We start from the raw sequence: 113,347 nt of genomic DNA on the forward strand, positions 1-113,347 counted from the left end.
GTGAGTGTGTGTGTGTGTGTGTCCTGTATTACTGTGTGTAATTTGTATTATGTGTTTTTGTCTTCTTTGTCGAGGTTGCTTAGTGCTGTTCTGTCAGTGTGTTGAAGTTTTAATTGTGACTTGCCAGGGGACTGCAGATGAAAATTAGCCTTTAGCTAATTAGCTAACTCTAACTAATGCATCAAACATTTATGTTTAATATTGTAAATGGTCCCTTACAAATATAATAAATGAAATAAGAATATTAATAAAAATGATGAGTCGATTGAACGAGTAGTTAATCAACATCAAATTAATAGGCAGCTATGTGAGCATAAAAGACTGCACTTTGGGAAACTAGAATGCCCATTTTCCACTATTTCATGACATTTTATTGACCAAAAAATTAATAAATTATTTTGGACGATCGGCAGCTGTTCTATCTTTTAACCAGTGTTTCAGCAATGTGATAACTGAATTAATCAAAAACCGTGGTGTCATCTCCAAAGCACACACAAGAAGGAATTAAAATGAATTAGTTCTTTATTGACACCAGTTCAAAAACTCAAAATTGCAAAAAACAAAGAACGTGATGTCTGTGAAGATTCTCAGTCTACCAGGTCGTGGTTAACCAAGAAGGGCTGAACTGAGGACAATTGGACTTGGTTTTATATACCTTAAGATGTTTCACCTCTCATTGTCCTCGAGTATCCACAACCACGCCTATTTGTCCTTGATTCTACTCCTCTTGGACCTCTTTCAGTTCTGACCGACTGATGGGGAGTCCCAGGTATCTAACTTCTGTGGGGTCTTTATCAAGGCCATTGATGTCACTTAGCTTGTTAGTGCTCCTGGTTGTTGTATCGACAGTCGTTAGAGTCGTTGGGGTCAATCGAGGCCAAGTGTAAAAAATAGTTGTTGAAGTTTTTGGAGTCGTTTTAGGCCAAGTGTAAATGGTTGTTAAATTTACTTGAGTAAATGTACTTAGTTACTCCTCATCACTCTGTGTGAGTGTGTGTGTGTGTGTATTTATTACATTTTATGCATCACATTTTAAATTCATTGCTTTTGAATTTGAACCTCAAAACTTTAAATAACGCAATTGTATAGCAATTTAAGTTATCATCCAGAACAGTGCTCAACAATTCGGACACCAGACACCAGACACCAGCTCCTCATCTGGGGGTTGAAGCCTCTCTCGCCTTTCTTCATGAAAGCAAAGAATTGTTGAGCAGTGTTATGGATGATAAATTGTTATTTGTTGCAGTATAAAAATGATGATGTGGTCTGATTGTCTGCAGTGTCCAATCACTAACCGATTTCAAATAAAGGGGTGCGTCAGTCTGATAAAAGACCTCCGGATGGAAGATGGTCTCTTGTATCCTCGCTCCTCACTCCTCTGAACAGTAATAAGGGAACTGAAACGTCCTTCATGATGGTGGGTGGGAATGATTTCCAGGTCAACCAAGGAAGCGAGGGGTAGGGAGATGTAAAATGAGATCATGAGAACCACCCCTGCTCAGATGGATTGAGGTCAGGTGACGGACTCTGCCAGTCAAGACCATCCCACTGCTGTATTATAAAAAACTCCCTGGCTGCACTGGCTGTATGTTTTTAAGATTGTCATATTCCTGCTCTGTCCTAAAATTGGCGGAATACACTCCTCTGGCAGTTTATTAGGTACACCCAGCTAAAACTAATGCAGTCTAATACAACAGTCCTACAATAACTCCTATCTTCCTGAAGGTTATATTGTTCAGTTTTTATTAAAATTGTTTCAGAGAGGTGTTAATTCTATTGTCTGATAATTTCCGAGGATGTGGTTAATGGTGCTGTTTAGCTGTACTGCATTATACAGAGGTTTTTCTGTTATTCAGCCTGCCGTCATTGATATAAATTAGGTGGCCAAAAAATTAGAAACAGTTGTCCATGTATCTTATAAAATGCCAACTGAGTGTATGTGTAAAAAAAAAAAAAAAAAAAAAAAAAAGACGCTGGAGTTTATTTGCTGCTCACCCAGTATGGTTGTGAACTCAAACCTCAAACTGCTTAAAGTTGAGTCAGCGCTTTAATCTCAGTCCCTCTCTCATTTGAAACTACACACTGAACTCAGTTAACCTGTTGCCAGTTTCAGCCTGGCTCTCTCTTCAAGTTATCCAGGTGTAGTCATACAGTCGCCAATGTTGTTGGTGATAGCCATCAGCGTAAGTAAGTTTGCATATCAGCTTACCCATGGAGGACCCACTCCTATCAAACAGGGGCATATTTATCAAATTAAGCAAAACATTTCTTTGGTCTATATAGTCTGCACCCACACACGATGCTGGTAATATACACATTTGTGAACACAAAGACCACACTAGAGCTTAATTAATAAAAATACATGTCAAAATCAGTCCAGCCGTTACAGCTGTGATTTCAATGACTACGTTAACTAACGTCTACTCTAAATGTATCTAAATGTATACATTTCACACAGCCTCCGCTGTTAGCATGAAAACTATTTAAATGCCGTTTGGATGGGCAGCTCTCTATAAAGTCATGCACACCACACACAACAAGTTTAACTGACTTAAATCCCTCGCTGTGCAGTGGTGACTCTGTGCAATAACTTTGAAAGTACTGGGGCTGGTTCCACGTCCTCTGCTTCCTTTTACATTAATAGAATGGTGCAGGGAAGATGTATTTTTGTTGGCCAACCTGGAAGTAGGCATCACCCTAGTTTCCCTCGACAAAAAGCCAAGGGGATTTTTCCATAGGCTTTTGGATTATTGCAGAAAATAAGCTCTATGACAAAAGAAAAGTTTATGATACTTACGTGATTTGTTCAGCAAGTCAATCTTCACAAATGAACACCTTTTTTATGATTTTTGACAATCGTGAGAAGTAAAAGCTAATGTTAGGCTATAAATGAACTAGAAACAGGGTCGCATGACTTCAACTTTACCATCACCAAGCTTCCAACTTTTAATTTGATTTACCATTCTTACCTCTTCTACAACATCCTTTCCTCTTAGAAAGTTAGTAATAGTTTGCAATAGAACGAGTATAACCCCAACAAGGCTGTAAAGGTGGACTGATGAGTAGATTGGTAGATTGGTGTTCGGCGTGATGACGTTTAATGCCCCCGAAAACCTCTGTAGTCTCATTTAGCCACTTGTTAGCTAATGCCTCCTTTAAAAGATGTATAAGCTTAAAAAATCACGAGTGGGGTATTTACTGATGTATTTTATGTTGTAGAACAAAACATGAAAATGTCCTGAGTTTTGGAATTTCAGGCGTCTAACCAAAAACCCATTCAAAAAAATCCATCGACTTTGGGATGAAGGAACTGGAAGTGCACTAAGGCTAACTTATTTGCATGAACAGTAGATATTTGTCAAAGTATATTTAATGTTAATGCATGACAATTATGTGAAAATGAAAGTAATCCAAGCAAATGCCCCCGAAAGAGCGCAGAGGCACGTTATCCATTAGTATACCAACCTAAAACACCTCTTGATTTCATAAGTTATCAGCTAAATGTAGCCTGCAACTTAATATTTTGGGAGTATAATAATATATGTCATTTTACTTCCCCTTAATGTCAGCATATCACATTTGTGTGCCCTGCACTATTGTAGCCCGAAAGGTTGATTGTGGGATTTCAAATTCTAAGCCATTAATTATATATATGTATGTATAAGTATATGTATATATGTGTGTATATATATATATATGTATTTACATATATGTATACATATATATATGTGTGTGTCTGTGTGTATGTATATATGTATATATATATATATATATATATATATATATATATATATATATATATATATATATATGACAGCAATGCATAACATGTTCTAACGTTTTTTTCTCCACAAAAGTCTCATCATCCTGTGTTTTATCTTCCAATTTTGAGTAATGTGCTGTTGAATCCTGTATGACCAAATCTGAATCTGGATATTATTGGCTCCTCTCTTCTGTTTCTTTTGGTATATCCCATTTCTCCAACTCTTCTTTGAATTCTATAAATTCATTATCCCTTTCTGTCTTCCTCCTGCCTTAAATAGACTTTTCATTTCTGCCTTGTTAAAGTTTACTAAAATTTACGGCCACATAAATGTGTTTCTTTTTTTTTTTTGGCTTCCTTTGATAATGTATCTGCTAACTCATCTCCTCTGATCCTATATGCGCTGGAATTCACTTAGATATCACAGTGAGTCCCATCATTTGAATTCTGTACAGTGTTTGTTGTGTTTCTACCAGTATCTCTGGTGTGCTCTCTGAATGGCTATATTTTAAACTGGCTAGTGATGAACTGCAGTCTGAACAAACTGCTCTTAGTGGTCTTGTTTCCTCAATCCATTATAATGCCAACAAAATTGCAAGCATTTCTCCAGTATAAACTGATAAACCATCACTGAGTCTTGCCCCAGCTTTACCTTTGAACTATGGTACAGTGAAAGCAATTCTGATGTTATTGTTTGGACTCTTTGAAGCATTTGTATAGTTCTGAACAAAGCTGTAGTAATGACTTTCTATGTAGGTCTTAACTGTTTGAGAATTCAAAATAAACTCATCTTCGTTCTTTTTTTCAACTAATATTAAGTCTACTGTAGCATCTGGAAGTAGGTAGCGGTACATGTGGACAAATTTTTATTTGGGATATTCCTAATTCTGTTGCTTTCTGTATGACTCTCCATCCAAAGCTTTTCATTTTTCTCCTCCCTTTTTCCCAGGCTTTAATGTGACTTGTGTTGGATGGTCCTAACTTTGTACCTGTAAACTAACCAGTGATTAAGCAAAAGTTGTATCCTCCTCATTTCCAGTGGCATTTCCCCCATTTCAACAAGTAAAAATGATGTTGTAGTTGTTCTGAAGTCACGTGAGCATATTCTTAAAGCCTGATATTAAATGTCATCTAATTTTTCGAGAGAGGCATTGACTGCTAACCCAAACATCACACACCGATAATCTTATACCAATCTAATTAACCCAGTATAAATGGTCCTCAATGCAGTCCCCTCTGCTCCCCATTCCCTTCCGACTAGACATCACATGACATCTAACACTTTCTTAATTTTTTGTCAATAATTCTCTGGACATGCACACCCCAAGTAAGGCTTTCATTAAACCATAACCCTAAATATTTTAAGTGTACCACACTTTACAGTTCTTACAGTTTGATATGACTACTAATTGTCTTTCTTGTAATGAAAATTGTTTTTGTTTTATCTACTGAAAATCTGAATCCCCACTTAAATGACCACTCCTCTACTTTTCCAATGATCTCTTGTCACCTGTTTTCAATAAATTCTAAATTTCTTCCTCTGCTCCAAATTGCTCCTTCATCTGCGGGGAGAGAAAATTCTAATCCAATCTACATATTCCACAAACTTTCCCAAATTACTTTTCCCAAACTTGAACTGATCTTCCAATTAAGAAGGTCTTGATCCACCTAAACATCTGGGCTTTAATGCCTAATTTTCTGATTTTAATCAATAGCCCCTTCTTCCACATCATATCATAAGCCTTTTCTATATCAAAGAATATAGCTACCACACTTTCCTCATTTAGTTGTGCTTTTCTTATTTCACATTCTAAATATAAATTTGGGTCCATTGTAATCCTACCTCTCCTGAATCAATTCCATTGATATTTTGATACATGTCCTTTCATTTCTATGTAATATGCTAAAGAAATATTTATAATGTTCTCCATTAATAAACAGACATGGATTGTTAAAGTGATAACTCTGTAATTCCCTGGGTTAGTGCAATCTTTCCCTGACTTTAAGATTGGTACTATTATAGCTTCCTTCCAGAATTCAAGTAGGTGGCATCAGTAGTCTATGTTACTGGTGATGACCGTCAGGGTGAGTAAGTTTATACATCAGCTTACCCATGGACGACCCACACCTATCAAAAAGGGAACAACACATTTAAATTAGTCCAAAAAAAAAGAGAAAAACTAATGTGCAGCATACCAAAAGGTCTGTAACAAACAGATTTGTGCACACAAGTGAAACTACCCTTGATATTTTGTAATACACCAAGTAGACGCTCAAATGCCAAATTTGTCCAATTGTCTTGGACAGATTACAACATTATGTGCATAGCAAAATATACAAAAGTGCCAAAGAGTCTTAGAGTGGCTATAAGGAGAAGCCTTAAGAGATTCAAACTACAAGATTACCAAAGAAATCTGGCCGCTACTCCATGGGACCGTGTATCTTGAGAACAATACTGATTGTTGACTGTTTTAATAAGCTGTTTACTGACATTATACATCATCATGTTTCAATAAAAAAAGAACAATTAAAGCTAAATCGTCTCATTGGATCGATCCAAAACTTAAGAAAAGAAATAGCTGAAAGGGAAAGGACAAAAGCTGTAGCAGCCCGGCCCAAACTAGATTCTGATGTTTCGCCTTATAGAAAATGCAGACATTTTTGAGTAAGGTTAAAAGCACCATATTATAAAAAAGCATTTGAGGGACTTGTAAATAAGTCACAGCACATCTGGAATACAGTATAGGGTTTACTCGGTGGGTTAAAATGTGTATGTCCTGTCAATGCTAAGATAGATGGAAAAATAAAAATCAAAACTAAACCAGAAGACATTTCTAATCACTTCGCTGACCATTTTGGAACAAAAAAATGATACATGATTTGAGGTCTAACATGAATGATTATGTCCCAAATTATCTATTGTTAGAAAGAGAGAGACAGGTCATGTTGGGAAAAACTGTCACCTCATATTACCAGAGATATTATTAGATGATACGCAGAAAATTCTGACCTCACTGCCTGAAGATAAATCTCCAGGACAAGATCTAGCTTGCTGCTCTATTCACTGCAAGACCTGTTAAGTACTTATTCAACCTGTCTCTGCAACAAGGAAAAGTGTGCTTCAGAAAAAATGTATCCTGATCCAAAAGACAAACAATTCCTTTTACTGTATGCAATAGCCGTCCAACCAGTCTGCTCTCATCACAAAGTACAATTCTGGAAACACTGGCGAGGGTTTTCATTTGGAAATACATGGTAAACAATTATCTTCTAACCTCATGTCAGCATAGGAGGAGTCCGCAGGCAGCAGGAACATAAAATCAACAGGGTAAGGAGCCCCGAGGCCAGTGTCTACTGACTCTGGTACATGAACCAGTCCGGCGAGCCCCGAAGCTTCCAAGAACTCTCTTCGGCAGTTTTCGGCATATGGGCTGCCGTTCGGCATGTACGGGAAGTGTGGAGGGCAGCTGGTATGCACGAGAGCTGGTATATTCGAGTCGAGTCGAGTCGAGTCGAGTCGAGTAGTGTAGTATTAGTGAGTAAGTAGTAAGTTGTCAGCAGCCAGGACGAACATCTACGGTAAGCCCCGAGGGGTAAACATGTCTTACTCAGTCATTACCTGTACTGCTTGAAACAAGCTCATCTTTGCCACACAGTACCTAAGTAAGTTTGTAACACTATTTGCTTCCATTTATGTGGCTAGCCTTTAGTTTGGTAACATGAAAGGCGACGTAAGTGTTTGTGTCAGTGTTGAGCTTAGTGTGAGGGCAGCCGGCTATTTCCCTGAGCCAGCATGTAGTAACGTAAACTCGATTCGTATCGAACTCGCAAGAATAGTTCGTTCATTTTGGGGCCGCACTGGTCTGGTCTGACTTGACACGGCGTGCGCATGGATTGGAAAGTTTGCATCGTGGAATCAGGAAGTCCAGTGAAATGTTAAGTGTCAAACAGTAATCTGTGCCTGCTACTGCTGAGGAGATCGCAGCTCTGGAACGGTCTCCTGGTGCTCGCTGGACCTCTCCAGCATGCGGTGAGTTGGCTACAAATAACTGTTGTGTCACAATATTTTGTCTGCTGTTTTTTTTGCTGAAAATATCAGCGCAACAAGTGCGCACATTTCGCTTTATTAGATGTGGTAGGTGGCGTTGTTTTGAAAGAGAAACAGACCAGTCATCAAAAACAATCATTTTGTTTCCTATGTGTGCCTAACTTACGATGCGAAACACAATTCAATGTATTTTCCACACTCTATTTTTACAAGAGTCGCCGATTTTAAACAGAATAGGTTCCAAACTGCTGCATGGCGCAGCAGCCCACTCACCATTATGCTGTTTGGTAGAGTGAGATGAAGCTATATGGGAATAGAATGAATTACAAAAGATAAATCTTATAAATCAAGGGGTTTTTGCATTAGCTAATACTAATCAAAGGAGTGTATAGAGCACATCCAGACCCACTGTATTGTCATGCCTCCTCCTGATGTTGCACACTGGGCTATATAACATTTGTATGACAACACACACACACACACACACACACACACACACACACACACACACACACACACACACATGCTTGTGTACAGGAGGATGAAACAGAGATGAAGATGATGTATTTTTTTTTATTGAGAAAACTGAATAAATGATCCACTTATACAGTTAACAGAATTTTTTTGCAGATGATTACAATTACTTGATCATGAACTTGGACATTTATAAATGACTGCCTCATACTTATGGCTTGCTTGACCTCCTTTGGTTCATGCCATTTACTTTCTTGGCCACACAGGTTTCAGAGTTTGGCTTTTACAAACTTCCGTTTTGAGAATGAATGCACAACAAAGTGCACGCAGCTAATGTGGCATAGATATACAGGGGCTAAATGAGCGCAATGCGCCTTGAAAGTTCTCGACAGTGCATGGATACTCGTCTTTGGGCAAGTTACTGTACATTCTATGCAGAGTTTAAGACGCTGAGCTCAGTCTGTAGCTGGGCCTCCTCCTCTTCAAATCCATAAAACTCAAAGAGTATCAGCAGCATTCTGTACTTAGACATCTGAGCTGTCGGGCATTGCAGCGACAACAGGATTTTTCTGTCTTCTCTTTTCCTTGAAAAGTCTCCAGAGTTCCTAAATAACTGTCCAGAAATGTGAAGTAAAGCCTTCCTCTGGACTGCGTCTGTTGGTCGTCTGTTTGCGGATGTTGAGCAGTACTCCATCTTAGGTAGCATTTTTTGGCGTCTTTCCTGCCTACAGATCACATCAGGAGCCTCAATGTCTGCTGTGTCAGCTTGAGTGGTGGCATTTTGGAATATTTTTTCGAATTCATCTTCAGTCCTTAGTTGCTTCTTTCTGATTAGGACACCATCAACAGTATAGGCAGCTTCCAAGTCAGATTTTGCTGCTGGAAGGCATTTACAGCAAGCACGGTTTCCATAAACACAGGTGATGTGATTTTCATGCATCATGAATTCAAAGTTGAGACACTGTAGTAGCTTCTTTGCTTCTTCTCTGGCCAGGAAACTGAAAACTGCAGGGAGGACCTTTTTATTAGGAGTATTTTAGTGCCATTTTCCTGCAGCCCCACTGAGTGTCTGAGAGTTTCTGTTGCTCAAGGATGCATGGATCTGGATTCAGGGCATGTGTTTTCACGAATTTTTCAGCCACAGTATAAAAGAAAAAATCCAAAAAGTTCAGGCCTGACTTTGCATTGTCCACTAAAACAAGATTCAAGCAATGTGTCCAAAATGGACATATGGGACTTTTTTATTTTTGCCTTTGGATTCTGGAAAGAAGATCTTTGTAAAGCCAGCTCATGTTGGATGTCTTCTACATACAGATGGTTTTCCTTCAGTACATAAGTCACTGAGTTTTCAGTCTCCTCCCCTGTTGTTCACTGTATGAAGTGCTCCTTTATGGTCATGTAATGTACATAATGCACAACAAAGGATGCCTGTTTAATGTGCGATACATCAGTGGTTTTATCAAACAAAATGGAAAGTATTTACACCTATTTTTTTGTGAAAGGCTTGCTTTTTCTTGATTGCATTAAGGTGCACTGTCATATTGGCTAAGCAATTGCACCAGGAAGTTTCCCCTGCTTGAACTTGAGAGTCTTTCATCATAACCTCTGAGGCTTGGATTTGAAAAACTGATTTTGGAAACTGAATAAAAAAATTGAATACTACTGATCCTTTCTCTTGCAGCACTTATAATTAAATTATAAATGAAATTGAAAATTAAATTAAATTAAAGCTGCAAGCAACGTTTAACAGGCCCTCTGAATTTGAGCCCCTGGTGGAAGCAGTATACAAGGTGTTAATGCAAGTCATATAATATGGCTCTGAATTTGTATGATCATTGGATACAAAACCAAAGAGTTAAACATATCTTACTGTGTCCACCAGTTGCATATTTGTATCATGCATTTCCTGTTGCTAGTAGGTGGGGCTGTGATTATATCTGAATATTGGCATGTGGATGTCTCAGGCTGGGACTCTTATCAAACATGAATTTTCAGGCAGATTGGATAATTTATATTTGAGTTACAAAAACTTCCTGTTTTATGGTGGGACAACAAAATTCGCCATGCCTCCACAGACATGCCGTTCCACGAAAAATCAAGAGCTTTGCAATTTTGCATATCAAAGGTCTGTGCCAAAATTGCACAGTAAATTCAAAACGGCTTACTTTCTGTTGGGTTTAGGTTATAGCTTTTCTTGTAAGTCTTGGGATATTTCATGGGCCTGTCGAATTTTGCACATGTAGGTGAAACGTACCTTGAGGGCTACGCCGTTGAGATCTTATAGGGGGCGCTATCGAGCAATTTTGCCACAACCGTACAAAAGAGCCGTAAAACATACATTTTCACATTGCGTGAAATGTGCAAAGTTTCGAGCACCTTAGTAAATAGGGACGGAAATTGTGGTCGACAGCGTACATGTGATGACCAGGATGCTCTTGCATTAGTGCGATATGGAAGGAAAAACAGAAGAGCAACTGTTGTTTAGGTGACTGAGAATGTCAATGCAGGATGTGATCAGACTGTGTCAGCAAGAACAGTCCGTCGACAATTACATAGAGAGGGATATTATAGTAGGGTTGCAGTGCATAAACCACTCATTACAAAGATGAATACACATTTGAGAGTTGAGTGGAAACCATAGACACTGGTCTACAGAGATGTGGAAAAAAGTGATATGGTCAGATGAGTCATCCTTCACCATGTTCTCAACAAGTGGGCGAGTGCATGTGTAGCGGACACCAAGAGAACGGTGCAGGCCTGAATGCTTGATCCCTACAGTGAGGGGATCTGGTGGCTCTGTTATGCTGTGAGGGGCATTTTGCAGGCATGGTTTGGGTCCACTTGTCCCCTTAGAGGGAAGGGTCACTGCAAATCAATACAAAGTTGTTCTGAGTGATCACCTTTATCCTTTGATGAAACATTTCTATCCTGGTGGGGGTCGGTCTCTTCCAAGATTAAAATGCCCCCATCCATAGGGCCAAGGGGTCACTGAATGGTTTGATTAGTATGAAAATGATGTGAATCCTATGCTGTCGCCTTTGAAGTCACCAGATGTCAACCCAATTGAAAAACTATGGGAGATTTTGGGGCGACATGTAGACAGCACTCTCCACCACCATCATCAAATCACCAAATGAGGGAATATCTTTCGGAAGAATGGTGTTCATCCCTCCAGCAGCCTTTTACAGACTTGTAGAATCAATGCCAAGACACAATGAAACTTTTGGTGGCACATGGTGGCCCAACACCTTACCTTTATGTTGGTTTTTCCTTTTAATTTCTCGCACGTCTGTACATATAGTAATACAAAGATATACCAGCAGAGCTCCTCAATCTTTTAAACACTTCAGAAATAAAAATGAATAGTTAATGGCCTTAAGTCAATGGTTTTTAAATAAATGTTGTACTATTTGGACTGTATAACTAACTTGTGTTTATTTAACTGGTAGAAAGGTTTTTTTGTATGGCTCCAGAGAGCTGTGTGTGTTTGTTCTTCATCTCTGCTGTTTTGTCTTTGTGCAGGGTGACAGTTGAATCCAGTCCTCCTCTCTTTGAAGGAACTCTGCTCTGATAGTGGTTAATCAGACTCCAGTAGGAATGTCCTACTGGTCTGTTGGCCTTCCCCAGGACTCTGGAGACACTCCCAGCAACATGGAACATCAAAGCAGTGAGTAATCTGCCTGCATCTCATCCATCCCTCTCTAAATTCTGCCATTGCACATGGGCTTCTTTTCTTGCTATGGTGTAAGAGGCAACAGGCAGGTTCAGGAAGGATGTGACTGCATACTGAAATGTATTAATTTGTGGAGCGACTGCAGCACTGCTTAAATTTAGCAAAAACAGAACTGAAACTGATTGTAGAGAGCCACAAGCCTTATCTGTTGCTGTCTGACTATATGTATAAAATGGTATGTTCTTACTGAAAACATCGAGAAAGTTTTATTTTTAGTTTCATAAAACTACCAGCACCAGTACATTGTAGTACAGTTGTTTGGTAAGTGACAACAGAGTCAATAATAGATGATGAGTGATTACTGTAGGAAATGGAAGAGTATATTAGATTAGATTACAGTAGGTTGACTAAACCTTTTTCCCAGAAAAAGGGAAGTTGTTATGATCTGTTATATTTTGTCTTTTAACTTCCTGTATATATCAGGAGTGTTTGTGACCATCTTGTACCTGCATTTTAGCACTTACAGTATTTGACCAGTTTTTTTGACCAACATAAAGAATTTAAGATTTCCAGAGCTTGTAGCAAGAGCTTCTCTAGAGCTTGTAGCAAGTGAGGACGACTTTCTTCCACAACCGCCCTACAAACATCGTCTGCTTATCAGTTCAGAGCTCCTGCAAGGTGTCTGATCAGCTAGTTATGTTATTATAGTTAATTGTCATGCTGACTGGTCAGTGGCACAACCATGCATGCCCTATGGCCTGGTTGTGTGGCCGTCTGGTCTGAATTCAGGTTGTGCTCCCTTCCCAGGCTGTGTTTACTCCAAACATGTTCCAGAAATCAGAAGGTTAGCTTGAGGTGTCAGGTCAGAGATGGCTCAGTGTAGGTAGAATGATAGAATGGGATGCTGAGATTTGGACTGGTGGAGGCCAGGGTAAAGTCCGTCAGGCAGTGGTATATTGTATCTATAAGGAAACTGCTTTGTTGGGTTAGCCTAGATTTATAGATCTAGATCTAGATTTATTTATTTATTTGACATGTAAATCGTGTCAAGTTTATTTGTAGAGTACAGTCCCACACAGAAGAAATTCAAACTGCTTTACAGAGGAATAAAAAGAAAAAATAAGGATTTATACACACACAAAAAAACCCTAGGGTTGTCAATGAATATTCTAAATTCGATTATATAATTGAATTGTAAAAAAAAAAAAAAAAAAAGAAAAAAACAGACATTCAAACTGAAAAAGAAAGTGTCCGTATGTGGGCAAGCAAGAGCGAAGACATGGGAGCTTGCATATGGACAGTTGGAGAAAGGGGAAACTATAACTTAAATTTGTATAAAATTTGAAATTTTTGAAAATTTATTGAACAAAAATGCTAATCAGTGTCTTGAAGTTTGGTCGATTGTGTGCAGCTTCTTTAATGCCTTAGATTCACTTCTCTGTTTTATATCATAGTGAATTGATTATCTTTGGGTTTTTGACTTTTGATCGGACAAAACGACATTTGTTGTTGCTACCATGGACTTTTAAATTGTGATCGGAGTTTTTCTCCATAAACCAAATGATCTGTCTAATAATGGACCCACTGGACAGTGTAAGACAACAATAGATCAGAGCAGAGACAGAGTGAGGGAGAGAGAGACAGGAAGCTCTTAAACAAAGGAGCATCATTCCCCGCTCCCTCTCCCTCTAACCCCTCCTCCTGCTCCACTACCTCTCTCTCCCTGCTTCCCCCTTCCTCCCTCTGTCCTCAGCTAGTCACAGTGTTAGAGAGGAGGGAGATCATCCAGGGAACACAACCAGGATGGGTGAGGATGCTTGGTAGAAGCCCCACAGCAGTTGAAGGGAAACTATGAAAAGAGAACAATTAGCTTCATATGTGGTGGTGGCAAGAGGAAGAGGTGGATTTGCTGCTGCGCTATGAGCAGGTTAGTAGGAGGGAGAGGCAGAGTGGCAGAGCTAAATGGTGACTGGAGACTTGTTTATATGCTGCACATGTAGGACTGACTGAGCCTTAAATCTACTCTGCATTGAGCTGCGGCTATGGTAGCTGTTTACTGACATCATATCTGGATCAGCCAGTGTGGTCTAAAGATGTGATGGATCTGATGACTTCTATACTGTAGAGCTCATTAATGCAGCATTGGTTGTTTATTAGAATCCATTAACCTGGTTCTGATGCCGTACTCTCATTACATTTCACTCACGTACCTGTGAACGTATTACACTGGTTTTTTATTGAGGATTTTAGTGGAATATGTTCTGAATGTTGCCTCAGATGCTTTTAACAAACTTCAAGAAATTTCACATTTCAGAGGGAAATGACAGATATGGAATGTTGTCCACTGACCAGACTAGAGATGTCACTACTGGGTATCGAACCCCAGACGGTGGGCCAGAATTTTGTTCCTGCACCACCTCTGCACCAGAGGGATTTTATTTTATGTAACAACAATGATATTGAGACTGGTATGCTTTTTTTTTTTTTTTTTTTTTTTTTTTTCCTCGACGTAAATATAAATCACACAAGCATTTAACCATAATGGTGGTTATGGCTGCGTCTGCACAAATTTGCGCCTTTGCGATATGTCAACCCACTAACAACCTGTATCATATGTTTCAGCAGCTACTATCCACCGACTAAAATCTCATTGTGTACGTTAACAGAGCAGCTTAACGCCTAAAGGCCTGTCTTGAAACAATACAGATCAGCCACAAAATTAAAACCATTTGCTGGTTTTAAGGTTGAGGTGGAATCGTGTATATGTACAGTATATATATCAGCCACAACATGAAAACCAGTTACTAGTTTTAATGTTGTGGTTGAATGGTGTATACAGTGCCTTCAGAAAGTGTTCAGACTCCTTCACTTTTCCGTTTAAATTAATTTCTTCCCTCATCAATCTACAATCAAAACCCCATAATGACAAAGCAAAGTTATTGTAAAGGAAAAACTGAAATATCACATTGACATAAGTATTCAGACCCTCTGCACACTTGAAATTTAGTTCAGGTGCCTCCCATTTCTCTTGATCATCTTTGAGATGTTTTTTACATCTTGATTGGGGTCTACCTGTGGTAAAGTCAGTTGATTGGACATGATTTGGAAAGGCACACATCTCGCTATATAAGTCTCACAGCTGACAATACATAACAGAGCAAAAACCAAGCCATGAGGTCGAAGGAACTGCCTGCAGAGCTCAGAGACAGACAGCTCAGACACAAGATTGTGTCAAGGCACAGATCTGGGGAAGGCTACAAAAACTACTCTAAACTGCATTGAAGGTTCCCAGGTGCACATTGGCCTCCATAATTCTTCAGTGGAGGAAGTTTGGAACAACCAGCAGTCTTCCACCCGGCCAAACTGAGCAATCAGGGGAAAAGGGCCTTGGTAAGAGAGGTGACCAAGAACCCATTGGTTCAGGATAGGGATGACTAACCCTATCTAACAACTCTGATTGTCCCTGAGTAGCCCAGCCAGAGCCCTGACTTGAACCCAATCGAACATCTATGGAGAAACCTGAAAATAACTGCCCAACGATGGTCCATATCCAACCAGACATAGGCTGAGAGGATGCACTGAAGAATGGCAGAAAATCCCCAAATCCAGGTGCGCAAAGCATGTCGCATCATACGCAAGAAGACTCAAGGCTGTTATCGCTGGCAAAGGTGCTTCAACTAAGTAATGAGAAAAAGGTCTGAATGCTTATATCAATGTGATATTTCAGTTTTTCCTTTATAATAAATTTGCAATCATTTTTAAAATTCTCTTTTTGCTTTGTCATTATGGATAATTGAGTGTAGATTGATAAGGGAAAAAAAATGAATTTAAACGATTTTAGCTTAAGGTTGCAACATAACAATGTGAAAAAAGTGAAAGGGCCTTAATACTTACTACGTACCTAATACGTACGTATGATACTGTATATCACACGTACGTTGAAAAAGCTCTTGGTCAAAGCTTTTTTATCTTATCCATTTTAAAAGCACCTCCTCACAGGCGTTGGATCAGTTAGTCAGTGTGTCTGACTTGAAGGTATGCATGATGCATTGTGGAGATTTGGGAGTTGGGCAAATGAGCTCCTCTGTTTCCTATCTCTTGTCTACATTGAAAACAATGAAGGCAGCAGTGGCAATTGTTTGTGGTCTAGAAGTATGTAAATATTTATAAAGTTGTTAAAACTTAAATCCTGGTTGATTTGGTGACACTAGTGGTTAGGGGTTGTAACAGTAAACATTCCTTGAGCAGCTACTTGTTTACACCTGTTTACAGTGTAGCAAAACCGACTCATGTTGTTTTAATGGAGAAGTCAATCAATAATATGCTTTCAGGCCAAATGGAACCATGATCTGATTTAATGCTGTAAATGGCATGAGTTGTTTTCCACACAATAGCCGGACAAAGTAAAAGGAGTTGGTTTCCTTGCTGAGGACTTGGAGGTGTGAAGCACACACAAAATTAAAAATGATCTCCTGATGAAAAAAATTAAGAAAATGACTCTTATCTTGTTTGTTGACACATTTTTGATAAACAATTGCTAAACATGGTGATAAACACGTTGCCTTTCCTGTTTGGCCAGTGGAATGTTTTTAATGTGAACTAGCAGCAGTAGTAAACATTAGGTTAGCATTAGCAGTATCTTAACACAGCTCTAATTCAGCATTGGGAGAATAAACACTAAACAGTGAGGCTGTTATTGATAAGTTAAACATGCATTGTTTCCTGTGAATCCTCTCATTCAAAGTCTAGAATTTGAATCCAGTGCAGAAATGGGAGATATTAATAATGATAGCTATAACTAATTAACTAATTATAAAATGCAAATACACTGAATGGCTGTTGCTGAAGAAACAGTGAAAACAAGCTTTGGTTTTATGAAAATCTTAAGAATTATAACTTTAACAGCATTTTTTTTCTACAGATGTAATTTATATAAAACAAACACCATCCTTTTACGGAACTACATAGTGTAAGTGTTCCCTACTTAACTGCAGTGTTTCACAAAAAGAGGAAGCCTGTGGTGTGGTTGTCTGTGGGCATTTAGGATAACTGGGTCACCAGGAACAAACATAAAACGGTTAAAAGAGACAAAGAGCATTTGGTATCTGGGAGAACCTTCTGACTTTATAAAATAAGTATTATAATGTATAAACCTTATGTATAACTAAGAGATTAATTTTGTTTTGACATCTGAAGTATTGATATTAGAGTATCAGTATATCTACAGTCTCCTCATTAGTAGAAAGACACAACTGATTTGATCTCAGTACAGGGTCATTCCATTGAGCACTAACTGTAATTCACCTGAGTTGAGTCTCCTGTCCATTAGATTGATGGGAAAAACAGTGTCAGATGTCAAAACTTTAGTTTTAATGTAATTGTGTGCAAAATTGGATGTGACGGCTAATTTAGTTGGCTTGATGTAAATGATGTTGCCACCAGTGTGTGTTTTGCCCATTAGGACTTAATACTATCCACAGTGGATGTGGAACTGGTTCTTTCTTGTGGTCTGGCACTGACAGAGGGAAAGTGAAAGTTGATGAATTTTTGGTGTCAAGAGGATCAAGATGGAAATTCCACTGAAAGCTTCACACTGACACTGATCATCACTCATGAATGCCTGCTAATATGTGATGGTTATTTTGTAAAATACCATAAAACACTGAACTCCATCAAGTCTCACAAAATGTTATTTAGAAAAAAAATGTTAACCGAACTGCTTCTGAACCAGCCAACAGAGAATTATGGAGAGCTAAAAGTATCCATTGAAAACAGTGAATAAAATTCTGTTCGGTGGTTTAGTAGTTCCTTAAACTGCTTAGGGCTCAGTAATCCTTGAGGCAGGATTCCTTGCTTTTTTTCTTAAAACATTATTTTTGTGGCATTTTTGCATTATTCTATAGTTGACAGTAGAGACGGACTGGAAACAAGGGGTGAGAGTGAGAGTCTGTCTCAGTCTGAATCAAGTCAGTGAATAATAAAGTATATGCTTGTTGACCAACTCCATATGTGATCTGGCAAATCTGACAGCATTCAGATTGTAATGTGTTCTGCTGGATTTACATCAGAGCTGAAATGATTAGTAGATTAGTCCATTTGTCAATTGACACAAAATGTATCGACAACTACTATTGTTAATCAGTTTATTGTTAAACTAATTCTGTAAGCAAAAATGCCAAACATTAGATGGTTCCAGCCTCAAAAGTGTGAATTTGCTGTTTTTTCAGGTCTTACATTGTAGTAAACTGTAAATATTTGGATTTTGGACTGTTGGTTGAATATAACAAGACATATGAAGACATAATTTTAGTAACTGATACTGAGCCCTAAATTTCACCTGCATTATTGTGTTTTTTCTCATGCAAATAAGATATCAAGATACAGATATTGTGTCAGGAGGACATGTGGTCTTAAAGTTGAGCTGGTATTAAAAACACATTGATGTATTCTGCTGAATCTGTATTGGCACCGATACCAACCTTATTAAGTGGACTGGGTATTAGCCATGATTTGATCAGTCCACCTAAAACAGTTTCTTTGTCAATTCTATTATTTTATTCTACAGTAAAATAAGTGTTTTCACTATCACTTACATTTATTCACTCAAGGCAGGTCACCTGCTCAGATTTTAGTGCCATGGAAATCGCTGGCCTCGTGTTAACTTATATAAAAATGAATCCAATAAGTTCCACACAGTATTGTGTACAGATTTTAAATTTGGTAAAGAGTGAGCACTGGCATCAGTTGATTACTTTGCATCAGCAGATATCCTGATTTAAGGAAACATAATTGATAACAGGAGAGAAAATGTTTGATTGGTGCATCCTTAGCTTGTATATCTGTCTTCGCTTGAGGTTAATATGTCTGTATGGTTTCTGTAACAGAATCCTGTGTGAACAGATGATCCGCATTTGTCTGAAAAACAGTCTCCTCTTCCTCTTTCCTCAGCTCCTCTTTAATTACATCCACTGCTTAGCACACTGATGTTTAGTCGCCACTATTGTTTGTTCATGTAGCAGAAATCAAGAGCGTATGTGTCCTTTTGATCTCTAGATCAGATGGACAAATGAAGGGGAAAATTCTGTAATGGAGGAGATGTTGGCAACCTCATCAATCCTAAGGTCTTCTTTCAGCTTTCCCGGACAGGTCAGGAAAAGCTGTGAAAGGGGAGTATTGATTGTGGATGGGAGGCACATGTGGGTCTAATGGGTTCCCTACCACAGCCTGCCTCAGCAGGCCAGTCAGTCTCTCTTTGTGTTAATTATTCTTAGAAAACTCACTGGTCTGCAGGAAGCAAGCACACGCAGCTCAAACGAAGCTAAAAGAGGAAACACAAGTGTTTGCTGGTGAAATGAATAACTACTCTGACAAACTTGAAAATGATACAGCTCTTGAGTTATGAACAGATTTACCCCTAAGAGATGTATGTAGAGTATAAAGTTAAAAAATTATTTTCAACATTTTAAGCAAGATTAGTGTTTGGGCACTCCAAGAAGTTTGAGCTCTCTTTTGAGATTTCAGAACTTTTACAAGGTGTCAGAGCTTATATAGCTTGTCAGGGCTATGGTTTGTTCAGTCATTGTTATGAAAGGCCAAGTGATGCGATTTTCAAAGCTTTATAAATACTCTGACTCCTCAAACCTTGTCCCAAATATCAGCAGCCATGGGCTCCTCTAAGCAGCTTAAAAATTAAAATAATTGATGCCCACAAACCATGAGAAAGCTACAAGAAGATAGCAAAGTGTTTTCAGGTAGTTGTTTCCTCTGTTCATAATGTAATTATGAAATAGCAACAGGAATGGTGGAGGTCAAGTTGACATCTGGAAGACCCAGAAAACTTTCCAATAGAACAGCTGATAGGATTGCAAGAAAGGCAAATCAAAACCCTCATCTGACTGCAAAAGACTTTTGGGAAGATTTAACAGACACTAGAGTGTTGGTGACCTGTGCTGCTGTGCAGCGACACCTGCAAAAATATGACCTTCATGGTAGAGTTATCAGATGAAAACCTTTCCTGCATCCTCACCACAAAATTCGGCGTCTGAAGTTTGTAAAGAAAAATCAAAAAAAGCCTGATGCATTTTGGAAACAAGTCCTGTGGACTAATGAAGTTAAAATAGAAATTTTTGGCCACAATGAGCAAAGGTATATTTGGAGACAAAAGGGGGCAGAATTTCATGAAAAAAACACCTCTCCAGCTGTTAAGCATGGGGGTGGATCGATCATGCTTTGTGTTTGTGCTGCAGACAGTGGCATGGGGAATATTTCACTTGTAGAGGGAAGAACGGGTTTAATTAAATACCAGCTAATTCTGGAATCAAACATCACACTGTCTGTAAAAATGCTGCATATGAAAAGAGGATGGATTCTGCAACAGGATAATTGTTATAAACATACCTCAAAATCCACAATGGTCTACTACAAGCGGCACAATCTGAAAGTTTTGCCATGGCCCTTATGGTTCCCCGACCTAAACTTGATTGAAAATCTTTAGATAAACACCAAAAGAGCAGTGCAAGCAAGACGGCCCAAGGATCTCACCGAAGTAGAAGCCTTTTGCAAGGAAGAATGGGTGAAAATCCCCAAAACAAGAACTGAAAGACTCTTACCTGGCAACAAAAAGTGTTTACAAGCTGTGATACTTGCCAAGGACGGTATTACTAAGTACTGATCATAAAGGGTGCCCAAAATTTTGTTTTGGACCTTTTCCTTTTTCATTATTTTGAAACTGTAAAAGATGGAAATAAAAAAGTAATCTTACTTAAAATAATAAAGAAATCTGCTAGCTTTACCTTTATGCCTTTTGGAAATCAGGTCATCTTTGACTCACTTAACTATTCAGTAACATAAATTTTCCCCAGGGGTGCCCAAACGTTTTCATGCCACTGTATTTTGACTCATGCTACTATCTTATATGCCTTGATCTTAAGCTTTCTTGAGTGGTTTGTACGCCCAGATGAAGGGCATAATTATAGGATCTAAATTCTTAAAAATGAGGATAAAAGACAGGAAAATTTTTAAATAGAAAAAGAAAATTGGGATGTCCTGTGATGTGTATAGCCGTCACTCTGCCTATGAACAATAGCGGCAAAAGTTTCCAATTTTCTGTGAGGTTCTTAAATTGAGTGTCCAAATAATTTAGGTTAAAAAGGCACTTGTGATTCCTGGAAACTCCCAATTTATGGTAAAAATTTAATAAATTACTAAATGCCTTTGTTGCACTGAGGAGAAGAGGGAGGACTAGACATTGGAGATCATCCATATCAGGTCAGCCGTATACTGGCCAACAAGGGACTCAGTAGAGCCTAGTTTTAAGTGATTGGAGGGTTTTTCCTGGCCAAGCACCATGAGGAAGACCATCGAGGAGATGCAACAGCCCTACTGGGTTCCATTGTGTAGTGAAAACTGAGTGGATTTCACATGATTGGCTAACACAGAAGATCAGGGACACGCATAAATCGTTCTGAGCAGTGCTATGAACTTTTAATGTAAGCCAAGAGGTTTAAGAGGCAAACTTATATTTCCAGTTGCTTGCTGTGCATGAAGAGAGATTAGAGCAGAATTAGGTACATCAGCAGAACAACATTTAAAAGAAGGCAAATTTTATAAGAAGAATATCTCTCCGTGATGAAGCCTGTTTGATCAGGATGTGTGAGGTTGCCAATGTCTTTAATAAGCTAAAATTTTGGCAATGTTATTGTGATCATTGTTCAATTGAGTTAGAGGTGCTATAGGTAAGTATTTTAGATTCTGTGTTATGTTTTATTAGAGCACTCGAAAATTATCAAAAATTATCAACAAAATTTTGACAATATGTCAAAGATGTCTATGTATTGTGATGCAGAGATACAGTATCTGCTGAAGTTAGCATGCTATCAGCTAGCCCCGGCCCAGCCGGTCTTGTAATAACGCTTTGTATCTCAAGAGGCAATAGTGAGTGCCTGTAGCATCTAGTATGCCCTCAGTCCAACATGAGAGGATGAAGAAAATTTTTTTTTTTTTTAACAGAATAGAGAGATTTGCTTTACAGATTGTACCAGGGGAAATTCTTTTGTAAATTGGACAATTAATTATTCAAAGCATAAACTGTGTTGTTATTTCTAAGTGAGCTTTGTAAAATTCGATCCCAGACCCATCAGGGCAAGAAGCTTTACCATTGGGAAATTATCAAAAATCAGCTTAAATTCCTTGAAGTGTGAATGGGGAGTCAAAGTCCTGCCTTGCAGCTGGAATGGGAATGGGCATATCTACTGTATCAATAAATATCATAATGCCTACAGTGGTAGCTGAGCACTAAAATTCCAAAAACCTATCATTAGTTTGTTTAGTATCCAAATTGGGCTGTGATTAAACATATCAGTCACTTTGTACCACTCATGATTTATGATGGGAAATGCCGTTTATATGAAGATAGGAACCTGTATTGATTTGAATTATTTTTATTTTGCTTCTAATGTTATTAAAAATCTAGACAATAAATCTAGCTCTTTCTTATTTACAAATTACATCTCATTGTCACACCACGCAACCATGCTTTTTAGGTCAATTGTGTGTTTGTGTTAGCATATCATCAAAAAACGAGTTTTTATTTATTGATAGTTTAATTCACATCCAGTTATAAACCCGAATTGCAAAAATTGCAACAGTTTCTCACTTGCTTGTTGTACTTATGTACAAATTGTATTTTTACACATGAATCCTAAAGAAATGAAAACATTCACCACACATCTAGATGGAAAGCCTCAATACATAAAGAAAGTCATTTACCATCATTAGATATAGAGAATTGGAGCTAAATACTGAATATTGACATTTTTATTCCAAGATGATTATCATTAGTATTTGCCTTAAATACTAACATCTTTGTGTGATGTGAGTTCAGTGTCAAGTGCTATTCTACCTGCCACCAGAGTCTAGTACTCTCTCACTGTGTGTGCTAATCCACTCAGCTGTACTGCTGTTCATGCCATGAGAACATTCTTTATTAAGATGACCTAGTTCTGGGCGTCTGCTGCTAACAGGACTACAGTAATACAATGTTAGACCTGCAGTATGCTGCCATATGATCCCATTTCTCCTCACAGATACTCTTTCTAATTGCCATTTGACAATTGTTTTCCCTTGGGGTCTGTCCTCTGTGCTGCCAGGCCCTGGGGAGGAAATGGGAGCCAAGGCATCGTTGGTGGATGGTGTGGGGCCCGGCTCTGCACTCGTTCCTTCTCTCACTCTGGAGAACATCCAGGCAGCATATGAACATAGAGAGGAGGAGGCTGCCAGGGAGCTGATCCAACAAGCCTGCTGCATTGAGTGCAGCACAGCGACGCCCCAGATCGATAGGGTGAGTAAACCCAAGATATTTATGACAGTCACATTGTCATCTGCACTGCTGGTTGGGCTATGGTCATCACTGTAACAAGGTGTTGTTACCCCAAAACAAAACAAAAAAATCAATCAATGAATGAACTGGGTGGAAAGAATACAACTAAGAATCTAAAGCAGTTGTTCCTAAACTGGGTGTCTGGACCCCCACAAAGGGTTCTGCATATTTTTCAGACTCTTCTCTAATCCTTTCATTTTTTTTTGTTGTGAATTACTGGATGAATTTAGCTTCTCAGGCCTTTAAAAACTATTCACATAAAACAAAGGGGAAAAAAAACACTGGCTGGTTGAACTGCTCACAACGTATTGACAAATGCAACCTGTTCTGACGAGTCATAAGTAGACATTTCATTGTTTTTTAAATGGATCAAAAACCAAAATGGAATAATTGATCTAAAGGTTAGAGGAATGGGCTTGTAACCAGATGGTTCCCGGTTCAGTGCCTGGATGAGCAGGATGAAAAGTGAAAGAGCTTGCCCCTGTTGTGAGGAAAAACAGACAGTCTGGTCTTTATTAGTGTCCAGGCTGCAGTCATTGTCTAAAATAAAGTGTTTGCATGTGTCAAAGAGAATAGTAGTGACTAAAGGAAAGAATAGAAAACTGGTTATTTAACAACGGTTTGGCAAAGTGGTCTCTGAATGCTGCCAAGTATGAGCTTAGTTAATAAACTTTGCCCACTAACCAGCCAGCCAAAAAGAAGAAAATAAATGATACGGACCTGGTACTCAACCAAACACCCCTTCCCCATTACCACCACTGAGGTGCCATTTACCCCAACTGCTTTGGTGGAGCTGCTCAGTGATTAACAGATCAGACTGGGGTTGTATGGATCAGCACCCTTGTGTGAATGTATGGAACTGTGACTGTGAACATCACATTCCTGAAAAAGAGACCACTGCTTTCAGTGAAACTTCCTGGATAAGTGTTTAAAAAGATATGATTTTCTTTTCTCCACAATTGCATTAAAGATTTGCCAAAATGGAAAAAATGAAATCTCCTCCACTACTTTCTACACTACCTCTTCCTGTGTTTTGTGAACAGAACCAGTAGAAGTTGACTGGATATACAATACATTCCAGACAGTTAAAATTTTTGTTCATAAGGGGCTCTGTGCTTCAGGGAATTCAGTTTGAATGCTGTAGCAGAAAGCAATAGGTCAGGCGTGCCTGCTATTTTTTTTCATGTAGGTGCAGCAGAGTAGAGTGTAAAAGGGCTGGCTGAGGTAGAGGCCGAATCAGAGAATGTGGTGATTAATAATCACACTTTCAGCCAGTTACATCACTGGTCTCATTGCTCTGAAACAGCTGTACCAATCACAGTGACACACGAAGACAACAACTCAACAAATGGAAAGAAGCTTCTCCAGGAAATGTTATTATGGTCTGGTATGGTGCAGAGCGGGTCTCAAACACATGGCACCTCAAATCTGCAACTTGTGTGAGATAGTGTGGCATTTTATTTAACCTGTACAGTTATGATAGTAATATAGCGCTTTTTCAGTTTTTACTTCAGGTTTTTCTACTGTATGTCATACAATAAATGGATACATCATACCATAAAATGTGATACAGCAGTATTGTCACTGTAATGTTTTCAGGAATAAAATATGAAATGCTACGTTTGCTAAAAGGAAGTTGGAAAGGAGGCAATGCGACACCCGATTGATGAGCTCCTGTAATCCAAAACCTCCTACATAAACAACAGAATATGGAGTCATAACGGACCAGTCTGATGTGTGTAGTGTTATATGGGGTTACTTTGCAGTAGCCTTGTAGTCATTTGCATGGGATTTAATCAAGGTAAACAAAGTGAATGGTCATGCAGTCATAATGTCACTGTGCTCTGGCATAGCATGTCTCAAATCAGAGGCTCTAGATTTATCAGCATACAGTAGGTGTCCTGCTGCCTTCAGATGGCTGCAGCCATTTAATTAATTGAAGGAGAAGCTTTTTACATACAGTATGAAGGAGCTGTGGGAGACAGATACTATAAGAATCACTCACCCTTATTTACATACACACAAATGCAGACTGATTTACCAATGTTTCTGCTTTAAACAGAATAAACTAACTATTTATGTCAATTTAAACACATCCTCTGACTGTGTAGTGGTTAGTTTAAATGGTTTATTTACATTTGAAGCATTATTCCATCATTGCTGCGCATATGCTCCATGTATTTAGTTTGCTTTTGAAATTAACAAACTGTCTGAACACCGTATGTGCTGGTCATTGTTCTGCCACGAAAATAGGGCCCTATATCTCACACACAGTTCTTCAATGCTTAGGCAAACCTACTCAAATTAAAGCTGAGACTTGGCACTTTAATGTCCAATCCATTATATTATTTCAAATTGAATGCGATGAAGCACAGAGCCTGAAGAACAGAAAATGTGTAACTGTCCGAACACTTGTGGTGTGATCTGATGGCTTTTGTTGTTATGGTGATTTCAGCCTGTTCTGATGACTTAGCTGATCTACTAAATAAGATGTGGACATGGGATTCTCCAGTCCCTCTTATTCTTTGTCATAACTGCATTATTCACTTACAGAGATGCATAGTGTTCCCTGCGGTGGTGCAGTGCTCTTTGTTTGTTGCGCCCTTATGAGGAGTGAGTTACTGTGCTGCTGCTATTGTTTTTATTTGAGAATGCATCCTTCCCAGAGACCTTAATTGTGTAACAGATCGGGCTGTTAAAAAGCTCCAGTCCTCCAGGACAAGCACATGCTCTAAAAATGAACCAAATCAAGAATACAAGAGACCTACAGAAATTAAACATCTAAGTTTCTGCATTCATCTACAAATACATTGATATTAATACCTACATGAGAAAACATAAAGCGTTGTCACAAATTCAGTTACTTGTATTTCCACAAAAACGTATGTTAGATTTATTGATTAATCAATGACAATTTTAATGAGGTATGAATCATTTAAGTCATTTGTTGAGGTAATATACCAAACATTTGATGGTTACAGGTCCTCATTGTGAGTATTGTGAGTATCCTCATTGTGAGCATTTGCTGTCATACTAGTAGTGTGGCTCTATGGATGGCAATGTCTGCCGACTGGTCCACTACTTTGGTTCAGACTGAAATATCTCCACAACTAATGGATAGGTTGCCATGAACTTTAGTACAGACATTCATGTTCGCTAAAGGATGTCAGTTCCCCTACTGATTTCGGTGATCTCTGGTTTCTTTATAGTGCCACAGTGAGATCAACATTTGTAGTTAGAAGTGAAATTTCTCTGCACCTACTGGATGGATTGCCATGAAATTTGGTACAGACATTTGTGTCTTCCTCAGAATAAATTGTAATAAATTCATAATCTTAGTAATCTTCTGCCTTTTTATCTAGCAACATCATGAGATCAAGATTATAATTTTTCCAATTCTTTGGTTTGTAACTGAATACTTGCAAAACTAATGACATTCCCATCAGCCTCAGTTGCACTTTGTGTTTTGTGCTAATAGGCTAATATTAGCATGCTAACATGCTAAACTAAGATGGTGAAGATGGTAAGATTGTCATTGTGAGTAGCATGTTAGCATACTGATATTAGCATGTAGCTCAAACCCAGAGCTGCTAGCATGGCTAGACTCTTATTTTTTTCTGTTCCATGTATTTAATTGTTAATTTACTTTTCAGTCATCCATCTCATGCATTTCTGATGGGACAGATACTCTTCTGTTTTAATAAATACAGTTGTTTACATAGTCTTTGTAAAAAGGAATGTTTCACATGCACTTTATGTACGGAACCTAGACCCAAAGCATATTTTTATTCTTGAAATTTGTTTTCTTCTATTTTACGCACGTAACATCAGGGAAGGTGTTTTGGGCTCCAAGCACTGCCAAAATGCAGGAGACCTACACTGAATACTGTGCCTGAGCACATCCTGTGTAGACACTGACTGAGGACTGAAGCTATGGCTGGTCGTGTGCTTATGTGCTGCTTTCACTGTGTATTTCAATTATGTGCTTGTGGTCTCTGATTTTTTCATCTATGGGTAGTTTTTTGTTTTTATAAATAATGCAATACTCCACATTATTACTCATGTTTTTTTCTTCAATACAAAGACCGCAAAAAAATGTACAGCCAACCATATCAGAAAACTTTAAAAGGCACAGAAAATACGAAAAAGAAAAAAAAAACTCACATGAAGCAAGGAAATTGAGTAGCGCAGTTGGTCAATTTTATATACATGAATCAAGTTCCTGTCTACACTGTAGAAAAGCATGGATTCCAACAAATGCTTGAGCAGTTCAACCCCAGATATCAGCTACCAAGTAGAAATGATTTTATATACACAGAGATCCCCAAAATCTACACTGAAACTAGAGACCTCATAAACCAGCATCTCAGAGAGAAGCCATTTTATGCCTGCCCAACTTATCTGTGGACAAGCAGAGCTGCAGACACCTTTGTGACTTTGCAGTACATAACCAAGTCATGGGAGATGCACTTCTGGTGTTTAGGCTGTTATTACCTGAACACAGAACACACAGGTGAGAGTTTGAAGGAGGCCGTTGAAGAGAAGATTGAAGAGGAATTAAGTTAGACATTTCAAGAATGATAGGCATCAAAACAGACAATGCGTCCAACAACAAGAAGGCCTTTAAAGACGACTACAAATGGATCCCATGTTTTGGCCACAACCTGCACCTTGCATTAAAAAAAGCCATCAATATTGATAGGGTATCTAGGGGGATAGGGTAATATTTAGGGGTGTAGTCAACCAAAGAAAATCTTGGTCGACTGAAACCATACCTACTCTTCAACCACTCGACTGGTCGCAGGGGAAAAAAAAAAAAAACCTGTATGTTATCTCTAGGTTAAGTCCACTCTACCTGGAAGCCTTATTAGCCCAAAGGAATTAAAAATAAACATAAAAAGCTAGTATTTGCATCATATTAAATCATTTTAACCTAAAATGATTTTAGGACCTGCCCATATTCATACAATTTCCGAAAATAGAACTATCTTAACTGGTGATCCCAACACAATATCTATAGAGGAATATACATGCAAAGCCTCAAGTGTTAAATGCGAAAGTTGATGGAGCATAGTAATGCAGACAGATTAGCCTACCATTTTCATATGATATGCTATGTTGGTTGTTGAGCTGTGATACGCAAACTGCTGTTTGAAAGTTTACACTCGCCTTTGTGGTCATCCATTTTAACAAAATGCAGCAACACCATTGACTTTTGGGATATGGTGTCAGTTAGTTTGGAGCCGACTCCAAGCAAACGTTCATAAATGTTAAATTAGTTAAACCTAGCAGTCTCCATTAGGTTGGGCAAGTTCAAAGTTGTGAAAACTTTATAACCTTATATTGGTAAAGTAAATACATATAAAATAATGCGAAAAGCCTCTATAAACAGTTCCAGGTGTACTGACTTATTATATAAATATGTATAAATATATATTATAAATATTTCATACTTCATTTATATTACTGTAGAACCACAGGACATTTTGCATGTTTGCCTTAAAATTAAAACAAAATAAAAACATCTTTGATCTAAAAGTAAAACAGTTACGTAAAACACTCCACTATGTTTTTGGGAGAAAAAAACACCTTAATAAATGTTTTTACTTGATTACGCTAACCCACCCATGTGCTGTTTGAGGTTAGCAAGGTTATGCCTGTGTTTGTATTGAAAGTATTCAAACCTCATACAACCTATTATGGTCAAAAATCATTTAAGTGAAGAGTGGAAATAAGAATAATGGTGTTTTTTTGTTTGTTTTGATAAAAACACAAATATGGTTTGTGATAGTAGTATTGGATATGGTATGATTTCTTAATTTTTTCCTACCTGTAACGTTATCAACCTACTACTTTAGTAACTGCTTTGACGAAATCTCCAATAAACAGATAAATATTTGGTGAAATGGAAATAGTCCATGTGTCCCCTGTGACTGGATAAGACCTTTTTCAAGTTTGGGCAGGCGTTGAGACAGATATTTGCAAAAAACTTGAGACTCACGTTTTAATGCCTTTGTTCATTATCTGTGATGGGAAAACATCACATTTCCACACAGTCGAAGAAATGAAGTGGGTGTCCTGGTCATAATTCAGTTAAGAAATCCGATTGCACCACGTCTCCAAGCGTCTTACCTGATTGGCTACTAACAGCACTGTCAGATGAAGGGTCAGGAGCACTGGATGGCAGTAGGGGAAGTTGCACCAGTGTCTGGTTCAAAGGCTGACTTGACTAACATTCAGCACAGGGGCTGAAAATGTTGGAGAGGTGAACAGAAATGAGTTGTGCTTCTCCCCACTCTTCCCTCAGTTTCCATCCCTCTTTTCTATTTCAACTTCACTTAGTTTTGTATTATGGTAACTTTGAGCCTGCCATGCTTTTATCCTGTGTCCTGTTTGTTCTGTGTACAATGAATGGGTGGAGATTCAACTCGGGGACTTCCCTAATGATTATTTTAATCATTGACATTTAGTTAGCAGCTCTAATGCTTTAACAGGAAGAGGATGATTCAACTCTGATAATTTTGGACATTGACAAAGGTTTGACTGATGTGAATGGGTTGAATGCAGTCAATGTCCGTTCATTATCCTACATTAAACAAAGAGTTTGTGTTTGAAAGTTATGTTTTGTTTTTTTTAAATTTATTTAACCAGGAAGTCTCTTGAGAGACATTATCTCTTTTAAGATTGACTGCAAAAGGAAAGTCAGAAAGTATTTCTTAAAATGAAATTAAAAACCTGTTTGGTTTTTCAGTTTCTTTATAAAGTTATCAGTGTAAGTATGGAGAGATAATTTGTCACCCAGCCATATTCCAAGTTATTTGTCTGCAGAGACTTTTTCCAGTTCAATTCTTTCTAAAGTTTTAAGATTGATGTTATCTACGTTTTGTACAGAACAACCATGGGTTCTGAAGAAAGTCATAAATTTAATTTTCTGTGTTTTTAAGGTTCATTTTACTTGGTAAAATGATAACTGAAGTGTGGCGAGCATGTTGAGAATGATTTTGGTTAGAATTCAGCTTTACTCTTTCCACCCAGTACTTTGGGAATTTGATATATCTTACTATCATATCATACTTGGCAGAATTGTTCTATGTCCTAACTGGTTTAGTGGAAATAGAAAATACAGCAAGATGCTTTAAAAGTCTGGCATATTTGTACCTGATAAAGGCCACTTCTCTTTCATTATTCACCAAACTGGCAGTGTTAAAGGAAGAAGCATGAAACCTTACCTCTCATCAACCTTAAAAACCAGTCGCCCACACTCGTGATCAGTGTGGTGCTAGTAGTCAACACAACAAAACTAGTTCCTCCTAGAACTACTCCAGTCTACATTTATGTTGGACAAATTTAAATCTGTGTCCTGTTTTGTGCAAGTCTGTATAAGATTTCTTTTTACATTTTGTCCATTGTCTTAACTCTAATAGACCTGCAGTTCATTGAATTAACATACAATATCTCCTTTACACTTTTCATATGTGATTTTTAGACTCATCTAGTGTGTATTTGGGATTACTTTAAGTAGACAGTTTAAGGAAAGCTTTGCCCTGTATTTACATATTTGGACTTATGAAATTTATATTTTAGCCAATAATACATTGTGGGCTAGAATGTTTGTCTTGGTCAGTGAATTAAACATTGTTCCACAACAATGATAACTGTCAAAAGAAAATACACAACAAAACCAAATTATATAGCTAAACCCATGCTCAGATTTAAAGATCAGTAGAGGCCTAAAACTGAGCTCTACTCAGGATGTGATTCTGTTTTGAAATGGAGTAGAAATGGCTACAAATGTCCACTCTGTCTGGCAGAAAAAGCATCATTCATAGTAGTTAACTTCAATGTAAACAGCCTTCCTTTCTTATTTCCAAGGGAATGATTTTCTTATTCCTTCTGCTGATGAAGACTGTGAAATACAGTTGAAAGCTACAGAAGCTAGTAAGTTGGTCAAGCTAGTAAACTAGCCTTCATTTAAGATTTTTTGTCATCCTTTACTCATGTATTTGTTTACAAAGTTGATAAACAATTTAACTTTAGCATTAATCAAAACAACTTCCAACCATGTGTCTTTTTATGAATGGAAGAGCACAACAAAGATTCCACAACATTTTAACCTTATTAATCTCCCAGGGGAAATACAGGTGTTCAGCAGCTAACTGGGACTGGGTACAGAATTTAATAATTCACAAACATTAAGACAAAGCAAGAATTATCTTGCTTTGTCTTAATGTTTGTGAATTATTTTGCAAACAAAGTGACCATAAAAGCACAAAACATTAAAACACAGTTGAGCCTTTTTGGGGGGAGGATATATGGAGATTATTTTTAGGCTCTCCTGGACCGCTTCAATGAGTCACATGGAGAAGGTGTGGCAGAGAGGTTTTCTAAGACGTGGTTAATGGTGTGAAAGGGTCTATTTTAAACCAAACCAAGATCTTTTCCTAAACCTAACCAACTAGTTTTGGGGCCTAAACTTAACCAAGTAGTTTTGTCACCTAAACCTAATTAAACAGCCACTGAAAACTTAATATAATAACACAAAAACTGAAGATTTTTTTGGTTTCACACAGGTTTCGAACCCCATTTCCCTGGGAGTATGTCCTATGCTTATCGCTCTTTATACTACCTCATCTGAATCCATATGAAACGATGCATTGCCACAATTTTCACTGTTATTCGCCATCTTTTTTTTTTTTCTTTAACCAGAATATCCATTTCGAAGATGAAACACAAGGCGCTTACTGAACCAATGGGAGTTCCATAGGCCAACCATGCATGCAACACAGTGTTTATGTTTTTTGTGGAGCAAGGGGGTGGGGGATGAGGGGGTGTAAATAGCTGAATAGCTGCCATGTGACTATTCTCACCCAGGTGCAAATAGACACTCTGAGCATTAAAATACTGTAATATCTGTTCTTTTTGAGTGTTAAACCTTTTGTTGGTGCTTTATACTCATATGTTATGCATTGCCTCAGTTATACACGGTTCTGACTTTTTTGTGTAGCATACAGGACATACATTTATGTATTCTCACTTTTTCTCTGACACCAGTAATTAAGCTGTGTATTTAGTGCCTTTAAAGATTAAATAACAAATTACGTTACTTTAAAACTATTTAAGGCTCTTATTTTTATAATTAGACACCCACTTACTGTTCCCTTAAATTCATATTTTCTGAGCAATTCTTGAAATTCTTTTCCCTCTTAAAGTCTATTAATGTGTGTGCAAGGATTGCTGTGCAGGTGTAATATGTTGGAAAAAAAGAAATATTGTATCTGACCTAAACACTGGCAGTCAGTATTAAATGACCTGGAAATCAGGGGCAAACAGAAGCATGATCAGGGCTTCCCTTGTGAATAATGCATACTCTTACTAGTAACCAATTTTGTCATTGTGTGTGTGTTGTTATAGGTACGTCTCCTGTGTGTGGCCACTCAGCATGGTGATCTGGAGAGTGTGCGTTACCTCCTTAAAGAAGCCCGCATCACTGTGCCCCAGGAGCCGTCCAACAGCAACCCAGCCATCCTGGCAGCATACTACGGCCACACCAGCCTCATCAAAGAACTGCTTGATTCTATACCTGGTAGGAGAAAAAGAAACAGCTCAACATTCATGAAATATGGGATTGGGCTGGCTTTCTACTTTGTTAATAACATGTATTTTTTTACATTTTGAAATCAAAGGCCGGTTGATGTCCTGCAGCTGTGACATGACAAATCCGATGCAGTTTATTTAATTACATAATAATGTCATTACTGTTACTGCTATAAAAGATAATGTTTTAACATAATTATTCGTTAATTAATCATTACAATAATAAAAGAAGGGGCACTCTGCTATTTTTATGCCAAAAGCAATTAACTAGTTGTGATCAGTACTGTGAAAACAGTTGTGTAATGTCCCCAGTTGTGCTTGAAGAGCTGTGTCAAGTCTGAAAATATAACCCTGATGATGTAACCAGGGTTGGCCTGGACTTGGAAACAAAAAAAAAAAAACCTATTACAAACTGGAGGTGTGGAGTTGGGCAAGAGATGGCAATTTACCAGGCAGAGGGGGTCTAATAAAAGGATGATTAGGGCTGACTTATGGGAAGTCTTTGGCTCCGTCTCAGGTCCATGTCTGAGGAGAGACTTACTGAACTGGATGCTGGCCACATCTTGCCAGCAGGGTCACCTGGATGTGGTCCAGCTGCTGGTCCATACCTATGATGCTGATGCCAAGGACTGTGCCATCCACAGTGATGAGTTTGCTGTCGTCACTGGACTGCCGCTGTACGCAGCTGCACAAGCAGGTAGGGAGACACACATGAATACATTCCAGACATCGTCTGTACTTAGAAGACAGTAGCGTGTAGGAACAATGAGACTACATTTTGGTTTTACTGCTTTACTAATAAAAAATCCTCAAATCTCAAAAACGTCAGTGCCTTCAAAAACTGTCCTGAAAATACAGAGAAATACTTGAGTGTTTGATCACTTTTGACCACAAGTGCTTTCCATTCAACTAATGTGGCTCCTCACTCCCCTGACTCACATCTTACAGTATATGCACCTGTGGGTCCTCGCTCTAAACTCCTGCGGGAGTCTCCTCTCTCCCGGCTCCTTGTCTCCTCCGAGACACATTTAAGGGATGGAGGACCTCGATCAATATCCAAGTCACAGTCTGGACGACTGAGGAGCAAGGAAGGGAGGAGACATAATAGGCAGATTGGAAAGCACCCCATATCTGACCTCATAAGGACTGTTTACCAAGTGTGTACGCATTTGCATGCTGATAAGTAAATTGGCTATTGACTGACTGGTTTGATGGTTGGTTCTTTGGCTGGAGGCTTCTGCAGGAAGCGAATCCTTTCAGATGATGTTAGGCTATCTATATAAGAAGCCAAGACAGCCTGCTGATGCCAAAGAGATGCATTACTTTTTAGAGAGAAAAGTAAGTATAGAAATCATGTTTCTGAAGGGTCTTCTTTTTGTCGCTGTACAACAACCTGCAGAAGCAGTGCCGCCACCATTTTCTATTTTCCTGACTGTGAAATTTGCTGGGCTGGGTGGTATTTTGGTGTCAAGTGCTGAGTGCAACGCAAGCAAACTGTTGATATTAATCACTTTCCAAAGAGCAAATGGGCTTAAATTAGCATCAAAAAATAACATTTTATGTGGTTAAAGCACAAATGCCGTTAAAGAAATCTGCATTTATCTCGTTTATCTGATTCGTACAGTATCTGTTGTTCATAGTTTATGAACACACTTTATGAAAACCTTCTCCTTCACTTCATTTAATCCCTTCAACCACATGAAGGCCACTGGACACACCGATGAATCGGCAGCCTCGATATGAAAATGCTGCAGCAGAGCACAGTGCCAGTATACAGCAATTTACTGTGTTTACCTTGATTAAGTCCCATGCAAATGACACCAAAAAAACCCATATAATTCTACACACATCAGAATGGTCTGTTAATCCTCAATATTCTGTTGATATGGGAAACTGGATTACAGCACCTTATCAACCATGTGTGTCATTGCCTCCAAATGTCATTGTCCAAATTCCATTTAAACAGAAGAAGCATTTCATGTTTTTATTCTTGAAATGCATAATTTTGCAAATGCTGTTGTGTCACAGCATGATGTGACCATTTATGACATGAGAAACAATGGAATTAAAACTGAAATAGCGCTCACATAAACAGAATCATCAACATTTTTTTTTTAAATTATTTATATCACCATTTTACAAAATGAATATGAAACCCACACCATCTGCCTTTGGCTACAGAATTGGGGTGTGTTGTTTTCACGTCATGCTGCTCTGCACCATTGAACCGTCTTTCCATTTGTTCAGCTAATGTAGTCATGCTTCCCTTTGATTGCTATTGCATGTTTCAGAGTGATGAGATCAGTGATCTGACTCGCTGAAAGTGTAATTAGTAATCATCACACACTCCGGTTTATATTCCATTTCAGCTAGACCTTTTACACTTTGAGCTGCTGCACATACAGTACATAAACAGAACTAGCAGGTGCGCTTAGAGACGCCCTCGCAGTCCGTGCACCCCAGACCTTCAGCTTTGCACTTGTCATTGTACTTTCACAATTAAAATAGGGCCCAAAATCTTAATCGTCAAGTTTTATATCCAAAAATGGAAATGGTCCCAAAGAAAACACTGCATACACCAGTTCAAGACTGAAGCTGGGAGGGCACTTTACAGATTAAAACCCAAATTGCTTGCCCTCGACTAATTTTAGAATCAGACTGAAGTTCGGCCAAATGGGTTGTCTTTTGATGTTCAATTTGAGGGGGTCACAATCAGCAGGGGTTTTTAAATTCTGATACTAAAGATGCCCCCTCAGACAATAACTACATTTTGATACTGGGAGCGAAACATGAAAAAAAGTTGACATGAATGGATTTTTTTCACTTCTATTATTACTGTTATTAGTCTTTGGTTTACTTCTGTTTGGCAGATGATCTTCCTCTAAATTTTGGAACCGCAGTTCCCATAATTTTGGGCGAAATAAAGTAAGCCGAATTAGCTATTAGCAGTTCCTGTTTCCAGTGTACCCATGGACGTAAAGACTACTCTCAATGGATTACTTTCTGCAAAAACAGTGTTTCTCAAGGAAGTTCTGAAATTACAAAGAGTGCCTTTTCTATTTTAATGGACTTATGGACATTTATACGTGATGGATTTTTACTTGATTGGAATTTTTACTCAGGGAAGGAGTACAATTGTTGATACAAATTGCAGCCTTAATACCATGAGCTGTGTGCTGGGAAGTGGGCCCAATTACAGTGACTAATAACTGTAAAAATCCTGTCTCGTTCACCTCATAAAGTATGTTTGGAGACTTGGATTTCTAGCTGGTCAGAAATTTTTGCGTGCTATATTAAAATGATCAGTTATTAAATGCTCAAGTGTGTGTTAATATTATAGGAATAGTATTTTTCTTTATGGTTGTGTAAAACTAGTCTTCATGCAGACTGCTGAGATATAAAACTGAACTTCATTGAAGAACAGCCACCATATGATCTACATCCTCCAGCTGTCTGCTGCTCCGTGTTTTTAGTTTTTCCTCTTACTTTCCGTTCATTGTGGGATTTTAAAAATTAATACTGTCTTTTTCTCTTTTTGTCAACATTGTTGGGGGTGCATTCAAAATATACAGGATTATAAATATGTACACTGTCTGCCCATCTTTAGATATTCCTTTGAAGCACTACATAGACAAACAAATCAGAAAGTCATCAGGACTATGGCTATCTACAATGCCAGAAAAAGCTCTTTTTAGTCCAATGTGCCTAGTTTTAGTTCAGGGGCGACTGTGGCTAAGTAGGTAGAGCGGGTCGTCCACTAACTGGAAGGTCAGTGGTTTGATCCCCACATGTTGAACTGTCCTTGGGCAATTTTTTTTCTCTTATGTATCAATGTTGAATCTGTGTGACTCTGTACAAACCAAATAAAGTTGGGAGAAAAAAAATGACATGCTGGTGCAGACAGGGCAGAATAAACCTTTCTCAAAGCAGGCATCTTTACTTATCATAGTAGGAAAAGCCCAAGTCTTACTAATAACATTACCATGGCTCTGTTCTATTCAGGAGTCCCAGTCAGCCATGACAGTGTGACAGTGAGCCTGCATGCACAAGATCAGGACCATGAAACTGAATGGAATTCAGCCTTTTTTTAATTTACAGCTGCACTTTTTGTCTTTTGAGACATGTCAAAATGTCTTCTGTGAAAAAGGTCCGTAGCTCAAGTTCAGTCAGAGCCTTGTTGTCTTCATTTCCCAAATCAGCCATACTGACCACTACTGCTTTGTCTGTGAGATGTTAAATTTTGCCATGTAATACCTAAAATGCCGCCATGCATTTTCCTGACTGAGCCCTACAGAAAGAGATAAAAGAACTAAAATGCTTAGTTAATTAGCCTGATTTTGCCTGAAGACAAACTGTGCTAGTGTGACTTACCCATCAGACCCAGAAGCTATGTACTACACAAAATTTATGCTAAAATATTGTTATGCATAGAAAACTTAGAGGTGTATTAGTTTCTAATTGATTTGAATGTACTACTGTGCTATTAAATGTATTGATCAAGCGATTTTAAGCATATTTTAGCAAGATCTCACTTTTTATAAGTTAACTTGTCTCAGTATAATTCTAATGATCTTAAGATATTACTCAAACACCTGTAAAGGCGAACCAAACAGCAAAAACACTGGATGAAAATGAAGAGACACACACCTACACCTTCTGCTGGGTTACCCTCAGAAGAATTTGAATGAAGGTGCAAAGATAACAACACTGCAGTTCAAATGACAAAATCCACTTATGATTAATTTCTGCATGTAGATGCAGAAAAAAAAGTCTACCAGCCTAAAAAACCTTACCCTTGGGTTGTATCTGAACTATGGGGCATGATAAGCTGATTGCACAGACTACCTAGGGTTTTGATTTCTCGGGAAAGACTGTCTCTTGCAGACGTGCTGGAACATGTGGACAGATAGAGTGAGTAGTGTGTCTTGTGTTGCAGGTAATGAGGAGATAGCTCGCTTCCTGCTGCAGAATGGAGCAGGATTCTCCTCATACACCCTGATAGACCATCCAGCCTTCAGCAAACACCTGCTCAGACTCAAACTACAGGAAACACCCAACAGAGAAGTAGAGGAGGTGTGTATTCTGGAAACAAAGGAGGGCAATGATGTGTTTCTGAGCCAATAAATGTGAGACCGATGAGAACACCATTGTTAATCAGGATTTATATTTAACATTGTTAATCAGGATTTATATTTAACATTGTTTCTAATTCCTGTTTAGCTTTTGACCTCAACAGTGAACTCTGATAGATGATCTCTCAGAGAGCTCTGCTCTGTGTGTTTGTGTGTTTATTGCAAAACAACAATGAAAACATTACAAAAATTTAGGCAATATAGAACATAATATAAATTCATCACACAAAGTGTCTGTTCTAATAGATCGCTATCTGACTTTACCCCTCACTGTCCATGTGAGGGGTGGAAAAAAAATACAGAATGATGACAACTCATCCGGAGGTGTTATTTTCATCCCATTAAATTCATTCATCACAAAAGGGATCAGTTTGATGCATGATTAGTTTATTTTTAGTTTAGGTGTGTGACTGGGGACAGCTGATAGAGCATAGGTGAGTTAGGAAGTACAGAAATGACAGAGACTGCCTGGGATGTTGAGGATACAAAGACACCTACACAGATGAACAGAAACCTGACAATGTTAGAATTACACAGGGATATTAATGATAATTTACAAACAATGTTGATTACTTGACACAGAATATAAGTTAAAGTGAGGCTCAATAAAATTACATTTAAAATAATGAAATTATATAAAATTATAAATTTGTCATAAAATATTATAATGAAAGGATAGGTCCCCACAGGGCTGCTGGTGAATGTCTTGGCTAGGGCATCAAAATGACCAAAAAAATGGCTACGCTTTGGAAGGAAAGGACATCACAATCTTATGCTTGCAGTATTTGAAAAAAATCACCAACATGTGTGCAAAGGCTGTTTTTAGACTTTTATGAGGTTTTACACTAACATTTGCTCTCTGGCTTGTTTCCAGTGTCTGGTATCTTTTGATGGTAAATAACAGGATTTTCACACATGTGAAACACATTTCACACATGACTCTTTCAATGCTAATGTACTTTTGTAAGTGAAGCTTTTGTGCTCATTAACTATGTTGATGGTTTGGGGGACACAGTTAATTTCCCCCTACATGCAGAACTAATTTTCTGTAGTCTGGGTTAGCAATACTACTGCTAATAGCTGTAATTTTTCATTGGAAATATATGTGTCACAAATTTACTGATAAAAAGAATTTTAAAAAACTTGTAAAAATTTTCCAGCAAATTTATCTTTCTATATATTAAAAATGTCCATATATAAGCTATCATGATATTGTGTTTTATGCTTTTGGTATTTTAGATAAGTACTTTTTAGTGGTAGTCCTGGGTAAGTCTATGATGTTTTCAGCCCTCCTTATGATATCATGTCCTCTGTGTGTGCATGCAGGCAGTCAGTGTGTGTTGGAGCGGTCTGCAGCTGCCCTGGTTGGAGCTGGATTGGTTCATAGACATCTCCTCACGTATTGCCCATCTGGATCTGTCATCCAACAGCCTGGCTGCTCTGCCGTCTGTGGTGCCGTGGGGTCTGATCCACCTGCAAACTCTAGATCTTTCTAACAACCTGCTGAAAGAGCTGCCTTCCGCTCACAGCTCCCAGGAGGTCATCTGCTCCAGGTACACATGGCGGGAGGTTGTCTGGCCTAGCTACAGCTCACAGTTGTGACAAATATTTTTCCACTTAGCTCCTGGATAGCAGCTGATCAGTTTCCTCCATCTTGGATGTGATGGATGTTCTCCAGTTAAATTTGGTTTGTATTGGTGATCTGATTTCACATGTGTATGCATGGTGCTATTATCCTTGGTTTAAATTCACAGTTTAAAGGAAAACTCAAACATTTTTAGATTTGCATTTTTTCTGTCTAATACATAGTCTGGTTTGAATGACTGTCAAAGTCAGATTTGTGTCCATTACACAGATAGCTCTGGGAAATGTGTACTGGTAGCCCGGGTAAGCACAAAGGTCGTAATTAGGAGGAAAATGGCATCTTCCATCAAAAATAGAAGTCATGAGAAATAACTAAGCACAATGATAGTAGCAAGTATAACAGGGTGCAAGCACTCTGGCGCAATTCGGTCCTGAATTATAACCAACCCAAGGCAATCACGTAGCCAAGGGCACTGAAGGGCTAAACAGTTGGTTCCCTTTCCCCGGTCGTCTACCAAATCTGCTTTCACGCTTTGCTGCCTAAGTGTTCCAACGGTTTTTCTTGTCATCTGGTTCTCTGTCAATAATACCTAAATATGTCCTGTTGTTTTTTTTGTTTTGTTTTTTTTCCCCCTACCTGCCTGCACCCTGTTTGGTGTTGCTTACTTCTGAGCCTTCATTGGGTCATGATCCCAATAATAATTTCAAGACGGGATTAAACTGCAAGTCATCAAACTGGTGTTAAGCTATTATAGTATTGTGTGCTGCATGAAGAAATGCATTGGTGCTAAGGTTTTATTACAATATGCACTGACCAAATCCTCAGCCCTCCAAACACTACAAAACCTAGTCAGGAATAAAGATTAACCTCTTTTTAAACATGAAGTATAAACTCCTAAAATAGTCCTCATGTACACTTGTCATTCTTCACTGTAGAACTTGAATTGTTAGAGTGACCTCTAGTGATGAAAGTCTGGACAATCCATGTAACTTCATTACACGGTTACATACATATGAGATAAGGAAGTAATTTCTTTTTTCCTTGTTTCTCTTTTTTTAAACAAAAATTGAGATAAATCAAGTGACTAGGTTTGTATCCTAAGATACAGTAAAATTTAGCCAAATAAATACGGGGATCAAAGTAAGATAATCTAAGTATCTAAATTAAGTCAAAATGTGGTAGTATTGTATTGCTTAATCAAATTCGCCTCATTTGTCTTGCTTATACAAAAACTAAACAGAGGTAAACAAGATAAAAAGGGAAGCAGATTAGATCCTTTAACTGTAAAAATCAATAAGGAATTAAACTATGGAATCACAGTCACTACGGCCTAATGTAACAAAATACAACATTTAAATTGTTACCAAGCATAAAAGTAAATTGAAATGACAAAATATTTCATTGTAATATTCAAAGTAAAGAAGAGCCCTTCCTCTGATGCTCTCACGTACCAGTCCAAATCATAGACCACTAGACTACCGACATGAGATGCTGGTTGCTGTGATTCTGCCGTTTCCCTCCTTCTGTGCAGTGTGAATGTGTGTGGTGTTATGCTTCGCTACTCGGGTAGTATGTAAATTAGGTGAGATCTCATAAGCTTATCTGTTCTAGAGGCAATGAAGCCACTGTTTAAGGTAGGATAACAATCTAGGCTGAATCCCTACTCTGGCTGGCCGTGCTTTGATCGTCATCTCAGACATGATTTCATACTCACAAAAATATTAACCGACACACAGCAGGGAAAATAATAACTTTCATTAACACTGTTCAGTAGTTTATAACCATTAGTACCCTGCTATCCATCACTTTCCATATTACTAGGTTAAATCAAAGTGTATCAATTATGTAGGAAGGAAATTGTGAAAATAATTGAGTTATTCAAAAAGATAACAGTACAATGGAAACCTTACACATTGTTAAATTGAGATTACAGTCAGATGTATAGCATATTAAGAAATAATTTGAGTTGAACTCTGTCGCTACCAAATAATAACAAGGAAAAAATAAAATATATGAGCCATTTAGTTATTTAGTCAACTCTTATTGCAAAATAGTGCACTCAACCACAATAAGGCAGCTCCTTCATGGTACAATTAGTAAGCTGTTTTCAGTTACCTACTGTAGCCTAACCTTATGAAATACGGTAATCAGTCACAGACTCCTGTCAGACTGTTGGAGCGGCTAGAGTCATTTTTAGGCTCATCATCTGTGACAGCAGTGATTCTAGACAGATTTTGTCCCTGGTTCTTTTCTAGAGTTAAGATGTCAGGAGATGTTATGAGATCGTTTTCATCCGTCATTAAATCATTTCCTCTTTGACAGCAAAAGACATTATACCAGCCCTCAGAAATTCCTGCAGGTTAATGAAACACTTTTAGGGCTGATTAACTCTGAACAAATGACTATAAACTGACTTGAAAACACTCGATAGCCTTGCAACATTAAGACTACAAACAACCCATTATGCAACACTCTAAAATACTGTGGTTACACTGGTACTCTCTCCATTCTTCTTTTTTTTGTGTTTATTGGCAGTTGACAAACCAGTTCAAAGGTGCATTATCGACTCTTTCTGTTCAATAAGAAATATCTGATGTTGGAAACGTAATTGTCCAGTCCTTGAATATAAGATGTCACGACTCCCACTTTTTCAGACACAATCTACAGGAAAAAAAATACAGTCTTATATTCTGGCCAATATGGTAAATGTCTCAAAAAATACACCTGTTGCCTTCATTCAGGTTTAGGTTAACTGCACTAGACACACCGGTAACAGTGTTATGATATGGAATTCACCATAGTAACATTACCGTTAAAGTTATTGAAGATAGTCAATTAGCCTGTTAAGTAATGCTAACAATTTACAGGAAGTTCATCTGACCTAATGCTTATGTGAGAAAACATGCTCAACAAAAGTGTCATGAAAACAAGCAGCCAAACTCTCAAACGAATACACTGATATATCCTACACAAGCACATGAATTGTGGTGTCACTTGGAGCATGTATTTGTAACATAAAATTTTGGGAAAAAACGTCACTGTTAAGCTGATTTGCATCAAATTTTTCATGCTGAGTCTGGAACATATACTGTATGGGCACTGCAAATATGGTGAAAATTGAAAACTGTTTTTAATGATTGATTATAAGAAATGTGCTGTTGCACCCCCTAGTGGTGGGCTTACAGAAAATTTAGCATGGCAATCAGCAACTTTTCCTTGAGGTCTTTGTAAAATCTCATGCAATTTGGACATTGTTCTTGTAAAATACTGTGATCTTCCAAAAATTACACTATGTTATCAGCAATCAAAATCACGTAGCTAGTACAAAATCAAAAAGGTGAATTTGCATATTTTATAAATTTGAGGAAAAAATAAGTATAAGCAGAAATGGACCTGGCCTATACCAGGAGATGCAGCTCAAAAGTGTTGGTCAAACTACTTTTAAAGTGTACTGAGCTAAGCTACTTGGTAGTCTACATTAAATTAAGCTTCACTGCACTTAAGCTACCCCTAGAGAAATGTAGAAAGCTAAGCTACACCAACATGGCAAAAGTACTTTTACTACATCATTGAACATTACTCTCACTGCATCTGTGTTTGCATGAGTATCTATCATGTAAACTCAATCTTGTGTGTCTGTATTCCCTTACTCCCCTGTCGTAGGCATCATCTTAAGCATTGTTATGGAATATGGAAGTGCCTCTGTGGCTATGCATGTGTGTCCATGTATGGTGGTAGCATCACGTACTGATTCTTAGTTTTATTTCAGACTGCAGCAGAAAGATCATCTGTGCTTAAGGGCGAGAAATGCTCGGGAAAATGTAGTTTGTGCGAATGCTACCACGCCGCTTAATCAGGAATTCAGAGCATCGTGGAAGTTGATACTCTTTCTCATAGCTGAAGCAAAAACAAACATTATAATATAAAACGTCATCAAACAAACGACATGCACACAAACACAGCATCCAAAACACAAAGGAGTAAAAACTAGCAAGAGTTAGTTGTTTAGATTGATTTTACAGTGACAAAAGAGAGGACATTAGGTTTGTAGTTAAGATAACAAGAAAGGTAACGTTACCTGGTATATCTCTCCAAATTGTGCATCCAACAAAATAAATCCACTGTGGTAGAAAACTTTTTTTGGAGATTTTTTAGATCTCCATGGCTATAAAACCCTTTGCACAAACTGTCGCTACAGTTGCTCCTGCAATGCTAACATGCAGAGAGGAAGAGACAGTTCCCCATAGCCAGCACACTAGCTCCGTTGGCAAGTAATTTAACGTTACTGGACACACTAATGTCCAGAAATGGACCAATGGTCCACAAATGAGGAGGTACCTGCTCACTAACTAACCAGTTGGGATTAGCTATCACAAACAATAGCAAACAGGACATTTCTCAAAATGTCACTGCCAAAGCATTACCTCCTTGAAGGCCTTTACTCAGGGCTTAAAAGTGGGCTGGACCAATCTGGTGTTTTCTGTTACCTTCGATTAATAAGTAAATAAATCTGATTGGCAGTTTCATACATAATAATGTGGACGGATAGATGCATGAGAATGTGCCCTGTGCACATTCCAGCGCTGTGATCACTGACATATGTAATCTGCCAAATCCCCTTTTAACCCCTGCTTTTACCTTGACACAAGTACAGCATACACAAGTGTAGGGCAAACACAGATTACTTGACTCAGTTCTGACTGCCTTTTGTATTAAAACAATCTTGTGTATAAAAAGTAAAGTGGCAAGGAAAAGTATTTGAACCCTTTGGAAATACCTGCATTTATGTATAAATTTTCTATCTAATCTATTTTAACTACTAAAACTAACACATACCATCATATTGCCCTTGTCCATATACAACATTTAAACATTTGAAGTGTAGGTTGGAATAAGTATTTGAACCCTCAACTAATGACATAAGCAAAAGCTAACTGGAGTCAGAAGTCAGCAAACCTAGACGAAACAAGATTGGAGATGTGGATTAGAGCCACTTTGATTTATAAAAACACTCAAACATGTTCAGTTTGCTGATGTGAACCATGCCTCACAGAGGTCTAAGAAGACTGGCGATCAAGAATTGGTTTTGAATAAAACACGCATTAAGGGTTCCAAATAATCTCAAAGAGGTTTGATATTCATCAGTCCACATGTAGAAAAATTATCTATAAATGGAAGTTTTTTTTGGTGACTTTCCTAGAAGTGGGCGCCCAGCTAACATGACTCCAAAGGCACAACGCAGAATGCTCAATGAGGCAAAAAAAGAACTCCAGAGCAACAGCTAAAGGCTTAAAGGAATCATTGGAGCTAGTTAACATCTGTGTTTATGCATCTAATATACACAAATCACGGAGCATTGGTTCCATGGCAGGACACCACATAGGAAGCTGTGCTCGCCAAAAAAAAAAAACACTGTACATCGTGAGTTTGCCAAAGAGAACATGTTTTGTGCAGTCATGAAACTAAGGTTGCATTGTTTTGGAAGAACAGCATTCTGAACATTTGATGAGTGTGTTCAATAAAGGCAGGAAAGACTATAACTGTTTGTGTATTACTATCTTAAGCACACTGTGTTTGTCTATACTGTGACCATTGTGTTCACATTTTATGACCAATCAATGCAGAAGACCAGATAATTCCAGAGGGTTCACATACTTTTTATTGCCACTGTAGCTGCTTGTCTCATATAGAAAGAAACTGTCAGCTCTCAGCCTCCCACTTTCCCGTGCTTCAGTTTACAGCAGGTAGATCTCTCTCAGAACCAGCTCACCAGTTTGCCACCTGGACTTCTCCATCTGACCCACATCAAGAGACTTTCTGCTGCCAAGAACCAGCTTACAGTCCTGTTTGACATCCCTGCCAGTATGTTCTAACTCATTTGTATATACAGTATGTATGTAAGAAAACAATTTGAATATAGATTTAATATAGATTTAATTATGTTAACTGAATTGTAGTCAGTTGCATGTCAAGGCTCTGAAGAGCTGCCAGGGTGACATTGAGTATGGCAACCCCTGACTTTAGAATTAGTGAAGAGCCAACCAAACATGACTCTTTAGCTAGCTGTTTCAGATACAGCGCAACTGGGGCACTCAGCATAAACTCCTGAAACCCTAATGGAGGGATGAAGTAGTATTTTAAATCAATCAGCTAACACATTGGTCACCTGAACCTGCATTGTTGATGCTTTCAGTCTAAATTGGTACTTCCAAGGCTCATCGGTTTTTGTTGTTTACCAGTTCTCACCAATAAAAATACCCCGTTTATGTACTGATTTTCAGCTGAATTTTATGACAACCACACTTCTGTGTCTTGTTGCTAAAAAAACACTTACTAGCTGATGAAAGACAAAAATGGAGGGAAGGTTAAAAAAAAAACACACAATGAAACTACAGAGTGTTGGTGCTTTAAATAGTATTTTTAAAATATGATTTTTATCAAGATTTTTGTATTAGTGATGTTTTGTTAAAAAAAAAAAAAAGCCTTCTAGCGTCGTCAGGTTCACATTGTATTCCAAAGACTCCTCCCAAATGCAGTAGAGAAACACAGCCTTCTTTTCTCTAGATATTGATGATACAGCTAGCACCCCTTAGTATACCAGTATCTACAGTCTGCCAGTCAATTCAATATCAACTCCTATATTAGGGGAAATATCCAGGGTTATGTCTTCAAATGTTTTGTCCAACCAAGATTCCAAAACCAAAAATGTATAGTTTACAATGATATAAAACAAAAAAAAAACTGAAAATCTTCACATTGGAGAGGAGGGACGAGAGAATATTTTGCATTTTTTATATGAAAATATCTCTTGCCAATTAGTCATTTATCACAATGGTTTTAGATTTAAGTTACTGTCGAGTAACTCATTGGTTCACCATGTCTCTGTTTTTCCTTTTTAACAGCCTGGAAATATTGCTAATCAGAACCTGCAGGTTTTCATAGCCATTTAAATACTTCAAGTAAATGGAGGTTTACATATACGTATTAGCCATTAAATTAACCATTTTACCAGTTAAACAGACTCAGGCTGATGAGAGTAAAAACAGCTGGATGGCCTTTCTGTCACTTATTTGTCAATTGTAGGAGTCAATTTAGATTTGGGTTGTGTTCTTTAATTCCAGCTACAAATTGGATCGGTCTTCGTAAGGTGGAGGAGCTAGATGTGTCTGATAACTGTCTGACCAGTCTGCCTGTGGCAACCATGCACTGTTTGAAATCCCTGAGCTTCCTCAATGTGTGCAGGAACAAACTGAGCACCTTCCCTGACCCCTGGCCTTGTCCACTGGTAAGAAACCCTACTGACTATGATCTACTTCTTGTTTGTTAAATCTGCAGATTTTGGAGGATTTTTCTTTTAGTCAAAATAGAATATTTCAGTTGCTTTTGTTCATCTTTGATATTCTGGTTATTACTGTAGTGAGTTCATTTGATGACATATTTTAATATAATAGTTAAACAGTATAGTTTATTTGCCATTTATACAGTGGCAAGGAAGTGAACCCTTTGAAATTACCTGCATTTATGTATAAATTTGTCTTTAGATATGGTCAGATCTTCATCAAAGTTACAGTTATGAACAAACACAATCTATTTGAACTAAAAACGCACAAATCATTCATCATTGTTCTTGTGCATATTCAATACCACATTCAAACATTCAAAGTGTAGGCTGGAATAAGTATTTGAACTCCTCGGCTAATGACATAAACAAAAGCTAACTGGAGTCAGAAGTCAGCAAACCTGGACTCCAATCAATAAAACAAGATTAGAGGTTTGGGTTAGAGCTACTTTGATTTATAAAAACACTCAATCATTTAGAGTTTGCTATTTACAAGATGCATCTGCTGATTCAAACGTTGCCTTGCAAAAGAGAGATCTCAGAGGACTAACCATCAAAAATCATTAATTTGCATAAATTTAGAAAGGGTCACAAAGTGGGTGCCCAACTTAGAAGACTCCAAAGGCACAACGCAGAATGCTCAATGAGGCAAAAAGAACCCCAGAGTAACAACTAAAGGTTTAAAGGAATCATTGGAGCGGGTGGAAACTCCAAACGCTACTGAGAAAAATGTTTTCTGGACTACTGAAACTAATTTTGAATTGTTTGGCAAGAACACACAGAACTGTTTACTGCGTAAAAAGGGCATGGGAAGTGCTGTGGAGGGAGCATCACAATTTGCGGCTCCTTTACTACCTCTAGGCCTGGACGGCTCACCATTATCGGGGAGAAAATGAATTTCCAAGTTTATCAAGGTATCTTACAGGATAATGTCAGGGTGGCTTTCTGCCAAATGAAGCTCAGTAGGAGTTTGGTGATGCAGCAGGACAAACACTGAAGTAAATCTACAACAGAATGGCTTAAAAAAAAGAAGAACCACCATCTGTTGGAGTGACCCAGTCAGAGCCCAGACATTAACCCAATAGAGATGGTGTGGAAAGACCCCAGAGAGGTGTTCACACCAGACATCCTAAGAATATGTCTGAGCCGAAGCAGCTCTGTAGGAAGAATGGTCCAGAATTCCCTCTGAGTACAACACAGGAGTGATTTACAAACTCTTGATTTGATCAGATTTACAAAATAAAAGCCGCCAGATTGTAACCGGTGGTTACAATGGTGGTTACTGGGAAGGATCTGGAGTAAGCTGGATTTTCAAAATAAACACAAGAGCTTAAAAGGGATCCTGACTAGGTAGGATTTTCTAAATAAGAGCATGAAATGATAACATGATGTTGCAGCAGGCTTCAATAGTGTTTTTCAGTTCTCACTGAGGGTTTTTTCTTTACACAGACATATGCACACGCACACACATAGACACACACAAACACAGACACAGAGAGAGAAACAACTCAACTCCTTGTACACAGCACCTCATTTCAGCTCTTTTGTGCTCATGCAGTTGTGCTCTTGAATGACAGCTCATCTCCTTCTCCATAGCTCCTTCAGCTCATATAATTCCCTGCACTCTCATTAAAACACCTTTAAATGTTGACATTATATTTTGCACCCCTTATCTTTTTGCAATTATTCCAACTCTTCAGACTCCTTAAAGCTGCTCTTTTAGACAAAGTGAAGGCAGGAATGAAGTATAACTCCCAGCTATCCATAAAGCAATGCAGTTTGGCAGCAGCTTTCCAGCATTCAGCAATCCTCCACATGTTCTTCAGAAATTGTTTTCTCTAGTTGTTGTTTTGGGTTTTGGAGCCTTTGTGACTTCCCAGACAGGCCGGTGTCACAATTGAAGGATAGATTAACACATTGTTGGTTTTTGTCTTTTCCTGGGAAGAAAAATATAAAATAACACCAGACTTGTATTTCAAATTTAGGGAAGAATCTTTGGCAAAAGAGTGGACAGAATGTGGCTTAAAGCTTTGACTGGACTAATGGATTGTGCAGAGAAACTACAGATGGGCTACGTGGACAAGATTTATATTCTGGCTCAGCATTATCTTATCTCTTCGTCACATTGAGGCTGATTATTTTGGAACAAAATGTATGATTTAAAAAAAAAAAAAAAAAAAAAATTCAGTCAATTAAAATTGCATATTCTTCTATCTCTCCCCTGTAGAAGCAATGCAAAGCTTCTTCCAATGTGATTGAAAGTCTTCCAAACACGATCTCCATCTTCTGGAGGAATAGGCTGCAGGAGGTGGACTTCTCTGACAATAGCCTGAGGGAACTGCCCTCATACATCTTTGAAATGGAGGTAGGAACCATCATTTGGATCTGTTATTGTACATCTCTATGTGCAACAAGCTGGAGTTCAATTAATAGTTAAAGATCTCTGGATTAAACAAAAATAAATGAATTAAAATAAGAATTTTAAAAAAACAAACAGGGTAGTCAGAGTCCTGTGTGTGTGATCTGTTAAAAAGCCTCTAGATGGCACTGCTGCTCTGTGGATGCCTCCATGTTTGGGTCATTGACCTCACATTCTTTTTTCTGCATCTTAGAAGCACCAGAAATTTTTGCTCATCTTACCAACGCATTGTACATTTTGGAATTGGATTATGGAGCTCTTTAACAGAATTGCAAATAAAACATGGATTTTGTACATGTCCAGCTTTTGAATGTACCAACACATGCAGAGAGATGTAAAATCACACTTAAAAAGGACTAAGCTATGAGGCAAAATTGTACAACAGTGGGCCCCATGCAAAAAGCAATTATAAAAACAGAGAATTTTGTTTTGTCATTTCAGAGAATTTGTCACATTCATCAGTTTTCTCATTTTTAGTATTTTTTCTAAGACATGAATGAAATTTACGAGTGGTCCAGACGTATTGTGCGAGTCATGTACAGATAGTCTGCCTTTCTCTAAAGATGAAAAATTCTTGTATTAAATATAATCCCATAATCTGAATGAATTTGGAGTTTAAATATGGTACATAAATCAAATAATTAAATAATAATAGTAAAACTTAATAAAGAATTTATATCCTGTTCACAGAATTAGTGTGATGTACATCATGGCCCCCAGTTTACTGAGTGGTTAACAACAGTTTTGTTTGTTTGTTTGTTTGTTTCTTTTGGGTTATTTTGTTTTGTTTTGTTTTTTTTTTTTACTTTTTAACCTCTTAACTGACATTATAGAGTCAAGTAGTTGCTTGGAAAATTTCGACACTGCAACAACTGCAACTTAATGCAGGTCGATGCCCAGGAAAACAATCTCATCAAAAAACCTGACAATGTGTGATCACCCGTAATGGAATGTATTCGTCATTCATCTCCTTGACTGTGAAATCCCCTTGACTGCTTCCCATTTTAGTCATGGACTGCTTTTCTTTAGTAATATGTTTTTTTTTAGCTAACTTCTTGTTAAACCATTTGTTAGTTATTTCTGTTACCGCACGGTTCTACTGTGATGACATCCAACCCAATGTAATTACAGATATATATTAACAGATTTTATAGCACGAAAAAGTATTCAGTGGTAAAATGGTATATTCTGTACCTCCATAGAACCACACATTCTTCCACAGCTTAGTGAATTTTAGGAGTACACACGCCATCTTCATTTCTTATTGGAGCTACTGCTGCTTCAAAACAGTATTTTAATGTGTCTATGTCATACTTTATTGGCTAGACTTAGCTGCACTATATTTCAGATCAATATTTAGCTTTAGAACCATTAGAAACTTCTCTTAGATTTGAGACAATGCTAATACTGCAACATAATTAGCTTGAAGCACCAGAGACAGCGAAACACAGTGAACGCAAGGATGTCTTTGGAGCTCACGTTCTCATCCCTACACAGGAAAACTGTGACAAGATCAGCCAGCTGTCTCTCCTTTCAAGCAAAAGGCCAAATTTATGGTTTACAGTATCTCACCCCTGTTTCCATCAGGCTCTGGTCTCATTGAGACTGTGTGGGAATCATATTGCGACACTCCCAGCCCCCAGTAAGTGGAAGTGCTCTCAGCTCAAGACCCTTGATCTTTCCAGGAACCAGCTGGGCAAGTAGGTCCACACACATCCAAAGATACTTCCTCATGTGTGCGTATACACTGTCAGCTGTCACTGAGCAACTTTATGGGGTTCAATAAACATCATGTGTAAAGAACCTTGTGCTGTTTTAATGCACATCACAGTATGTGTCAGTCAGCTCTGAAGAAAGTTTACGGTAATATTCTTTTTAATTCTTTTTTTTTTTTTTTTTTAATCAAATAAGATGCGGTTTAGTTTAGGGTTGTGGTTTGATAACATTTTATAGAATATGACTCTAGTATCAAATCTGCTTATTGAATTTGATTTATTTTGAATACCTTATCCAATCTAATAAGGTTAAGTTTTTAGTATTTTTGGTAACTCAAAGACTCAGTTTAGATCTGTCATCACCTTTTGTGGGATGACTAGCATTAACATGACAGTTTTACGCTATAGCCTTATTAATGTTGTAAACTTGTAGCTATGACCTGAAAGAGATATGCAGCAGCCTAATGACTTTTCCCACCTTATGTTTCAGAAACTATTTGATCCAAACACTGGATTAAGAAATATTAAGTGAATGAGTTTAAAATATCAATACTATATTTATAAAGGTTTCGCTGGAGATTCTGACTACTGAGAGTGATGTGATTCAATCAGCTGGTTTAAATCTTGTTGAATTGCAAAAACACAGTGCACTCGAGATTGTAAAGTGATGTTACAAAGGGCAGTTTCTTTCTCTAATAAACAATCTTTTGTTGATTATGGACACCATCTGCACCTTGCCAGATTATTAGTGCATTAACTACTAGACGTTATCCAAAAGCTTCATTTGGGCCTATGGGCAAGTTGCAACTTTAACATGTTTGTTGTTTCAACCAGTATATGTAATGGTCAGGACCAATTAAAAGCGAGAAGCTGTTAGTGATTGTTTTGCATATTGCTTTTTGCTAAAAAGAAAAAGGGAAAAACAAAACAAAATCTTGGAACCAAATCCAATACAAAAACTAGCTATTGGAATGCAGTTTGTACAGCCTTTTCCATAGAATGTATTACTACAATATAATTTTGCAATTTTGTAATGAATATTACACTCACCGAGCACTTTATTAGGAACACCACACTAATACTGGGTAGGGCCTCCCTTTGCTCTCAAAACAGCCTCAGTTCTTCGTGGCCTGGATTCCACAAGATGTTGGAAACATTCCTTTGAGATTCCGGTCCATGTTGACATGACTGCATCACATCACATCTGCAGATTTTGTCAGCTGCACATTCATGCTGCCAGTCTCCCGTTCTACCACATCCCACAGGTGTTCTGGTTTTAGACGACTTTTGCTGTGTGACATGATGCATTATCCTGCTGGAAGTAGCCATTAGAAGATGGATAAATTGTGGCCATAAAGGGATGCAAATGGTCAGCAACAATACTCAGACAGGCTGTGGCATTCAAACAATGATTGATTGGTATTAAGGGGCCCAAAGTGCCAAGAAAACATTCTCCAAACCATCACAGCACCACCTGCCAAATTCTGACTTTACCATCTGCGTGCCTCAGCAGTAATCCAGATTAATAAAACCAGGCTACGTTTTTCCAGTCTTCAGCTGTCCAGTTTTGGTGATCCTGTTCCCACTGCAGCCTCAGATATCTGTTCTTGGCTGGCAGGACCATTATATCCATTATAACCATCTGGCAGGCTGGCAGGACCCGACGTGGTTGCTGCTTTTGTAGCCCATCTGCCTCCAGGTTCGACATGTTGTGCATTCTGAGATGCTTTTCTGCTCATCACAGCTGTAAAGAGTGGTTATCTGAGTTACTGTAGCCTTTCTGTCAGCTCCAACCAGTCCGGCCATTCTCCTCTGATCTCTCTCATCAACAAGCCGTTTCTGTCCTCAAAACTGCTGCTCACTGGAGGTTTTTTGTTTTTTGCACCATAGTGAGTGAACTCTAGAGACTTTGGTGTGTGGAAATCCCAGGAGATCAGCACTTTCAGAAATATTCAAACAAGCACCAGCAATCAGGCTTTGGTCAAAGTCACTGAGATCACATTTTTCCCCATGCTGATGTTTCCTGTGAGTGTTAACTGAAGCTCCTGACCTGTATCTGTATGATTTTATGCATTTCACTGCTGCCACATGATTGGCTGATTGGATAATTGCACAAATAAGCAGGTGTACAGGTGCTTCTGATAAAGTGCTCGATGAGTGTATTTACTTGATCATACTAAGCTTAAGGTGATGTTCTTGTCTCTCTTAAGACTTTTTTTTTTCTTTCTGTTTTTTGTCTGGAATACCGGCATGTTCATAGATATTTCTAGACAATTCAGTCATATTAAGATAAAACACATACAGGATACTTTCTCCACACTTTGCAGAAAAGGGCTGTTGTCATTCCTTGTTATTGCTGTTGTACTTGACATCTGTGGACTTACTTTTTACTGTATTTCAAATTTTGTCTTTTAGAACAGAGGAGGGGCCCAAATCGAGGAGGCTGGCCTTCTTGACTACATGGAACAGGAGGGACCCAGACCCAGGTAGATCTGCTTTACATACATGGACATATTTTGAACCATAAAGATGTAATCACAGTGTTCCTCCTTGCTACTAATAATGTAGACTTTGGAGTTATGTCAGGAATATAGGGTCAGACTAAAACATTGTTTCTGCCTAACAGTATCTCACCCCTTTTTCCATCAGGCTCTGGTCTCTGACATAAATTCAGTCATTTCCGAACATATTTTTTTGAAAGCTTGTGACTTTGTCCTGTCCTTTCAATAGCTCCACAAAGTGTATACAACACCATGCTATTTAGGCTTTAACCTCTATAAGAATGATCACTCTACAATGATTTTTATCTTATGCCTTTGATATTTTGACTGATTATTGCAAAAGGCTATGGATATAATTACATTTTAAGGAAACATTTGCCTATTTTCATCATTATTTTATGTCTATGCTGTCAGTACCTATTTTCACAATCTTTTTCATAATGTAATTATTTTTTTACCATTAATGTTGTAGTTTTAATTCAAAATTGTCTATATCAAATTTTTGTATTTATAATTTGTATATATTTGGGAAGATGTCATTGTCCTTCATTTGCATGGACGTTGGAACTGTCATTTTTTAAATGTGATAAAAAGTGACTGACAATGTGCAGTTACCACCCTTTCATTTGAATAACTGATAGAGGTAAAACAATTCCGTATTTTACCAAAAAAAAAAGAAATTCATTCCATAGCAATGTTTTTTCTTTTTCTGTCTCATTAACAATCTTGTGACTTCTTGGAATTCACTGCTCTAAGTAACAGCTTACCTCCAGCTTCTTTATGACTGCCAACACACAAAGCACTTCTAACCCCCCACATTAACTGAATCATCTCCGACCTTTTACCTCAAACTAACCTTTTGATATATGGTGCTTGTTCTGAGTAAACACAACATGAGAGCAGTATAATGATATAATGAAAATGATGCAGTTTGATCAGATGTAATTATTGTGAAATGGGGTATTTTATTTGTATTTTCAGAGAAATTGCATCCTGCCAAGAATCCAATTCTGTGGACGTTGCTGCTTACTTGTTCTCTCTCTTTGGAAATGTTTGGCACAAAGTATAACCTCAAGTTTAAAACCCAGTTCTAGGATTAGTTACCTTCTAATAAACCATATCTACTTGCACATCTACCTCCTGTTTGTGTATGGGCTAATTCTGTGACCCTCTGCATGGCTCTGTTTTGGAAGTGTGCCCCATAGAGTTTCCCATGATTCTGCGGGATTCACTGGAAGTTCTTTACTTGAATGACAACCAGCTGGAGTGTGTTCCCCAATCAGTGTGTGGTCTGCACAGCCTCACTGAGCTCTACCTGTCCAAGTGAGTCCCTCTGCCTCTGTGCTAATCCTCACTTGCATGCTGTCCCTAACAGTCCTCCCTCTGTCACACTGATAATACCGTAGTAATGTTTGTCAAGCTACAATCCCCAGATCTGTTTTTTTTTCATTTCCTCTGTCATTGACAAATGTCTGGGAGGTGCACTGCAGAGGCATTTCAGTTAGTCTGATTTTTCTGTAGGGGGCACTCTTGTATTTCTCAGTGCTAAAGATAAAAATGTAAAACACAACAATTTTTGGGTGCTAGAAAATTTTCCCAAACACTTGCCAAGATTCACTGTAGCAGACACCAGGGGCCATATTCACAAACATTCTGCTGATACTCAGTGAACTCTTAACTTAAGCTCAACTGTTACTAGTAACCTCAACTTGTTAAGGCATTTTTTCAATTCCAGACCCTTTCAGATCCATTATTGATTCTTGTTATCTCTTATTATTCCATTAAGCTTCCAGTGCTACCTATTTCGCAAGGACCAGAGATTTAATTTTGCCTTTTTTTTTTTTTAGCTTTAATGAAATACATCTTAATTTAACAAAATTATCCTTTGTATTAGCAATGTGCTGCTAATTTTCAGCCCTTGCACTGTTTATAAGTCAATCAAAAATCATGTATTCCCATTTACAGTATTGAATTTTGATGGATGAAACTCATTATAATCAAACCACCACCATGATTGTCAGTTAAAACAATTACCATCATCAGTTTTCCATAAAATCAGTTACAAGGATTAGAAACTAGTCAAATTATACATTGCATTTTTTAACTTTTTAATTAATTAATTTATTTATTTATTTTTGGCTTAGGTTTTTGACACTGACGAACACTTTCTAACATTATATAACCATAAAAAGTAAAATCTTAAAAGTCAGTTTCACTTCTGAAAGGAACAAATAGTTAAGTAAAAATTACAAATCTTTACCACCGAAATCAGTTCAGTCAGTGGGAACCGTTGCTTGCTATGCCGTCAGTCCTCCTACTACAGCTGTTTGCAGCTGTATTATACAAACACAAAATTCCTCTGCAGTCAAACACTCCCTATGATTGAATTGTTTGGGAAGTCATGGATCCAAATTTCCTGTTGCTGCCAAAAAATGACTTTGGCAACATCTGACTGTTTCTTACAACAGGGTTTAGAGACCCTTGACAGGCTCTTTCAATAAAGGTCCATGCGGTCCATTTTATTAGTTATAATTTAACTTATTAAGTTATTCAAAACTGACACTGTCATTTGGATGGTAAATAGCTTTGAATGTCCTGCCTTTAATGTGCATCATTGACCAATGTTGTCTTACCTGCCCTGGGGACAGTAATCCCGGAATCCGGGAGCTTCCAGTAGAGCTCGGTCAACTCTCCAATCTTTGGCAGCTGGACACTGAAGACCTCAACATTACTAATGTTCCCCAGGAAGTGCGAAAAGAAGGTACGGTCTGTCTTTTTAAAGACACTTTCAGCTGAATTTTCAAAAGGAAACTTGGCTGGAAAAAAAAAAAAGAAATGTTTTGCTTAAAGTTTAAATCCTTAAAAGATAGATTTACAATTTTTTCAAGTCTTTCTTAAAATAATTACCAAGTGTGCATATGTACATTGGAACTGTTTCTGCAGGCTTTAATCATTCTCCCTGTTCATAAAGGCCATTAAGAGATCCCTTTCCAATGGGCTTCCAATGTAAGTAGTGAAGGGCATTTTTTCCTAGTCCTTGTTCTGTGCAAAAATACGCTTTGTTTCCATGGTCAGTGTTTCCATGCTGAGCTACGGTGGAGAAGTAGTAGCACAAAGAGGGAATTTTCTATTAAAGAGACTGTAACTGAAAGATAACCATTTGATTTGTCTTACCCAGACTGTTGAAGCCTCATATTAAGTTCAGATAAACTTTTTAGCTTTACATTTTTGCACAAAATAAGGGCAGTGGATTTTGTCCCCCACCACTTACATTGGAAGCTTGTTATCAAAGAATCTCTTGAAGGACAGTTTGAACAAGAGGAATGTTTAAAGCAAACAAACCCTGTTTCAGTTTTCATATTGGCACCTGACTATTGTTTTAAACTAGACTTGGAAAAACTTCCTTTAAAGGAAAACTATACACTGATCAGCCACAACATTAAATCCGTTAACTGGTTTTAATGTTGTGGCTGATGGGTTTAGTTTACAGTTTACAATATGGGCGTTATTTTTAAAGCTATGGCTATAATCTCTATCAATAATAATAGAACTTTACTCACCAAGTTAATAGGTAAGATCTGGGAACATGTTGACATCCCTAAAAAGCAGTCAAACATAAAGTAAGAAACCGATCAAGAAGGTCGAGCAGTCAGTTTATCCAGATTATCTAATCTACTTTATTTGATGGTCACACAGAGTGAACACACCTGAAACATTACTAATAATCCCTCTCTGTATAAGAAAATTGTGTGCTGAACTACATTAAGCACAGTAGGTCAAAGTTGAATTAGGAAGCGGGTCTACAAACTGTGATGGATATTTTACAATGGACAGTCTGGGTCATAATTTTATTTTTCACCTTCATTTTCTCCTCCAAATATATGTAAGTGTGTCTAACCTGGAGGGTTTTTTTCCTACCTGTCTGATAGTCTGATTGGTCGTATTTATTGACCTGTTTCTTACTTTATGTACTGTTGGGAAGTTTAATCTGTAACATTTGTAACATTAGATATATAATATATTACATATAAAATCTTAAACTAACAAGTAATTACAAACGTCAGATACATATAAAGGAGTGAAAATTACATATTTTTCTCTGTAATGTATAATAGAAATATAAAGCAAGTATAAAATTGAAATGCTCAAGTGATGTACAAGTATGTAAAAATTGAACTTACGTACAGTCCTTGAGTAAATGTAACTATGTACATGTTTATTTTAGATGAGGCACCTGACTGTAGTTTCTTGGTAACTGGTTACATAATTTCCAGCATCCTAAAAAACAAATCTTGACCTCTCTGGTTTGTCAGGTCCTGCATCTGTCCTTGCTTTCCTCCGGGCACACCTTCGAAAGGCAGAGCCTTGTAAAATGCTGAAGATGCTTGTGATTGGTCCACCGAGGCAAGGGAAATCAGCCATTCTGGAGGCTCTACAGACAGGCAAGGCGTCTGCCTTCACCCCGGCGGAACGCAGCATCTCCACATCCACCTGGGAGCTGGACAAACCCAACAGTGGCAAAAACAGCGTGAGAAAAACACAGATGGCAAATATGCATATTGTACATTCAGAGTACACACATAGAGACACATACAGTCCATGCTCCAGATTTTAGACTGAACGTTTTTTCAGGAACTATACCGATGAAAAGGGAATTGTATTGTGCTTTATCTACTTGTAAAGTTCAACTTTGAAACTAGTTTGAAATCCAGTAATCACAGTCCTGCACTGCTTAATTTAATTTTCTTTTTGATTTCCGTGGTGTTCTAGTCCAGAAATAAAACAGACTAGACAGCACTGAGAGCATCTCTGACTGAAATCACAATTAGTCATCCTCTTTGGCATTTTGACAAAAAACACGTCAAAGGGATTTTTCGCCATGCTAGAATCATGGCTCTATCGATGACAATGTTGGTCTGTCTGTCAGTCAGTTGGTCGGTTGGTTTATCTACCACTTTGGTCCCCTTTGTAATTCCCTGACAACATCGCATTAACCGTTTTGGAATTACAGCCATTTTTATACATAGTTCCTCGATTTTCAGAGGCCCAAAAGAGCCTCATACTCTTCCTATCATTCTGGTACGAGTTAATCCTTGTTTCATCTGTCCAAAGAATCTTGTTCCAGAACAGTTCAGGCATTTTTAGTTGTTTTCTAGCAAAGTCTAAACTGTTCTTTCTGTTCTTCAGTGTTACTAGTGGTTTGCACCTTGTGGTAAACCCTCTGTATTTACATCATAAGGGCGTCTCTTAATGGTGGACTTTGGCCTTGTTCCTATAATCGGCTCTCACTTCCCTGGTCTATATGCAGATAAACACGTACATCATTTCCATATGAAAACATCTTTTTCAAATTTTTGAAATTTGTTAAAAATCAAAAACTGAAATTACTCACTTACAAAAGTGTTGTAAGTGAGTGACTTAGAATTCAGTACTTTGTAAAGGCCCCCCTAGCAGCAATTACAGCTTCAAGTCTTCTTGGGTAGGTCTCTACAATCTTTGCAAACCTGGATTTGGGCAGTTTATCCCATTCTTCCTGGCACATCCTCTCAAGCTCCGTCAGATTGGATGGGAAGTGTCTATAATCTGCCATCTTCAGATATCTCCACAGATGTTCTGTGATTTATGTTTGGGCTTTGGCTGGGCCACTCAATTTTATAAATTTAAAATGAAATCCACAACACAATAAAGTGTGTAAAAGTCAAAGGGATCGTTGTACCTGCTTGTCTTCAGATGGCTGTAAAGAGAGACAGCTGAATGTAGTGAGTTCTTGGGTATTTCAAATTAGAAAAACTTAAATATGAAGTCATTTAAGATGCATTAAATTTATTAAGCTATTACATTTTTTTTTTAATGCATATACAGTTAGTAGACCCTTGTAATACTGAAAATACTATTAAGACGAAATACTATAAGGCCAAGCAGAAAATAGGTTTCATCCTGAAAGCCTAAGCGTTTCCCTCTAGTGGTGTCTTTCCAGTCATAGAGTTTTGGCTTTATATATATCCAGGTTTTCAGATATGAGACAGAATGGAAACAAAGAGCGGAGTTGAAAGGAATTTCATTTGTGGTGCTCACAGCATTGTAAATTTACATTAAAAAAATTCAACAGCAACACCTCCTTCCAGAAACTGCTTCCCTGTTTCTCTGGATAATCCACGTAACACATTGTCAGCAATTTTATAGGGATTTCTCCCTCATCATAAAGTAGCTAAAAAAAACTATTCCTCAGAACCGATTAGTTTCCATTTGCTGGAAACTATAACAAAATCAGGGAGTGGATCTTTTAATCATAATTTTTCATATTTTCAAAAGACCGAGTCACCTCAGACTATTTTTTTGTAGCTGACTCATCACATATTAGCTATCCAGCCCCTTCTTTAGAGCTGACTTGGCTCTCATCTTGTTACACACAGAAGGACTCAGTGGCATTCAACGTGTGGGACATTGGTGGTCAAGCCAGCATGTCCACAGTGAACCAGTGTTTCTTCACTGATAAGGCCCTGTATGTGGTGATCTGGAACCTGGCTCTGGGAGAGGAGGCTGTGGCCAGCCTGCAGACATGGCTGCTCAACATTGAGGTGAAATTTAGCGCTCTCTCTCTCTCTCTCTCTCTCTCTTTCTCTCTCTCTCTCTCTCTCTCTCTTTCTCTCTTTCACTCTCTCTTTCTCTCTCTCTCTCTCTTTTACTCTCTCTCTCTCTCTCTTTCACTCTCTCTTTCACTCTCTCTCTCTCTCTCTCTCTCTTTCACTCTCTCACACATACACACACACACACACACACACACTTCTGCAGACTCACACATTAGCAGACTCACTGAGTACCTGGTTCCAGCTGTACTTCATTGTGGGTGGGTTAGAGAATGAAGGGTGTGACTGTGTGAACCAGACAGTCGTCAGTGCTGAACATAGTTATGGTATTTGTGTTTCCAGTAGGAGGGAGGAGTGATCGGATTTAAATGCAGAAGATTTGGTTGTCTGACCACATAAACCAACCGCAGTCCAATTGATGTCATTCAATGACAGCATGATAATGTGGAAGATGTCCTTTCCTCATTTCGCTGAAATGGTTACTAGAACTCTAATGACTAATGTTTAGTAATGCTTTCTCTTTGCTTTCTTCTGAGTAGTGTGGTTAGTTTACTGTATTAAATACACATGGTTTTGTTTTAGAGGCTGACCGGAATGAATGTTGTAATTTTGTCCTTTGCGTTTTGTCATTGTCAATCTTATTTTGACATGATCCTGTCAGGTTTTCTTCCAGTCCAATTTTAATCCTGAGCTACCACTTTGGACCTACATCACCTGCAGGCTGCTGATCTGGGCACATCTTTATCAAAGTCCTGAAAATTACATTTCAAAAATGTTCTAGAGAGTCACTTTAGGAGTAAAAAATTTCTTCACTAAAAGTAAAGAATAAGACTTATTAACCAATGCATTCCACCCCATTGACAGTTAAGGAGTAACACAACTGTCAAGTTATCCCATGATTAATTATATGTATGCTTGAGAGGAATAGCCAATCAGATGCAAAGATTTACCCTACATCTGAAAAATCTCTACATTTGGAAACCAAAAAATAAACTGCTTCTGGTAGAAGAGGTACATCGAGAAATATGTAAGAAAGAGGAACTAGTGCCACATTGATGAGTGCAGACTAATAAGATGCATGAAAAGAGATTGCAAACACAGTAAATTTTAGCTTTATATATTTCTTTTATACTCCTGTGGAAATAAGCGTTTATAGCATAGCCACTGCTGCAACTAGTAAGCTAAGTATCCTATTCTAAATCAACAATATTGCTTCAGAACACATTGCCTCAGGTGTTAGACACCATGTTCTCACCTCTGCTTCCATTTCACACCACTTACACATGCCCGCAGGAAGTATTTTCGGTACAGGAGCTGCCCTGGATAATGACATTTTACAAGCGTATGCGTATTATTGTTTAAAATAAATAACTTACAGATGTAGTAGAGTTTCTGTGGTTAAATCTGAAACTTGTGCGGAATTATATCAAAGCAGGATGAACACTATGATCCATTTGATCATGGATATTTAAACCTGCAACCTGCTCAGCTACTGCTGAATCAGTCAAACCTGTAAAGCTGAGAAGAAAAAAAAATCTTAAACATACAGGTTAACATTAATGAGCTGAATACCACTTACTTTGTGGCTTTATTTAACATGGTATTAATGATGCATCATGTTTCAGATAGAAGTCCACCCTGTCTGTCTCATCTGTCTGTACTTAGGGTCAGCACCTGTCAGTACTTTCTCTGCGCAGAACGTTTGTTTTTATCTCCTTTCCTCCACAGGTTGATAGTGAGTTAGTTATTTAGTTGATGCAGTATCAACAAAATAAGAAAACCCTGGATTTACAGGAGAAAAGCCATGAGGCAGACTCACTTGTGCTTAATTTTCAGTGTTCACATGACCTGATTTAACAAATGAATGATGGTTTTACTGCATAAAAAGGAGCTAATTTAAGCCCACAAGGAGAAGAACCACTACCTGCAGTAAAAAAAAAAAAAAAAAGTGGAGGTTCTTTGATTCTGTGGGGTTGTTTTGCTGCCTCTAGTACTGGAGACATGAATGTATCAAAGTAATGAAGAAGTCAGAAGATTACCAAGGCATTTTAGAGCAAAATGTGTTACTCAGTGTCAGAAAACTAGGTTTGAGGTGAAGGTCTTGGTTCTTTCAACTGGACAACGACCCAAAGCACACATCAAGCAACACAAAACAATGTTTGAAAAGGAAAAGATGGTCTAAACTGGCCAGCAATGAATCCTGATCCAAATCCCATTGAAAACCTTTGTAAAAGGCTGAAATCTGCCATTTCAAAAAGGACTCCTGCAAACTTAGAAGACCCTGAATGCATAGCAGTGGACAAGTGGCAGAAACTAGCAGCACACAGGTGAGAGAAGCTTCTAGATGGCTACAAGAAACGTTTAGAGGCTGTTGCCAAAGGTTAATTGTGTCTGGGGTACATTTTATGTTTGTATTATTTTGCTATTTTACAAGTATATTTATTTTTCTTTGTTCAGTAACCTTGGACATTTTGTTAAAATATTTTGATCATACAAAATTGGTTAATTTGCATTTATTTCTGAAGATATTCTAAATCCTGAACCTAATATTCAGGGGTGCCAATAATTTCAACCAGGACTGTATTGTGTGGGTCCCCTTTGTGTTACCAAAACAGCTCTGACCCATTGAAACATGGACTCCACCAAGGCATTAACATCACATCCTTTAAGTCCTGTAACTTGCGAGGTGGGGCTTCCATGGATTGGACTTGTTTTTCCAGCACATCCCACAGATGCTCAGTCAGATTGAGATCTAGGAGGGGATGCCAGAGGCCAAGTCAACAGACCTTTTGTGAACCTCAAACAAATCCTCCTGAACAATTTTTTTTTTTCTGGCAGGGCATTATCAAAAGAAAGAGGGTGAATCAGTGAATGAATAAGTGAATAAAGGTGAAGGTGTACTGGGGCAACAATGTTGTTTTTTTTTTTTCATCAAAGTAGTAACACATACACATGAATGCCAGGACCCAAAGTTTCCCAGAAGAACATTGCCCAGATCATCACAGTGCGTCCACTGGCTTGCCTTTTTCCCATAGCACATCCTGGTGGCATCTCTTCTCCAGGTAAACGACACACACTGGCCATCCACATGATATAAAAGAAAAAATGATTTATCAGACCAGGCCATTTTCTTCCATCACTCCATGGTCCTGTTCTGACACTCACATGCCCATTGTAGGCACTTTTGGCAGGGGTCAGGGGTCAGAATGGGTACTCTGACTGGTCTGTGGCTACGCAACCCCATACGCAGCAAGCTACGATGCACTGCGTGTTCTGACAGCTTTCTATCATAACCAGCATTAAGGTGTCCAGCAATTTGTGCTACAGTAGCTCTTTTGCGGGATTAGACCACACCGGCCAGCCTTTTCTCCCCACACATATCAATGTGACTTTGACACCCATAACCCTAGTGCCAGTTCACCAGTTGTCCTTCCTTGGACCATTTTTGGTAGGTACTGATCACTGCATACCGGGAACACACCGCAAGACCTGCTCCGACCAGGTTATCTAGCCATCATAATTTGGCCCAGATCAAAGTCTCTCGGATCCTTGCACTTGCCCATTTATCCTGGTTCAAAAACATTAGCTTCAAGAACAAACTGTTCACTTGATGCCTAATATATTCCACTCTTGACAGGTGCCATAGTAACTAGATAATCAGTGTTATTTACTTCACCTGTCAGTGGTTTTGACATTGTCGCTGATTGGTCTATGTACGAAATTAAAGTGATAAAAAGAATGTATAGAGTCACCTAAAACCTTATATATTTCCCCATCTCCCTTCCACTGCATCTGCCACTATCCCCCTCCCCTCTGTACAGTCTCCCCCAAGGTTACCCACCATTTAGCAAACATACTTACACAAATCTCCATTACACTAATTAAAAGGCACAGTAAGTTAAAAAAAAAAAAAAAAAGTTTGAAATTAGTATCTTCCATCTCTGGACATGGATTTACAAGAGCCTTTTTGACAACCACGAAAAACTTTATAAGATATCCATATGTCAGCACATACAATATTTAACAAAACTGATTACACCCCTGGTCAGTTACACTAAAATGTTAGGTAATTACAAATCCTGTCCATTTAATACAATTTTATTTGTTTTTAGAAAAAGTCCAAGGAGAATGAAGCCAATTAATTTGGAAAACAGAAATGTTTGACTAATTAAACTGTAATGAAATATCCATATTAAAGATCCAACTGCAACAAAAGTCTGTACACCCTCCATTGATGATATTCCACTCTTATTTTTAAAATATTTTGTATGTCCACCTATATTTTGATGACAGATTAGATCCTCCTGGGCATGGATGACACCAGTCTTGCAAAAATCTGTGGAGAGATGTTCTGCCATCCTTCACAGATAATTATTTTCAGCTGCTCTTTGTTGGGGGTTTTTTGTTGCCCAACCTTCCACTTTAAAATACTCCAAAGATGTAATGTCATCCAGGTCATAGTTTTCATTTTTTTTTCTTCTGTACAAACTCGTGATTTTTTTTCTGTGTGTTTGGAATAATTGTCGTGTTGGAAAATTCCTTTCCCACCATGCTTCTTGAGACTGGGAGTCATCTTTTCATTCAGTATTTAGGTATCCAAACTTGCGTTCATAGTGCTATCTCTAAATGTCACCTCCCCTTTTCCTTTTCACTTATGCGGCCCCATATCAGCACACTCCAACTTCCAAGTTTCACAGTCCGCACACTGCAGACACTCTGGTATGCCTGTCCAGGTCCACGCCAACATGCTGGAACCCATCTGATGCAAACAAATTTATTTTGGTTTAACCAAAGAATATGTGGCCAATATTAAGCAGGCCTCTTTTCATGTTCTGTAGTGTAATTTTGCAGTTTTGTGCCATTTTGTGAGCAATGGTTTTCTTCTTGAATGCTGCCCGAAGAGATTGACTTCATGCAATGTCATTCACACTGTCTGATTAGTCAGTGAAACACCAATTTCCATAGATAATCCTTGTGCTGAGTCAGAAGCACTTAACTGTCATTTTTTTCAATGCAAGTTTGCATAAATAGGTAATAATAGGGTGTAAGTTTTCAAAGACAGCCACTGCCCCTTCTGTTATTGGTAGTATGGCTCTTCCTGTACTATGGTCCACTGCTGCAACTTAGTTTAAGCTTATGTTCAGTAGCCTACTGATGTTCTTGTATCCTCTCCCATCTTTATGAAGTCTTACAATCTGATTTCTTACTCGTTCATACAGTCCATTATTATTTGGAGCCATGTTGTATACACAACCCAGGCCAAAACTGAGAAAGCTGTGGTCTTCACAGGTATTCTTTTATAACTTTGTTCAAATTTATTGCAGTCATCACAAGTAAACTGACTTGTTTTTTTTAAATTATAATTACGATCAAATACCATACACTTCAACTTAAAAATAATATAATTATATAAGATCATATAATTTTTAATCATTTCACTTTTTAGTGATATTGCACAGTGGTGTACTTAATTTTGTTGTATACTGTAAATGTATCTTCACCTACAGTTTTTGCTTAAAAAAAATAGTGGAAAAAACGTAAGAGATACAGTCCTATAATGAAATAAATTCAGCTGAAATAGATGGGTACAGGTTTTGATACGAAACCTGCTATGAGTACCAACAGCCATTAAAGAAAAAACAATTTGAGCATTTTTAGGTTTTATAAATGTATTACTATACATTTATAGTTTACAAAAAATGCGATGAATAGCTTTTAATAAGTTTGCAAGTATAGCAGAAGTTTAGGACTTTTACTTTTTTACTGTCAAAAATTAGAATTTGAGAATTTTGATGAATATGGGTTTAGGGTTCTGTTTATGGAAATAAATGTGTCTTTTAACTAATTTTAATTAATGTCAATATCAAAAAAACTGTAAGTTGTGAAGGATTGAAACTAACACGTCTTACCAGTTGCATATGTTGATTAAAACATGTTTGTTTTTTTTAGTTTTTCCTGAGCTTTCAGCTGCACCTCACCATCTTCATCATCCCCCATATAGGAGTTACTGGTCATGTGACCAAAGTTCCATATACTTGATAGATCCATACTAATGAAAACTTTATGATGAGTCAGTAACCTCCATCTGCTGAGGAAGACTATGTGAAGTGTTTTAAAGACCTGGAAAAGTTGTTTGTGTCAAACAACTGGTCAAGAATGACCTTTCACACTCATTTTTGGTTTTGTTGATCATCAGGCTAATACACTATGGTCCTTGATTCCGTTGTGGCGCTAAGACCAGCACAAGCAGTGCTCCAACAGTTTGGTATTTTCCTGACCTTGAAATTTGCTTTTGTCTGTCTGTGTGGTATTTTGGTGCCAAGTGCAGAGTGCACTGTGAACAGGTGAGAGAAGAGGTGTAAACAGGTGGGATGCTCATAAAAATGAGGCAGAAGAAAGTGAGTGTTTGGTATCTGTTTGTGGTGCAAGTTTAAAGGAGCACTGGTAAATCCGTATGTGTTTATCTATAAATTAATATTATTTCTGACAGTATCTGTTTTTCACAGCTGCTTTATTCTGTGTGAAAAGTTTCTGCTCCAGTTGATAAAATTGACACCAGGCTGCTACAAATACCTCCATATACCTCTACGCACATTAGACGGGTGCGTTATGCCTTGGTATTCTGCCTGTATATGCGAACGACATTGGATTAGTGGAGCTCAGCTAATCCTGAGAGACAGCCTGCTTTCCTGCTCTTTAAAAAAAATGGTTCAGGGATTCATTTTTTATTCCTGAAATGCATTAATCAGCATAAAGTGCAGACGCTGCTGTCACATTTTGTGAGATGATGAAACCATTGACAAAGTGAAATGCAGTAGAGTTATGACTGAAATACATTGGATTGATGCAATCATATAAACTGCTTCACCAAACTATTATTTTAATAATTTGTTTCTATCATGATTGTACTAAATATTTAAAAAACTTCTACCATCTGCCTTTGGCTGCAGATATGTGGTGTTCACTTGGTGCTGCTCTGCACCGTCCATACAACAATATGATTTCCTGTAGAAGCAGTTTATTTATTTGTTAAGCTGTTGTCGTCATTCGTCAGGGTGTGATTGGCATAGTTGTTTCAGAGCAATGAGACCACTAATGTCACTGGTTAATCACCAGACCCTTCAATCTACAGTATGTTCCACTTCACCCAGCTCTTTTGTACTTTGTGCCGCTGCAAAAATAGCAGGTACACTTATAGACGCCTACAAAAAGACCTACTACATTTTACTTGTCATTCCCTTTGCACGATTACCATAGGACCCTTTGTGTGTTAATTGATATGCAAATCAGACTGTCCAATTTACAAATCAAATCTGTTTATTTTTGCTTATGCTTATTGATATTTTTTTATTCTCTAATACACACACAATAAAGATTAGTTTCTGTGTCCTATAGGCACGAGCACCAAACTCTGCAGTGGTGGTTGTGGGAACACATTTGGATCTCATCGATACAAAGTTTCGCACTGAGAGACTGGCTACGCTGAGAGCTTATATTCTGTCTCTGTGCCGATCCCCGTCTGGGGCTCGAGCCACTGGCTACCCTGACATCACCTGGAAACACCTATAGTAAGCACAAATTTTAAATTTTATTGTTTTTTATTTATATTGATAAAAAGCAGCTACATTGTTTGCATATGCTTCATGCAAGTGCAGCAGGGTCACTAGTATCAGCCTTACAGAACATCTGTTAGTCTGTAGAGTGTATTCATGTGTGTGTGTGTGTGTGTGTGTGTGTGTGTGTGTGTGTGTGTGTGTGTGTGTGTGTGTGTGTGTGTGTGTGTGTCTTGGTACTCAGTGAAGTTTCCTGTAAGACCCTGGAGGGTTTTGAAGGGCTGAAGAAGCTGATCTACCAGGTGGCTCTCTCCATGAAAGACAGTGGCAGCTCAGCCTGTGGCAGTAAATTGCTGGGCAGACTGGTGAGCGAGGCACTGTCACTGGGGATGTGTTTGTGTAGTGAAAGCTTGCTTTTTGACACTCCACCTCTGCATGTCTAATATCAGTTTATCAGTGCAATATCAGTTTAAACACAAAACAGTAAGTATAGAAAAACAACAAAATGACCATAATGTATCAAAGATTACTTACAAATCTTTTTGTTATTCTAAAGCACAGATAGATTTTTATCATTGTCTCCTCCACCAGATCCCCAGGAGTTATGTGACACTTCAGGAAGCAGTGATAGCGGAGAAGCAGAGGCGAGATGCAGAGGGAGATGTCCAGTATCTAACTGATGCCCAGCTGCACCGCATCATTGAACAGAACCCAAAAAGTGACATTAGTGACTATGAGGACCTACAGACTGGTACTGCGACTTTCATCAAACACCTGAAATGAAAATCATTTCTTTGACTTGTCAAACAGTTCAAACTACCTAGAACCATCACCTTGTACAAAAGTGTCTTTACAGTATTCATTTCAGAAAGATTCCCATTTACTTTGCTGAGCCACCACAAAAACACCTGTAGACAGCCCTGTGCTTGTCATTGATTGGGCTTAGGAGGGACAACACCCAAGCGCATAGTCGCCATGAGGGACAGGGAGCCATATTGCCCCCAATATATGAAGTACTGAAATTTGTGCCACCAAATATTTGTAATTGACCTGCAGTGTTGGGGGAGTTAGTTAAAAACTTTAATCAATTACTCATTGCATATCATTCACTGAAAAAGTATTTGCATTACTTTACTAATTATTCAGCTGCAAAGTGTTGCGTTACATTTCTTATTACTTTCGTTACTTAGTTGTCAGTTCCATCAAAGGTGCCTCAAAAACAAATTCAAATCATCTGCATCTTCACGTTGCATCTTTTGCATCTAACACATATAGAAACATAAAACAAGACATTGTGGTATAACAAACAGGCAACTAGCTTAGCTTCGGTGACTGCACACAGCTCTTCAGAAGTCCCTACCTCAGAATCGCATTTACGTACCCTCCAACTCTAAACAAAACTAGATGACTCGTGAATGTCTGCGTACCCGTAGCTAACATTAGCCAGCCAAGAGAAACAATACATTTAAATAAGTAAGCTTAGATATTACCTGGAGTCACATTTCTCTTCTTTTAGTAGAGGCTGCTCGCCTCCTCCCACCTCAAACTCTAATTAAACAAGCATGTCCAAGACCAGTATGTCCACTGAACATGTAAGACAGTGAACAAACTGACTCCCAAATGTCAAAGTAACATAGTGTTACTGAGATTAGTAACTCTACTGTTATTACTGAATTTCTAATTGTAGTCCCTTACACTACTCACTAATAAATTAAAGTAATCACATCACTGTAACATGTGTGAGTAATGCACTACTGCCAGCGCTGTTGACCAGTAACATCATAAGATCCCTCCAAAGGCTGAAAGAAAGTTTGTTTGTTGCTCTTAACAATAATAATTTATTTACTGAACATTCAAAATGAAGTCACTGGTTGAAGACTTAATACTGAAAATAAATAGAAATACTTAGTATTTAGGTAAAAAAAAAAAACAAGCTCATAAGCAGATTTTGTAGCGTGTTTGCATTTTTGGATACAAATAAGAGGCTGACTGACCAGTAAGGTGATTGGTTACTTCCAGATTTTGTCAGGCTGCTCATATAACTAGGTACAGCGACCTGCTCATGCTACTATGGCAGAATATATCCCTAATTTTCCATATCAGCAACATTGACCATTAGTAATGAAGAAACATCATGTACATGGCTCTCTTTTTTGCAATGTATTCACATCCAGCCATCAGCTTCTTAATAGAGACGGGGACCCTGCTGCACTTCCCAGACACCAGCCATGGCCTGCGTACCCTCTATTTCCTATGTCCTGTGTGGCTGTCTGAATGCCTAGAGAGGATCATACACCTCAAGTCCTCTCGCTCTGTAGCCAGGAATGGAGTTATTCGAGCTGAGGACCTTAGGGTGAGACTCAGGAAGCAACTGGAAAATGGATAAAAATCGTACACAAGAAGCTGAAATATCAGAAAAAAAGTTTGGGCTCTGTGAGTTGCTTGTGTGGTAACAATTCCTGACTTCCACTTCCTTCTATGATGATGTCTGTTGTGCAGATGCTGTTGGTAGGAACTGGGTTTACGCAGCAGACAGAGGAACAGTATTTCCAGTTTCTAGCCAAGTTTGAGATTGCTCTACCTGTGGCCAACAACAGGTAAAATATTGTCTATATACAAATTAATACCCAGTGGAGGTTCCACAAATGGAGATTCCTTGTACATTTTGACATTTTTTATTATGTGCGCTTGCTCTACAAAGCCAAGAATAGCACGTCACATCCAAAGGTTTCTTTTCTTTCGCTTTATAGCTAATCCCACAGTTTTTTCACCACACAACTTTTAACACCAAAAAATCATCACTGGCAACCATGCAGACCTCCCTCCCAGCCACCTAGAAAACAGCCAGAATCACCATAGCAATCATCCCAAAAACCTTAGCAACAACCTAACAACACTCAGGCAACTACGTGAACAACATAACAAGTGCTTAGCAACCACCCTATGATCCCGTAGCAAAAACCTAAATGAAAATGACTTACCATCACACACACCCAACGAAAACCTAAAAACACTCTGGCAACTACCTTGAAGACAGTTATCACCCTAGCAAACTCTTAGCAAAAAACTAGCTACTACACAGGAAAGACTTCAGAAACCTTAAAGTAGGAAGTAGGAGCTAATGTGTAAGCAACGCACTAACAACAACAAAAATTCTTGTACTAGTGTCAAGCAGAAAGTATACCTAAAGTTTCCTCCGATCTTTACTAATTTTAAATGTGTTCTTCATTTTTGCTTTCCTCTTTCTGTAGCTATCTGCTGCCCCACCTCCTTCCCCCCAAGCCAGCCATGGACCTCCACGTCTTCCGCCAGCAGTTCAACAACACCCTACAACGTCTTTTCAAAATGAGCTTTGTTCCTGCCGGATTTTGGGAGCGCTTCATTGCGAGGATGCTCATCAGTCTCACAGAGATGGACCTGCAGGTATTGAAACCAGCATATTTTTCATCATTCACCTGTTACACTTACACTTTCAGCTTTTACATGTATGGCCTGAAATGTTGTGTTTGTGCAGTCATTTGATCACAAAAGAAACGCCAGGAGCCAGCGCAGCAGGAACTCTGTGATCTACAGTTTTGCTGGAACCCAGCAGAGGAACCGTTGCAGCACCTTCAGAGTCCGACGCAGCCAGACCATCTACTGGAAGGAGGGGCTGCTGGTCACTTTTGATGGAGGTTATCTCAGGTCAGAGCTCAGGCTAGAAGGATGTTGGCAGTAATTAGAGGAGCCCGCTCTAGATCAAGATAAGCAGACTTGAGTCAAGAACCTGTGAAGGCAAACAGCAGGTCAGCACTAGTGTTCAGTCAACTTTAAGGGCATTCTGGTTCACAGGAAGTGGGTAGGTTTGTAAGTTCCACAGTTAAACCTGGACATTACAGGGGATTTATGACAAATGTGGACTTTTTGAAAAGGTCTTGAACAATAGGAACAAGTGATTTTTGCTCAGAATATGCACCAAACATGGTATTGCCTGTCTTAATATCTTAAGCCCGCTGATATTCACAATCTTTACCTTTACCTTAATTTTCAAGCTTCAGCATTTTCATTTCATTGCCGATAGTTTCAGGTATTCAAGGTTTTCCCCACAGGAGGTTAAATACCTTATATACAGTAGATAGGAGTAGATAGGAGACTTTTCTCTAGTAACACTCATGTCCAATATCTATCACAGCAGTCTTAGTAATTTAATTTATCCTGAAGTGAAATGTACAAAATGAGAAGATAATGCTGAGAGTGAGATATTTCTGATGTAAAAAAAAAAAAAAAATCTGAAATAAATCCATCTGCTGAAAGGGAAGAGAAAATCAATGTTGAACTGCCTAGGCCAAAGCACTTGTTCCTGCTGCTCTTGCTGCTCCACATCAGCTGCTGTGCACGGGCCAAACTGTGTCAGCAAGCATATTAAACTTCCAGTAAAATTAGGTGGTGACATGCATTTGTGTTTCTGCAGCGTGGAGTCATCAGACGTCAACTGGAAGAGAAAGAAAAGTGGAGGCATAAAGATCATCTGCCAGTCAGAAATGAGAGATTTCTCTGCCATGGCCTTCATCACAGACCACGTCAACTCTCTGATAGAGCAGTGGTTCCCTGGTCAGTGCACTGTTCTCTGTTTATGTGGACACAATAACTCAGCTGCTGGGAGCTGACAGTCAGCTTTAAGTACTTGGTCAGATTCTTAGTCTTGTTACATTACCTTTGTATTTGATCAGATATTTCCAGATTTAAATCATTGTTATTATTATTAGGGGTCCAATCCCGATGGGGCTGGGTGCCACGCAACATGTCTCCTTGCTGTATACCAGCACGAGGAGACATTTTGTCAGGGGAGAGGTAAAATGTTGCACACGTCAGACACCAAAAATGGCACATGTCCACTTGAAGGTGGCGCTCTGATCAAGGTTAGCGCATTTTGGCTGAAAAGAATTTTGATAATGGGGGGGGGGGGGGTAGCACAGTACAGACACCACATAAAGATGTAAAATAATATTTACATCTTGACATTTTTTTTATATTTAGAGCTGACACTGGTTATTTTTCAATAAATGTGATTTTTCACATGGGTCAGCCCAAAACACAATCACTTGATTGAGCAGGTTAAAGAGAATCTTACCCATGAATAATCTACTGTTCTTAACAACACAGATGATGTTAAAGAATATAATTTGTGGCATACTCACATGTCCTTAAACATTTTGTGGGGTGCTGTAATGTTCAAGCTGCATAAATTGATTTTTTTGGCTACTTAGGGCTAAGCGGACAAGCAAACAGTTGACACGTCCAGCAGACACAGAGCAACATTAGCATTCATATGGAATCGTGTCTCTGTCTACCCGATGAATTGAAGTCCAATATTTACTCTTGGGTTTATCCCAGGAAGGTGACATGTGATACTGCCAGCCCCTATGATCTGTCTTTTAGGTAAAATGTAAAATGTTAGTCCAGACAGTATTTATCAAACTAACTTCAGCCTGCTATTTGAACAGAAGAGCTGTGTGCCCTCCTCTGAACATCATCCAAAATTCATAGAACTATAGTTACATACCTTGGTCTTATTTTTCCTCAAAAATCGCTAACACTAATTTTCACTGACGCATCCATCCACAACAATTCCCACCTTCTAAATACCCAATGCTAATATTAGGATATGCTGCTCTGATTTATTACTACAAAACAAACCTAAGATGTGATCAATTAATCGCTGTAACCTGCTGAGCTGAATCAAACAAATCATAGTGTATATCAACTAACGATAATGTTAGTCACAGGGTGTCAGTCTAAACATTAGGCATACATTAAATATGTAACTTTTGCTGTGTGATGTAGTGACTCTGATCTATCTTCCATGGAGGTTTATGTTTCATGGATGAGTGATAATTTCCTCTGACATTTGCAGGGATGGTCTTTATTTCAGGAGAAATGAGGTGCCTCTGATTCAATATGTAAGAGGAACCCTCTTTTTAGCACTGGTTTAGACTCCGCCAGCTCTGACAGGATTTTGTATGCGCAAAAACGCAAAAGCTGTGTATGTGTGGAAGACTTCAATACTAGCAGGATTTGTATAGATAGATATTGTATATTTTTCCAGCAGATGTTTCATCTCCACAGCTGCTGGAGTTTCAGCAGCCCTACCAAGCAAAGCAGCTTTCTATCAAACACCTAAATAGATATATTTACATTATACATTAACATGGACCATGCCATTACAAACTATTTTTATTTAAATTAAATTGAAAGATTAAACTAACTAAACTACCAAGCACCCTGCTGCCCACTGCCAAGATGTGATGTAGTGTTGGACTGTGACGACTGCTCACTCTCTGTCTGCACCAGAATATCTCATGATTAATTATTTGTTATCTCATTAATGAGTGATGAAGTGTCGAAGTTTAGGTAACTTTTCCACTCTTATCCATCAGTGTGGCTCAGCATAACATGAGGTGACATTTCATACTTTATATACTTTATTCTTTTACTAACTTTATATATATAAAGATTACTTTTTTATTTGTATTTTTTACGGTTTTAAAATAACAAAAGAAAAAGGGCCCAAAACAAAAGTTTGGGCCTGTCACAGCTTGTAAACCCTTTTTGGAGCCAGCTGAGAGTCTTTCAGTTTTTGTTTGGGGTTTTTTTGCCCATTCATTCTTGCAAAAGGCTTTTGGGACTCTTGGGCCGTCTTGTATGAACTGCTCTTTTGAGGACTATCCCTCAGATTTTTGGTCATGTTTAGGTCGGGGGGCTGTGAGGGCCATGGCAAAACCTTCATCTTGCGCCTTTTGAGGTAGTCCATTGTGGATTTTTTAAGTGTGTTAAGGATCATTATCCTTTTGCAGTAGCCATCTTCTTTTCATCTTCAGCTTTTTTACAGATGGTGTGATGTTTGATTCCAGAACTAACACAAGCACAAAGTATGATCAATCCACCCCCCTGCTTAAATGCTGAACCCTCTCATTGTGGCCAACAAGTTGTATTTTAACTTCATAAGTCCACAGGACTTGAAAACTGATGAATTTTGCAGTGAGGACAGACGAAAGGGTTCTTCTGATTACTCTTCCCCGAAGGTCATATGTATGCAGGTGTTGCTGCAAAGTAGAACAGTGCACCACCATACCAGAGTCTGCTAAATCTTCCTGAAGGTTTTTCTAGCAATCGTACAAGCACTTCCCTCAGAAAGTTTTCTTGGTGTTCCAGACCCAAATTGATCTCCACCATTCCTGCCATTTTTGAAATATATATTATGAACTGAAGAAACAGCTACCTGAGAAAAACTCTGCTATCTCCCTATAATCTCTCCTGCTTTGTGAGCATCAATTATTTTAGTTTTCATAGTGCTAGGCAGCTGATTAGTGGCCGTCAAATGCTTCCCATTCAGAGGTGTCGTCATCAGACTATCAGCAGTGACACAGGTACAGAGGTATATTCTTCTTCTGAGGGACATGTGTCTAGTTTTTTATTAAATTGTTTGATGGGTTTTTGAAATCTGACACTAATATTTTATTATATTTTGTAAGCTGCTGATGGGCAATAGTTGGTGTCAATACTAAATGCAACTAAGAAGGACAGAAAAGCTCCCGAAGAAGCATTTTAAGGAACTGTGCACTGAAAGCCAATATTACACAACTAATACAACTATTAACACTACCTGTAATTTTAATATGTATAGATAGTTCCATAAGTATTTGGACAGTGACACGATTTTCTTAATCTTAACTTTGTACACCACCACAGTGGATTTGAAACAAAGCCATCAAGATGTGATTGAAGTGTCGACTTTAAGCCTTAATTCAGTGGGTTTTACAAAAATATCACATTAACCATTTAGGAATTACAGCAATTTTTACACATAGTCCCTCATTTTCAGAGGCTCAAAAGTAATTAGAAATATAAGGATTATTTTTAATACTTGGATGAAAATCCTTTGCAGTCAATGACTGCCTGAATTCATCACCAAATGCTGAGTTTCCTCCATTGAGATGCTTTGCTGGGCCTTTACTGCAGCCGCCTTCAGCCGCTGCTTGTTTATGGGGGGGTTTTCTGCCTTCAGTTTTGTCTTCAGGAAGTGAAAAGCATGCATCAGTTTGGCTGTGGTCAGGTGACTGATTTTGCCATCAAAGAATATTCCATTTGTTTGCCTTGAGAAACTCTTGGTTTGCTTTCACTGTATATTTTGGCTCATTATCCATCTGTTCCATGATCACCATCCTTTTGCAGCATTTGGCTGAATCTGAGCAGATAGTGTAGCCCTGTACACTTCAGAATGCATCCTGCTACTTCTGTCAGCAGTTTCATCATCAGTCAATGACCTAGTTCCATTAGCAGCCATACATGCCCATTCCATAACACTGCCTCCACCATGTTTGACAGATGATGTGGTATGCTTTGAATCATGAGCTGTTCCTTTCCTTCTCCGTACTCTTCTCTTCCCATTCATTCTGGTCCAAGTTAATCTTGGTTTCATTTGTCCAAAGCATTTGTTCCAGAACAGGGCAATTTGGCCTTTCTTTTCTTGAGTCTTACCAGTAGTTTGCACCCTGTGGTAAACCTTCCCTCTAACTGGTTTTAATGTTGTGGCGGATCTGTGTAAATATATTCTGTTGCAGCCACTCAACAGTGAGTTGATGATTTTTTTCTCACATTGTTTTAGTATAATATTAGAGGAACTGTATTCGTGTGTATCCTGTACAGAGGCTCGCAAATAAAGGGGAAGGCAGAATATTTATAACACATCTGGATCGCAACATTCAGCTCTGAGAACACTAGAAGAGTGCCACTAGTTTGAAAGTCCTCTAGGGAGAAATATTCTTCGTTTGTACAAACCCACAAAATGTACTTTTGCATACTAGTCTGTGGTTATGTGACAAAATTGGTGCTAAAAGATTATCTGGAATATTGATTTGGTACTTTGATTGCTAGGCATATAACACACAATTGCTCATTGTTTTCCCAGTTTCATCTATAGTTTTACCTTTGTTTCCAAATCAAAACTAAGATGGCAGCCTGTTGGCCACCTGGATATGAAACAGTCACAACTTGGGAAACGAGTTAAAAGTATTTTTTATTGTGTAATATGCTCTTCTCAGGTGTAATCTCATCAAGTATTATGCTGCAAGAGTTTAGTGGGTTTTAGCCCCATGCCTGGGGCAATGGAATGTGCAAGTTCCCCATGAAGGCACACCCTCTTAACAGCCTGAGGTAATTTTCAGTAGATGTCTTGAACTGCAATGACCTCCAAAAAAAGTCGGAAGTCCTCTGCAGACAAAGGCATTACAACAGAGGGCAGCAACACATCACAAATGTAATTTTTAAAAGAAATGTCCTATTTTAAAATAAATTCGTATTTGCTGATTTGCACCAAATTTGACATGCTTAATCTGAGGGGTTTATGGATGTGTATACCAAATATTGGGAAATTTGAAATATATTTTGATGAGTTAATAAAGAAACATTTTACGGCACCCCCTATGGATTAATTTACACCAAATTTTTCATCAAAGTTGAAAATGTAAACCAACAGATAATATTGGATGTATCTAATCTGGCAGCTTGGAGCTTTTGGATGAGATACGTTTTTCTAAATATGACACCGTACCATCACAAAACAAAGTCATATGGCTAGTTAACAAAATACAAAATAAAAAATGTATTGTTGTTATTGTTATGTGTTTGTTTTTATAATCTAAAAAGTCAGTCACTTGCATTTCAGTAGTAATCGAGCAATGAATTTGTAATCTTGAAATTGAGACTTGCCCAAGTCTGTGTACCAATCTGTTGTGCAACAAGTCCAAATCATATACATCTCTTGTCTCTATGTCCTCACTTGTAGCTTTGACAGCCAGTGAGAGTGATGGGAGTCTCCTCATAGAGCAGTACGCCCCCTGTCCTCTCTGTGCCTCACTGGGCCAACAGAAGCAGGCCAAGCTCCTGACCAGCCGGCCTGGCCAGGTTGGAGAGAGAGGAAATCGTGGAGGAGATGATGGAGGAGGAGGAGGAGGTGGAGCTGCGGTTCATTACTTTAACATGGAGGACTGTGTGCTGGCTGCAGTGGAGAAGGAGCATATCATTTGTCCTCAGCATCCTGACCAGCCAGTCCCCCTACAGGAGCTGGTCCCAGAACTGTTCATGACTGACTTCCCTGCACGGTAACCTCTCAATATTTAATGGACCATCTCATTTTACATCTTCCAGGGCTGCACACTCCACCAAATCTATCAAAACAGTTGTGGTTCAGTACAAATTAATCATTTCTATCAATTACGATAACAGTCTAGACCCCAAAGTAATACTTGAGATCTGTTGGAACAACAGCAGGATGTGACACAGCAATTGCACATTTGAGAGTTTAAGAATCTGACTTAAAAATCGCCATTATTAATTTTATAAAATAAATATTTTTGAAAAAGATTTGTTAAATTTGGTCAATAAATATAGTGACTTAGATATGTACAGTATCTAGTGGGTGGTTTTACAATGTAAAAATAAACTTGTTAGTGCTCTCTGGTGGGAAAACTATACAATGGAGAAAGCTTTTCTAAATGACTTCAAATACATCTTTGACATTCGTCTACTGACATTTTTTGTTACTTAACTGACACATATGCCAATATTGATATTCTCTATCTGTGAGAAGCTTATATCGGTTGGGCTTGAGATATTACAAGACCTGTCTCATACACGTCTGACAGAACAGATAAGTTTCAGTTTTCATGAATATAGCTGTCTACACAGGCCATGTAACAGCTTATGTTTTGTGTAGATATGGTATACATCAAAACTTAGTACACACCTGGTCAATATCACTAAAATGTTAAATAATTTCAAATATTGTCCATTTAATACAGTTTTATTTGTTTTTAGTCAAAGCCCAAGAAGAATGAAGACGATTAATTTCAAAAACAGAAATGTTTGACTAATTAAACTATAATGAAAGCTCTATAATCAAGAACCAACTGCAACAAAACTCAGTACACCCTTCATTGGTGAGATTCCACTCTTTTTTTTTTTTTTAAATATATATTTTGTATGTCCACCTATATTTTTGACATATTCAGTCCTCCTGGGCATGGATTATACCAGTCTTGCAAAAATCTTTGGATAGATGTTCAGCCATCCTTCACAGATGAATCTTTTCAGCAGCTTTCTGCTGGAGGGATTTTGTTGCTCTACCTTCTGCTTTGAAATACTCCTAAAGTGTTGTATTTGATTCAAGTCAGCCAGGTCATAGTTTTGCACTCATGCAGCCCCATATCAGCATACTCAAACCTACATGGTTTACGGTTGGCACTCTGCAATCACTGTGGTAGACCTGACTTTTCCACTCCGAACATGCTGGACCCCATCTAATCCGAATTTATTTTGGTTTCATCTGACCAAAAAATGAGCTGCCAATACTCATCACGCCTCTTTTCATGTTCTTTGGTGAAGTTTGATCTGGCAGCTCTGTACCATTTTGTGAGCAGTTGTTTTCTTGAACGCTGTCTGTAGTGGTTGACTTCATGCACAGTCCTTCATACTGTCTGATCATTCACTGAAACATCAATTGTCCACAGATAGTGCAGGGTTGCTTAAATATTCTGGTTAAGGTTGCTTAAATAGCAAATTGTGCGTGGCGTCATTTTTTTGGAGGACGGCCACTGCCCCTTCTATTTCCGGTAGTATGGCTCTCCTATACCTCCTAACCACTGGTTCTCACAATCTGGTTTCCTACTTCTTCAGGCAGTTCTTACCATGTGGAGCCATATTGCATTAGACACAACCCAGGCCAAAACTGAGAAAGCTGTGGTGTCTAGGCGTTATTTTATTACAATGTTCAAAGAGTTAGCCTTAATTGGAGATTACAGGTGTAATCAGATTTCTTGCAGTGGTCACTTTTGTTGCAGCAGGCACAGGTGTACTCATTTTTGTTGCATTGACATTGTACTTTGGAGTCTGTGTTTTCAATGTTGTCTATCTAACCTGTTTGTTTTTAATTGTACATAATATCAAATAACCAACACTTTAATTTAAAAACAATACAGTTATTGAAAGATGACACAGTTTTGAATCATTGAACATTTTAGTGATATTGCACAGGAGTGTACCTAGTTTTGTTGTATACTGTAACTGTAGCTCAGAGTGTCTGTTCAGGGTCCAGGGCCTCAAGGCTCTGACTTATTGAAGAAAATATTAACTACACTGATTGTGTATTTGACTGTTGAGTGTTGTCAAAACTCTTCTGAGTCTACAGCAGTACCGTGGCTCAATGTATTTTGTTTGACACTGACTGAGAACTCAAGCTGCTTTCACTGCTCTGCTGGTGTAGACTCACAGGTGTAGTTTCAGCGATAGGCTTGCTTGGTCTAAATGAAAAATATTAGTATTGTACTATATTAAATTATTTTAGTCTACCAAATGGCGATAAATTAGATGAATCTTACATGCACCCAATGCGGTACCGGCTTGCTCCGTTTGGGGTCCACAGACTCACAGCTGAGAAACAGTATTTTATTATATAAAGAAGAGGAAAGGCTTTGGTACATTTTAGTATTTTCATTTGATGGCAGATGTGACACTCATGTCACCAATCTAGAGAGGATTCTCACAGCCACTCACTGGACTACAGACTTTTGACAAGCATGTTGACAGCCATATTCCACAGGAGATGGATGAGTCACACAGTATATACTAAGTAAATGCTAAACACGCTTTCTCTCTCTCTCTTTCTCACTCTCACACAAACACACACACACACACACACACACACACACACACACACACACACACACACACACACACACACACACACACACACACACACACCCAATGACAGAAAGCAGCTCTACAGGGCTTTGGCTGTATAATGAGTTTCAGCTGATCTGTTGCCAGTGACTGCATCTGTTGATGTATTGTCAGGGCTCAAGGGTAACCACCACTCCTTCAGCTATTGGAGTAAACATTTAGTCTGTCTCTGCCCCCCCACCCCACACACACACACACCATAAAGTCCATGACGTGCTCTGAAACACTGTGTATGTTGGGTTAGGGGTGGGGGGGTTGGGTGGGAGGTCAGCTGCGCAAGCTTATCTCTGTCTTTGTAAAATAGGCTCATGGAAATGTTTGCTGCAACAGTTAAACAGCCCCTCCAAATATTTTTGCAACTGCAGTTGCAAATGTGTTGTACTCAAGCTCTTAAAGGATCTAAAATGGATGTTGGTATAAACATGAGTGCGACCAACTAACGTCATCCATTTTTACAGCTGGAGGGCTGGCTAGTACAATACATTAAGGTTAAACTGCTTTTTCTAATATTGGAATTTTATTAAAAATGTGATTGCACACAGTTGGGGTTGGTGTTTTCCACCTCCAATATGTAGCTCAAAATTAGAGGTGAGCACTTGACACTAAGATATGATATTACACAGTCTTGGACAATATCTGACCATATTTTAGGACAAATTCATACATAAATGGACTTAATTCCAAAAGGTTCACTTGCTTTTTCTTGCTACTCTGTCTGTTCTGTACTGAACCCACCGAGATGAACTGATATATTCTCACCTGACTCTGGGTAAGACAGCAAATAAGCAAGTTCCCCAAAATGTCTGTGTTCCAGTTTTGGGACTTAATAATAACCAAGAGCCTGTCTTTGTGTGAATGTGTTAGTCTCTTTTTGGAGAAGGCCCAGCTGGAGTACTCTGACGAGGAGAATAACATCCTTGGCCAGGGTGGCAGTGGGACTATCATCTACCGAGCTCGATATTGTGACCAGCCAGTGGCCGTCAAACGCTTCCACTTCAAGACGTGTCGACACCAGATCATCAGCAGTAACACAGGTACAGAGGCATGTTCCTCTTTTTAGTGTCATGTGTTTAGTTTTTAATAAAATTGTTTGATGGCTTTTTGAAATCTGACACTAATATTTTATTATATTTTGGAAGCTGCGGATGGGTTATATTTGGTGTCAATACTAAATGCAACCAGGAAGGACAGAAAAGCTCCTGAAGAAGCATTTTAAGGAACTGTGCACTGAAAGCCAATATTACACAACTAATAAAACTATTAACACTACCTGTATAGTATGTACAGTTGGAAAGTGACACCGTTTTCTTAATTTTGCCTCTGTACACAATCACAATGGGTTTGAAACAAACAAAACAAGATGTGATTGAAATGTAGACTTTCAGCTTTAATTCTGTGGGTTTTATAAAAAGAATCAATTTACCATTTAGGAATTACAGCCATTTCTATACATAGTCCTTCATTTTTAGATGCTCAAAAGTAATTGGACAAACCAACATAATTATAATATCAAAGATTATTTTGAATACTTGGATGAAAATCCTTTGAAGTCAATGACTGCCTGAAGTCTGGAACCCATGGACATCACCAAATGCTGAGTTTCCTTCGTTGAGATGCTTTGTTGTGCAACATTTGGCTGAATCTGAACAGATATTATAGACCTATACACTTCTGAATTCATCATGCTCCTTCTGTCAGCAGACACATCATCAATAATCACCAGTGACCCAGTTCCATTGGCAGCCATACATGCCCATGCAATAACACTGCCTCCATCATGTTTGACAGTTGATGGGGTATGTTTTGGATCACTAGCCGTTCCTTTCCTTCTCCATACTCTCCTCTTCTCATCATTCTGCTACAAATTAATCTTGGTTTCACCTGTCCAAAGATCCTGTTCCAGAACTGTGCAGGTTTTTTTTTAGATGTTTCCTGGCAAAGTCTAATCTGGCCTTTCTGTTCTTTAGTGTTACCATTGGTTTGCACCTTGTGGTAAACCCTCTGTATTTACATTCATGAAGGCGTCTCTTGATTGTAGACTTTAACAGTGACATGCCCACCTCTACGAGAGTGTCCTTGACCTGGCTAGATTAATTACAGTGTACGAATGTAAAAAATTATTTGGGTGCATGTTGAGTAACTCTTGAGTTCAGACACTGAGGCTGGCAAAATGCACAGATTTAATAAGCTATCATGCTAAAGGTTAACATTAACCCTAACCCTAACCCTAATTAGTAGTAGTCTGCTACTGAATCCAGTATTTTGTTTATTAAGGACTTTTTATTAAGGAATTTGTTATTATGTAACAATCATGTGTTTCCAGAAAGTAAATAACAATGTCATGGAAGTATGAATCCCTTCTCTCTTCAGTTAAATGTTGCTCTGAAATGAACAACTATGCCTCCCTCACATATATCATACTGAACTGAAGGAAGTTGCCCTTGATTCAACTCTTCTTGGATAATCATGACCTGGATGACTGAGAAAATTCACAGTTAATTTTATTTGGTATTATTTCCATTTCGAATTTACACAGTTATGTGGATGACTATAGTTGTAGATAGCAAAAGGAGAACACAGATGGAGTAAACAATCTGAATTTATTGCTGCTGGAATTTTCACAATGATAGTTTATGAAAATGAGTAAGTTGGAGCTCATTCCTTCTGGCCTCTCCATATATCCCATTTGTAAGTAGCCTCCTTTTTTGCTTTTGTGCTCCCTCTCATTACTTTAGACACCATGTTGAAACACCTGCAGTCTGCAGATGCCTGTCGGAGCTTCTCTGAATTTCGCCAGGAGGCCAGTATGTTGCACTCTCTTCAGCATCCCTGCATCGTTTCTTTGGTGGGCATCAGCATACATCCACTTTGCTTTGCCCTGCAGTTAGCCCCCCTAGGCAGCCTCAACACTGTGCTGGAGGAGAAGCACAAAGGCAAAGGCACGTAGAGAGATATTCATTGTGTGATTTCCCTATTGAAGTTGGCATGTTTATATGTTAGTGGAATATGAAGTTATGTTTTTTATTTATAGGCTCCAAGTACATGCCCCTTGGTCACATGCTAACCTTCAGAGTAGCGTATCAGATTGCAGCAGGACTGGCATACCTTCACAGGAAGAGCATCATCTTCTGTGACCTTAAATCTGACAACATCCTGGTGTGGTCTCTGCAGGTCTGTATGTGAATTACCATAAGAAAGACATACATTAAAATCTAAATGTCCACCGACATTTAGGTTTATTTATAATATTCAGACATACAGTATTTATGGAATAACTAATCAGCATGTCAGACTGTGTCAGGTGTGGAACAGTAAAGTCCTGAACTCATTTGATTTGTTGTCCCTGTTGTTTCTACATTATCAAGACAGAGACAGGCATTTGAAATACTATAAGTAGTAAATTGAATCATTAAATTGAAATAATTTTTTTTCAAGAAACAAAGAAGCTTGCTTTTTCTGTCATCAAATTCAGCTTGTTAACTCATTCACATGTCTCCTTCAGGTGCAGGATCCTGTCAACATTAAACTGTCTGACTATGGCATTTCTCGACAATCCTTCCATGAGGGCGCATTGGGGGTCGAGGGGACACCGGGTTACCAGGCTCCTGAGATCCGACCAGGCATCGTGTATGATGAGAAGGTACTGACCAATGCTTCTTAACCCACATTAATTGATGTGTGCAGCATTTTTATGAATCTTGTATCTTTGTTACACTGATTGAAATGCACCTTGCGCTCGTTAGCACTGGGAAGTAGAGCAAAGTTGGTGTTATCAGTCTGTTGGTCCATACTTACATACAACAAGATATCTTGAAAACTGTTTGCCATATTTTCATAACATTAAGTATGGACATTTGTGGCCTCCCCCCCCAGGTGAATTATATAGATAGAATACTTTTTTATGCTAAGGGGAAGTTACATTGTTACAGCAGTCAAATCACAGAAATTACAAAACAAAAACGATAAGGTCACTTGAGGAGACAGATAAGAAACAAAATACAATAAAACCATACATAATAAGCAAACAACTAACATAAAAATAAAGTCTGAGAAAAAGACTTTATACTAACTAGAAGAACTAAATACTAGGACCAAATTCAAACTATGATATGTATTAAATGTACACTGTACAGTGATATTGCCAAATAAAAAGACATACACTGTACATATTATAATTGCAAGTAGGTAATAATGTGTACTGTACAGAAAGGTGCTGGATAGCGTTTGATTAGATTAAGACAGAATTAACTGTACAAAGAATACTCCAGGCCGTAGATATTTGGACAGTTTGCTACAAATTTTTTAATTAATCAGGCTCTGAGCTACAACACATTCAATTTGAAATAAAATAATGGCTACTATGCTAAAGTGCCAAGTCTCAGCTCTAACTTGAGCAGGCTGACATCATATAGAAAGAGCTGTGTGGGAGATACAGCCCTTTAAACACACAATGGCCAAATTTTAGGGGTTAAAAAGTAAATGGAAAAATACACATGAATTCAAACAAAATCACCATATTTAATATTTTGTGGAAAATCCTTTATAGTCAATGACTGCCTGAAGTCTTCGACCCACAGATATCAGCGGACACATCTTCCCTGATGATGCTCTCCCAGAGTTTTACTGCAGCCCCCATGCAGCTCTGAACTGCCTAAGAAACATTTAGTGGCCAAGTGTCCACTTACTTTTGAACCCTTGAAATTTTGGCACTTTGATGCTAGTGACAGTGTTATTAATGTCCCTGTCCTCCATGAGATGTTTTATTTAGTTCACTGCATGATCATGCTTCTCATGGTCTGCATTCCAAACCAAAGACGGAAGGATTATCTCAAAACAAGCTCAAATGGGGTTTATTCCAAAGGAGGAGGATCACCCGTCACGGCCAACACATATGAAAGTCTTTATAGAGGCACTTGATCCTAACATTGAACACATGTTGAATTAGTAATTGAGGGTGATCACTGAATTTGTAAAATTTGTTTGATCCACTAACTGCTGTATATGCACAGCATGGGGGATTCTTATACTGCAGCAGAAGTTTATCTGGACTCTGATCTGCTGATCTGTAGTCTCTTTTTTGAGCGGAAGGTGTTAGGATTACAGAGCTGCCCCTCCTTCAGTATTTATTTTACTTGTGGCACCAGAGGATCTACAGTTAGTGAGCTGATTGTTTTGACTGGCTACTTCCTCTCTGCAGCATGTTGCCTTACTGTCTGATTAGTACCATATGTTTGCTTTAATGGAAAAGGAAGAAGAAAAGCCTTAGACCCCTGCAGGTTTTACCACAGCTGTAGAGCGACTACCCTTACTTGCGTCTAGGATTTTCTGATTGCAGTCTAGGACTCAGAATCATTTCAACATTTTTTAATACTAGTGCTGATACGAGTTTCACTACAGATACAAAAACAATACTTTTTGAATACCTTAATTTGTGGAATATAAACATGATTTTCTACTAAACCTTAAACCTAAAATCAGCAAACTTTCGATTCAGCTGGTACTGTCTCACTGTAGTACTGTACCAAGGTTCAATATCCAACCTGGTGTGGATAAGGGCTAGCAGTAGGACTTCAATGAACAATTACTCATCAATGAATCTGTAGATTTTTATTCGATAATAAGTCATTCTGTGAAAGAGCTAGAAAAGAGTGAAAAATGCCCATTAAAAGTGCCCACGTCTTTGAATGTCCTGTTTCATCCAAAATCCAAAGATATCTGGGGAAAAACAGCAAATCATCACATTGGAGAGGAAGTAACTTGAGAATATTAGACATCTTTAACATTTTCTTCAATACCTTAAGTGATGAATGATGAGCAGAAATTAACAAAATTATTGAATAATTTTCTGTCAATTGACTAAATTCATTAATCAACTGATTGTTGCAGCAATAAATGTAACTTACTCATAGCATGGATATTGGTCTGTAATGGCTGTTGTTGATCTGATTTGGCTGGTCCAGGTTGCTGTGAGCTTCGCCTGTCCCCAGGGAAGCTAGCTTTACTAGGGTTTACTGTTTCACTGGTCCCTGCCTCTGTATAGGAAGCTTTCAAAGAGCAGAGAAAACTGTCTATAAGCCTCCACCTCTATTCATCAGCCCGTCTCCCACAGAGTCCGCTGACCTCAGCCAATCAAACACCTTTTCTGCTCTCCTGGGTGTTAATTTCACTTTTTGGTGAGGTTTAATTATTTTAATGAGATGCAGACAAGGCTGGAGAGAGAATAAATGATGGAGCAAGTGAGAAACGAATGAGGAATTTAATAGGAAAATAAATGAAAAGCAGCTTCATGGCTGTTAACATGCATGCCAGCTGTGAGTATCTTGGTAAGAAATGGAACACATCTAAGTATTTGTCAGTTTAGGATCTGGACAATATACAGGAATACTTCTAGAGAAATATTACAGGCCATTTGTTTATAGGGTTGGATAATATCAAGACTGCTCAGTGACAAGATCAGGAATCCACAACATGGATTATTTATTATAGTTAGAATTTAATGAAGAGTGTGGTCTAGAAATGTGTGAAAGGGGGTTTTAACAACTTATTTTGCCTATTAGGTGAAAAGATTTCCTTACTTTGCATTCAGTGTGAGAAAATATGATCTGAATTGCGCGTTATTGCCACCAACGCTTCTGATAACTTAAGACCCAGGCATAAGTAAACAATTTAACAAATATAGCTGTCTTATCAAGGTTTTATCTAGCACATGAATTTCAGATATGTTGTGCAACAAGGATGAGGATAAAGTCTATTTGTCTTTCTTGCGAGAATAAAAACTGTAGACAAAATAAAGAGTGAGAAGATTCTAGATATATCAAACTGAGGTCAGGAGGACTTCTTTGTATGAATATGCCATCTTATAGCCCCTGTGACGCCATACCATACCACAGACCTCAAGTGTATCTGGCGCCACTAGCAAGTGATGTAACCACAAAAGTAGTTGAGTGTTTTTGGCATTGCACTACTGTTTGCTTCTACAGTTATTTTGGGAATTCCCAAAGGGGCTGACTCCCACAATCACTATCTGTGACAATTCAGAGACAGGAATGCACTTGTGTATTTCGGTCCTCTGATATGGGTTTCAAGGATGAGATGAATAAGGTAAGAATGAAAAAACAGGATTTCGTCTTTGCTTTAAAAACAAAAGGTGAAAGTGTTTGGGTTTTTTTTAATCATACCTAATGGCCAGAGCTGCTCTTTGGAGTCAGGGGCCATGACAGTTGCAAACGAGGAGAAAATCCGAGTCCCGAGTATACAAGATGAATGAGCTCTAGATAAGAGAGAGCAGGATAAGCCAGAGTTGTGTCGCTGTGGAGTATCTGTCAATCCGTGTCTCCAGTATCATTATCAGTAAAAGGCAAGCTATTACTGTCATTCACTTCCTGCCCTGTATTCACCTGCTGATAAGTATAGAATTATAGTTTTCCCAGTTTTCTGGCATAAACTGTAAGTACTGTATACTGTATGTTTTATGCCTGTTTTTATTGCATTGCGGCTTAATATGATTTGACTATGACGTGTTCCTATTTGTTTACAAAATGCTCTTTTACTGTATTGTTACTATCCATTTCATCAATATTCCTGACAAGTATTACCTACCTCCAACCACACACTCAGCCTCATCAAAGGCTGTATTTCATTTGTGACAACATTGCATATAAATCTGATTGGAGGTCTGGTTGACCTCCTCAGGTGTAATTCTGAAACCTGACCTTGATGTTCCTTGGTTTTTCTCTCATCATTGCCGCCGGAAGGTGGACGTGTTCTCTTATGGTATGGTGCTGTATGAGCTGCTGTCTGGGCAAAGGCCAGCGCTGGGACAGCACCAGCTTCAGATAGCGAAGAAGCTCTCCAAAGGCATACGGCCAGTTCTGGGCAGTCCAGAGGAGGTTCAGTTCCACTGCCTCCACAGCCTGCTGACTGAATGCTGGGACACCAAGCCTGAGAAGGTGAGCCTCCTTGCTTGTTCACACAGTGTTTCCTGGCAGACACAGTGATCAATCAACACGCAAGTTTCCCTGTTTGCCCCGTTTTTTAGGATTAACTGTACTGCTCATGCTCAACGAGGGTAGTGATTAAGCTGGAAACCGATGAAAAGACATTAAAGGCATACTGAAAAAATTCTCATCCACTACCACAAAGACACAGGGTCATTACCTACAGCTTGGTTGTATGTTACAATGAACAAAACTGGTTATGGACCTTGTCAAACAAGGACAGTATGAACCTTCCATTCAGTACACCCTCTCAATTTTGCTCCTTGCTGGCAGGATAAAAAAAAAAAAGCAGCTAGCTACGCAAGGGAGGTAGCGTGCCTGCGTGCAGCCCTTCGTCTGGCTGTTACTTAGACATTAAGTAACAGCAAGAAGCAGACTTATTCTGTATTTCACTTGTATTAAATTAAAAAAAATTAAATTGTATTGAATGTCCCTAAAGGTTCAAAGGTTAGTGTGGCACAATACTGTTTCAGTTTTATCAACTAGTAATGCAATTGTTTCACAACCAGTTGCACTACAGGTCCCAAGGTTTTACTCAGCAGCAGGCAGTGAGTGGAGCTTAAGTCCACTGATGTTCTGCACTTAAGGAAAGAACAGCAGATCAAAGTTACCCTCTGTTTGTGTGTCTGTGTCTGTGTCTGTGCAGAGGCCGATGGCCATGCAGTGTGTGAGGCAGATGCAGGAGCCTAGCTTCCCCTGCCTCAGGTATGTGTTGTCCTGTGACAGCCACTCGCAGCTCTTCCTGTCCCAGCTGCAGGGATACAGTGCCGTTTTCTGGAACGGAGACAAGGACGATAGGTTTGTTTAACCTCTTTAGTCTGCTAATGATTGCTTTTCATTTGGTTATAATGCATGAAAAAAATCTTTTTAGTCATACATTTCTTGAATTTTTTCCCATCACAGATGTGTCCTAATATGAATGCTTTTCACACTATTTCTGCCACAGTAACTCAGTATTAATATGTAACATTTGATCAGGATTTTTGTGGTAGAAACATTTCATAGTATTACGCCAATGTAGGGTTGCCCCAGTGTCCTTTTTTGCCCCTGATTTGGGTCATTTAGGATCAAGTATAGTCACCATGACACCAGTCGTAACTGCTTTTTTCTAAAAGATAATTGTCCCAAATCACAGTGTTGATAATATCTGTGACATATCTTCTGAGATCCATTCTTCCCTTTAATGGTTTCCCGTAAAAGTGTTTTTGAGGGAGCTGTGTTGATGTAGATCTGATTTCGATAATTTCCCTTCTTCCTTATCATGAGCCAAACACTAAAAAAGCAGTTTGCAGTCAACCAGAGCACTTCGGATGTGTGGTTAACCTAAGATATGCCACTGAAAAAGACACGGACACAAAATGACTTGACCGGTCCAGATTCTGAGGATAGCCCCTCTTTGATCTAAGCTGTTATAAAATCTGATTTGTTCTAGTGAGTGTGGTCCATATCAAAACCTCCAGTGATCATCTGTGTGACATATTTCAGTTTTGTCACATTATCTTAGATTTCTGTAGAAAATTCAGAGTGCCACAGCACAGGGTCTGAATACTTTTGTAAATTAGAGAATTCAGTTTTTGATTTTTAATGAATTTGCAGTAAAATCTACAACACAATAAAGAGTGCAAAAAGTGAAGGGGTCTGAGTAATTTCTGATGCCACTTTACAAGCAATAGTAAATCCAGTATAAATAAGAATTTATGAAAATTTTAATTTATTTTTTCTAATTTTATACTGCATGTTTCATATTTGCCTATCTGTGAATCCATCAAACATGATGTTCCAGGTTATATCTGAGACACCAAAGCCAAAGTGAACACATTCAGAATGACTTCTGCAATTGTCCATTGCGCTGTTGAACGGTGTGAGTGCACAGCTATGGTAAATTTGGCCTAGGAAGTAGTTCTGCAAGGAAGGGATTTTTACTGTGATTGGTGTGTATTTAATATCTTTTAATATTCAGCTTTATTTTAACTTCCAGCTCAGTGGTTCAGACAAAATGATTAAGTCTGTCTGATGCCTTGTGTCAATTGCTCTAATTACACTCCTCTGTGAAGATGTGTGTTTACCAGAGCAGCAGCTTCACCAGTCTCAGCAGTTATACTGTTGAGTGAAATGTTATCATAACATGGTGAAATATAGGGAGTGTGTGTGTGTGTGTGTGTGTGTGTGTGTGTGTGTGTGTGTGTGTGTGTGTGTGTGTGTGTGTGTGTGTGTGTGTGTGTGTGTGTGTGTGTGTGTGTGTGTGTGTGTGTGTGTGTGTGTTGTGAATAGGAACTACAGTGTGGTGAATGTGGAGAAGGGCCAGGTGGAAGTGAAGAGGATGTCTTGTCCAGGCAGCAGGATTAGCTGTCAGATGAAGATGTGTAACACTCTGTGGATGGCCACTGAGGTACACAGCACCCAGCCAACACTACCTGACATTCTATTTATATAAAACAGTACTTGTTCGTCTCAAAGTTAGGATGAGCCAGAATATCCACCATGGCAGGGACTACATTCAACGCACCTCTTGGAAACACCTGGAATTTTTTTGCAGCTTCCAAGGACATTTACATAATTCTTAGAAATATCCTGGAAAACAATTTGTCTGGGTTTATCTATAAATATGGCAATCAATAGTTGTATGACCTGTCAGAAAGCCAGCACAATCAATTTTAATGGCTGGATGCTGACGTTAGGACAGTGTACAGGGTTGAGATAAAGTTAAAATCACATCCACACAGTTAAGCTTTTAAATGCTCTAATTCACTGGAACAGTGTTTCCACTTGAGCCACACCTGTTCGTCAAGGATGTTTTTAGAACCTAACTTCTTTTGAGAGATGTTTTTGTTGTCACGCAAAGGTTTCATGAAAAACCTTTGAACAAGAGGGGAACTGAGAAAAGAGAGCCCTGGAGTAAATAAAGTCCACAATGGTAGAGCAGTGTGTGTCAAACCAGTGTTTGAGATTGTGTGATAGCCTTTGCTAAAGAGCCATCATATCAAATCATGTAATGGCTACACACATTGTTAGCTTAGATTAAAGGAGGATTTCAACATAGTTCCCCCTGAATCCACAGAAGAAAAAATATACCCTTAGAGAAAATGTAACAATGTTGCAAACAGGATTATTCCCTGACATGCTGTATGTCCTGACTCAAAATATGCTCATTGTTGTTTATTTTTTTGCATGTTTGTTTCATAGGAGCAGGAAGTGTTCATCTACAGTCTGAAGGACATGTGTCCACTCAGTCAACCCCAGAAACAGTTTTCCTGTCCAGCCGTCATCACGTGCCTGTTCCCTGTTCCAGCAATAGAACAGGTCATCTCACGTTTCAACATACACTCACACACCCCGAAACACAAGATGTTGTACTCATGTCTGTGTTGTCAGTCATCACCATCTCAGTGCTGTGAGGCAGAGAAGCAGTTTTTTGTAACTGGAAGGTCACCAGTTTGAATCCCTGGATTGATAAGAAAATTCGAGTCTTGCAGTAATAAGTTTCATTACCCAGAAACCATCCAAGGTGATGTTAGTAAATGGCTTTCATATGCTCAGTTTGTTCATAAGACCGAAGTCAAGACTCTACAGAGCCCAGCAGCTGTTGGGATAAATGTTTTTTACCATTTGTGCACATAAACTAGTAATTAGTACTCAAAACAGTCATTGTTCCCTCAAATTTATCTTTTTGGTACAAAAATCAAGAAAGAAAAAACAGAAAACAGAAGAATTGATAGTCCCATAACATACAGTATGTCAACTAATTTTGCAGAGTTATAGTATCTCAATTGTCAGCGCTGATGAGATGCTTTGTACTGCAGGGGTTTGTTGTGATTTGTGCACATGATTACGTAAATGTAATACTATATGTTGGTCTTAATAAAACCCAGAGTCTCATTTCCATAAAAGTTACTTAACAGCAGTCTTAGTAGGTGTGTGTGTGTGTGTGTGTGTGTGTGTGTGTGTGTGTGTGTGTGTGTGTGTGTGTGTGTGTGTGTGTGTGTGTGTGTGTGTGTGTGTGTGTGTGTGTGTGTGTGTGTGTGTGTGTGTAACATTTCTGTGACACTTCCAGCAAAGCACAGGTCTGAAGTGAATACTGTCAGGTTTACATTCAATTCAGTTATATATTCAATTTATTTATACAGCGTCATATCATAACAGAGGTTATCTCAGGTCACTTTGCATGTAGACCAGGACTCTCTTTAGTTATATTTACAGAGACCCAACATTCTCCCATGAGCAAGCACTTGGTGACAGCGTCAAGGAAAAACTCCCTTTTAACAGGTAGAAACCTTGAACAGAACCTGGCTCTTGGTGGGGGGGGTGTCTGCCTCGACCAGCTGGGTTCAGGGAGGAGGTGTAGCACAGTAGACGTATAACATAAAAATGTCTAACAATAATGAGACTAATAATAAAACTAATAAATATAATAATAGGGTGAATAATAGTACTAATAAAACTAAATATAGTAATAGACGATAAACATAATATTTGAAGCAGTGGGTGTTGAGCAGGATCATGGGGAGAGTAGGTGGTTTACAGTCACAGGTCCAGACTCTAGCACCAGGGGCATAAATACCTGCAGAAAACGACCGGAGGAGAGAAGAGAGAGAGGAGGAAGCAGAAAACTACGGGAGAGAGAAGAAGTCAAGTTAGTAACCAGCATTGATAGGATATGAATGTATACAGTTGGAGAGGAAGAGGAGGAGAGAGGAGCTTGGTGCATCATGGGAAGTCCCCCGGCAGTCTAGGCCTATAGTGGCATAACTAGGGGGTGGTTCAACCCAAGCCTGAGCCAGCCCTAACTGTAAGCTTTATCAAAAAGGAAGGTTTTAAGCCTTCTCTTAAATGTGGAGAGGGTGTCTGCCTCCCAGACCAAAACTGGAAGATGGTTCCACAGTAGACGAGCCTGATAACTGAAGGCTCTGCTTCCCATTCTACTTTTGGAGACTCTAGGAACCACAAGTAAGCCTGCGTTCTGGGAGCGCAGTGTTCTAATGGGGTAATAGGGTACTATGAGCTCTTTCAGATATGATGATACCTGACCATTAAGGGCTTTGTAGGTGAAGAGGAGGATTTTAAATTCTACTCTGAATTTAGACTAACACTGGAGAAATATGATCTCTTCTCCTAGTTCCTGTCAGTACTCACGCTGCAGCGTTCTGAATCAGCTGGAGAGTATTTAAAGATTTGTTGGGACAGCCTGATAATAAAGAATTACAGTAATCCAGCCCAGAAGTAACAAAAGCATGGACTAGTTTTTCTGCATCTTTTGAGACAGGATGTGCCTGATTTTTGCGATGTTATGTAGACTACAAGGCAGTCCTTGTAGTTTGTTTTTATGTGAGATTAAAGGACATATCCTGATCAAAGAGAACTCTGAGATTCGTAACAGTGGTGCTGGAGGCCAGGGCAAAGCCATCTAGGGTAACTATATCATTAGATAATGTGTTTCTGAGGTGTTTGGAGCCAAGTACAGTAACTTCAGTTTTGTTTGAGTTTAACAGCAGAAAGTTGCTGGTCATCCAGGTCTTTATGTCCTTAAGGCATTCTTGAAGTTTAGCTAACTGATTGGTTTCATCAGGCTTTATTGACAAATACATTTGGGTATCATCAGCATAGCAATGGAAGTTTTTGGAGTGTTTAATAATAATTTTGCCTAAAGGAAGCATACAATGTATAAGGTGAATATAACTGATCCAAACAAAGAACCGTGTGGAACTCTGTGACTAACTTTTGAGTATATGGAGGATTTATCATTATCGTGCACAAACTGAAATCGATCTGAAAAATAGGGCCTAAACTAGCTTAGAGCAGTTCCTTTAATGCCAATTAAATGTTGCAGTCTCTGTAATAGGATATGATGGTCAATAGTATCAAATGCAGCACTAAGGTCTAACAAGACAAGTACAGAGACAAGTCCTTTGTCTGATGCAGTAAGTTCATTTGTAACTTCCACCAGTGCTGTCTCTGTGCTATGATCCACTCTAAATCCTGATTGAAAATCCTCAAATAAACTATTATCATGTAAAGAGTCACACAACTGGTTGGCGACAGCTTTCTCAAGGATCTTAGAGAGAAAGGGAAGGTTAGATATGAGTCTATAGTAGGCTAAAACATATGGATCAAGCGTTAGGCTTTTTAAGAAGAAGTTTAATTACATCTGTTTTAAAGGACTGCGGTACAAAGCATCAGCTCTCATGTATTGACTAGTATCAGTGATATTATTGAAATGAATTGAAATGAGCTACCAGTAATAAAATATGTTCTTATCACCAAATAATGTATTAATATCTTCATACTGATACTAAACAATACTGTATAGTAACTTTTCACATTACATGTCACAGTAATACAGGAAATACTTTAAAGGGGTAGGAAACATAGAACAACTTAAAAGGAAAATAATTAAGGAAATGCATTAGAAAGCTGTGTAAAATATATATACAATACTTTGGCCATATACATGATTTGTCTAGTGTGCAAATAGCTGTGCAAAGAGACAGTGTATGTGCAGAAATAATGAGTCTGGTAGTGCAACTCTGACTCCTTAAAGGATATGTTCACAGTCAAGTCTATCTTAATACAGTTCTCATAAGCCATATGTACTAGAGAGTTATTGGTGGATGTACTCATACCCCCTTTCCACACTGGCTGTGAAGAGATCCCTATTTAACTTGACTTCACATAAGATGGAGGAAAAAATCTATAATTCTTTGCCAGAATGCATTTTAAAGTTTAGTTGAAGCTAATATGAGGCTTGAGTTAGACAAAACAAGTTGGAATATTTGTCCTGATTGTTGGAAGTAGGTTTATTTCAGGCGTTTTTTTCCTGGCAATGCAAACACTAGAACGTATCCCTTCTCTGTGTTTCAGCAAGGAAATGCTGTCTAGGGAAACATAAAAGGTGACATAATCGTACGGCCCCATTTCTCATTGTGTAGCACCAACAAGGTTACATATCTCAAGAGTGAAAAAGCCTCTGAAACAACATTTTGCAACATATAACTTTTCTTTGCTAGAGTCTTAAGAGTGTAAGTTGTTTATTAAAATGTTAATGTAAAAGATCTCTTCCTCACCTGTTAAGAGGCTGGCCAGAGTGTTTGCGGGGATGTCTGATGGCCTGGTGGCAGTGTACAACTTGGTGGAGGACCTTCCTCTGGAGGGGGAAACCTACCTGTGTTCGCACACCCTTAACAAAACGGTCTTTGGTCTGAAGGACTCAGATCCCAGGCAGAGACCCTACCCAGTCTTGAGCATGACTCTGGTCAGCAGTGGCTCCCAGGTGAGCAAATAATCAGTTAGAATTTCCTTGACCATAACATCCTGTCTGATAAGTCACTAAGAAAGTTGCTTAATAAAAGGACAGCATCAAATCCTCTGGTCAAACCCTTGTCTTAACATTATGGCTCCGGAGTTAACACCCCATTCTCACTTTGTTGTTCCTGTCCCTGTCCATGTGTTTATCAGTTATGGTTCTCAAATGGTCCGGGTGTGCTGGTCATTGACTGTCTGAGTCTTCAGGCAGTTCGAAGGCTGGAGCCCTACAACCCGCCATCTTCCATCGTATCCATGGCAACGAGCTTCAGTCTGTGGGGAGAGGAGGCTATCTGGACCCTTGATGACCACATCAACACCCTGCTGCTCTACCATGCTGCCTCCTATGAGCTCTGTGCCAAGTACTGGTGAGAGGAGCTTTAATGTACAGAACTGCCACTGGAGTGTCATAATCAGGTGCAAGATTTGGGATTGTGAACATTTCAAAGAAGAGTTGTATCTATATACACAGCAGTCTATGACAAGCATGAAAATATATGGTAGATATTTTTTGCTAAAGATCAAATGAAATGAATACTTTGACTACCTCTAAAAAGATCATTTCCTGGAGAAAAGTGAATCAATAGACTCAATTTTGATGAATTCTGCCTCATTGGAAAGTAGACAAGATCAGGCAGGCTGATATTACTGGCTGATTTTGGCGTATCACAGATATATCAGTATTGGCGTACAGTATATGTGAGCTCAGTAATAAAAATGTCAGTGCAGAAACACCAAAGATATGTGTCCGGTCATTTAGAAACCAAATCTCCATTAAATTGTTTGTCCACCAGTATGCACTGAAAAGTTCTTTGTTATACTCTAAATTGGTCCACTTAGTACATTGGGGGGCTGCCTGTAAATACTGATGATTCTACTCATTTGAATAGGAATGTATAAAAATGTCTATTGTGGGGTATGTGCCAGACAATTTCTTGGCTCAGGGCAGTAACTTCCTGGAGTGTTCCTGGAGTCTTATCATCACCATGAGGTTGCAAGGCAACCAGCAAAGACTCAAAGAAGCAACCCCTGACAGGTATTTCATAAAGGAGGCTCAGAAAAGTATAGCTTATTGTGAAAAGTCTGTCTTGAAATAACCCAAAAAAAACAAACCTGGATCTGTTTCATAAAGGCGGTTTGGAGCTAATGTTAGCAGACTACATCAAGTCTGGTTTGGTTTAGTTTATGGAACACAGGCCTGAGACATCAAGCACTGAACACATCAATTCACAGTTATGAAAACAGACATGTTAAGTGTTGCTTTGTGGCCTCAAATCCCTGTTCAATTCACAATGCAGTAGTAAAGGGGGAGCCTGCGGTGCAGCAACTTGAGAAAAAACACTGTGTTTATTTATTTTATTTATTTTTTGAGGCAACAGACAGAACATTGATAGCAACATCAAAACAAACATATAAATACAGGACAGGACAATTAATTTTTCACTACTACCACCAATAATAATGATAATAATAATAATAAAGCCCGTCCGACCCAACCACTGACAGTGAAGCAGGGATAGGGCAATGTGTGGAAGTTAAGTTTTTTTTTTTTTTTTTGTAAAATCAGGGTTATTCCAGATGGGAATATATTTGGATGGTGCAATAGGGGTGTTTGTAATTTTATTAAATTTCCACCAGGTTGAGGTATGGTACGTCTGAAATCAGAATGTCTTCAGAAAATCTTTGTTCTATTCTAACCCTATGTTTTCTGATTGGTTAAGGTGAATCCATTTGAATTTATATTGAAGCTGATTGGCCAGAGAGTAATGGTAAAAATGAGGAGCTTCCAGGCCTCATTGTGTTTTGGGTTTTGTAGGGTGGTCAATTTAATGCTTGTCCTGTTTTTCAAGTAGAAGTTGGAGATTGAGTCTAGACACTTGAACTGGGCAAGGTTGGGTTACTTGAGAATAGACCATTTATTTTAGGAAGTATTGTCATTGTATCAGTGGATAATCTACCCATAATTTATAATGGTAGGTTGATCCATCATTTATTGCTTTGAGTATCAGAGTGAAGTTGAACCCAAATAGCTCTGTCAGCCTGGAGGAAACATTGATGCCTAAATATGTGATTTGGCCTGTATATAATGAGATAGATGGTGTATGGGCTGCCCCATACCAGCTGTTGCTGTTTAGTGGAAGGATGGAAGATTTACTCCACTAATATGAATATTTTGAAATTTTTGAATGATTCAATAAGTGTTATTGTCTCTTGAAGTGATGAAGAAGGGTATTTTAAGAACAGCAGTATATCGTCTGCAAAAAGACTGATCTTATGATGTGTGTTCAGTATTTGGATTCCTTTGATGCAGGTGTTCTGACGAATGGCTGCTGCTAACATTTCAATGAAAATCCTAGGCATTCCTGCCTAGTTCCCCTGCGCAATGTGAAGCTTTGTGATGTTAGTCTATTGGTCATGATGGTGGCTGAAGGTGAGGTGTTAAGAATTTTGCTTAGTCCCTGCTTGTTGTAGTGATGAATAATGCACTAAGTTGAACAGTCTGTGTGTGTCGCTGGATGTATGTCTACCTTTGATACAACTAGTTTGATCTGGATGAATTATTATTACTGATGATTTTTATATCTACGCTGATGAGAGAGATGGGACGGTAACTAGATGGTAGGGTTTGATCTTTGATGGCTGTGTTAATGTTTGCTGGAATTTTTTTGTTTCACTTATTCAGTAAACAAGTGGTGTTATAATGGACCAAAAGTGGTTACAGAACTGTTATAAGGCATAAGATTGGGGGCAGTGAAACGTTAATTTTGTGTTATTGATGAATCAAGTATGTTGGTTGGGTCTTCACTAAGTTGTCAATACTGTTGAGAAATGAGTTGATATTTTCTTTACTTGGGTCTTTTTCCGATGAGTATAGTTTGCTATAAAAACTTTCCTCAAGTGAGCGTGTGGGCTTCCCTACTGGGTCCTTAATGGTTTAGATTGTTCTTTCTTTATTTCGTTTAATTTGATTTGCCAAGTATTTGCAATATTTATTGTTATGGTGGAAGTGTTTTTGTCTAGGTCTATGTATCAGGAATTGAGTTTGCTTATTCATAATTTCATGTAGTTGAAACTTATATTTTCTTAATAATTCTGTTTTTTTCTGTTGTGTTACTTGCAGTAATGTTTTCCAGTTTTTTAATTTTTTTTTTTTTTTTTTTTGTTCCAGTTCAGCAGTTTTTTTTTTTTCTCCTGACTGGGTTTCAGTCTGACAGATTGATTGTACCACTCATTCAGCTTGAGATGAAGCTAAGTCTGAAAACTAGCCTGACCAAGACCAGGCTAGACTAAAGGGATATGTTTTAATAGTTACTTGATCAGGCATCCCTTTTATCGAGTGAAATTTCTCAAAAGTAAGTCTTTTCACTGAGCTAAGCTAACTGACTGCCAGCTGTAGCTTCATATTTAACATTCAGACATGAAAGTGATATCAATGTTCTCATCTAACTCTCGGCAAGAAAGCGAATAAGCATATTTCCCAAAATGTCAAACTGTTCCTTTAAAAAACAAATATTGGCCGACATAAAACTAAGACATTATTTTAACTCTTAAATATCAATATCAATAATAGCCTTCAGAATCAGATTCAACCAGGATAATGTGTGAACAACCCAGCTTTGTCGCCCTCTAACAATGAAGCCAAGGCGGCACCCCGGAGGATGAATTCTGCAAAGCACTATGAGTAGCACTTTGTTTGTGAATAATGCTCTTAAACCACATACTGCAGGGAAATGTGGAGCTAATGTGGGTGATGTGAACAATCTATCTAAAAGGATTGTTTGAAACCTGTGTTTTAAACTGAGACAGAAAATCCTAATTTTAGTTGCAGAGAAAAAAATTTCAACAGCTAAAGTAAACAGTTTCTTATAGTTTTAGAAATGTTTAGTCATTAATAAGCCCCAAAACTAGTTTATAATATACTAATATCAGTATATGAAGTCCAGCATTGTGTGACTTCTTCAGTTTCTCCAGTTTTACGTTTGTGTTAAGGAACTTATGTCGGAAAGTTGGGGTGCATTTAGAGACATTCCTAATGGGGGGTCTGTGAAGCCCATTCAGACACTGTGTATACTGGGCTGTATAAGTAAACCTGACAGTGAGTGATGTTAACATTAGCTTCTGAGAAAAGCAGAGCAGTCTCCAACCTTCCTCATTCATGATTAGTTGAAGCAACATTATAACTTTGTTACTTCAGGTTGGTTATTTAATACTAATTCAAAAGTTGCACTCTGACAATAATGATGTAATACACCCTTTTCCTTATGCAATCTGTATTCGTCTGATACACAGCTGTGCTTTTACAGTTGAGCAGGAGACAAAAGCTGCTTGTGCCTACGTTGAAATATAAATGAGTTTTGATTTGAGTGGCTGTATTTGAGTTCATGTTGTGGTTTCAGCTGCAGAGATAGCAATCCTCTACGAGACATCTTCACCGTGCAGCGTCCTGCAGGGGTTACCACAGTGACAGACACTAACCTCAAGACCGTGGACCAAGAAGAGAAGCTGGAATGGACTAATGGAGAAGTGACATTGATCCACAGTGAGGAGGCGGGCACTCAGATCATCCAGCACCAGGATTCACTGACAGACTACTGCTCCATATCATCTAACTCCCTGGAGCTGCTGGGGTCAGACTGTTCCAGCACTGGTGACCTTGGCTCGTTAGCCACCCACAGCAGTGTGGCACTGCCAGCAGACCGGGGTGGGTCATTCACCAATCCTGATCTGGACTCTGCAGAGACTGTGAGTCCCACAATGCCTCAGCTGCAAGCCTTCAAGGTGCTGCCAGTGAGTGGAACTCTGTGGATCCCCAGGTACAAAATAGTTCATACCAACTAAACAACACACAAATACACCAGCGTAAAATGTAGAGTTGCTGAGGTATTGTTGTAGCAGCAAGTGACCACAAATGAAATGCAGTGTAAATAGGAACACAGCAAATAATGGTATTAAAAACACCCATCTATAATTGTAATATAAGTATTTGAAATTTAAAAACTTGGTATTGTATACATACCTCTCATGTAGCTGTATGTATACAGTATACATTCAGGGTTTGAAAATAATGTACAAAAACATACTGAAAAATTAAATATTTTATATAGATATACATAAATCAGTAAAATAAAAATAATCTTACATACTCTTACCAGGTTTATATATTACTATCTGCTGTGAAAAAATTGACAAAAACTGATCTACAGAGGGTCATGCACTCCTAAGTTCTTGCACCTTTAAAACCTGAGGAATGTATAGGCTATTAAACCCTTTCGTAATGTGTCAATCAGTTTCCGGGAAACATTTGTAGCAGCACTTTATCAAAAGCAATAAACATCTGAATAGGACATCATTGTAGTATCACAAGCTGAAATTTAACTTTCAAGAATAACAGTTTTAAGGGGTCAAGCTGGCAATACTTTGTAAATGTAGGTATGACTGTTTTCTTTACATATGCATACACTGAGAAATATGTGTTTTTTACGTATTTTGTCAATTGGTCTAACATGATTGGCTTAATGTGTCATAATTTGAAGTATGTTGCATTATTCGTGAAATATATTTTAATGCTACTGAACTTTTAGATTTTTGGCAAAGATGATGTTGGTTATTGTTGACACATATTGGTAAATTAAGATCAATGTTGATATTCATTATAGTTTTAAAGTGGACTCTGCATTCTGTAACTCCTGTACTTTAACAGTTTACCTAATTAATTAAAAGTAGTTAAGTGTCAGGTCAGATATGTCCGCCTGTTTTAAATTTTGTGATGCACATATACATTTACATACACTTACATTACAAGTAGGTTTGAATTTAAAAACAGCTGGTGCAACCTTTTCAAGCAACGTAACACACTATTACTCATATGCAATGAAGAGGGCATATTTATGCTTAGCACATGTGCTGGATGCTGTGTGTTTTGTCGTTCCTCCAGACGTGGAGGTGATGTGATGGTCATAGAGGTGCAGTCACACGGCGATCAGCTGAGGGGACGTGTCATCGCTGTCCTCAGTCCACCTGGATGTTCCTCTTTGGGGTTAGCTCATTTCTTATTAAGAGACTTGCTGTTCATCAGATATGATGTGGGATTAAACTTTTTGTTTGTTTTTGCAGCACATGCTTTACATCAGTTAATTATTAATATCACCTATTTATTTATTGAGCCCAAATATTTGCCTCCCAATTTATAAATGAAGGAGTTCTGAAGGTAATTCCAACATTTCTGTCTTGATTTTACTGTTACCAAGTTTATGTTTATCTTTTTTTTGAATATTTCAACTTTGGCCCTCGAGTTTGGAGTAAGTAATTTAACTGGGCCATATTAGACTTGCTAGGTGGCAAAAAATGTTTGGGAAACCATAATGTGAGGGATGGTAGTATTCAGTGTGCATTTTTCAGCCCTGATTTCCAAGACTTGTAGTTAATAATCAATTAATTTTAATACAGCCTTAGAGAGCTGGAATAACAGCATTAAAAAAAAACTACACCATGATGACAATCATGATGTATCAGTGCAATTTCCCAGCAGTTTGGTGTATCATGTCACAAAACAAATTACTATGATTTTTTTATGTAGGTACCAAATACCATTACACTGTACCTGAGTGAATTTTCACCTTCCACTCAGCTAATATTCCCAGCAGTACTTCATTCAAGGAGAGTGCTCCATGATAATAAAGCATAAGAGTTGCGGGGTTCTTAGTAGTTTAATCTCTGTGTACTCACCATGTTCAGTGGGTGCAGCAGGGCAGGTGTATTTGATCTTGATGAATGTCACAGAGAAGAATCAAAGAAAAACTGGCTAGAGCTCTCCAGCAAAGGCACTATGGGCCAATCTGAGATCAAATGAGCCGTGAGATAAAAATGGCAATTAAACAGAATCTAAAAACAATTTGCTGCAGCCTCTGAACCAGAGAACTCCCATTATGGCTGAGAATTCATTGTAAGCCAGGGCAGTCCTTTTCCACCAGAACACGAGCAATCCTTTATCCACAAGAGCAGTGAAGAGAGGGCCTGTGCAGATTATCTATCTGCAGATTATATGCTAAAATAAGATATCAAAATAAACACCTATCTATTTAAAGGGGCTATATGTAAGTTTTGCTATTGCTACATAGCCAGTCTTAGCATTAAAAGCTGTTCATTTACAAGTCTAGAAGAAACTTCAATCCCTTACCCGCTAAGTGCTGTCCCTAGCAGTGGAAAGCAATGTCAGTGTTAACTCTTGTTATTCGTCTATTTCTATAGCTTCTTTTCTTCTACTGAAGTTAGCATGCTAACCAGATAGCCCCAGCCCAACCTGCCCTTCTCGTCACTTTCTAATAGCGAGTCATTGTAGCTTCCAGTCTGCCCTGAAGAAGAAGCTCTGCTCAGAGGGCGTATTCTAACCTCTTGTATTGTAAACGCAACAATGGCTGAAGCGCACCACCAGCCACTACCAGCAAGAAACCACATTTGGCAGCAGAGAAAACAAAATGCACCTTTAAATGCTGCTATTTAAACATTTTATTGAGATGATGTTGTTCAGGCTATAAGGCTCTTATTTGGGCTTAGTATTCACTCCAAGCTGTAAGTCTGGAAAAAGTGTCAGCAAAAGAAGCTGCTCTCCACAAAACACATATCAGAACATACATTTAAGGTGAGTTTGTTGTGAAAGAGCAGAACAGCAGCCGGATAGAGGAGGGGTTAAGACAGACATTTGGAAACTGGCTGACAAGGTTCAGAAACCCAGCTGGGGCACCTCCTCAGTAAATGAAGTTGGCAGTTGAGAAAGTAAAATAAAATTTTGCTCAAAGCTTTGGAAGCTTCGGCAGTTCAGCCCTGCCCCCTATATATAAAGAAGGCCCTGCCTTCAGTTACCCACTGGACCAGCTCCCCCTCTACAGCAGGCTAGTTCCAGATCCCAACAGTTTGCCAGAGCCTCAAGCTTCGGCCACGACCCCATGCACTGTGGCCCCACCTTCACAGAGGCTCAATAATGTCCCGAGTAGTGCTGTATCCCTACCCCTGTCAACTGACCACGCTCCATGCATGGAAGCAGGCACCACTAGACTCATTCGAGATGAACTGTACCATACCTGAAAAGCGGATGGGAGCAAGCGAGATTGGACGAAGATAAGGTAGCTTATTAAAATGACATAGGCTATCTCTGACGATCATGATAGCATTTATTGTTCAACTTCGATATTACTCAATTATTTTAAATAGAAATTTAAACACTGTAGCAGGCTTGCCCTACCACCCACAGGTCAGCATGCCAGCTATAGATCAGCTGCCAGTGATTTTTTGCTGAGCCTGTTCACCTCAGGCCACATCTCACATCCTGAGAATTAAAAACATCAATCTAATGTCGAAATTAGGGATGCAAATTTTAAGTAATTTCATCAATCAGTAGTCAGTCATGTTAACGATCAGTAGTTGATTGATCGTTAACAATTTATGAAATACATGTTGTCTTTTACCATTATCGAAATGTGGGGAAGGGAAAATCACGGTGTATTAGGAATTTAGGAACAAACTAAATAAACACCAAGTTGCTTGATTTATAAGCTAAACAATACAAAATAACTCTGTATCAAGTCGGCCAAAAATCTGACCAAAATGCATTTTGTGCTGACCACTGGTGATCAATTCTGCACTGGCCTGGTTTGTCTCGAACGAAACTGCCTTTTACTTAGCTACACCCAGTTCCAGTTCATGACAGCAGGCTCCACCCCCAGTGGTGCCACAGTGACATCCTATTTTCTTGACCACGCCTCCTGTGTAGCAGCAGGCTCCACCCACAGTGACAGTCCCAGCTCAGACATATTTGAGTGTGCTTGCAATCAGGTAGCTCTAAATGTAAGGCCAGTCTACTGCCGAAAGACTAAAGTAAGATTATCGTCATGTTCCAGTGAACATGTTGGCAGGGCATTTCTTCTACCCAGTGAGCCTCAGTGTCAGCAAAGCAAATTGCTTTTCACAAGGCAAAGCAGGCTGTCAGTGTTGAAATAAAGTAATATTTCAGTTGAAGGGAAACCGCTGAAATTTATGCAAGTGCAATCACTTAAAGCAGAAGTGCTGCATGAAGTTTTTGCAATAGCAGTAGAGATGTAAGTTGTAGTATACATACATGCACAACAATGTCAAAATGTGTGAAATGAACCTAAAAAGCAAACTGTGATGAGGAAAGTTGCAAAGTTGTACAAAGCTATAAGTGTGATCCGATTGAGAATTACTTGTTAGTCTGGAACGGGAGGGCTTGAACATTCGAGCCACTGTCCACAAAAGAAGGAAAAAGAAGGAAAAAGTTGAATATTAAAAAGAAAACCATTAAAGGATCTAAGCACATATTATCTAATAACAATGTCCATTTCCAAGTTTTAATTTTTATTTGAGTTGTATTTATGTGGAAGTTGTGGATGACCGAAAAAAAGAACAGGCAAGGATGATAAGCATGTGTTATATGGTGCTTTGCTAAAGCCAGCGTTTATAACCAAAGAATCCAGAGCATACAGCCCTGGCTCATGGCTAAACAGGCCCATGTCGATTGTAAGGGTAATCTGGTTATTGGTTTTAAGTCCCGTCTGTCTTATGTTTATAATATAATTGTGTTATTTTGCTTCTGCTTTAATAAGATGGATTTGAAATCCATTAAGAATAAGATCTTTTTAAATGTCCCTTTTTCTTCTGTCCATTTATCATTGAAGAACTTTGTTTTGCTGTGTTTAGTTTTAAATAGGCTTTATCTTATTTTTGTATTTAAATTGGTCTAGGCATATGTTCTTTCTAACATTAAAGGGTCTTAGTGAGCTCTAGATTGGGCTTCCTTCCACCTGCATGGAGCCCAGCCTGAGCTATGCTTGAAACCATTCACTGCTGGGGGAGGACGGGCCAAAGAGCTTTATGTTCATTTACTGATGCAGCCTCAATAAAGCGTAGCAAGATCCTTCATCATGTACTTATGGTGCTTTGCTGAGTCTTTAATTATTTCTGTAAAGAAGCCAGCAGCTGGTCCTTTGCAAAAAGGACTTCTGTGTGAGCTTCAACAAAGGGGCCTGGTCTTTTAGCAACAGGCAATAAAAGGACCACCTAAAACAGGGCCCTTAATAAGCAGTTATTACATGGTGCACCTGTCACATAGCTGACACATTGGGAGGTCATAGCTGAGGTCAAGGGAGAGGTCACCAGGCCTGTAGGCCTTCATTTATAGTACATAGCTGCTGGTGTTTTTCTTTAGCTGTAATGATCATGGTCATGGTGCTGCCTGTCCTCTCTGATTTAGCATTTTCACTCCATTTCAAATATAATGTTCCAACCCTGGGTAATTGTTAAACGTGTCTGTTGGTTGATGTGTGAGCCGGATGTCTCTTACAGCGCTTGTGGACTTCACAGAGCACAGCCTCGCCAGCCTGTTCTTGTAATCACGAGGCTGTATATCACAGAAAATGAACTAACATCAGGAGAGGATAATGATACACCTCAGAAAGATGAAACAACAATGGAAGAACATAATTCAGGGTTGTTCTGCATGATACATGGGTGCTTTTTGTCAGTTCAAAAGTAGATAGCTTCGTCTCACTTTTTAACGTTCTGTGGTCCGTTTTACATGACTTCTTTCTAGGAGAAAGGGCTTTGGAGAAGACATTTTAGAACAGAGAAGTGCGGGAATTCTGCCATTTAGCAGCACTTAAACAAATAGTAACTTCTGTGCTAACAGTATATTCAGTATCCTTAGTGGCTTTCCAAGCAGCCGCTTCCTAGAACTGCCCACTTGCTTCCAGGAAAAGCTAATTACAGTGCACAGAGATGTCCCACCAACTTTAGCTCCCTCTCCTCACTGCATCCCCCTCTTTTCCTTGCAGATCGATCTCTTACTTGCGTCCCTCACTCCCTCTTCTCTCCCTTTCTCTCAGGATCCTGGAGGAGGCAGCATTAGTGGCAAAGGACACAGTTGTATGTGGCTTTCATAAGGAAAACATGGAGTGGTGCCTGTGTGTCTGGAGGGGCTGGGGCAGCTGCGAGCTGGAAGTCTTCTACCAGTCTTACGAGGAACTGGGCCGCTTGGAGACCAGCATGAGGAAAAGAAGGTAGCTGTTGTGCTGCAACAGCGAGGTGCAGAATCGCAGCTCTGTATGGAGGGCGAGCCAAGGGGAATACACACCGACAGACTGCCAGTGTTCAGAGCAGGAGGCGGCCGAATGCTGACATCAGGGCAACGTAGGAGGGGGGGAGGTCTGCCATAAGGGCTGAGCCTCAAGCTGTGCACAGTGGTTATATCCCCTCACTGCATACCTCAGCACCAATAATATGTTAAGACCTGAGAAATCAGTAATCTCACAGCAGACATGAAAAGCCATAAAGCTGAGTCACAGATCAAGCTTGCCATAACAAAACTTTAGATGCTTTAGTAAGTGACTGGACTTCTGCACAGAGGTTTCAATGTTGGTTACATTTTCACATTTAGTGCTATATGCCAGATTTGCTACTGGCAGCAGTCTGTCAGCCAGGTTGGTGTGACTTGGATTCAGTTCAAGATGTGGTGGTCTGTTGGGGCCTAATTCCAGCTGCTGCAGTCTATTGTTTATTCTTTGTCTATTTCAGTCTTCCTTTATTTAACTGTTCCAGTTTGAAACTTTATTCCCTTTGGAGGTGACAGTGGATGGGGACATTCTGAAGGAACAATTATTGACTGTTTTGAAATGAATTGGTATTGGAAATAAGCTGCTGGTAAACAGCTGTGTTGTTGGAACAGACAACTGGTTATAGATGGGTGGATGGCAGTGACACTGACACTCTCACATACTCAGAACACAGTGTTCCTCTCTTTTCCAGTGTATTTTAGCCTTACACTATGCCGTATGAATCTGCATGCCAGCCAAAGCTCCCACTGTTACCAGAGTGGCCTGTACGCAACAAACTAACATCTGTGTTCTGTGCAGCGTTATGCAACAGACTTTTTGCTTTTGGCAGGTTCTTACAGATAAAACACTTTCTTTTAAACAAAGCTCCATTTTGGCCTAAGACTCCAGTGTGTTCTTCGCTTGCCTCTGCTCCTCTAGCATCATTTTCAGCAGAAAAACATCTTCAAAGATGAAACATGTTCTTGGGGTTTTACCTCTCTATTAAGCAGGAGTTTTCAGTGTTACCGGTCTGCCTTTCCTTCACAGGGTTCACATTACCTTCTCATGCACAAAGGATTCAGAGGCGGGTGCGTCCGCACATTTTAGATAATGGAGACCACAACACTAGCTCAGTATAAACATCTTGAGTCTTCTTTATTAGAACAATATGCGTTGATGAATCCTGTCAGCTGCAGTTTGTGTGGCTGGGCTGTAAACAGATACACCAGTTGCCAGTCTGATTCTCTTGTGTTCCTGACGGAGTCGCTGGCCAAGGAATTTGCCTCACACGGTGGTCAGTACATATGTAATTTTAAACAGAACCAGTAACCACAAGTGTCAACACATCAGCCAGGACAATCAGTAGGACTACAAATTTAACTAAGTTCAGATAATTCACTCCCACGAGGCTTTGACAGTCTGTCAATAGCTTATCATTTGTATGTTGTTGAAATCCAACAAAATAATACTTAATACCTAATTATAAAACTAACCTAATTATCTTGCTTAAAATGACAGGTTGCACAAATTTTACTATCCCTCATTGTATAGTAGAACATACCCGTGCAGGTTAGTCTGTTGACAGAAAACACCAGGAACATGTTCTAGCTTTTCAGAAATGCTGATGAAAGAAACCCTCTATACAGGAATTCACTGAGTCACAGATGTTAGCGGAGCGGAGTCTATCTACAAGAGAGGGGAAGACTTTAGATCTGTATAGAGACCTTTAAAATGTATCACGTGTGTAAATTTATTTGCTCTTGCTTTCTTGCTCCCTGGTGTATTCACACAGGACTAGTGTTTCCAGGAGACCTCACGAGATCAGACCACCACGTCTGTGTTCACATGGTATATTTCACCCAGTAGTTCGGACCAAAACATCGGGATTATCACCAAAGGAGACTGAAGCATGAGATACCATAATAGAATATTGTGGCGATCTTATAGACAGATTCAATGTTTCTTTCCAAACCATATCAGTAATTCCCACTGCAGCGCCCAAAAACATGAGGAATAAATGAGCCTAAGTGAATGAAATGCTGAATCACATGGGGCTAATGCTAATTTCATCAGGTGAGGTCTGTTTGGTGAAGTATTAAATTTAATTTCCAGAGCCATTTTTTAATGGTAGATCAAAGACGTGCCAGATTCATGCAGGATTAAAAGCACGGGATGCCACTTACAACAGGGCTTTGGGTGAAGCATTTGTTAAATTGTGTGGTTACAATGACAAGCTGTCAATGTAAACGTTGAGAACCACTGTAGGAAATCATTACTCCCCACATGGTTTTAAATATTTAAATCTTTTTTTTTTCTTTTTTTCCGGGCAACTTGTTTACTTAGACTAGCACATTTACACTTCTTCAGTGGCCAGTAACATGTATATAGTCTATAACAGCCTTGAAGTAAGGCAGAGGTTATTTATTTTCCAGAATGTATAATGACAGTCTGTTGCAATAGAAGTTGTTGTGTACCTAATCACTGTACAATATGGTACTGAATAAAGTTCTTATGATAGTTCTGTTTCATTTCTGAAAATGGTCTGTCCTAATTGTTTAGATGGATGGAAACTTCAATTCTTTACTCACAAATCTTTCCCTCTGCATTCACTGCACTGTACATTCTTGGGGAGAGAGAGAGACGCCTTGTGTGATGAAGTGATGATAACAGATGAGCGAGGGAATTTGATAACAAGGCTCCTGCTTGGTATGAGGAACATAAGAGGCTGCTTCCTGCTCAGAAATTTGCATGATTGGGAAAATTCCCTTGTTCGACTTGTTCCTGACTGTATGTTTACATGAAACTAAATTATGTATTTGGCATAGAGCAGTAATGTGATATGTAAAACGGTAATGTAACGCAAACCCAGTATCCTGACTTTCAGTCCATAGTATGGGTCAGTCTCAAAAAACTGGATTTAATTAGACCTTCCCTGCTGGCAACAAACCCTCCAAACTAAACAGCAAATGTTTGTTATTGCCTTCCACAATGAACCATACTAGCTTTACAAAAAAAAAAAAAATGTTCCGTTAGTTTGCAACCACAGCAACTTGTCAAAGTATGAAACTTTGGTAACAGGATGACAGATGATTGTATATCTTGGGGGGGGGTCGTAACCGTTGTCTCTGTTAAAGCTAGTGGACTTTGAGGTACAGTTTTTTGGCAAAACTGTTGTTTCCAAGCTCAAGCTGGAATCACATGCATTTTCGCATCTAGCGTCCCCATTGATAGACAACATGATTTGTCAGTCCTTCCCAAATCCATAACAAATGACTTACAAAAATGATTCATATAAGCATTTCCTTATCTGCCACTGCTATGGTTTAGTTTCAGTACAAAAACGCATCCTTAATGACCACCTCCCTAACATACTTGGCAGTGATATAGCAACATCACACCACTTCTGCCTTTGCTTTTGACGGACAGCAGTTATAATTTGCACTGCCACTAGATGTGGTGTTCATTTTGTAAGCCAATTTTAGATTTAGTCTTAGTCCTAGATTTAGTCCTGAGGTAAAAAGTTGATGTTAGTTTTAGTCATATTTAGTGAACTTCAACTTCTTTAGACCCAGAATGGGCACTTTGGTCTTTGTAATTTTGACTTTAGCAACCTGCTTCAAATAAGCTTTCCTCCTGCTGATTTCAAGCTAAAAGAAAATAAAAAATACGCCACAAAGTGACAGGTTGTATGATTAACGATGTAGCTTTTCAGAGAGCGTGTCTCAACTCCTCTTAACCCTGCCCTTAATATGTTCAGTTTTGTCAGGACTGTGCCAGAAAAGTTTGGATTTTATGCTGTGGGCTTTTGTAGGCCTCAGTGGTATTGTTTTACTACACTGTTATAGGGTAAGTGTTTATAATAGGTTGTAAACTACCATTTAGATACATTTGTAAAGAAATTATTTCATACCTCTTTGCAGACAAACTAAGTGCTAGACATCTAACTACTACCCAACTGACTTTATTCAAGCCCCAAAAAATCTTTTGCTCTGCATTTTAATAACCAGCAGAATTCTCAAATAGACAGCTGATTGAGCTGGCGTGGACCCATTCAAAAGCGACAAGACTTAACTATCGAATGGCATGTTTAACACACCAAAATAAACAAACTGGCCTTAAGCAAAAAGTTGGCTATTGCAGCTGACTGGGCTGCTGATTTTCATGGAGTCTAAACCCCCATCTGCAATATCCTGTTGTTGTAAGATGCTAATATGCATTACACCACTGCCTTGAGTAGCTGTTTTCATATATACAGTACTACACGCTCAATTTTTCTGTCAGTGGCATTGTACTGTATTTGAAATGAATCCAAATATCGATCCATTTTTTCCGACCGAGCCCCACTGATAGCATCATGTTCTATGTCGTCCGTAGTGAAGTGTCGCTCACGAACCTGTTGTTCAAAAGAACAAATCTGGGTCAACAAAATTAAAAGGAATCACTTCCTGAAACGATCCTTTCATTTCTCAATTCAATTGAGCTCTCAGTCAGTTGCGAGCTAACATGTTACAATACACTTATTCACTCAGTGAGTGATTCGCAGGGATACACTCACATGGAGGCCATTCTTTTCTCTAACGTAGCTGGGAGTTACACTTACAAAGCCGCATGAACACAAACGCACACCTTCAAGTTCCCCATTGTTTTAACAGACTTCCCCGGTAAACACAAACTTCAAATGTAGGGCTTGCCAGTATGAGAGGATTGTTTAAAAGACTCATCGATGCTGCTGCAGCTGCGATGAGAGACTCAGCGGCTCAACCTGCCAGAATCAGGGCCAGCAAGTTCAAGAGTAATGTCGAACTGTAGATCAGTTTAAAAGACTAAAACTCTACACCGTTCGGTGTTAACATATTTCATCAAAGCATTCAATAATGAAATTAACAATAAGTAGAGGTCTTTGTCAGGTAAATGTAAACAGACACATGAACTGATGTCTCATTTTCTCCTGAGCACAGTCTCTTGCCTGGTAAGAGTCCACGACTTCAAACTCCACCCCTCCAACTTGTAATGCATATACTTGTAAAGGGTGCAGTCTCCATGCCCAAGCTTATATCAAAGGGAGTGCTTGAAACAAACCAGTACAACGTGTCTCTCTGTTTTTACCTCTTCCAAATTGCCACACTCAAAGGCAGGATGGAAAGCCTGCTGACGTTGTCTCATTTGTCGGATGCACTCCCTTCCAGAAATGTGGTTCCAGACTCTGTTTGAGGATATGATGAGCACCAAGCTCAAAGTATACTAACACTTGACATCACTAGGGGCTGAGTGTTTAACCATGGCTAGGCTTAGCTCAAGTGTGTGCATTTCCATGGCAACAAGGACAGTACCACTGTGGCAGTAGTTTAGTAGGACGCAAATCCGATAAGAGACAATTTGCATGTAAACTGTGCTAATGAGAGCTGTTTCAGGCCTGAAGTGGATTTCTCCCAGTAATCTGGTTTCTTACATGTATGTAAACACAACCGTTTTGAGCAAATGTTATTGTTAGGAAAAACTACATATCGGACAAATTGATCTCTTAGCTGTAACTCTGTAATACTCAAAATGATCCAGAATCCTGAAAAGACAAAAAGCTACAGAAATTTTCTTGGATGTACATACGGGCTCCACTGTAAACAAGATGACAGGGCTGGTGCCAGGAGTTTACTCAGCAGCCAACATGGTGGCACTGCAAATATCATGAATGATGTTCTTGTCATTTAAAAAGACTTTGCCTTCAGTTGGACTGATATGAATAAATCATGCTCAGTCCTTGGGTGCTCTCATTTAACCTCTGCTCAGGCCAGAATACCCACAGCAGTCCTGGCCTTGCAACCGGACAAGCAGCCTCTTAGCTCCTTACACTGTACCAGCTCTGCTCAGGATAACATTCATTCATATCACTGCTGGCCGATTGGATTACCTACACAGGCACGGTGTACTCATCTCTGTGTTACTGAGAAAAAACCCCTTTTAAGCTTGCCCATATGGCCTAATGGTTCATGGTTTTTCCTCAGACCATCAGACAGAGGAGGGCAGTAGAGAGAAGACTTTATAGCTCCTCTGCTCTCTTATAAGCTGCCTTGATGCATTGCTGCTGGTTGTGTTTTCAAGGGTTTCCCTTTTTCTCTTAAATTGTATGAGTTTAACTTTCTCATAATTAGTTTTCTATCATAATAGGTCTCATTTAAGTCATGTTCAGGATTAATATGAAATGTTCTGAGTGTAATAATAGGAGTCATGTTAATGCACTTTAGTCAAATGGATGTGGTTTGGGGCTTTTTCTGTTTATTTGTTTTTTTCTTTTTACAAATACACTTTAAGATTTGGAATTTGTTCACTAGGGGCTCTTAAAATTTCTAACCTTTTTCACAGACCATGCATTGAGACGCATTTTTGTAACCTCTGAAAAATGAACTCACTAAACCAGAATGCT

The 113,347-nt window shown here is 38.7% G+C and overlaps 1 protein-coding gene across 6 annotated transcripts; it reads left to right on the top strand.

Annotated features, from left to right (window-relative positions):
• The first annotated feature begins 7,060 nt into the window (after positions 1-7,060).
• On the top strand, positions 7,061-109,420 carry lrrk1 (leucine-rich repeat kinase 1). Of its 6 annotated transcripts, none has more exons than XM_040124387.1 (38): positions 7,061-7,091; positions 11,808-11,952; positions 23,106-23,296; positions 32,747-32,918; positions 33,447-33,626; positions 37,866-38,002; positions 39,388-39,614; positions 45,381-45,508; positions 46,768-46,931; positions 49,213-49,350; positions 50,992-51,104; positions 53,535-53,605; positions 54,814-54,943; positions 56,269-56,381; positions 57,934-58,148; positions 60,034-60,198; positions 67,603-67,775; positions 68,005-68,125; positions 68,352-68,511; positions 69,935-70,113; positions 70,260-70,357; positions 71,012-71,183; positions 71,275-71,444; positions 72,211-72,350; positions 77,584-77,899; positions 81,399-81,568; positions 83,270-83,473; positions 83,566-83,705; positions 84,037-84,174; positions 88,289-88,483; positions 89,178-89,329; positions 90,803-90,920; positions 91,715-91,831; positions 95,598-95,795; positions 95,981-96,195; positions 100,225-100,641; positions 101,763-101,864; positions 106,723-109,420. In XM_040124387.1, the coding sequence occupies exons 2-38, from the start codon at positions 11,883-11,885 to the stop codon at positions 106,898-106,900; spliced, it is 6,087 nt and encodes a 2,028-aa protein (XP_039980321.1). In that variant the 5' UTR covers positions 7,061-7,091; positions 11,808-11,882; the 3' UTR covers positions 106,901-109,420. The 6 variants fall into 6 exon arrangements, with proteins under 6 accessions (XP_039980321.1, XP_039980322.1, XP_039980320.1 ...); XM_040124388.1 differs by lacking the exon at positions 7,061-7,091 and adding an exon at positions 7,304-7,342; XM_040124386.1 differs by lacking the exon at positions 7,061-7,091 and adding an exon at positions 7,687-7,793.
• The last annotated feature ends 3,927 nt before the right edge of the window (positions 109,421-113,347 follow it).

Source organism: Xiphias gladius, chromosome 1 (assembly GCF_016859285.1).
Source record: "Xiphias gladius isolate SHS-SW01 ecotype Sanya breed wild chromosome 1, ASM1685928v1, whole genome shotgun sequence".
Taxonomy (NCBI): domain Eukaryota; kingdom Metazoa; phylum Chordata; class Actinopteri; order Istiophoriformes; family Xiphiidae; genus Xiphias; species Xiphias gladius.

Excerpts from the sequence above, each read along its gene's own strand:
- lrrk1 (XM_040124387.1), top strand. The coding sequence starts at position 11,883 with ATGTCCTACTGGTCTGTTGGCCTTCCCCAGGACTCTGGAGACACTCCC. Across the intron at positions 33,627-37,865 it reads GTACGCAGCTGCACAAGCAG|GTAATGAGGAGATAGCTCGC; the intron begins GTAGGGAGACAC and ends CTTGTGTTGCAG. Across the intron at positions 70,358-71,011 it reads CTACCTGTGGCCAACAACAG|CTATCTGCTGCCCCACCTCC; the intron begins GTAAAATATTGT and ends CTCTTTCTGTAG.